This window comes from Cibotium barometz, chromosome 59, assembly GCF_041138505.1.
Source record: "Cibotium barometz isolate CiBa-2024 chromosome 59, ASM4113850v1, whole genome shotgun sequence".
Classification (NCBI taxonomy): domain Eukaryota; kingdom Viridiplantae; phylum Streptophyta; class Polypodiopsida; order Cyatheales; family Cibotiaceae; genus Cibotium; species Cibotium barometz.
The window spans coordinates 23,630,645-23,761,540 of NC_141104.1; the positions used below are offsets into that span (position 1 = coordinate 23,630,645).

At 42.7% G+C, this 130,896-nt stretch overlaps 2 protein-coding genes across 2 annotated transcripts; both read left to right on the plus strand.

Moving 5' to 3' along the window:
* The first annotated feature begins 30,867 nt into the window (after positions 1 to 30,867).
* On the plus strand, positions 30,868 to 34,879 carry LOC147605626 (uncharacterized). The gene is made up of 3 exons (XM_086793632.1): positions 30,868 to 31,088; positions 33,608 to 34,431; positions 34,560 to 34,879. The coding sequence occupies exons 1-3, from the start codon at positions 30,868 to 30,870 to the stop codon at positions 34,877 to 34,879; spliced, it is 1,365 nt and encodes a 454-aa protein (XP_086649758.1).
* A 7,655-nt stretch (positions 34,880 to 42,534) lies between these two features.
* LOC147605627 (uncharacterized) lies at positions 42,535 to 98,820 on the plus strand. The gene is made up of 8 exons (XM_086793561.1): positions 42,535 to 42,692; positions 67,411 to 67,657; positions 67,767 to 67,924; positions 68,025 to 68,057; positions 68,176 to 68,268; positions 83,252 to 83,370; positions 97,894 to 98,002; positions 98,087 to 98,820. Exons 1-8 carry the CDS (start codon positions 42,579 to 42,581, stop codon positions 98,120 to 98,122), a joined length of 909 nt encoding a protein of 302 aa, XP_086649687.1. The 5' UTR covers positions 42,535 to 42,578; the 3' UTR covers positions 98,123 to 98,820.
* The last annotated feature ends 32,076 nt before the right edge of the window (positions 98,821 to 130,896 follow it).

Sequence of the window (130,896 nt, forward strand, 5' to 3'; positions counted from 1 at the left end):
ATACAACTCTCAATTGTCCACAGTACCCTTGAATGTGCTTACACGCTTGCAAGCCAAGGCACGAGAAATGGTCAAAAAGAATGCAAAAGACAATACCTCAACATGGATAGAAGAACATGCTTTAAAGCAGAACCCAAAAGAGAAAACAAAACCTTCTATACCAAAAAAAAAAACACGAGACAACAAACTATCAAAACCAAGGTTAAATTAAAGGACAAGAAAAAGGAGCCTTTGGAGGACTAAAACCCAAAAGGAGACATAAACCCAAAAGAGCCAAAAGCTACACATGATGTAGAAGCGTCCACCTCAAAGGCCACCACTCAAACCACAAAACCCATATGTGCGACACAAGATACAAAAGCCCAAAAGAAAATTTGATCTCATTGCATGGGCAAACATAATGAAAAACTGACGATCCAAAGAAAGTCATAAAATGAAACAAGTTTTAGTATGTCACTGAGGATGAAACAAGTTCTGATTCGTCACTCAGTGCACGTAATAGACCAATCAAGAAACTAGAACCCACCCAACCACCCCAAATTGAAAATCATGATCACATGACATATGCGGAATACAAAAAGCAAGCTCACAAGAGCATGCTTAGCTTGGGTGAATGTCTTACAAGATCATCGGTTGTGATTAAGTCTCATAATGCCAATCCTAAAAAAGCAATCAAAATACAAAACCCAGAGGAGTATCGCTTTTCCTTTCAAGAGGAAGACATAATCTCTACAGAAGAGTCATTCAAGATAGATTGCATGAATTATGCGCTTGAGAAAGCACATAATTCGACAATTCCCTTACCAAATTAAAGCAGCCTCTCAAAACCTCTACAGAAGAGTCATTCAAGATAGATTGCATGAATTATGCGCTTGAGAAAGCACGTGAGGAATTCGACAATTCCCTTACCAAATTAAAGCAGCATCTCAAAACCTCATTTAGAGGAATGCTCTTTCTCTCATGATGATAAAGCTAGCATAACATCAGCACTTGCATCTTTAAGGGCTCAACATGAATTATTCCAACACATAAAGAGCTCCATAGAACATGACTGTGAGGATTCGCAATTTTCCAAATAGAACTCAGTTAGAATTGTCAGGGGACCAAGTGTACACATTGGCTACTCTTGAAAAAGCTGAGAGCCAAAAAGAGAATGAAAGTGAATGGGAATATAAAACAGAAACGGGATCTGAAGCTGACACAAAAATTGAAACATCCATGGTTCCTCTTAAAGATTCTAACATGATATGGTTGGATTTCCCTATAGGCAATGATGTTAACTGCCGCAAACGCCCTCAAACTAGTAATAACATCATGATAATAGACACTTGGGTGTGTCATTGTTGGGACAACCTAAACTCATCCCTACTAGAGACAATGGTCTTGCAAGAGGAGCCAATGGACAAACCCTTGAAGTTCTCGGTTATTTTACTATGCTACTCAAACAATCGGTGGAGATGTGGAATTTACATTCCATGTTACCCTAGATTCCCTTGAGTATGATGTCGTCCTTGGTGAAATGTGGATACATGGCTCATTGTATTCAATTGATGAATCCATGCAAACAATCACCTTGAACACTCCTGCACGAATTATACAATTGCTATCACGGGAGGAAGAGACCTTGGAGGAGTTAGAACTTCCAACATATCTTACTGAAAAGATCCCTAGGATTCTGTTTGGATTGGAACTTTCTGATAAAATAACCATAGCTCAAGCACAGCTTTATCCAACATGAGAACACAATCTCATGACCCTCGAGTTATGGGATTTGTTAGGTCAACCAGCACTCACCACTCATATTGAATGAATTCCCTTTATACAAGACTTGAACATGCCATGTTTGGGGTACTTTGAACATACAATGTATATTGAAACTAACCCCCTTACTTGCAAGTGTTTTGTGGTTAAGTATGTGTTGGAAGCATATTTGATCTTGGGACATAAATGGACTATTGCTGCCCAAGCACCACTATTCTTTGCTAGCGATAGGGTCATCTCATGATGGTCAATGACACAAAGATAACAATACCATATTGCAAGGAAGAGGATCCAGCTTTAATGGATTTCTATGATGTTGAACATAAAAGGTTACAAGCCTCTTCCATAAAATGCTCTCTACACAATGACCTACCATTTGCGTCAGCGAGACCGACTCCAATAAAGCATCTACTCCTTCAACCCCATCCTCACCAAAACAAAGTTAGATGCCAATACCTCGCAATCAACAGCTATTCCTGAAGAAGTTCCCACAACGCAACCATCTATCTCTAACAAGGAACTAAAAAGAAAAGCCCTGGAGCTTATGCCTCTTCATCGACAAACCCCAGCAAAGGAGACAACCGCATGCTCGAAGGCCTCATCACATCGACAACCACTCCACAAGAGACTCTAGCCTCATCATCATCAACAATACCCATGAGTCTCAAACCTGCACCCTCAGCGCCAACCAATGTGAAGGAGGTCCCCAAACCTTCCGCATCAACCAAAAAGAAAACTCCACCAAGACAACCAAAATCAAGGTATCTTAATGGTATCAAGGTGTGGGTGGAGAAGCAGCTATTTGTAGAAGCTCAAGGCTACTACGAAGGTGCCATTCAAATTTGGGTGCCTTGATAGTCAAAGCCTCTTCCTCATCAACGTAGCACTCATAAGCCAAGGAAAAATAAAAGTACTCCACAACACCATCCACAAAAGCATATGCGAGTTCCTCAAAGAACTCCACCAAGTCAGTAAGTGTGGGTACCAAAAAGATTACTGCAAGCACAATGGTACTACCAAAGTAATACCAAAACTTAGATTCCCAAGTGCATCACAAAGCCCCCTAAGCTTGCATAAAGAAGGAAACCTTAGCACCAAGCGCATTAGTCCCATCAATTCATAATGTTCATCAAAGATGGGTGCCTATGCATGTACTTCAACAACAAGGATACTATGATGGTAATCCCATCATATGGTTGCCAAAATCAAACAACATGAAGAAAGCCTCACCACCACCGACTTCATCCCCAACAACTTCACCTAAAGTTTGACAAGAATGGAGGCCCAAGTAACACCAAGCAAGTCACTCAACCACTTTGATGCATTTAGCACCTACACAAGAGCTTGTGTGTTTAAACAACCCCAATGATAACCAACCAACAGTCTTACCTATCGCCTCGACAACATTTGAGCCAAAAATTCAAGAATCAATTCTCATGTCTGCAACAACGGAGACTTATGGGTGCATCAAAGACAAACTCACAATGCTCTTTTCACCCCTCTGGATGTGAAGCGTAAGTGCATAAGCTATGCAGCAAACATAAGAACCTATTCCCTCAAAAAGGAGAGTAGCCACCACCACAAGAACCTGTTGCTCGTAAGGTGGTAACAAAAAAAAAACACACATAAAAACAAGGGAGTAACACATATGGCAACTCCCAAGGATCTTCAATAGCCATTATATTTTGTTAAGCTTATCGCTTTACTATTCTTTTGGCTATATTAACATAGAAACTACTCCATGAGTACATATCCATACTCATGCACTGGAGGAAATTTGCACCAAAACCTCAGTATCGATAATTTCCAAGTACATCTCTGGATGGGGGGCCATGGTGGGTAAAAGCCTGGTCAATGGTACAACCCGTCACCTAGAATTTTCTTTCAAATTACAAACCTCTCTAAATGATGCTACCATATTTACAAATCAATGATCTTAGATTCTTAGTGAAGATATCTATATTAGCCTCGCAAGTCGATGTAATTCTTTCAAACCTCACCAACAAGTGGCTACTTTGACACATAGCAGTTCAATAAGAGTCTATTTGACTCAATTCTTGTAGTTCATGTATATCTGCTTCATAAGAGGACTCACATATACATAAAAACATAAAAGCACATGGGAAGAAGCATGCAGGAATAAGTCCTACTCAACAACATTTGACAAGAATCCTACCACACAAAGGCCAATTTCTTCCAAATGATGAATGTCGTGTCAATGAATCAAATGAGGAACTGAGAATCATCCAATTTTCTGCGTTGTTGCACAGGCACTAAAGCATAGGCCAAGCAACCAAAGACACGCAAGTGACCAATAGAAGGCTTCCTGCCATGCCAAGCTTCGTATGGAGTAATAGACTGCAAGGCCTTAGTGGGACACCTGTTGAGTACATATGCAGCACACATGACAGCCTCAAGCCAAAATGCATGTGGCAAAGCTTGGCTCTTGACCATACATCGTGCCATCTCCATAAGTGACCTGTTCTTCCTCTCAGCAACACCATTTTGCTGAGGGGTATATGGCACTGTACATTGGTGTTTTATCCCACGACTAGCCAGAAATGCATCAAACTCTTTAGACATGTACTCCCCCCCTCGATCAGTACGGAGGGTGCCCACAGTACAATTGGATACATTTTCAACCATAAGAAAAAACTGTTTGAAGCACAATAACACTTCGGACTTTGCCTTCAGTGGATATACCCATGCATGCCTTGAGTAATCATCAATGAAAGTCACGAAGTACAAGTGTTTACCAAATGATGGAGTTTGCATAGGCCCACATACATCACTATGTACAAGCTGCAATTTGCGAGTGGCCCGCACAGAACCATCCTTTGGAAACGCAGAACGCTGCATTTTGTCCAAAATACAGCCTTCACAAACATGTTTCAATGGTGCCTCAAGAGGGGGCAATGAAGCAACCATATCAAATTTCTGCAAACGCAGCAAACTAGCAAAGTTCAGATGACCAAAACGAGCATGCCATAGTTTTGCATCTGAAACTGCCTTTTCATCAGAAACTGCATTTGCTGAATCTTCCACACACTTGTCATAAGAATTGAGCCTATACAGCCCACGAAACAAGGTACCAGATACAATAATCGTATCACCAGAAGTCAAATCATGAACAGTACATCTGTCATCCACAAATTTGATTACAAATCCAAGTCTAGCAAGCGCAGAGACAGACAATAGATTCTTCTTTATCCCTGGCACATACAAGGCATCTGAAAGTGTGAAAGCGCTGCCATTTGCAGCCGTAAGCATAATTTTACCAACGCCCTTCACTGGGTAAGAAGCATTATTGGCACATGTGACAGTATTCCCATTAGGGACAGCCTCAAGAGAAGTGAACATATCACGATGCGAGGTAATGTGCTTTGTAGCACCACTGTCAAAATACCAAACATGAGAGTCAACAGAAGCTGCCAAACATGCATCATGTACAGATGGGTCATACTGGCAATACACGCTAAACGCCCATTCTGTATCCTGCACAACATTTGCAGAATCTGCATTTGTAGAAGCATCCGCTATTGTGGCTGCATTTGACTCTTTCTTCTTTGCCTCTTTAGCCTTTAGCTTAGGGCAATTCTCAATAACATGATCATTTGCCTTACAATAGTTGCACCTGGTCTTTTTCTTGCCTTTATCAAGAGCCTTCTCAGACTTATTGTTGCTACCTGTGGAAGTAGAAGAAGTTGCAGACCTACTAATAGGAGAAGAAACAGTGGAAGGGGCTGCCTTACCACTTCGTCTCTGCTGCTGGGCAGCCATAAATGCTTGATCAACTGCACGCTGCCTGGCCCTGTTTTGCCTGGACTGCGCTTCTTGCAAGAGCTTGTTGACTAAAGTATCATACTTGACAGCATCAGGTCTGTCCTCATTAAGAAGTCTCCACGTGGAAGCAAAAGTCTGATATGTCTCAGGTAAAGCATCAAGAACAGTCTGCACAAGAGAATGATCAGGAATAATCTCACCTGCAGAAATCAACTGTTCTTTGAGATCTTTAATCTCAGCAAGAAAAACATTCATGTCATCATCTTCCTGCATAATCTTCAATTCTAGCTCTTTACGCAGATAAGCGATTTTTGCCTCGTTACGACCTGCATACAAACCAGCTAGAATATCCCAAGCCTGTTTTGCTGTTTTAGCTGAACGAATATGTGGGGTGATGTTCCGTTTGACAGAAAGTGCAATCAAGGCATGAGCCTGCGCATCTTTACCATCCCAACGAGCTTGTTCAGCAGTGGGTAAAACAGCAGCAACAGTAGAGCTGCTAGAACCTGTAACATCCTCAACAGATCCTACATCCACAGAACCTGGACGTACATCCATACCCTGCACAATGTTCCACACTCCTTTTGCAACCAAAACATGCTGCATCATGTATGCCCAAAGTGGGTAGTTGCTGTCTCCATCCAGTTTGTCTTCAGCAGACAACATGCGAAATACATCATTGCTATTATCAGCCATGGCCACTGACCGAAACTGATGCAAAAGCTACCTGTAAATGAAGCAAAGACTGAACAGAAAACAACTCGTGCTATGTATCACGGTCCACAATGGAGTACGTATGCCTGTTTTGCAGAAAACTGCACTGTCGAAATTTTTGCAGAAAATGACGAAAACACCTGTGCAGAACTTGAAATGCAAAAACGGAGCCCGAAACGACCTCAGATGCAAATTCTGAGAACGCAAAGCCCTACGGGCCTATTTGCAGAGTATAGGGACCTGCAAGCGCTCGTGAAAACTCACCTCAATCGGAGAACGTGAGTCGGAGGGTGCTGGTGGCGTAGCCCTGGGAGCCGATGCCTGCTCTGATACCAATTGTTGGAATTAGGGTTGCAGGAAAGCACACAAAGCTTGGAGAAGAAGAAGCAAGAATGCACACAACACAAAGTGTATTAGATTGTGTCAATGTACAAAAGATAAGATAGCCCTAGAAGGATGGGCGTATATACAAGCCGGGGGAAAAAACCTCCTAAAGAGGGAAAAAGTGCCCCGGCGGTCCTAAGTGTGTTCACACACATCACTGCCTATGTATATGGCAACATCTCTCTCTCTCTCTCTCTCTCTCTCTCTCTCTCTCTCTCTCTCTCTCTTTATCCATCTCTTCGTTCACTCTCTTTATCCTCCCTCTCTCTCTCTCTCTCTCTATCCATCTCTTTGCAAAACTATCAATGATATCTTATTGCAAAACTTCAACATGCATTGCTCTTGCCCTCTTTCTCTCTTTTTTCCTATGAAAAATAAGATCATGACATAATCATTAAACAATTGTTAAACCCAATCACTGAATATTCACAAAAAAATATGTTCATTGCACTACAATGAAATCTTCATAAAGACACCCTCCACAATGTCCTCTTCGGGATCAATACAAATAATATTCATTCTACACAAGAGTATGATATGAGTTATTGTAACAAAAAGTGATGTTCAATGGCAACCTCTATGATTAGTGTTGCTTACCTCTTGTCCAAACACTTTTCCAATCTGTATTGTACACCGCACATTCACCATGGTGTCTAAGGAAAAGCCAGATTGCTCGGCCTATGCTATAATGGTTGCCACTTAATACATAGTACCAATGACAATAATAGAGCCATTGTCGTCTAGGATCATCTCAGCATAGACATAAAATGTGAGAATTTGTACCCAACACATACACAACAACACTTAAGGTCTTAATGATGGAAAAATCATCTCATCACTCACAGGTATAGAGATTCCATGGTGGGACAATGTCATCAAAGTAGTCCATAACGGAACCTTCTACTGTGGGCAACCTCACTACAATACAATCACACATTGTGCTTGTATTGAAACCTTTAATATTAATGGTTCGGTTTCCCTCTTTCACCATCTGTAATAAATCAAAAAGACGTACTAGCTCCTCTGGACACTCGTGGTTCCGAATTGCATGGCTTATCTTCAAAAGATCCCCAACAAATGCCCTCATCTTTGGAGAATCATGTCCTACTACACCATGTTGAGAAGAGTTACACATTAATTGTCATTAAAGATATAAAAGACACACATTTACAATCCTTACACGTGTTTACAATTAACTATTACACTTGCCCTCATCTTTGGAGAATCATGTCCTACTACACCATGTTGAGAAGAGTTACACATTAATTGTCATTAAAGATATAAAAGACACACATTTACAATCCTTACACATGTGTTTACAATTAATTATTATACCTATCCGTGTTAAGGCTTCTATAACAGTAGAGGAACTAGCACATTGATGCTCACTCCTCAGAACATCGAGAACTACTATCGAGGGCGTACGACGAGACACTCCTACAAAGCGTACATTTTATAAGTGCATGCACTACACATATACATTACATTATCATTACTAAAATCATACCTAGAAAATTCATTTGGATTGGGGTCAGAACACCTCCCTCCTACATAAGAGGAAAGCCAACATTCCAAGGGCGGACCTCAGCATTGGAGAAGGGAACATTCAAATTTCAGTCAGCATATCAACATTCAGCAGCTCTCTTCCCAAGATAGATATTCATCTAGGACAGGCATAGATCTATTCATAGATCTTCATTGTAACCATTGCATTTAAAAAATCTGCATTGACACCATTGTCTATCTCTTAAGTATAATTAAGTGCAATTTAGTTAAGCCTAAGGTTGTTTTACTACGATCAATCCCTTGCATGTCACAGCTGTCCAAGCTGCTTGTATGCTGGCCCTCTTATTATGTCACAATGGTGCATTTGGCGCTTCACCTCTCGCCAAGCTTATCTGGATCCATAACTTATTCATCTACATTAGTATTCCAACCCTATAATAATCAAACCCCTCATCTCTTTCCAAGCATCTCTAGACCTATAACTAAATCATGTACATTAGTATTTAAACTATATAATAATAAAACTAATGAATCACGAGTAAAAGAGTGCCCTACCTGTGTTGCTGCATGACCCACTTCGTCAACTTTTGGGGATGCCTTGATCTTCAGAGTGCTATCCTCAGAATTGCTTTTGTCATACTCTGATGTAGAGACATCAGAGTCATCATCTTCCTCTTGTGCCTTTGCTTTTTTCTTTTCCTTTGTTGCATCCTTCTTTGGCACTTTTGCCCTTCATCATCATCATCCTCTTCATCTTGAAACAAACAAAATACAATACTTTGTATATATCAAGAAAAAAGGAAAAGTAATTATTACTTACTTTTAGGGATTTGTAAGTCCTTTAGCCTCTACAAATCGCCATCAATCAAAATATCTAAAATCTGTGCTTTCTGGTTATCTGGCAATGAGCTAGATGTTAAGCTATACAGCCTATCCTCTATCAAACAATCTGGTTTCTCATCCTAATTAACTTGCACTAGTTTGAAACACAACACCAAAATTAAACCACAACATTAAGACCATAAAATGTTGTTGCCTACCAAATAGACAAAGGGGGAAGAGTGTAGGCTTTTTGTACTCAAAGAAACCTTCTTCTTGTGCAGGGTTTACAAATGCCCACTCCGTGCCTTTGATCACATTCTCGAACTCCTCGTTTTTTATTCGCCATATGTCATCACATGCACTGATATCATCTTGTGTTACTTCTCTAATAGGATTAAGGGATGAGGAGATAAAGCAAATCAACTTGCATTAATCGACAACATAGCCATTTTGTATAGAATTCCCTTGCCAGCTTCTTGTACCTAAACTACACTCTTTGTATAGAGGGGTTAGGTATAAGTATGCACAAGGGAATAGGTGGCAAAGGAGTGGATTTCTTCACTTGCAATGTACACACTTAGGTTATGCTTGGCAACCATAAAAATACCTTATGCAAGCAAGATCTGGTAAAAAGTGGATTGTTAAGCTAATCTTTTTATATAGAATGTGGATAGAGCTTACAACTTTGATTCTCATCAGTTAATCTTTTGTTATAGGAGGTGGACGATGTCACTTTGTTGCATATGCCAACCACCAATCTAACAGAAACAAAACATGCAAGTTGGTTAGCAAGAGAGGGTTTCAAGGGAACCATCTCTTTATATGATGCTCCTATTTCAAATCTTGCTAATGCCCTCTTGAAATCCACAAAGAAGCATGCATTCATGCAAGGTATATCATGGAGCCGGCCCTATAATAACAAAGTTGATGGAGAAGGCCATAACATCAAAAGCTACAAGTCCGTCAACCACCAGCGGATTGGTGGTGGGGAATGCAGTGTGTGAGTAGCACTCCAATGCATGTACAACCAAACTATATTGGTGATAATATTACAGTTAACTGGTGTCAAAAACCCACAATTATAAATCTTGAGGAAGATAACTCATCACATCGTCTAAAATATGTCATAGAAAACCAACCACGTAAGCAACAAGGTAAGAGATTAAACTTTCCACCCATTATTCCTTCTTGCAGTAGCATAAGGTGGCCACAATGCAGAGAGATTAGCAACTGAATTAGAGGTGCAGGAATTTTTAGAGAATTACATACACGACTCAATGTGGGCTATACGTTGAACACCTCTACACAAGGTCACTTTCCAAGGATGGTTAGGTGGCCAATATGGCAAGTATAAGAAGAGTATTAAGAACTGCGGGCAAGGTGTTATAGCTCCATCTTTCTATGGTATGAGAGAGTGGTCTCAAGGGACAAAGACTGACCAGTTCATGTGGTTTTGCAATAGCAACATCATGGATCATACTTGGAGAGTATGTAATAACATCTGTCAGACCCCCAGTTATATGGCCAGTTGGACGAGGTACAAACCTTACTGTGGATGAGGTTTGAGCATTGGAGATTGTTGGATTTATGTTGTAAAAGGGACTACGCCAGGAAGAAAATGATGTAGCCCATTGGTCAACAAAGTACAGAAGTGGCATACCGGACATGGTAGCCAAGAGAATAGATTCAACAATTTCAAACAGAGCTACCATCTTTGAGCATTTGGTCATTAAGGCCAGACAGATGGAAGTGTTTGCAATTGAGACTGAGGAATCCCTACTACGCAATGAAAAATACCAGGTGATTATGGGAAAGAATCCATCATGCACATGTCCTGGTTTTCAAATCAAGGCAAAGGCTGGTAGCCCATATTGTGCACGCAAGCACCTTTATTTTGTATATTTGTGTATTTTGGGTTAGATGCAAACCATAATATGTTTATACATCAACCCACTCTAAAAAAGGAGGAGCTAATGAGAATGTTTAGCATAGCAAGAGAACAATCTAAAAAGGACCTTGTATTGTAGTTTTGAAAAGATCCTTCTTTTTGTGATAATAAAATGTCCTTTGTATCATGGTTCTATCAACTCTCTAGGAATGTCTATTTACTTTTAGTTTTTAAATACTTTAGCAGAACAATCAATATGGTAGTATGTCAATGACTGGAATATGTTCATTCATTATTTTAAGGTCTTCTCATATTGATGTCCATATATTTTCTTGAATATATTACTTATTCATGCAATTCCTTTTTTTACACAAAGCACTTATCCATGCATTTACTTTTCTAAATTTAGCAAAATTCCTTTTTGCTTTTAACATGATGTATTTATAAATATGACCCCTAGCTCTTGCTCTAATCCTCACTTCCAAATCTTATTGCCTCCCTTACCCTCTTATTGTATTTCTCTCCCTCACCATCATTCTCTACCTTAACAACCTTCATCATCATCCACTAGTCTTTGTTGATCTCATTTTATGTCTTCTTCTAATGGCCCCACCTATATTCTCAAGGATACCCTTGACAGGGTTTGGAAAGATTTGTGCACGAAGTCAGGTGGAGATGTAAAAGAACATCTAAGAATCATGACAAATGGCCCCACCTATATTCTCAAGGATACCCTTGACAGGGTTTGGAAAGATTTGTGCACGAAGTCAGGTGGAGATGTAAAAGAACATCTAAGAATCATGACAAAGGCCCATAGTCTTTGGAGCAAGATGCCAGTGAATGAGCCTATCGATTCCATAGATTTTTATGTCTGAAATATGAAGATTGGAAGTGCTATCGACACTTGGCGGAGTTACGAGTACATTGCTAAAGAGAAGGGGGATTCCCTTCGAGAGGAGTTGAAGAATAGAGTAGCCCATAAAAGTGCATAGGTGTAGGAACCCTTATGTAGTTATGATATATTATCTTTTATAAACATTATTTAAGGCTGTAGCCCTTACAAGTACATAGTTATCTTTAGTCTTCGCCTACAAGGATGATGTAACAAGCATTTTGGAATAAATTGGTCTTTCAACTATAATTTGCCTTATCATTTTTATTAATCACCTTGTTAAATTTTAGGTTGCTTGTTGTTTTAAGGAAACAGTATGTGATCCCGATGTAATTTCTTTTGGGGAGTAAAATTATCTCCTACCCAATTGGTAGCTATATTATCCTATTCGATTTTGTATTGTTCATTGTTTTTCATGACATACTTGCTCTTACCCAAAAAAGTAAGAAAAAATGCATTCATTATTGGGGTGTAGGATTTTGAGAGAAGATGCCTTTATTATTGACAATAAAAAATAAGAAAGGTATTTTTTGGTTTGGTGCAAAAGAATACACCTCTCCCACTACTATAAATATATAGATAACCCTCATACAACTTTGTTAACCACCATTCAGCTTAGCCTTCTTAGTAGAGCACACCACCCACAACCCTCCTTTGGATTGTTTGTGAGATGGCCTCATCAAATATTAGCATTGAAGTTATTACTACATGTATCGCTAGGGAAGCCACCTATGGAGAGGTCAAGTAAAAGACCGTAGATGGTGCACAAGCATGGAAAGCTCTCACGCCCTTACCACTTTGCTCTGGTAGTGATGATAATATATATCTAGTGCAAACCAAAGTGGTGGGATTAATTGCTATATGGTGAGCCCATGGTTTTATTGATGATATGTCTGAGCGTCTCTTGCTAGAGGAAGTGCGGAAGGGAACGAACGCCAATTGCTTACTTTGTACCTTCACCATGGAGGATATGCGACGCTCATAAAAGTAAAGATGGTAGTGAATAACAGTTATGATAGAGGATTTGTATTTAGAAGTTGTATGTGAATGAACTTGGTTTTATTTCCAATTAGAAGTAGTAACCTCAATCCTGAGGATGTAATCTTATGTTGTTCTCTCTCTCTCTCTCTCTCTCTCTCTCTCTCTCTCTCTCTCTTAAATAATTATGTCATTACTCTCTTTCCCTCTCTCTCCCAATCTCTTTGCTCCTATCTCTCTTGATGGTGAGGGGGGAGAGGGAAGGAGAGTTTATGCATAGGAAGAGTGAGGGAGAGGGAAGAGGGTGGGAGAAGGGGAGAGAGAGGGAGAAAGAAAGGACGAGGTTAGAAGAAGGAGAGAGGGAAGAGGGTGGGAGAGGGAGAAGTAGAGTGAGAGGGAGAAAGGGACGAAGTTGGGAGGAGAGAGAGATTCAGAGGGAGGGTGGGAGAGAGATAGAGGGAAGGAGAGAGATTGAGAGGGAGGGTGGGAGAGTGATAGAGGGAGAAAGAGTGAGAGGGAGAGGGAGAGGGAGAAAGGGAAGGAGAGATTATGTATAGGGAGAGAATAAGATAGAGGGAAGAGGAGAGGAGCAATTATGCAGAGAGAGAGAGAGAGAGAGAGAGAGAGAGAGAGAGAGAGAGAGAGAGAGAGAGAGAGAGAGAGAGAGAGAGAGAGAGAGAGATTATGCACAGGAGAGGGAGAGATAGAGACAAGATGCATGGGGAGGGAGAGGGAGTGAGCAAGAGAGGGTAGGAGAAGGAGAGAGAGAGGAAGAGAGAGAAGGAGAGAGAGAGAGGAGAGAGAGAGGAAGAGAGAAAGAAAGGCAAGAGGTTGGGAGAGAGATAGAGGGAAGGAGAGACAGAAGAATAGAGAGTGAGAGGAAGGGTGGAAAAGGGAGAAAGAGTGAGAGGGGGAAGAGGGTGGGAGAGGGACAGAGAGGGGGAAGAGGGTGGGAGAGGGACAGAGAGGGAAGATGGTGGGAGAGAGAGAGAGAGAGAGAGAGAGAGAGAGAGGAGCTAAGTTGGGCTAGAGGAGAGAAAGTGGACTAGGCTAAGAGGTGGTGGTGGAGGTTGGAGGTTGGAGGTAGTGGAGGAGGGACTGGAGAGAAAATGCCCACATTTTTAAGAGAGAAGAGTTGCTAGTAAAAGATCCATCAACCAAGCTCCCTCAAAAAACACACTTAGCCTCATTATCTCTTGCTCACATCCTCTAGTTTTAGGTTCCTCACATGTAGTCCTCATCCTCACATCCTCTAGTTTTAGGTTTCTCACATATAGTCCTCTAGTTTTAGGTTCCTCACATATAGTCCTCATATCTCATGCTCACTTCCTCCCCTCTAGTTTTAGGTTCCTCACATATAGTCCTCACATACAGTCCTCATATCTCATGCTCACATATAGTCCTCATATCTCATGCTCACATATAGTCCTCACATATAGTCCTCATATAGTCCTCATATCTCATGCTCACTTCCTCCCCTCTAGTTTTAGGTTTCTCATTGTTAATAATTTCAAGCATCCAAACATTATCATGCATGCCATCACCCTCACTTACATGTTGTTTGGAACCACTCTTTGGAACTGCTACATTATCATATATGCCATCACCCTCTTACATATTGTTTGGAACCACTCTTTTACCTTTTGAAAATTTAGCTTTTTAGTTTTGCAAAGCATGAGATGCTATAAGCATTGGGAGTTTAACATTGGGAGTCTAGCATTGAGAGTCTAACATTGAGTAGAAAACTCTTCCATTGTGCAAAGAAGCATGACAACCTTTCTAATTATCATGTATGATGATTATTAGGTCTCTCATTCATAGAGTTTCTCTCATCTAGAGTATGGTCCTATTGCTCTTGTCTCTTTCATTACTATACTTTTGTTACCTTTCCTTCACATCATCTTCACATAGTAGTATGACCATATATCCTCTCTCTCTCTCTCTCTCTCTCTCTCTCTCTCTCTCTCTCTCTCTCTCTCTCTCTCTCTCTCTCTCTCTCTCTCTCTCTCTCTCTCTCTCTCAGAGTTCTTCCAACCCACGAGAGGACGCCCCACCAGTCATGGATGACATAACCATAGCCTCAATGAGCCACACATTCTTGACTGCCCGAACCCCTACCAAACCCCACTTTGGTAGGGCTCTAGAGTGGGCCATGACACTGCAGTGAGCCCAACGTCCGAGACTCCCTGGACCTCGCCAATAACACAGACATTAGCCCCAGCTTAAGGAGATCTTGGAGAGGCACATAGCCACCTTCCCATGCCTAGCCGACCTGTAAAGCCTTCTACAAGCTAACCCCATGCTCAATATCCTTTATGGTCCCCTCCCCCTACCGGGGGGTTAGCTCCAAAGGTTGTATAATGATGATGGTCCCATTTTTTATCATATGGCTTGGATTTAACATTCCTAGCTCATAGCTCTAGTCTTTGTTTTCTTTTATACCATGATGAGATTACATGGACACTATTGTATCATGTTTGGTCTCATAGACCCACTGGGTCTTTTGAAGGCATTTAATATAACTCTCTCTCTCTCTCTCTCTCTCTCTCTCTCTCTCTCTCTCTCTCTCTCTCTCTCTCTCTCTCTCTCAAATATTAATTAAAGCTTTTAAGGATGTAAAGAGTCAAAGAATCAACAAGGAAGACTTATTGGAGATCTTTTATGAAAAACTTGTTGAATTTCTTTGGGATTTCATACTTTACGTATCAAAATCATATCAAAGCAATATAAACCTCCATTGATTCTTTAGAATCTAATCTTCAATGCAATCTTTGATCAAATGTTTTATGAAAGCCATGGGAGGGACTTTGATTTAAAGGTTATTGTTTCAAAATTCTATTAAAATGATTCAACGTTTCAATATATCTTGTTGGTATTATAAGATAGCTTTTCTTGCCTAAATACCATGATTAAAATATTGCTTAAAAGAGTACCAAAATGATGCTTGAGAAAGATAAAATAGATTACATTTCCATGGGTGAAAAAAAGTGTTGGATAATTTGTGAAAGTTTGTGTATATTTATTGAGAAGTAAAGGTGATGGTTGTGGGAAATTTGATACAGCAAGTTCAGCTTTACACTTGCTAATTGGGAAACTGGTACACATATTAGCTATGAGAAGAATACCAATTGTTCAGATTATGAAAGAGAAAAACAACATTTATTGATGTGAAAACATTAACATCTATTACATTAGAGAGTCGTCACATAGCACTATACCAATATCATATAGTAGTGAGAGTCTCCACTTAAAATTGGTTGGCATGATCTTCATAGGTTAATATGCACTATTGTTAATCTTTTCTCACTTAATAAGTACCTCAGTTGATGTGTTTCTTAATTTCTTACCATAAAAGATGACCCATAATTCCAAACCGTTTTTGCCATAATGTTGGTAAGTTTAGAGGGACTACAATCAAAAGTTAGCATGATGGGAATTCTATACCTTGACATTCAACAATTTTCCAACTCTATTAAATTCAATATGGAGCTCAATTATTAGCGTGTTGCCATTGTCTTCAAACACTTCCACAAAATGAAGATCTTTCATTAACTAGATGACTGGATTCAATTATGGTCTTCTGTCAACAACTAGGTGACCGAATTCAACAATCTCTATCTTTACATCATCATGCTTCCATTAACCTAGGTTTCCATAGTAACATCACTTTCCTTTCATTGGTATTTCCACAAAGAATATAACAAAGCCTTGCTTGATTTGAAATAAGGTCCTTGGTAGATTGTGAGCTCTCAAAATTTTGTGAATAGTGAACCCCTCACACTTAAGGACAATGGAGAAAATAAGGCTAAGCAAGAACCTAAATTATACCTTTCAACAATCTTTAATACTTAATGAAATAGGTACAGATTTGATACCATGTTGCAAATCCGATATAGGAAATAAAGTTTAATTCAAGACTTTCAATTGAAAAAATAATGCTTTGAATAGTTCACACAACAAAGTTAATGTTCACAATATGCTAATCTAGAAAATAACGTACTCAATAGTTTACACAACAAAGCAACAAAGTTAATGATTCACAATATGTAGGAAAAATTATTCTTTTACTATTATAAAATTTGATTAATATAAAAATGCTAATGGGCTAATATATAGCCACTTTTTATTTTCTACTTTGTGAGAAGTCATGCCTATGCTATGATATGAGGTGTTATTGTTGACATATAACATATTTGCTAGTTAGTAAAGGGTCTTGGAGACTTGACTTATTCAAACCCTCTAGAAACTCACTAGCTTATAGCCATAATGCATGACCCTCTTGCTAAACTCACTTGTGAGATGACATATAGCCTTTTTCTATGCTAGCATAAAGTAAACTTTAAAAGATATTTATACACAATAGATAGATGTTATAGTTGTGATGTGCCACCAACTTGAAAACAGATGTTATTTAGACTTTTTGGTCCATTAATTTGTGATATGATCTCCAACTCTAAAGTTCAACATATCTCAAGTTTTCTTATAAATAAAAATATACGAAGTTGGTTCTATTAATCAGGTAGCTAATGAATGTTGGGCATTGGTAGAGAAGATGTCGAATTTCCTTTGGTTGTGTATGTGGTTTTTTCCTCTTGAAAATTGTTATGGCTCACCCTAACCCCCTTTGAAACACATCTAACAAGAGATTACCCGCCGGTGAACCACAACTGTCGTGAAGGATCTTTCCAATGGCCGAGCTCGTAACCCTTGAGGTCTCCAAGCTCTACAACTTCTTGAGAAGCAACTCCACCTTGCCTCCCGCAAGTGTTGTCACATCGCCGTGTTGCTCTACTGGTACTCGTCCCTCCTCTCACCTCACTTCACTCACACACACTCAGTATCATGCATTAGGGAGAGAGATTAGCAAGAGTAAGACTCAATTGCACAATGGAAGAGTCTATTGTATTATGAGAGTTATTCACTTATATACATGGCCATAAGTGTTCACACTCACTTAAACTGTGGTCAGTCGGCCACTTTAGGCTCATAAGAGGCCTAATGCTATTACAATGACTGCTCTCATAGTATATCCATGAAGTACATCACTTAGGACTTCATCCTAACTTTCTACCACACGCTCTTGAAGTGGAAATTGCCATAAATACTCTGTTGTACAATTACAGGCATCCGTCCAAGTTGTAGCTTTGGACACCATTGCTTCATATCTTGAATATATGACCCATTGGTATATCTACCATGACTCTTTAATGTAAGATAATGGCGGCAACTCTTGTTAACCCTAGGAATAGGTTAACATCCCCCCTTCTTGATGGCAATCGCGTCCTCGTGATCGCGTTGAAGACCTTTGTGTGGGGAGAATGGACAATCTTTGTTGTTGGCTTTGATGTTAAGTGATGTTCAATGGTCTTTGTCCCTCTGGAAAGAATAAGAAAGGTTAATTAGTGAATGCAAAGGTTAGTGGTTTATTGGGAATTCCTAACGAGGTGGGGTGGGGTTTTTTTGCGACCGAATGATCGCATTTTTATATTTGTGTGAGCATTTTTTTAAAATTTAAGGGTTTTTTGCTCACATTGTTTTTGGGAATCATAAGCAAGGTTACATGTGATTTGTGTTAGTGGGGATGCTAAGAGATGTTAATAATGAAAGAGAAGAATTCAATTGTTTTTTACTTAATCCTCTCCAAAATAATTAGTGGCCACTCTTGATCCAAACAAGAGTAGAACCCTCAATCCCTCAAGCCAAAGGAAAGCTTACAAACTCCATGTAAGCTAAATTCTTCTTACTTTTAATTTTAAATCTATGGTTTTCTTGATTTTCTTGTTTGTTTTAGTTGATTAAAGTAAATTCTGATGCTCTGCCTTGATGAAAAGGCCATCCAGGATCCGGAGGAGCCTAGACATAATCATCAGAACGAGATGGTGATTCTCAGTTCCTCATTTGATTCATTGACACGACATTTATCATTTGAAGAAATTAATGTTGTCCTTTGTGTGGCAGGATTCTTGTCAAATGTTGTTGAGTAGAACCTGTTCCTGCATGCTTCTTCCTATGTTCTTTTTATGTTTTAATGTATATGTAAGTGCTCTTATAAAGTAGATATACATGAAGTACAAGAATTGAGTTATGTAAGTGCTCTTATGAAGTAGATATACATGAAGTACAAGAATTGAGTCAAACACACTCCCCGACATAGCGGTACCAAAAATGTTATGGTTCACCCTAACCCCCCTTGAAACACATCTAACAAGAGATTACCTGGTGAACCGCAATTGTTGTAAGGATCTTTCTAATGGTCGAGCTCATAACCCTTGAGGTATCCAAGCTCTATAACTCCTTGAGAAGCAATTCCACCGCACCTCCCGCGATGAGCGTTATCACACCACCGCGTTGCACTACTGGTACTCGTCCCTCCTCTCACCTCACTTCACTCACACACACTCACTAGCATGCATTAGAGAGAGATTAGCAAGAGTAAGACTCAATTGTACAATGGGAGAGTCTATTGTATTATGAGAGATATTCACTTATATACATGGCCATAAGTGTTCACACTCACTTAAACAGTGGTCGACCGGCACTTTAGGCTCATAAGAGGCCTAATGCTATTATAATGACTACTCTCATAATATATCCATGAAGAACATCACTTTAGGACTTCATCCTATTTTGCTACCACACGCTCTTGATGTGGGAATTGCCATAAATACTCTATTACACCATTACGGGCACCCGTCCAAGTTATAGCTTTGGACACCATTGCTTTATATCTTGAGTGTATGACCCGTTGGTGTATCTACCGTAACTTCTTGATGCAAGATAATGGCAGTAGATCTTGTTAACACTAGGAATGGGTTAACATCCCCCCTTCCTGATGGCGATCGCGTCTTGGTGATCGTATTGAAGACCTTTGTGTGGGGAGAATGGACAAACTTTGTCGTCTCGCTGGCTTTAATGTTGAGTGACATTCAATGGTCTTTGTCCCTCTGGAAGGAATGAGAAAGGTTAGTTAATGAATGAAAAGGTTAGTGGTTTATTGGGAATTCCTAAACGAGGTGGGAGGTGGGGTTTTTTTACGAATAATTGCATTTTTATATTTGTGTGAGTATTTTTTTAATTTAAGGGTTTTTTGCTCACATTGTTTTTGGCAATCATAAGCAAGGTTACATGTGATTTGTGTTAGTGGGGATGCTAAGAGATGTTAATAATGGGAGAGAAGAGAGGGAAGGAACGTAGACATAAGAATGAGATAGTGGGGATGCTAAGAGATGTTAATAATGGGAGAGAAGAGAGGGAAGGATCAGATTGTATCATCCGCAATCAAAGCGTATCTTGATTAGTCGAGATGTTGTTTTTGTGGAAGATGCTGTGCAGCCCTTGTTATCATGTACCAAAGAGACAGGTGTGAGCTCACGGGATGTATTTGATACGTTGTTGCCTCTCTTTACAGGTGGGAATTCAAATGTAAGTCCTAATGAGGCAAATATTCAGCCTACGCAGATTTCAAATGACATCATAGATCAGCCTATTTCTGATGCAGATTTACAGGATGTAATTCATGAGGATAGGGCTGAAAATGAGCAAGCTAGAGGTATGCCTAAATGGCTGGTGCAAACCTTGCGTGATAGCAAGATTGATGCACCTATGACTAGTCGTACTCGTTCAGGTTTTCAGCATGCCTCTTATACATCAGATTGTTATGCTTTGGCTGTGTCTAGTATGTGTGAAGAGGAAGAACCTCTTTCATTTGATGAGGCACAAAATTCAGAAAATTGGTTGGCTGCAATGCAAAGTGAATATGATGCTATAATGAAGAATGGTACATGGTCTTTGTGTGATTTGCCTATTGGTAAAAAGGCCATTGGATGTAAGTGGGTTTTTAAGTTGAAACGAAAGCCAGATGGTAGTGTTGATCGCTATAAGGCTAGACTTGTTGCAAAGGGTTATGCTCAAGAAAAGGGCATTGATTTTGATGAGACCTTTGCTCCCACTTGTCGTATGACTACCATTCGTAGCATTTGTGCATTGGCAGCTCATAATGGTTGGAACGTACATCAGTTGGACATAAAGACTGCGTTCTTGAATGGAGATTTGCATGAGGAAGTGTATGTATCGCAGCCTCATGGTTTTGTTCAAAGAGGGCAGGAAAACAAAGTGTGCAGGTTGAAAAAGGCTTTATATGGTTTAAAGCAAGCTCCACGAGCATGGTATGAAAAGATACATGCATATTTGACTGCACATGGTTTTCAGAATAGTCCAACAGAAAGCACTTTGTATGTTAAACGTGTGGATGGTGTACATCTAATCATTGCTCTCTATGTCGATGACATGCTGCTCACAGGACCAAATGAGAGTCATATTGCTGATTTTAAGGCTGACTTGAATGCCTCTTTTGAGATGTCAGATTTGGGGCATTTGCATCATTATTTGGGGATACAATTTAAGCAGTGTGATGGAGGTATTGCTTTGTGTCAGACAAAGTATATTGAGACATTGTTGCGGAGATTTGGCCTTGAAGACTGCAAACCTATTGCTACTCCAATGGAGACAGGTTTGAAGTTGAGTCTTCATGATGCTGGAGATCACTTTGATGTCACACTCTATCAGACAGCTGTTGGTTGCCTCATTTATGTATGCATTACGAGGCCGGATATTCAGTTTGCAGTCTCACAGGTGAGCAGGTTTATGCATAGCCCAGGGTCTCAGCATTGGAAGGCAGTTAAACGTATCTTTCGCTACTTGAGTGGCACCATACATCTTGGGTTGTTTTATCCCAAGGGGGGATCGTTGCCGCCAGATTTACATGCTTTTTCGGACTCAGATTGGGCTGGTTGCTATGACACAAGAGTGTCCACAAGTGGTTTTTGTTTCATGCTCGGTAGCTCATGCATATCTTGGTTGAGCAAGAAGCAACCTACTGTGGCCACTTCTAGTTGTGAAGCTGAGTACAGGGCAGCTTTCACAGCTACGGTTGAGTGTGTGTGGCTCAGACGGCTTATGGCTGACTTGGGTGTTGGACGGGAGTCTGCCACCTCTATCTTCACTGACAGTCAGAGTGCATTGGCAGTTGCGAGAAACCCAGTTTTTCATGCTCGCACAAAGCACATTGAGGTGCATTATCACTATGTCAGGGAGAGACTCTCAGCAGGAGAGATCAGCTTGGCCTATGTGCCAACACAGGACAACCTCGCCGATCTTTTCACAAAGGCGCTTCCTCGTGAGAAGTTCGAAGCTTTCCGCAAAGCTTTGGGCTTGCTCCCCTTTGTGGATTGATCTACTTCGGGCATGGCACTCCCCTATACATGAGTGCCAGCTCTCGTTCACACCATCACTCCCAGGGGGGATTTGTTGCCATATACATAGGCAGTGATGTGTGTGAACACACTTAGGACCGCCGGGGCACTTTTTCCCTCTTTAGGAGGTTTTTTTCCCCGGCTTGTATATACGCCCATCCTTCTAGGGCTATCTTATCTTTTGTACATTGACACAATCTAATACACTTTGTGTTGTGTGCATTCTTGCTTCTTCTTCTCCAAGCTTTGTGTGCTTTCCTGCAACCCTAATTCCAACAAGAGAGAGGAAAGGTAGATAGAGAGAGTGAGCAAAGAGACAGATATAGAGAGAGAGAGAGAGAGAGAGGGGAGAGTGAGAAGAGCAAGAGAAAGATGTGTGATGGTTGGAGAGAGGAGAGGAGAGGAAGGGAAGATGGTAATATATAGAGAGAGAAAGGGAGGAGCAAGTTTGGTGGTAGTAGCGGGGTTGGGCTAGGAGGTGGTGGGCAGAGATGGTGGTGGGAATAAATAGAGAGAGAGCGTTCAAGTAAAGAGAGAGGACAGCCAGAAAGGCTCCCTCTATCGAGTTCCCTCGGTGACCATCCCCAATGAGGATGTGAGCATGCCAACTTTAACTCTGCAACTCCAACATTTATAAATGATATCAAACTTCCACAATCATGACCATACAATATTCAAAAGAACTCCCTAAGAAAGGTAAAATTTTGAGGAGGATGTGAAGTGAACAAAGAAATACAATGTGGTGCCACTTTAAAGCCACCCTTGTACCACACACAATATCTATTTGGCAAAGATCCATAAGGTATAGAAGCAGGATACAATCATGTGGTGCCACTTAAAAGCCACCCTTGTACCACACATAATATCTATTTGGCAAAGTTTATGATAAAGCTCATGAGGAAGAGAAATCCGGTATTAAACACATGATTGTATCTCGCTTCTATACCTTATAGATCGTTGTGCATCAGTATTTATTCCATGGATTCTTGCCTTCTTATGCAATACAAATCCACCTGCTTCAAGTGCATGTATTTCTTCTCATGTTAGTCTTGTCCCCCTTCCCATTAGCCACACCATCATCGGGGATGTGATGGGGAGACTGGGAAATAGTGGAACAAACTCTCCAATTGTAATCAATGCTATCATTGTAGAACCACATGAATTGATATTGTTGCCCTCCGAACCACTCTCTCATACCAAGTACACCATGGCCAGAATTTTTAATACTCTTCCTGCACTTGCCCTATTGGCTACCTAACCATCCTTTGCAAGTGACATTACTACTTAATGCTCTTCTTGCACTTGCCATATTAGCTGCCTAACCATCCTTGGCAAGTGAGCTTACTACTTACTAGAGTGCATCCTATAGCCCACATTAATTCATGGATATCACTCCCAACAAGTTGTTGAAGCTCTTCTTCTGATGCATTGGGTTGAGGAGGAGTGGGAGTAGGTGATGGGAACTTTAACTTCTTCCCTTTTCTTACAAGGTTGGTTTTCTGTGATGGGGCAAGAGTTGCTATCCTGGAGGATGGCCTTCTTCTCCTAGTGATTGTAATTTTGGCACCTAGAAAATTTGGCTACACATGCATTGGTGTTCCTGCAAACTGCCACTCCCACTAATCTAGAAGTTGTGGTTGGACTTAGGGCTTTAGATGATTTAGCCTTGACATTCTAGTACCTACTCTATGATAGTTCCCTTTCATGAAGACATGCTTCTTAGTGCTTTGCAACAATGCATTTCCGAGGTTAATAACTATAGCATCATACAAAGATATGTTATCCTTAAATCCTTCGCCTGCCAACCAACTTTCATGTTTTGTTTCAACAAGATTGGTGGTTGGTATGTGCGACAATGTGTTATCATCTAAAACAAAAAAATTGAATTAATGCTTATACATAGAACAACAAACATTAAGAACTAAGTGACATAATATATACTAGGGAGAGCAAAATCAATACTAGCTACTATAACAAGGTGCTTTCTCGAGTGTGGATATCTTATGTGCCACCAACTAAACAATCTATGGCTAGGATATTTGCATATGTAACTTTTCCATGCATCCACCATGATCTAATGTATTGGTATTGTAATAATGATTGCTCTTCAAACATAGCACATCACCACTGGTAGCATATTTTCTTGTGCTCATCTTGAAAGTTCTTCACAACATGTTGCATGGTGTGGATTTTTAAGTTTTTCTCCTAGTGAAAGAGACATGACCTCTCACGGCCTTTCATTCTTTTCTTTGGACCTCCTTTGTAGACTGTCCTCACACAACAATCCAATTTGCTTCTATCTCATCAGCCATAAAACCTTGGAAATCTACAACATCATTGAGAATTTCCCAAAATAAAACTTGTGAAAAAGTGTCCTCTTCTTTCATTTCTCATGAAGCAATTTGTCATGAGCTCTTTTAGACTGTAGAGAAACCATTTGGTTAATCATTAAGGATATATTCAATTTGTGGCAATATTTGATATCACAATTAATATTTACTTTGGATCATACACATGAGCTGCTATGCCTGACATGGTCAAAGAACACCCAAGATCTTTTTATATCTCCATCTCTAGTGCATCCCATATGGACAAGGTCCAAACCTGAAGCTAGCCCTGTTGTGGACGTTTTGAAAACATAACAATGCTCTGTATCATCTAGAGGTTATCCTAGAAAGCGGCTGCCATGGAAGAACTCAAATGTACATTGTCTTTTCAACTCTATAATACTTTATTCAAGGTACTCTTCCTTTATTCTTGGTACCCCTCACCATCCTTCTAAATCTATGTAAATAAAGTATTAGTGCGTGTGTAAGAGGAGTGTGTTGGGACATGATACATTGATATGTTTGAACATTAAATTGATAAGAAATATATGCCAACTTTGGCATTGAATGAGAGGATGCATTAGTTTTAATAAATTTCCTAGCTCCATATGGCTTATTTTTGCTCCTAAAAAAACATGCTTTATAATAACAACATCCATGACTAATTGCTTTGTGACATCCATTTGTATCTTCCTTGGGACTAGTAGTAACTTAAAATTTTCTTTTTTACACAAGTTTTTCAGAATTTTTTGAAGCACACTTCTAGAGATGCCTCTTTGCACATCATGGAGATGAACACCTTGATAAATAATTATCCTTGTAATTTACTTATCATCAAACATACAATAATAAATGGAAGCATCACAAAGACCTTTGCATATAGGCTTAGTCTTACAGTAGAAGCAAGCTAGCATGCCGTATCCTTATACCAATGGAATAAACCTTTTATGTCTATGGCAAATAAATGGAGTAAATAATCAAAATATTGGAACTAAACATAATGCATAAACATTGTTTAAACAATGCATTAAGCCACTTACTAACATGTCCATAAGGTGTGGTTTGGTGTACCATTATGGTCATACTTCCACATAAGGCAAAGGTGAACTCAAAAACACCTCCACAGGTACTCTTTTATATAGTCCATAGAAACTTCACATGATTCAAGATTGGCTTAATCCAATAATGTCGATTATGTGTTTGTTTCATTCCTTGCAGTGCCCATCATCATGTGTTTGTTCCATTCCTTGCATTGGTGATGAGATAGAGTATCTAGTAACTCGAATGTAACTCGAATGTGAAATTACCATCATAAATATCTAGAATTTCTTCAACTTCTTCAATGCATGTGCAAGCTAGAAACATTTTACGAAGAACACCAGCATGTGATTCTATTGACAATATGTATTACACCACACTTTTGCAAAGACTAGTATCACTTGACTTGATTGATTTTTCATTACAAGGAGGAGTGTCCTCTTCTATGAGGTCAATAAATGTCCTTTTGGTGTGCATGGTATGTTGCTCCTTGTTTCACCTCTCCTACTTAAAAGATAAGACATTTTATTGAGATGTCTTTTTTGAGAATTAAATTGGGATCCTCACCATAGGTCTTGCAGAGTGGATAGGTATAAAATCAACATCATCATCATTCGTTGTCTTTTGCTTTATTGCAAAAACTTTCAAATTGCTAATGGAGTTAAAATTGAAATCGAGAGGTTTGGCAATATATAATGGACCTTGAACGACTTTAACAATAGGATCACCTTATAATCTACCTACATAGATGCAAAATATAGAGGTCTCCATTTGAAGGGTGAAAAGTGCATGAATAGAGGATAAAAGAAGTGAAACAAGAATAGATGAGCAGGTATTGTGAAATAACTTATCAATTAGAGGAATGAATACCATTACAATAACAATATATATAGATTTTGAATCTTGAAATGGCCAGACATTAACTGTAAAAGAATTAAATGTCTTATTAATCATTAATATTAATGTCATCATCATAAATATACCGAATCTGAATTTATAGTAATCATATGGATTTGAAATTTGGATGAATGAAGAATGCAAAGTTTGAAGAAAAGATAAAGAATACTGAATGGGTCCTTCCTCAGCAAACAAGATGTTGTACATGTGGGATGGTAATCATTGTGTAGTAGCTTAGATGGAGGAGATAAATCAAGGTAAGTGATAGCATATAAGTGCTTTTGAAAATAATGGAAAGATGAATTAAAATAGTTAATATTGGTATTTTAACATGAATTTATAGCATTTAAAAAATGACCAATATTTCATCTGGAGATTGATACAATCATTATAGAGGTTAAGGATGATAACGAACGAGATATCCTCTCTCCAAGATTAAATAGGTATGATTTTTTCTAAAAACTTTGGACTTGATATTTCATTTTTCATATTCTTAAGAAGGTTTCTATTTTTCTTAGGATGAATGAGGTGGGCTATATGCCAACCACCATCATGATATTTCATATTTTTCTTAAGATGAATGAGGTGGGCTATATACCAACCACCATTATAATGTTGCATATTTCATATTCTTAATATGGTTTCTATTTTTCTCAAGATGAATGAGGTTGAGGATAATAATGAAAGGGAGGTCTTCTCCCTTATAGCAAGATTAACTAAGTATGATTTCTTCTTAGCATTTGACTTGATATTGCATATTTTATATTCTTAAGATGGTTTCTATTTTTCTCAGGATGAATGAGATAGGCTATATACCAACCACCATCGATGATAAACAAGTTGTGTCTGATTAGGGCCATTGGAACAGCTAACAAAGAAACCATTCTTCATCATGCTCAAAACCTTAACAAACAATGGTGGAAGGAGAAGTTTTTATCAAAGTAAAAGAGAAGGGGTTGTCCTTCGTGGTGTAATTTCCTACATCAAATCCTTGCTCAAATTGTTTTCCAAGTATTTTACGTCAAGATCTATGACCTTTATGCATAGTACCCTTGTATGTATACATATACACACATATAAGGTTTCATAAATAAACATATACACACATATAAGGTTTCATAAATAAACATATACACACATATAAGGTTTCATAAATAAACATTAAGGTCACAGGCTTTTTGGGTACTATGCACATGTGTATGTGTAAGAGTAATAATAATATATTGAGAAAAGTATACATTATGTATATATTGAGAAAAGTTTCCATTACTAATATGGTTTTGTAGGACGAGTATCTCTCAACCTACAAAGGCAGTGAAAATATTAAAAGATAAAATAACTCCCAAGGAATTTGATGAAAAATGGAGGAACGCATACTATAAAAATGACAAGCCATATAGAGAACGCGCAAGAAAATTGGATATTATTGTTAATCCAACTCTAAGAGAAGAGTGATTTAGGTAAACTTGTGTGATATGATATAAGTTTGAAATTAAGCAACTTGCTCACTTTAACAAAATAAAATGTTAAGTAAAAGCATAATCTTGTTTGAGCCTAGTAGCCCAAATTAATTGGGATAAGGGGCCAACATGCTTGAATGAGGAGCATCTCTATACTTTAGCAAATTGTGTTTTGCCATCAGATGAGAAAGTGATTATTCTCGAATTGATCCTTTTGAGAGAGAAGAAGATATTGGATAGGGCCAAACTACTCGAAAGTAAGTTTTTTATAACAATGATAATGTATATTAGAAACCAATATATTATTTTAAACTAATAATGTTTTCTCTCTAGGTGAGGTAAAGAAGTGGAATATATGGTTGAACATGGAGGTTATATAGCATCCAATAGTGAAGCATGAAAAACATCTTATCAAGGAGTTACAGGATATGTACAAGGTTAAATATCCCGACACATACACTATGGATATGACAGAGCTAAAAAGAGTTCATTATCATTACTTGTTCCAAGAATGCCTTGAGAAGATTCAACACAAATATACAATTGAACAAAACCAAGGCTTGAAATAAGCGGCCAAGAGAACTTTATATAGGTATGAGCTTAGTTTTAACATTATTAGCTTAATCTAAGTATGTAATAAAGCCATGAGTGTATGGTACATACATTTACGGCTTAATCGAAGTATGTAATAAAGCCACCAAGAGTGTATTGTACATATATAATTTTGACCATTTTTTTGAATGTAGATAGATAAGGATGTGTATCTTCATCAAAAGGCGATTTGCCATATGCCACCGATGATGTATAAATGGATCGATGTAGACAATCCCACAAACTCATAACTTATTATGGTCTCTCAAATAAGAACACATGACCATGTGAACATTTGACTTTCATTTACTTGGAATTTTTAACCTTATTGGTGTAATAATGTGTTGTCTCACATATTGCTTCATGCACAAAGAAGCCTAGGGAGGGACACTCCTAGTCACACCTTGAACTTTTTTAACCTTCATATGTGTAAAACATGTTTATAGGAAACCACTAAAATATCAAACTAAGTACTATAAAGTGGTTCACACTTACATGTTTATAGGAAACCACTAAAATATCAAATTAAGTACTATAAAGTGGTTCACACTTACTGGACTAGTGAATTGTGATGCTTGAGGGGGGGTTGGGTAGCTCATCGCTATCATCTGATTCAAACTTACTTGCCTTATCACCCAAATTACCCAGGTTAATTACATTCTCCAAAACATCTCCATCTTCATCCTCTTCTTCATCACCTTTTTCTTCATCCTCTTAATCCCTCCAACTTCATCCTCTTCATCATTTTCTTCTTCCTCTTCATCTCAGCCTTCGTCCTCCGCATCCTCTTCGCTGTCCATATCATCATCCTTTTGCATCTTGCAACTTCTTAGGCTTCTTAGAAGCCTCACCTAATAATCCAAACACATATGTTAGCACAATTATTCTTATCACAAAATGCACATATGTTGTCAAAATATCTCAATTATACTTCTTCTAACATCTACAAAATAGAATAAGCAAATTTTCATCTAACTACGTACCACCCTTGCTTGTTTCTTTGGCAATACTCTAAGATATATCTCTTTCTCATTCTTTGGAAAGTTTTCCTTTGGATAATCTAAGAAAAGAGGATAACATAGATAGAATTATCCCACGGCTCTTGCTTCTACTCCACTATGTACATGGTGTAGGTCTTTCTGCTGAGAAAGCAAAAGGGAGTTTTATAATTTGGACCAACTTTAAGATTGGAATACATGATAGTTGTAACAAAGTGTGGTCTCATATAAATAATGGACCCAGGGCCAATGGACCATGCCCATGGACAATATTAATGATAGTGTGAAAGGGGTGGTTATGTATATATATACCAATGTAAGCCAATATTGGGGCTAATCACTTGAATATGAGAAAATATCCTCTCTCTAAACCTGGGTTAATCGCTTGAATATGAGAAAATACCCTTTCTTCTCTCTAAACCTAGGTTAATTTTGCTAATCTAGGTTAATCTAAGCTAATCCTAGGATAATTTAGATGTTGCTTTCTTTCATCTATTAGAGCTTAGTTTTGGATCCATTTTCATTTTCATTTGAAGAAAAATTTGAAGAACTCTCGAGATTCTTGATTTTCTTGAATTTTGGGTTTCTTGATTTTCTTGGCAATGTTTGCAAGAAATTCCATAGATTTGGTGGTGATGGTGACTAATTCTTGCATTTTCTTGAGCTTTGGAAGAATTTGAACAAATTTTGGACTACTTTGGTAATTTGGACCAAACTTGAGGCAGTGGATCATAAAAATTTAGAGAGCCGAACAAAAAAATTGGAGAAATTTTGCACAAGCAGCATGCTATGGTGATTGGTTTGGAGTGCATTGAGTGGTTCTCACTTCAATGAGATGGGTCATCATTCCAATGGGATGGAATCTCGTCACATGATAGACCACATCACTTCAATGAGTTTGGGGGAAACCATCTTAGACCATTTGAGCATAGACCAAATGATCGTCATCGAGGTGGTGAATGAAGACAAGTTTAAGGGAGTGAAGGACAAGATAACATTTACTAAGTTCAAACGTGAAGGCTTAACCAATGAGGATCTCAAAGAATGGATTGATAAAATGGAGCTTTACTTTGAGCTTAGCCCTTGTAGTGAGTACAGCCCTCGTAGCTTAGCCCTTGTAGGGCCAAGGTGTTATTTTCTACTTTGCATCTAGAAGGCTATACCCATACGTGGTGGTGGCACTTGAATGCTCATGGCTATTTGATCACTACTTGGATGGACTTCAAGAATGAGATGAGGAGAACCTTTATTTCACCCATTAATAGATCAAGGATGGTGGAGAAATGGGATGATTGCTCTCAAATGGGTAATGTCAAGGATTATGGGACATAAGTTCATGTTGTTTTCATTTCATGTGGAAGGCTCGAGTGAGAAGTAAGAATTGAGGAATTTCATTAAAGGAATATAAAACAACATTAAGGTTGATGTGGATGCTCAAAGACCCAGAACCATCAAGGAGGCCATGCTTCTTGTGGAGATCTATGAGGCAAAGTATACACATGGAAGCAGAGCAAGGCATGGGTTTAGGGCTGATTTTGGCACTTCAACTTTGGGCAAGACTTTAAGTGGCTTATCATATGGGTCCTCCTAGATTCCCAACCGTTTATGGAAGAGGTGGAAGAGGAAATTTCAGATTTGGCAATTATTTTTCTCGACCTCCAAATGTTGATGGGAAGCAAGTTGATACAAAAACATCTAACAAGAGCAAGGTTATTATTGGTGAAGACCGCATTAATGACTTGAAGGAAAGGGCTTATGCTTTAATTGTGGTGACAAATGGAACAAGGAACATTGGAAGGTTTGTAAGGCCAAGAAGATGACCCTAAGCATGATTCTCAGCTAACCTTGGCCACGAAAACATTAAGGAGGACATGGATGATTACAAGGAGTGTTTTGAAGATGCCAACAATAAAGTTGAAGATGTAGAGAATGATAGTGAATTCCCTTTTGATCCCGGTGGATCAAAGAAGAGTGAAGTTTATTATGATGATGGATTACCATTGCCTATGTGTGTTCATCATGATGACAACGATAAAATGGCTACCTTATATAATATCTCAAGTGATGCCTATGCTGGCGGTTGCAAAGGGGCAAATAGATTAAGGTTGAAGGCATGCATAAATGGAAGGGTGGCACATGTTTTGATTGATAGTGGGAGCACACATAGCTTTATCAACACAAAATCCATGTGCAATCTCAAATTACAACCCATAGTTTTACCTTTGTGGAATGAACTTCAAGTGGCTAATGGGGCAAAGATAGATTTCACATTGGTATGCAAAGATGTGAGTTTGATGTGCTCACAAGGGATTATACTTTGAAGGTTGATTTACTTGTCTTGGATATGGGTCCCATTGACATTGTTTTGGGATATGATTGGTTGGTAACTCTTGGGTTGTTTTACATGAATTTACAGCAAGGGTATATGAGCTTTTATGCATGGAAATGATGAGATTACATTGACTAGAACTCATGTGCCAAGTATCAAGATGATCAATGCAACACAACTCAAGAGGGAGCTTAAAAAAATGGGATGCATATATGTTTTACAACTTTGCAAGGAAGAAAGCAATAAGGAAAAGGGTAAAGTTATGCATAAAGGTACGAAGGAATTGCTAAAAGAGTATGAAGATGTGCTCCAAATGCCAAAGTGCTTGCCGCCGCCAAAATGGGAGATGGATTATGGGATAGAGCTAAAGCTGCACACCAAGCCTGTTAACAAACCATCCTGTAGATTGTCAAAAGTGGAGAAGGATGAAGTGGGTGGCAAAGCAACTATAAGAGCTTATGGACAAGGGATGGGTTACTCCTAGCCAACAACCTTTTGCATCACTCGTACTCTTGGTCAAGAAGAAGGACGGAACTTTTCAAATTGTGTGAACTATAGGGATTTAAATAAATCTACAATTAAGAATAGATTCCCTATTCCAAGAATTGATGACTTGAAAGGTGCATGTTTCTTCTCCAAGATTGATTTGAGATCAGGGTATGCCATTTGGGTTGTGCAATGCGTCGAAAATGTTTCAAGCCTAATGAATAAGGTGCTTGGACCCTTTATCTACAAATGGGTACTTGTATTCTTCGATGATATCTTGATATATAGCAAGGGGGAGAAAGAGCACTTAATGTATGTAAGGGCTGTTTTGGATACGTTGTGTGGATTTTTATATGGTGCAGCTAGCCACCCCCAACAGGTCTTTGTTTTTACTAGATGCTGTTTTTGCCACTGTACATATGGGTGTTGTTGTGGCTGGAATAAGCACCAGTTTTGTGGCCTTGTACATATGGTTTATGGTTTGCCTATGTACATACGTTTGTGGTTACCTATGTTCATAAGGGGGCTATATGATGTCCGAGAGCTTATGTATTCAGGAGGTGAACATGTGTCCAAAGTGGTGGTCAGTAGGCTCATATGATGGTGTTTGATGTACTCCTTCTATTGTGCTTTACAACTTATCCTTTGAAGTCCATGGCTGTGAGATATGGCTGTTTGAAGTTTGAGGCTATGTGATTGCAGCCTAAATTCCATTGGTTTTAGCTCATTTGGAGGGTATGCAGGTAGATGGATGCTATGTAAGACCACCTGCTTGATGGAGGTTATATGGTGTACGTGTTGTGCTTTACAGCACTCCATTTGGTTGAGTTTGCAGAGAAATATGACCAGTTGAAGGTGGCAAAGTATGCCATGAGGCTGCAACTTTTATTCTAAGTGCCATTATGGGATGGAGAGTCCGATAAAGTGTGGGACCATTCAGTTGTAAAGTGGGTACTATGAGCTTACCGGTGTACTTTCTTGCTCTGGAGTTGAAGCCTGGACACTCAAGTTACAAGCTTGGCAATATTGATGTACAAGAGGGTTGCGCTAATAAGTACATGGCTCTTTTAGACAAAAAAAAAAAAAAAACTTTCCAGAGAGCGTGTTTTTGGGCATTTTAGTGAACCTACCTACCTTCAATGGGGGCATTTTAGTGAACCTACCTACCTTCAACGGGGGTATCTTCCCCTACCGAACTCCGTTTTATGCATATGAGAGTTCTACGGACATCTACTCGAGATGAGCTTCGCAAGGAAGGTGTCGGCTTGGGATGATTGGGATGTGGTTGTCATCTAGGAGGACTTTTGTTGGATGTTCCAAGGGGGTAATCATAAGTTTTTTCTGTCTGGGTGTGTGTATACATCTCAAGGTGTGTGAGGAGGAATATACTATAGAGGCAGTAGATACTCTCCCGTTTTCTTTCTCTCATCCTTTTTGGTGCCCCCACTAAGGATTGGAAGGCAGCTTCAACTAAGAGGTCTACGGGGTGATATCGCTTGTAGATCAACTCAAGGCCTGGCTGGCGAGGCGTTTGAGGTTTTCAAGGGCGGAAAAGGCGAAGATGTGGACAAATTCATACGACATGTCGAGTTGACCACTCTGAAGAGTAATAGAGATGATGATGGATTCAAATTACGTCTTGTGAGCTTGCTAATGGAGGGTGAGGCTCGAGTATGGTACGAAGATACGCTCACCGAGGGGCAAAAAGGTAATTGGGCTCAACTCTGCAAAGCATTAAGAGGAAGATTTGAAAAAGCTGATGCTCCCGAGGAACTATGGAAGGAATTGAGTAGATTGCAGCAAGGAGAAGACCAAGATATCAATGAACAGGTAAACAGGTTTGAAGCTTGCTGGAGGAGAATCTTAAGAGGCCTGGAAGAGAATCAAGTACCTCCTGGTTTCTTGAAGAAGGACAGGTTTGTGTGTCTTTTACATAAGAGCATTAAAGACAAGGTAGAGCTCAAGGATCCAGGAACATATGAAGAGGCTGTGAGGATAGCCAAGGAGCAGTGGAGAAAGAAGATAAGGAAGCAGGAAATGCTGAGTAAAGAAAGGGATGTTCCTTTCCATTATGGCGGATCCCTTGTGCCCTTTGGAGAATTAGTAAAGCCTCTATCTATGGATGTGCATTGTGAAAGAGAGCTTCATGTGGAAGCTCCAAAAGTAGCTGATCCTACTCAAGGTCAAGAGACCCTTCAACAGGAAATACAGAAGTTAACAGACCAAATTGGAAGCCTTAATATTGTTATGCAAGCAATTCAACAACACCAGGTGAGGCGTCCTCAAGGAGAGCGAGCCCCAAGACCTCGCAATGAAAATGTCCAATGTTACAATTGTGGAGAGAGGGGTCATTATTCTCCCCAATGTCCCTTACCAAGAAGAGAGCCAGGTGGTATATATCCCATAGCCCCGAGGCAAAGAAATAATGTGAGAGAGGGCAATGTCAATGTACAGGTACCTCAAGGGCAAGCGCAGCAGCAGAGCAAGGCCAAAATCAAGCCCAGGCACCACCACAGTTTGCTGTTGGGATATTGGAAGCTGTTGAAGAAGGTGATGAGGAGGATGAGGCCGATGTGTTGGCATACAAAAGGAAAAGAGCACAAAAGTCAGAAACTGAAGAGGCCCGTAGGGAAGAAAAGTCAAGAATGAAGACTAGAAAAGACATGGATAAAGGGAAAGCACCAATGGAAATAGGAGAGTCGAGTAAACAAGGTGAAGCTAAAGTAAAGAGGAGAAGAAGGAAGGTCACCATGGACGACTTCCAGCTAGGATAAGGGCAACCTGCTTATAGCCTTTTAGAAGACCTAAAGAAGAAGAAAGCAGATATTACCTATGGCCAGCTTTTAAACTTAAGCCCAAGTGTGAGAAGACATTGGCACAAACTTGCTAGCCTGAAGCGAGTCAAGGTGAAGAAGCCAGAAGCACATGTAGTGCAGCTTCACAAAGTCACTGATGTGTTACCTGTTATAGATGCTTGGGTGCATGGAAGAAGAGTAGACAAGGCCTATATGGATGGTGGAGCACAAGTGTGTGTGATGACTGAGGAGACTATGCATTTGTTGGGGCTAGAACTCACTAGCAGGTCTCTTTTCAGTGTGAGGATGGCAAATAGTAGTCGGGTTAAATGTCTGGGTGTTATACATGATTTGGAGTTAAATGTGTTGGGGCAGCGAGCCACTATGGATATTCATATTATGCCTGCGAAGCTTGGAGCATATCCTATCATTTTGGGGAGGCATTGGTTGATTGGCATGAGATCTCGACATGATTGGTACAGGGGATGTATCGATCTTTTTGTGGATAGGCCCAAGAATAAACGGATCAGGTATGATATGAGGAAAGGTAAGGTACTCGAGATTGATGAGAAGCCAGACATGGAACTTAAATTGCCATCTACTTCACAGGATACCTATGATGATGATTCCAATAGTTCTTCTTCCTATGATGATGATAACATTTACGATCAAAGTCTTCTTGACCTTGATGTGGATGTGTGTGCTATGCAAATATCTTTGGATGATGAAGAAAAAGCAGGTAAAAGTGAGACAAGTGACCCTTATATGGTTGATGATGTGCCAAATGTGCCTAAAGAAGAGTTGATGGCAATGTTGGCTAGTGATTTAACTGATCAGGAAAGAGATGCTTATGAAGCCTTGTTTAACAGGTATCCAAAATTGTTTGCCAAAGACTACACTCAGATGAGAGGGACAAACAGGGTCATTCATGAAATAAAACTCAAGGAAGGTGCCAAACCAGTGGTTCAAAAGATGAGGAGACTTAGCGTGATTCAAAAACAGGTGTTGGAAACAGAAGTCAATAAGCTCTTAAAAGCAGGTTTTATATATCGGGTCGATGATGCGGAATGGATATCGCCAGTGGTTATTGTGCCCAAAAAGGGTAATAAATGGAGGGTGTGCGTTGATTATAAACCTTTGAATGCTGCCACTAAGAGACACCATTATCCTCTTCCATTCCAGGATGAGATTCTAGATAAGGTTGCAGGTGATGAAAGATTTTCAGTTTGTGACGGTTTTAGTGGCTATTACCAAATTATGATAGCTGAACAGGATCAAAAGAAGACTGCCTTCATTACCCCATGGGGTATATATTGCTTCAGGGTCATGCCCTTTGGCTTAGTGAATGCTTATGCAAGCTTTGAAGGCTGGATGGATACAACCTTGGGACCTTATCTAGGAAGCTTTGTAAAGGTTTTCATGGACGACTTCTGTGTGCATATTGACAGGTTGTTACATGTAGAAAAGCTTGACAAGGTTTTTAAAAAGATTGATGAAGATGGGGGTCAACTAAATCCGACAAAATGTAAGATTGCAAGGGCTAGAGTGGTCCTCTTGGGGCATGAAATCAGTGAAAATGGAATTTCTCCAGATCCAGCTAAAGTTGAATGCCTTCTCATGATGGAGAGTCCCAAGAACACCAAGGAACTTATGAGTTTTGTGCAAAAGCTCAGGTACTTATCAAGGTCTTTTTGTATGCTGGCAGAGTATGTGCACCCTTTACAAAAGGCAATGCAAAGAGACCCTTTGGTGTGGATAGAAAAAGAACAGGAAGCTTTTGAAAATGTAAAGGAAAAACTCTCTATTTTGCCCACAATGATGCCTCCATGCTGGGATGAAACCTTCTATTTGAGTTTGAGTGTTGGAAAGCAGGCTATTGGGGCAGTATTGATGCAAAAGGGCAAGAAGCAATCTTATATGAGACCGGTTTACTATGTAAGACAATGTCAACTGTTGGGCAGACTTGGCATGAAGTAGAACAGTTATAGTATGGACCATGGTCTATGCAACAAAGAGACTGAAGTCCTACCTTATTAGTAAACCTTTTATGGTCTTAACATCATGTTCTTTATTGCCTCATGCTCTAAAATATCCAGGTGATAGCCCCAAGCTTCAGAAGTGGATACTTGAGTTGCAGCAGTTTGACATTAATTTTGTTAAGAGAATGTGCGTGCCAACATGGCTGACATGCTTACTTTTAAAGAAATCAATGTCAAAAATAGCACAAAGAAAGAGTTGGAAAAGAAGATTGTGCCTACTTCTGCTATGCATGAGGAATTACAGGATGTGGAAGGCACTTTGTACTTTGATGGGGCTTTTAAGAGAAGCATCGGTAAAGCAGGAATTGGTTTTGTTTTTGTGAACAAAGAAGGTGTGGAAACTTGGTTTGGCAGCCAAGAAGTGAATGTAAAGTCTAATAATGAGGCGGAATATGCTAGTTTATATTTGGGCTTGGAAGAATGTGTGAGAAGATAGGTTAAGAAGCTATTGATTAAAGGTGATGCAATGTTGATCATAAGGCAGGTGCAGGGTACAGGGAAGGTAAACAAAGAAGGTATGAAAGGTTGGTTCTTCAAGGTGCGGAAGCTATTGAAGTCGTTTATAGCCTTTCAGATTTGGCATGTACCTAGAGACAAAAATGTGAGAGCCCATGAACTAGCAAAGGGTGTTTTTATGAGGGATTTGCATGCTTTGCAAGTGCTAGAGCCGAAGTATCTTGGGAGGGAATCCCTTCATGAGAGGAGGAACATGTATTGCAAACTAGCTTTGCAAGAAGGGAGTTGAATTCCAGGCAAAGGCATGCAATCACTAAGAGGGCTTTGCGGTATGTGTTGATTGGTGAGCATTTGTTTCACAAAGGGGTGGATGGCGTTATTCGGAGAGTTCTTCATTTTGATGAGATTGCTACTTGTTTGAAAGCATGTCATGAAGAAGGATGTGGTGGACATTTTGGGGTCAAAATTACGAGAAGAAAAGTTTTAAATGCGCAGCTTATGTGGCCCAGCATGAATAGAGATATTGTGCATTGGTGTAGAAGCTGCCATGAGTGTCAATTGTTTCAGAAAAAAACATTGATGCCAGAACCAATGAGGCACATAGTGAGTTATGGACCCTTTGAAAAGTGGGGTTTAGATGTGATAGGACCCCTACCAGGTACAAGGAATGGGAAACATTACATACTTAGTGCGGTTGATTATATGACCAGGTGGCCAGAAGCAAAAGCTAGTCGGGGTGCTTCTTCAAAGGATATTGGGGATTTTGTATTTAATCACTTATGTTGCAGGTTTGGAGTGCCTCTAGAGCTTGTAAGTGATCAGGGCAGGGAATTCAGAAATGATCTCATGAAAGATCTGGTCAAAAAATTGGAGATCAAACACAGGTTCTCTACTCCCTACCACCCCCAATGTAATGGCCTAGTGGAAGCTTTTAATGGGGTGTTACAGAAAATGTTATTCAAGCTTGTGGAAGAGCGTCCCAAAGACTGGGATACGTATTTGGATAGGGCATTATGGGCATGCAGGGTGACCCAAAAATCTGCTACAGGTTATACTCCTTTCCATTTGGTATATGGTGAAGAGTGTGTGCTCCCAGTCAATGTAATGCTACCATCTTTGGAATTTGTTTTAAAGCATGGTATGGCTGAGGATGAACATGTCAAGGAAAGATTCATTTCTATGCACACCTTGTTATTGAATAGAGAAAGTGCTATTGGCTTCTATGAGCAGTTGGAAGAGCTGACATGTTTAATGAAAAGATTAAGGAGAAAGGGCTGCAGAAAGGTATGTTGGTTTATGAGGTATAACAGTGCTGTGGATTCAACTTTTCAAACCAAGTTTAAAGTGAGATGGGAGGGTCCGTATGTTATTCAAGAGGTGTTTGACAATGGCAGTTATCAGTTGATGGATCTTGATGGAAAGTTACATAAGGCTCGAGTCAATGGTATTAGACTCAAGCCTTATGTCACGAGGATTATGTGATACTACAGTGCATGCATGGAACACTTGAAAGTGTTCCATGCTAGTTGGGGGGGCAAATATGTGTGGATTTTTATATGGTGTAGCTAGCCACCCCCAACAGGTCTTTGTTTTTACTAGATGCTGTTTTTGCCACTGTACATATGGGTGTTGTTGTGGCTGGAATAAGCGCCAGTTTTGTGGCCTTGTACATATGGTTTATGGTTTGCCTATGTACATACGTTTGTGGTTACCTATGTTCATAAGGGGGCTATATGATGTCCGAGAGCTTATGTATCCAGGAGGTGAACATGTGTCCAAAGTGGTGGTCAGTAGGCTCATATGATGGTGTTTGATGTACTCCTTCTATTGTGCTTTACAACTTATCCTTTGAAGTCCATGGCTGTGAGATATGGCTGTTTGAAATTTGAGGCTATGTGATTGCAGCCTAAATTCCATTGGTTTTAGCTCATTTGGAGGGTATGCAGATAGATGGATGCTATGTAAGACCACCTGCTTGATGGAGGTGTATATGGTGTACATGTTGTGCTTTACAGCACTCCATTTGGTTGAGTTTGCAGAGAAATATGACCAGTTGAAGGTGGCAAAGTATGCCATGAGGCTGCAACTTTTATTCTAAGTGCCACTATGGGATGGAGAGTCCGATAAAGTGTGGGACCATTCAGTTGTAAAGTGGGTACTATGAGCTTACCGGTGTACTTTCTTGCTCTGGAGTTAAAGCCTGGACACTCAAGTTACAAGCTTGGCAATATTGATGTACAAGAGGGTTGCGCTAATAAGTACATGGCTCTTTTAGACAAAAAAAAAAAACTTTCCAGAGAGCGTGTTTTTGGGCATTTTAGTGAACCTACCTACCTACCTTCAACGGGGGTATCTTCCCCTACCGAACTCCGTTTTATGCATATGAGAGTTCTACGGACATCTACTCGAGATGAGCTTTGCAAGGAAGGTGTCGGCTTGGGATGATTGCGATGTGGTTGTCATTTAGGAGGACTTCTGTTGGATGTTCCAAGGGGGTAATCATAAGTTTTTTCTGTCTGGGTGTGTGTATACATCTCAAGGTGTGTGAGGAGGAATATACTATAGAGGCAGTAGATACTCTCCCGTTTTCTTTCTCTCAACGTTAAGGGCCAACAACTTGTATGTAAAGGAGAGAAAGTGTACATTTATGATACAAAAGGTTGAGTATCTTGGACACATAGTGAGCAAGGAAGGCATTATGGTGGATCCCAAGAAGGTGGAATGTGTTAAGAATTGGCCCACATCTACAAATACAATTGAATTGAGAGGATTCTTGGGCTTGTCATCACTCTATAGGAGGTTTATTAAGTGATATACTCATATTACCACTCCTCTTACCGATAAGCTTAAGAAAGAAGCTTTCTTTTGGGATGCCATAGCCGATAGGAGCTTCCAAGAGATCAAGGGAATGCTCATATTAGCCCCCATACTTGTATGCCCGAACTTCACGAAGCCATTTCAAGTTGATGCATGTGGAAGAGCCCTTGTGGCTGTTTTGTTTCAAGATCATGGAGTAATTACATTTAAGAGCCAAAAGCTTGATGAAAAAGAGATGGTTATGCATGTCTATGATCAAGAGATGTTAGAAATACTTCATGTGATAAAGAAGTGGCATTATTACTTGTATGGGAGTCACTTCTTTGTGAAGAGTGATCATAGGGTACTTCAATATTTTTTATCTTAACCTACTGATCATAGCTTTAGTAACCATTAGGCCCAAGGCTAATGGACAATGCCCATGGACGATATTAATGACAGTGTGAAAGGGGTGGTCATGTATATATATACCAATGCAAGAAAATATTGGGGCTAATCACTTTACCCTTTCTTCTCTCTAAACCTACCCTAATCTTCATAATCTAGGCTAATCCAAGGTTAATTAAGCTAATATTAAGATAATGTAGATGCTGCTTTCTTTTAATAGTACTTCTATATACCCATGAAAAATTCATGTACCTTAATCTATATTTTATAATGTATCACAGTTAATCCTTTTACACAATGCAAGAATCGATCTTGCAGGGAGATGGAGGGATCGATATTATACAAAGGGAAAGGGAGGGGGGGAGTTAGATGGAGGGAGATAAGTAGAGACAAGAGAGTACGGAGATAGTAAGTACAGAGGTGATGAGCAAAAGGATTTGGACTGAGAGGAGGGGGCTACATAGACGAGAGAAGATTAGAAAAGATCATGACAAAGTTAGGCAGAGGATGGAGAAGAATGTAATAAGATGTCAATATAATACAGAGAGGGGGATGAAAAGGCTTTAGGGTGAGGAGGTGGTGGTGGGATGGAGGTGGCGATGATGGTGGTGGTAGGCTATGGTAGTGGTGGTTTTGGGGGTTGTGGTGGATGGGGAGAAGGTGGTGGTCGTGGATGGCAAGATACATTGTGACACTAAAAGCTCTCTCCACAAAGCTCCTTCAAAACACACACTCATGTGTGTCTACATATAAATGTGTGTGTATTTGTATTGAATGGTCTCATTGTATAGATTGTTGTGTGTACTATATTAGTGTCTATGTGCATGTCTACGTATGAATCTGTGTGTGTGTTTGTATTGATGTGGATGTGTGGTTGTGGATCTATTTCTTTTGTGCCGGTGTTTACTGATTTATTGTTTCAATTTAGGAAGAATCATGTCTAATATTATATTCACGTTGGATATGCGGGAGTGTAACATTCCAGGTTAATATTTTTGAATTTACCTTTTCTATTTATTCAAAGCTAAAATTGCTTGAAACATGCATTATATAACTTAGTTTTCTACAGAGCCACCACTTTGAAGATACACACATATCTTGTTGGCATCATGATTGACGACCATAAAGACGAGTAAGCAAACTATACATAAATCATGTGATTATATGAATATTTATACATTTTATTATATATGTTCATCGTTTTCTATTTTATTTTAAGATTTTACCATTGGTTGATGCCTTTATGGTGAAAGTCATTGATGAGGCCATTCAGCTGTATGGGGTGAGTATGGTGTCTACTTAAGGAGTTCATTTTTCGGACTATTAGTGACCATGAGACCTGTGTTGCCTCTTTTGAGGGGTACTCAATTCCATATGATTGGATCTGACGTAGCTCATACTACACGAGCTTTAGGTTTTGTTGTGTTTTATATAGCAACCTGTTGCACCTAGGACAAAGCACTCATTTGTTTGTGTGGTAAGCGTAATCATCATGTATATTCCTTAATGTTTATGTTTCGTGTTTTTATTAATACTTATGTCTTTGTGTGTAGGTCCACGAAAGACTTTTTTAAGAAAGTAAAAGACATCTACATCAAGTGGTGGAGATGCCTTACCATCTTATGTTGTTGGAAATGATGCATTGCCCTTAGTTGAGTGCTCTCTAAAGCCAAAACTAGATTATGCTTCTCGCACTAACACTAATAGGTAGTTACAATATTACTATAATTAGAGCTTTAGTAGCCAAACCTGGTCAAATTTGGGCACCAACACTAATAGGTAGTTACAATTATAACTATAATTAGAGCTTTAGTAGCCAAACCTGGTCAAATTCGGGCACTGACACTAATAGGTAGTGACAATTATAACTATAATTAGAGCTTTAGTAGCCAAACCTGGTCAAATGCCCGAGCGTCCTATCAAATTTGGGGAGGTAGTGTGGCAAAGCATCTTTGGAAAAAGGCAGGTGGAATTAAAACATGGAGGAGGACTTGTCGCGCTCGGGCTCAGTAGAGCCTGCTGCTAAACAACCCTTGGATGATCCTAACGCCACCACCTCTGATTGGGCCCTTGCCCTTGTACTCCAGCAGCAGGTTGGCAACGCAACCTTCTCTCTCTCTCTCTCTCTCTCTCTCTTTCCTTTTTCTTTGACGTCGCAAAGACTCACAACTGAGTGCGTTTGTAGCTATCCATAGGCATGCATACATGGGAGGGCTACTTAATAGGCATGCATCCATGGGAGGGCTACTCAATCAGTAGCAACCAACTGAAGGGGGCGGGAGTCAATCACACGCCGAGAGCTTCAATAATCTTGTATCCTGCAAGGGGATTCCAATCTCTCGCTGCTATGTATAAACACATCAACAGTCATCTTGTGGATCCCTAGCTCGGCTAGTGTCTTTTTCCCATGTGGATTGCTTTCTTTTCTGCAGACACGCTAGCCAAACCCAGCTTTCGAAGACGGGCTCGCAGTGTGTGGCTTCACGAGGCAGACTAGAAGGCGCACACAATGATGGTTCTTGCCGAGAGAGCTTCAAGAATGGGGAGTCCATACTCTACTCAAAAGGAGGGAGGCGGTCCATGTGAAGGCCGTGCATGTTAATTTTGCTGGCAACCTGTGAGTACCAGGACTTCTTGTGTAAGCTCTGGAAGACTCAAATGCCATCCTTGGGAGGCGGTCTCTGTCCAATGTGTAAAAATGGGAGATGTATGTGATTGTCTGAAAGAGTGCATCAAGAACCAGCGGTGCCACCCCAAACTCGGCCAACACTATCTCGTGGTATAGAGGACTTACTTCTGGTCATTTGGGAAAACATCATCACCTGCCCTCTCCCAAATCAGCCCCATACATCTTTGCTGGTCTCACCAGTGCATTAAAACAACCAACTCTTTGTGCTCGGTTCCTAGAGGTGGGATACACTGTGTCTCCAAGAGGGCCAAGGAAGCATATCCAAGAGAGAACAATGAAAGAAAGTTCTATTAACGTCTTCAAAAGACCAAAGGGTTTATGAGAACAAAAGTGTTACAATGTATCCATGAAGTGACTGGATCATGGAAAAAACATAAAGAGCACCTTGATCGTTGAGAGAGAGAGAGAGAGAGAGAGAGAGAGAGAGAGAGAGAGAGATTCATGTCCAAGACATCTAATGTAATGATGGAATCAACACTATCATGTCCTACCCATAAAGTATAGGGGTCAAATGAAAAGATGGAGCCATTCTATGGACCTTTTGTCATTTGTATTGGTGCCCCTTTACTAGAGTTGTGCTCTCTCTTTGTTAAGCTGACTGGGTTACATTGGGGTGGCTGATGTTCTCTTTTTTCGAGTATGGAAGCTCCCATGTATCTGCTAAAGAGGTCTGAGCTCCATGTCTGCACTGGTGGGCTCTTTATTCATCCCCTTTGTGTCACCCTTTGGGTGATGGATGTAGAACTGCCTCTCTGCTGCTGCAGGTCTCCAAGGTATCTTGTCCCTAGTTTGAGGGTCTTGGGAGTAAGTGGTCCATATTGTTTGCTTTGCATTTCCCTACGTGTAGGAAGAAAGAGCTAAGTAGTGTTTGTGTGGGGTCCACTCAGTGTGAGAAGCAGTAATGTGTGTGGATGCATGTGCGCATGCATCCACAGGAAGAAAGAGCTAAGTAGTGTTTGTGTGGGGTCCACTCAGTGTGTAGAAGCAGGAATGTGTGTGGATGCATGTGCGCATGCTTGCTAAGGCAAGGTAAGTGCCCTAATGAGTTAACACGAAATAGGATGCAGCAAGTGCAATATCAGCACAATGAGCTCCTCTCTCTCCACCTCCTATGTCATTTGCTTTGCATTTCTGGAGTTCCATGTGCTCCCGTGTCATGGCATGTCTCTACATGCAACTGGTGTGATGAGACTTGAGATTCTCAGCTACCCTAAAGATTTACTCAATGCATGACATGTGTTTGGTATTTGGGCATCTGTATAACCCCTGTCTCTGTTGATGTTAGAAAGTGGTCTGTAGTAAGCTCATCTGTGCTGGGAGTGTGGCTGGTTGGACCCACGCATGAATCGTTTGCTTACGATTGAGAGCCTTGCATTCGTTCCCCAACGAGCATGCACACGCCATGTTGATGTGATGCCATCCACTGTTAACACGTGCATGCCAACAGTCTTCCACTCCTTGAGAAACAAGCTGCATGGAGGAGAATAGGGCCAGCCGTGGTAGCCTTTGTCGGCCTTCTATCGCATCTCCCCCATGGTGTGTACTCTATGCAAATATGTGATCAACTGAAATAAAGCATATGTATGGCAAGGGCGAGTGCAAATTCAGCTAAAGTAACAAGATGCCGGATGGTGGGCTTGGTGCAAATGAGACCAGACAGCAGGGGTCTCTCCCTGTGGCTCCACTTTGGAGATGGGAGATCTATTGCATAGAAAGGTGCCTCATACAAGGCTGCTAGCCTGATGAGTGAGTCAATGATTACGGGCCTGCTGGAAATGTGCTTGGAAGCTTTGTTGCTCGAAGTGTGCTAGTGATGCATCTAGGAGAGAGTGAGAGAGAGATATATTAACGTCTTCAAAGACCCAGAGGGTCTATGAGACCAAAAAGGTGATAGAATGTGCAGCAGAAGAAGGGAAAGTGGAAACACAGGAGAGAGAGTGAGAGAGAGATGGAGAGGAAACACAGGTAGAACCTGCTCTCAATATCATCATCCAAAGGAATACATGTCCTGAGCAAGAGGGGAGAAAACCTTGTATGTGAGGGACTGCAGCAAACAATGCTAAGCAAGCAGTGAAGAATGAGGGAGGCAAGCCAGCTATATATATGCCCATATGAAGGCAATTGACTAGGGAAAAAGGTCCTCCAGCATTAGGGAAAAAACCCCAAGACTCCATAAAATGGGGAATAATATGGGAAAACATATGTGAGGGGTGACTAGTCCCTCTAGCTAACATGTTCAGCCCTAGAGGCTAAAATAAGACACCAAACATGAATCCAGCAACAAGAAGATGATGTCTAACACCCCCCTCTCAGCACCGCATACTGAGTGAACTCCAAGAAGCCAGAGATGCCGTCCTCGATCAAAGATGAAAGACTGTAGAAACAGGTACCAGGAAAGCTCCACAAGCAATCTCCTCCGCAACTCAGCTACAAAAGCAACAGAACAAGCTGTGAGGTACACCGCTCCTCTGGAGGAAAATAACCAAGTAGGCTGTGATGTGCTACTCCAAATAATGGTTCCAAACCCAAGTGTAAGAACACTCCCCGAAGTTAAATGTCGTGTATCCAGCCTGGAGAAGGTATGAAAAACCTCAAAACCAACCAAGATCAGATCTTGTAGATAATCAAGCCTGGGAGAAGCAGGTTGCTCCTTACTAGAACCCTCCAAAGATATAGAGTCAATCTGCTTCAACTCTGTACCAAGAGTAGCCAAATGCTGTAAAAAAGCATCCTCTGAAAAGGTCGGCATCGCAAGATGTAAAGACACTATGGTCCATCTGCTCAAACTCCGTACCATGAGTTGCCCAATGCTGTATATAAGCACACTTCACTGAGGTGGGCATCGCGAGATGAGAGGACTCCACATCCCCCTCTGAAAAAAAGAAGTCGTCAGATTGGTACAAGCCCAACCTGATTTTGATCCAAATCCAAAAAACTCTGGAAGTACCACTATGCCCCCGGCACGGTTAGCAACCACAGATCCAAAGCATCCCACTGGGTCCAAAAAACCATCCTCCAAAACAACAAACCTGCACACCGCAGTAAACCAAATGCAGAACGGGCAGGGGGAGGGGCATCCTTAGAAGCATCACAAAGAGAGGCAAAGGTAGACGACTCACAATGAGGAAGGGAAGCAGAAATATAAACTGCAGGGGTAACAAAGTCCTCAAGAGCATCACTGAGAGCAGAAGACTGTTCCATAAGTAGAATCAGATCCTAAGAATCAGCAACAAATATGTGATCCATGTGAAAGGATAACACCTCACAAGCAAAACACCCTCCTTGTTCTGCAAACACTGCAAAGAACAGAGGCTCGGACAAAATAAACTCTGCTCAGGATCTCTGGAAAGATCACTGCTCTCCTCCAAAATCTGTAAACTCCTGTCAAAGAAGAAAGTCTCTACAGATACAAAACAGCTCCCAAAACTGATCCTCAAGTGAAGTAGCTAGAGATGGGCCCCCTCTGAGTGTAGAATCAAATCAGCAAATTAGGAGAAAAAACGCAGCATTTAGGCTGCTGCTGTCTTGCATAGAATAGGTGGCCAGCACGCGGGGGGGGGGGGGGGGGGGGGGGGGGGGGGGATGGTGCTGAATACTGAAGACTTGCTGCAAAACTGCTGTAGACAACCACCTGAAAAAAACGCAGCACTCTAGGTGTTGCTGCCCTGAAAATAGAGTAGAAAATAGGTGAATCTCAGGGATCAAAACTTGTAAAGGATGACCAATAGCTACAATGGAGAAGACGCTTGGAAGAGGCAGGTGACCAGCAGCAATTTTAAGAAAAAAAATGCAGATCTGTCCATCTGCAGAAAAACGCAGCCAGGAGGGAGAGGAGGGAGCATCCAACATTGTAGATCACCGGCGCTTTGATACCATGATAGAATGTGCAGCGGAAGAAGGGAAAGTGGAAACATAGGAGAGAGAGTGAGAGAGAGATGGAGAGAAAACATAGGTGAGAACTTGCTCTTAATATCATCATCCAAAGGAATACATGCCCCGAGCAAGAGGGGAGAAAACCTCCTATGTGAGGGACTGCAACAAACAATGCTAAGCAAGCAGCGAAGAATGAGGGAGGCAAGCTAGCTATATATATGCCCATATGAAGGCAGACGACTAGGGAAAAAGGTCCTCCACAACTAGGGAAAAAAGCCCAAGATTCCATAAAATGGGGAATAATATGGGAAAACATGTGTGAGGGGTGACCAGCTCCTCTAGCTAACATGGTCATCCCTAGAGGCTAAAATAGGACACCAAACATGAAGCCAACAACAAGAAGATGATGTCTAACAAAAGGTAGTACAACGTATCCATGATGAATCTGAACCATGGAAAAGAAAGAGAGAAAAGAAAAGAAAAGAAAGATATATTAAGCGTCTACTAAAGACCCAATGGACCTATGAGACCAAAGTGATACAATAATGTCCATGGCATATCTCATCGTGGAATGGAAAATAAAACACAAACAAAACATAAACATAGCTCTCTCACAGAGAGAGAGAGAGAGAGAGAGAGAGAGAGAGAGAGAGAGAGAGAGAGAGAGAGAGAGAAATGAAATGAAATGATATATTAACGTCTTCAAAAGGCCAAAATGACCTATGAGACCAAAAAGGTTACAACAATTGGTGGATCTGATACAATGTCTGTGTAAGAAAAGCTAAAAACAACTAACTGAAACTGAAATAACTGTGAGGAAAAGTACGGTACTAGGAGCTCCTAATGGATAACATCTGGGAGGAAAACTCTAGCAACAAAGGTAAGCATCATACACATCACTATCCAAAGATGTCTCTCATCGGTCGATGGTGGCGGATATCCTCAATGTCCTCCATGGTGAGTACTCTGACTGGACGTCTCCCATGCCGTGCTAGTATGGTCCTAATCCTCTGTTGTAGTCTCCGCCGGTGTCGAGATGGGCCTCTCATCTTGGGGCGCCTGGACCGCCCCAGCTCTATAGCCCGATCAATCAGTGTACCTCTAGTGCGGCTATACTCTGGGGCTAGTTGCAATGCCTGCTGGCCTGACTACTCAATCTCTGGTCGAAAGAAGTCTGTAATCTGCCTCTGTAGGTGTGTCTCCCTCTGTGATCCCGTCCCTCTCAAGAGACCCTCTCTATGTCTACGAAGCTCCAGCAAGTATAATCCGAGGCATCTCTGATCCTGGTATCTCATGACTCTAGAAAGTGGTCCGAAACCCTCTCTAAACAGGCAGTGAAAACGGCCTCAGCTGGTACTCCTCTGAATCTGCCAGTCTCAATCTCTAGCTGGTGTGAGGATGTGCGCATCTGACCAATAACACACCGTACCCCATGAGAAAGATGAGTATCCATGTAGCTGGGTCTAATCACAAACCCATCTTGCGTGAGCTGGAGAAGATGATCCCTATAGAAAGCCATCTTCGTACCAAGCTCCTGTGTCGGCTGTATCCATGTCCTCCTAGTGTCCAGCTGAATCAAGTCCTGCCTGATAAGTCTGGTAATCTCTGCCCGTGTGAGAGAGAGGGAGGGTGCATCCAGAGAGTACTGAAATGGAGGTAGCCTTTCCATACTGAAGCCATGCAATTGGAACCAAGCTGTCATCTGTGCATACCAACATGACCCGTCTCCCTGTGATGCCAACTGTCGTGAAGACTCCAGGGCTAAGCGAGCATATCTGTCTCTAGGGAGAGCCCAAGTGCTATGTATAAAGGAGACTGATCGAGTGAGTGCCTCTACCACCAATGGGGGGGCAGCCATCTCTGCACGGATAATATCATGTGGTACGGAGGCCTTGGCCCTAATCATCCGGGAAATCATAGAAACCAAGGGCCTCTCCATATGTCTCCATCCATCAGTGCTACCAGCTCGGCTGTGGTGATCCACTGAGGGTCCCCATATCTCCACTCCATACAGCATGGCTGAAGTGACCAAAGTGTCAAAGAGCCAGAGCTTTGTTCGAGGTTCGTGAAACTGAACCTGCGAACACATCCTCTCTAGTCTCCCCAATGCTGCATAAGCTCTGGTCAATCTGGTCTCCGCTGCTCTCCTCGAGGAAAATAGTGGGCCACTGAAAACCACACCAAGGTAAGTATATGCATCTGTATACTCCACTGTCTCCTGACCATATGTAAAGGTGGGTACTGACCTCCTAACCCACTGTGCTGTGGTGTTAAACACCATCACCTTGGTTTTACCAAGGTTAACAGACAATCCACTGTCCTGTGCAAATGTGTGCAATGCATCCAAATGACGCTGCATCCCCTCTGGAGAATCTGAGATCAGCACAATATCATTAGCATACAATAACAACGGAATCCATGTCCCTGCTAGCTGTGCTCCTCTGTCACCCTCCCGCTCTACATAGTGTGAAACCTCATCCACGTACATCCCAAATAAGGTGGGAGAAAGGGGGCAGCCCTGTTTCACTCCAATAGTGGAGTGAACCATCTCAGATATACCCTGAGTAGTACGTACCTGTCCCACAACTGTCCTGTATAAAGCCATGATTCCCCAAATCAGCTCTGTGGGCACTCCCATCTCCTGTAGTCTGCGCATCAATCTGGCTCTCGGTACTGTGTCAAAGGCTTTGCGGAAATCCACAAAGCAACAATAAATCCTCCTGCCATATAATCTGCCCTCCTCAATAATAGCTCTTGAGTGTCAAGATATGGTCAAGAGTGGAGAAACCTCTCCTGAACCCTGCCTGCCCTGATGCACGTATGCCCTCTCTCTCTGCCCATCTACTCAACTCCAGCTCAAGAACAGATGCATATAATCTAGCCAATGTGTGACCAATCATGATGGTACGATAATTCCCAGGAAGCATGGGATCCCCTGACTTGAAGATAGGCACAATCGTGGACATATTCCAAGTCTCAGGAAAACCCTCACACATGGCTCGGTTAAACATCATAGCAATAAGCTTTGCAAGCATATCTCTGGCATGAATAAAGTGCTCTGCTACCAAACCATCATGATCATATGCTCTCCCAGTCCTCATCCTGTCAATAGCTTTCTTTACCATCTCAGCAGTAAAGAAAGCACATGTCTCTGGGCATGGCTCCGATGGGTCTGGCAGGGGCGGCTGTCCTGCTGCTGTGTACAGGGATGCTTCATACTCACCCCAAATCTCTGTGGAGGTAATGGCTGGTGATGGTGAATGCTCATGAAATAGTCTCCATGCGTCGCCTGAGTCCCGACTCATAAATAACTGATACAAATCCCTCTCTAACTGAGCAAGATAAGCCCTCTTCTTCCGTCGCACTAGGTGCCGGAAGGTAATCCGTGACTGTCTGTGAAACACCCATGAGCACCTCTCTCTGTAATCTGATCCTCATCTCTCTGCACTCCTCATCATACCAACTGTTCTGGGGCATGTTCCCAGATCGTCTCCGTGTAGGCTGACTATGGGGATATGCCTCTAATGCTGCAGCATGAAGCGTATCTATCAATATCTGAGTGAGCTCATCTAATGGCCGTCCCGGCTCCTCGGCACATAAGCGTCTGTATATCTCATCCGTGTACACGGTGTCAGTCTCCCTCGTAAAGGTATAACGAGTGTGTGTGGAGACCTGTCCCAATGGAGCGGTGCTGAACTGAAATGTGAGAGTGAAGGACAAGATAGCATGATCCACTGCTATTCCAACCGGCCTAGTGCCTACCATAAAATCCTGAAAAGAGGGAATGAGACTGGGCTGAGCCATAACATAGTCCACTGTACTAGCACCATGCCTATGTGGAAAGCAAGTGAAACCGCCCGATGTCGGGAATCTCTGTAGGCCATTCAGGATGGCCAATCCATGTGCAGTCCCCATGTCTATCAAATACCGCCCATACACTGTATGTTCCTCATCCTGTGATAGTCTAGATAGGCCCATATCCCTAACATCAAGCTCCCTCAACATCTCCTCTGAGGTATCATAAAATACTGTCTGGTTATGGGCGGTCCTGGCATTGAAGTCCCCTAGGAGAATGATGTCACCATCCCTGGAGAACTCCCAAATATCATCATCCAAAATAGAAAAGGGAGACTGCCTGCTAGGTGATGCATACACTGATGTACTAGGAGCAAAATAGCATATAGCAATGTAGAGATATCTGCCCGTCTCTGGCCTCAGTCTAACCCACATGTACCTAGCCTGCTCATCTCTGTGGACTATATGTATCAGTGGCTGTAGCTCCTCTCTAAGCAATACTGCCACTCCTCCTGAGCCCCGTCCTCTATGCTCTGAACGAGTCTCCTGTCTACAAGCTGTCTCCCATCAGTATCCACTAACATGTGGCATGGACTGTCCAGGAGCCTGATGCGTCTCACAGTAGAAGATGATGTCCCTCCCAGTGAAACTATCCTCAAAAGCCCCTACATCAAGACGTAGAGATCCATTACAATTCCAAGTAGCAACTTTGAGTGTAGTCCCATAGGTCTCGTGCCGTCATGAAGAGCGCCTCTCCATAATCACCACTCTACCATCTCTATAGAAGGCCACTTTCCCTTTCTCTCGGGCTGCCCTTATCTCTGGCATAACTTCTTTCATGTGAGCAAGTTGCGAGAGTGTGAGGTCATCTCCAAGAAATATTCCCGTCTTCTTGAGTGTAGGACGTCTCTTCAAGAAGTCCTTCTTCGCTTCTGAAACCGGCCTCTGATAGAAAACCAGAGTGCGGTAAGAGCTAAAACCCGTCCACTTGTAGTCTAGATGAAAAACCAAACACAGATTGGAGCTAGAGTGCCCAAATCTGAATACACAACGACACCTGTTGGCCCCAAAGCTTGGCGCCCCTTGCGGTATTTCTTTATTCCATTAGAATAATATGTATGGCTGAGTACAATACAAAAACCAGCCAAGAGTTTACACCTGTAGTCCAATCTGACTGCCCACAAATCCTTCTCAGCACAGAGGATCTATGCACACAGATCTGTGTCCTCAAGCAACACACTGTGTCTCCCTCTGATCAGCCAAGATCACAAAGCAGGCCAGCCATGGGCATACATCTGGCATAACTCATAAGCATGATACATCTTCTCAGCTCAACATACATGTGCTGTTCAATCCCTGTCTTAATCCCTTGTCAATCTGCTATACTCCTCCTCTCACAAGGAGCCAGATAACACATACCTGTAGCAGACATCAAGCAATAGAAAGAGAGATGGATGAACAGAGTCAAGGCTTACCAAGTTCAGCTCGTGAAACAACTCTGGAGGAAGCAACAGCACCAATCTGTGCCTGCAGGCACTTGAACCCACAATCCTGCGTCACACATGTGCTTGCACTTGCCTGTATCTTCCTCCTGATGCTCACTCCTATGCTGTCCTTGTAAAGTACAGATCTGAAAATCAGCACTGTACTTGATTGTACCGCCTCGGGATGCGTGCCAGGCGTTGTACTTGCAAAAACAGCCTGCTGTCCACTTCTGTACCAGCCTGAATCAGCATGCACAGGTCTGTCCAGCACCTGTAAACACTTCTGCAGCAGCTGTACCTTCTGTACCTGACTGCCCGTACACTGTACGGCAGTCGTACAGGGGTGTACTTGCTGAAAAACCAACTGTGCAGCCTGCACAGGCCTTCTGCGCAGCCCAACAGTAGCTGTCCTGTGCGCCGCCAGCAGCAGAGGAGAAAGAGAGAGAGAGAGAGAGAGTCCAGCACTGGCCGTACAGTGCTGTACGGCTGGTTTGCCTCAGAAAAACAGCAACAGCACACAGCAAAACAGCCGCCTCCTTCTTCCTGTGCTTTTCCACGCTAGGATAACATGCGCATGAAAGAAGCTCCTCTTTTGCTACACGATTCCCCAAAAAGGGAAGAGAGAGAGAGAAGAGAGAGAAAACTCCTCCCCAATTTAATCCCTAGGGCCCCAACTTTAATAAGTTCCTAGGGCCACTAAGGCCTAGGGGCAAACTCCAATAAACATTAAAACTTAATGTTTCTAGTTCCCCCCTTCACACCTAGGGATGTCCACACATCTTAAACATTGTCCGGGCACCCCCCATGTGAATCATAAAATATTCTGACTCTGCAACCACCATGCCCACACTTGTCCTGCTCCATTTTCACAGGGCCATGACATACCCCCCTCTTGAAAGATGGCAAGCGTCCTCGATTGCATTCTGGTGATGCATCAAAATATCCAAAGTGAAATATACAATATGGCAAGATCAGCGTCCCAATCTCTCTAAGCCATACACATGTATCAACATTCACTGCAAACCAATGGCATAGTAATAGTCCAAGTTGTATACCACTGTGAACCATACATATCCAGAAAAATCTCCATGTGACTAGTACACATATATCATAGAAGTCCCATCCTTCTCACACCAAAAAAGTCTTACCACGTGCAGTCCAGACCTGTCGCCAAAGAGAGAGAGAAGATCGTTTCTGTCCTGTGTGCCCAGCCGACCAGCTTTTTCAAAGAAAACCACCCACGTATGCTGCAGCCCGACTGTGTGTCCAAGGAGAGGATCAGCCAGTCGCCTGCGTGCCTCTCTCTCTCCTGCCGCACCCTTCACAAGAGCGTGAGAGAGAATTCAATGTGGAGAGAGAGAGAGTTCTGCCCGACTGCACCTCCTGCGCCTAGAGAGAGAGAGAAATGGAGGGGGGTGATGTTGCGGAGGTGCTGCAGAGGATCGTCTTTGTTACACTCTCCGCCAATGTTATGGGGAGAGAGAGAGAGAGAGGAGATGATGATGATGATGATATCAATGTCCATAATATGTCCTATTGGACCAATACCAGCACAATACATCAGATATGGACTGAGAGTCCGTCAAGGAGCTGTATGGCTTACAAAAGAAAAAGAAATCCTACAATGGTGTCCATGCACGAGGATGGGGGACTATCAATTTAGGAGTATGAAACTCTTGAATGATGGCCTTGCCTTCGCGGAGGATTGCCCATTTCCCTGCTTTGCATGCCACCCACATCCTCTCTAACTCTGCTCCCTTTTGCTTGAGCTATGCTCTTCTGTTATCAGTAGCCTTGTACCTTTGAGGGTTCGGGATTGCCTAAGGATCACTATCCTATCTTCTTTGTTGTTGAGGGTGATCACTGCATAGTTGTTGCTTTCACAGTAAATAGAGGAGATGGATTTTACCTCCTATTTAATCATTGGTTTTGGTGAATGTCTTCATGAAGCTATCTTGCTTGAGGTACCACGCATCTGGAAGGCCTCCAAATCGAACATTCAAAGCTAGCTTTTCTCTTTGTTGCTTTTCGTTGAGCTTGAGGTCGACTTGCTTTGATGACCTTGAGTATGGCTGTCAATTCAACTTGTTCCTGGAGTGTGGATTCTATTGCTTGGACCCGTGTGGAGAGAAGTCCTTCAGTTCATGGAGGGCGGCCATCTAATCCTCAGAGGGTGGGGGTTTCTGTCTCCTATTTGCATCTCCAAGTGGTTGAGCCGAGTTCTCAGTTCCACATTCTCTGCTTGCAGTTGGTTGACCGGTTCTTGTAGGACCAAGACTGGATCAGTTTGTTGAGTGAGAGGTAACCTTGATGGGCGAAGCCAAGGCCCTTGCAAAAGACAAGTTCCAAGTGGGCTCCATGGGGGTTCCTGCCTGCATAAAAACCGCCTCTTGTGGGGTGTCGGGGGGGGGGGGGGGGGTGAAAACCCTAAGTAGCGGGCGTTGCTGTAGCACCAATTGACAGCTCCATGAGCTTGGAAAACCCTAGGGGTTTGAAAACCCTAAGTGGTTGGTGGCTCTTGATGGAGCTGCCGTTGGAGCTCGAAGCTGAATGTGGCCGATGTCAAGTGAGCAGGGCCTTGGGGCTTCTGTTGACTGAGCAGGGTCTTGATGGGAAGTCAGAGCGTAATTGAAGGGTGTTGCTGTCGATTGAGCAGGGTGTTGACTAACCGGGGGGAGGGGGTGGGTGTTGACTATGGCTAGAGCTCTGACCCCCTCACCTGGGCAGTGGGCTGTGCCCAATGAGGAGACGTGAAGAGGCCCTCAGAGGAAGAAAGAAACCCTAACAGGGCAGTGCTGAGAGAGAGAGAGAGAGTTATATTAATTGTCTACGAAAGACCCAAAAGGTCTGAGACCAAAAAGTGTACAATGATGTCCATGGAAAAAAAGAAAAACACTACAACAATAAAATGTATACATGATGTCTGGAGACGGAGTGATGTAAAACCAATCCTGATCTAAAGCATGACATGAGCCTCTCTCAACATCAGCTGAATAAGTCACTCCTATGGTATTGGGAACTGCCCGTCTAGGATATCCAGCATTGGAGAGATAAGTAGAGTCAACAAGCTCGCTAGATCCACCGGGCATGGGAAAGTGACCCTATGTTGCTCAAAAGTTTCCTGAATATAGAGCTGGTGTGTGGGGCAGGGTGGGGGTCCTTTTTCTGGGCTTGCTGGAGTGAAGTGGCTCGATCCAGGATGATTCCAGGGTGTGGCTGGGCAGAGGATGGTGCAGCCAAGGCTCTCGACACAACTATGGGAGGTGGGTCCGCTGTCTGTGGTCTGTCCTCCTGTGGTCGGAAGAAACAGGTGATGGTCAGCTGGAGGGGGTGTGGGCGGTGTCGGGGTCAGGACTCTCTGAGGAGTGACCGTGTGTTACAGTGCTCCTCTGACTCAACCTCTTTCTAGCACAATCTGCGGATCCTATCCTCATGGGGTATCCTCTCAGCTCTCCCTATCTCTATCCGAAGGGGGTGTGAAGATACCCGTAGCTGGCCAACCCTTAGCGTGTGACGGGGCGGGGAGCCTCAAGAAATGATCGCTGTTGTACTGCATCTTTATGTGCAATGGCTCTAGTGGTGTAATCCATGTGGCCTGAATGTGAAGTCCAAGTAGATCATATTGGATCACCCAATCTGTAGCTTGCAATAGGTTGAACGTTGTGACATGCAGTAAAGCCTTCTTTAAACTTGTAAGTTTATGCAATCCACTTTAAACCTGGCTGCTGACTGACTGCTGTTACATCACCCAACTGGCTACCCAGCACCAGTCATGTTGCCGTTAGGGCCTTTTTTTCCTCGGGTAGAAAGATCCTTCAATTAGTTACTGAAAAAACCAGCCATGAAGGGCTAAATACAACCACGAAGGGCTAGATACAAACTCGTCTCTGTTGGAAATAAGTGCACACTAGGTGTACTATTTCTCTAGTCTAGTTTCAGTTGAGTCTTTGTGTCTTGAGTCTAGTGCCATGTGGCACCTCTACATTTATCCCATAAGTGAGTCTACTCAATCTTGTACTTCTCACCTATAAATTGTAGGTGTCACATCAATGAAAGTATCTATCTTGTGTCTTGTCTACACTCATTTCAAGGTATGTCTAAACTTTGTGTTTCCTTTTAGTCTTGCTCTCATTTCAGTTTCAGTTTTAGCTTTGTCTCTCCCCCATTTTTCTTACATGGTATCAGAGCAGGTTTATCCTGGCTCCCTTCAACCCATCATAGCCTCAGCTCATCGACTATCTACTTGCTGCTCTTGCTCTCCACAGTCCACGGCAGCTCAAGTTCTACCCATTCCTAGTTCGCCTCTGTTTCCTGTAAGCGACAGCCTGCAGTTGCTTGGTTCAGAACAGGCCGCCCCCCCCTCTGCTGTTGGCCGCCGCCTTTGCTGTTGGCCGCCTCTTAGCTGGCCCTGCTTTTGGTAGTCTACCTGCTGCTGTAGCAGCTCAACAACTAACTGCGTTTATCTAGTATTGCACATGCAGCAGCTCAGCAATTTTTTGGAGCCGCCTCAGCTTTGGATGTTTATCATACTACCCTGATGCGTTCCTTTGGCTGCCTTCTTCATCAACTCAAGGGGCTGTCTCTGCCTGGGATTTATTGCGCTTGAAAAGTCTACAAGGTACTGTCCATTGTCTCCTTCAGTTTGCCGGTCAGTCCCTTTGTTATCCTCATATCTGCAAACTACTATTTCCTCATACTTCGATGGGCTGTCACATGCTATGGCCTTGACAAGTGGTGAGAGAGCCGGTTTGTAAAAACAATTTGGATCTTTTCTTTCATTTATTTCTGCAATCTTGTAAGGGAATAGACACTGCCCTTGCATTTTAGCAAGAGGTAAGACCTTCCCACATGGCCTCTTCTACTCATTCTCTCATGTCTATTGACAAATTCAATGGGTCCAACTTTCATACTTGGCAAATCAAAATCAAGTGCCATCTTATGAAAGAAAGTCTTTGGGACGTTGTTCACCCTGCTGCTCCCGAAGATTCCGACATTGAGCAAGTTATCACTTATGCTCCCACTGCCAAGAATGACAAAGCCTATGCTATCATCTTGCTTGGTCTTGGAGATGATTACATTCATCACATCTCCGACATACAGTCTGCTTCTCGAGCATGGATTACTTTGGATACCCTCTTTGGACCCCGCTCTAAAAACTCTAAGATTGCACTCATGATCTCATTCTTTGATCTATATATGCAGGAAGGAGTTACTATAGCCTCTCATGTCAATTATTTTCGTAGTCTTATGGTTCAGCTTGCATCAGTGAAGTCCCCCATCTCCGAAGATATTGCTATTGCTGTGCTTCTCAAAAGCTTACCTGACACCTATGCTACACTTGTCACTACCTTCAAGTATCACAATAATCCTACTCTTGAAGGTATCATCAATGCTCTCCAAGAAGAGGAAAGAACAAAACAACAAAAGGTAACTGACACTGCATTTCTAGCAAAGAAAGGAAGTTCTAAGGTAAGAAAGCCTTGCACCCATTGTGGAAAAACTAATCATCTGGAGAAGGACTGCTTCAAGGCTCATCCATGCACCATTTGTGGCCGTGATAATCACCGGGAGAAGGACTGCTACTCTAAAACCTCTACATCAGCCCCCGCATCTACCTCAGCCCATGTTGCTGCAGCATCTTCATCGGCAGATCTTGCTGTTCATTCCTCACATGATGAGGAGTGGGCTTTCTGATTACTTCACCTTTCTTTTCTACCACTTTGACCACCGATGATGTAGGTCAAGGGGTTCTAGTGTCTTACTCATTATGCTTTTTGACCTCTCTCTTGTCCCTACCCAAGAGGCAAAGATTGCCCTTGAGGAGGGGATGTCTTCAAGGTCCATCTTTCTGTCTACAGTCAGGTCTACAGTCAGTCTTCTGTCTATCTAGTCTTGTCTGTCTGTCTATTTGTCTATCAATCTGACTATGTCTTGTTTTAGATCCATCTTGTCCCTATCCTTGTGGACCCATATGAGGATATCACTTGAGGAGGGGTGTCTCAGGATCTGTCTGTCATGTCTTCTGTCTTGTCTCTCAGTCTATCAGTCTTTATGTCTGTCTTCGAGTCTTGTCCATCTTGTCTTCTAGCTTGTCTCTCAATCCTTGTCTAGTCTCTCTGTCTTGGTCTTATCTTTTGTCATGTCATAGTCTTGTCCTTTTGTCTTCCTCCTAGTGTCCACTTAAGGAGGGTGTTGGAAATAAGTGCACACTAGGTGTACTATTTCTCTAGTCTAGTTTCAGTTGAGTCTTTGTGTCTTGAGTCTAGTGCCATGTGGCACCTCTACATTTATCCCATAAGTGAGTCTACTCAATCTTGTACTTCTCACCTATAAATTGTAGGTGTCACATCAATGAAAGTATCTATCTTGTGTCTTGTCTACACTCATTTCAAGGTATGTCTAAACTTTGTGTTTCCTTTTAGTCTTGCTCTCATTTCAGTTTCAGTTTTACCTTTGTCTCTCCCCCATTTTTCTTACAGTCTCATGTAAAGGGCGGGGATCAAGAAATCGAAATAGGGGAAAGAGACTTCTCCTCCGGCTGGCCGCTCTATGAGGAGAAGGCTATCTCATGCAAGGAGAGGGGGGGGGACAACCACATAGGTGGTCTGTAATGCCAAGTGGGCTCACCATCTCTAACTGTGAGAAACGGGCCAGCAGGCTGCCAAAGCCTCCAGAAGGCTTCCCGCCGCTTCTGCATGCGGTCAGAGCCACCATGTAACTTCCCCCATTGACCGCGGAGGGTATGTATGATTGACCACTGAGGGTATGTATGATATCGAGCCAAATGCTCCTGATAGACTGTGCAGGTGGAGTGTGGGCACCCTCAATGGCCTTGCTACATCTAGCTTGCCATATGTGCCAGGCTGCAATGCTACTGCAAATCTCCCATCTTTGGCATGAGCTTGGTTGCCAATGGGCTGTAGGTGGGGCTTTGACTAGAACTGACGAAATGCGGAGGTGAGAGACTTGAAGGGCGCCATCCACCTCGTAAGCCCTGACCACCTGAGCCTCTGTGGCCCAAGCGACAGTGCCCCATGTAATGATCCGGGTCGAGGCCTTGTCCATCATGAATATGCGGAGAATCCGCCGTCAAACCGGCTAAGCCTTCGAGCAATCCCAAAGACAATGTTGCTCTGAGACTCCCGAGGGTGGCTGCACCTTGGGCAAGCTGTTGGCCTACCTCCAATTGTCAGCCAAGTGCCAACCACCAAGCTCCTGTGTGCCATTAGTCAAAGAAAGAGGGTGATCTTTCTAGGCCGAAAACTGTTCCAAAGCCTCTTCCAAAAATTTGAGAGGAAATGCTCTGAGAGGCCCTGTGACTGCCAATGCGCTGTTGCTAGCTTTACATGCTTTTTTATGCTTCGTGTATGCATCGAAAGAACTGACTTAACATACCATAATCTTTAGATGACCTAAATGCTTGTTCTTCAAGTGGGTTAAGGGACTAACCCTGACATCTAAGGACCTACGTAGCTCGTGCCTGACATGTCCTGGACTGGGGCTCACAATGGGGCCACGGCATACGACAGATGTTCCTAAAAGGGTACTTATGATGTACAATGTTAAACTAAATGATGAGCTAGTGTGTCACATAGCACCTCAGTGTAGGGTGCATGTGATATTCCCTCTTGCTTAGCTTGGTGGCAGGTTAATGGCTTCTAAGTGGTCCGATAATATGTGCGGGTACTCTCGGAAGAACTCTTTATCAGCGTAGGGTGCATGTGCACATCCAATAACCTCGAACAAATGAACATGGAACATATCCTGTCCATAGTCTCTGCTGACCAATAGTTCTAGAACTCATCCGAACCATGAAGGAAACTTGGTTGATCCTGGAACTCATCCGGACCATCAAGTGAACTTGCCTGTCTTTATACTTGGAACTCTGACACACGGGTCCCATGCTCCAGATTTAATATAAGAGAGCTTTTGAAAGCCCCCTCTCTCGCCCACAAGCCATTTCTGGGAAGACGGCACACGGGGGGATGCCCTTAGGATCAGAGCAGTACACCAGTCATGTTCTCACTAGACTGTAAGGCCTTGGGAGAGTTGGGGTTATCACTAGACGAGTCTGTGTCAGTGTCATGTGATTTGTCTTTGCCCTTCTTTGAAGACTTGCCCTTGTCCCTGGCTTTGCCTTTGTCCTTGGACCGACAATCCTTTGACAGGTGGCCTTTCTTCCCACACTTGTAACACCGACTCCGAACTTTCTTCTGCATCGTCGAGAGTGCCTGATCAGGTCCAATAGACGATGAAACTTTCAATTTTCCCTGTGAAACTAGGATGGATTCCTCTTCCAAGAGAAGAGTACACAGATCATCAAACTCAAGGGAACGTGTTGTGATCTGAACCCGCAAAACTCGGGAAACCATGTCATAATCTGCAGGAAGCCTGATGAGGAGGAGAGCAGCGAACTGAGAAGAGGTCAGGGCAGTACCCATTGCCACTAATTGGTCATGAATTACCTTAACCTTCATCACAAATGACTGCATGGAAGTCCCTGCTGTAAACTCCAGGGAAAAGAGTTGACCCAATAGGTTGACAGACCGCATTGTAGAGTCCCGTGCATATAGATCTGTCAGCTTTCTCCAAACAGAGGCAACACAATCCAATGTTTGCACGGCGGGGGAGACCTCTGGTGAGATGGCTCGTACAAGTGCAGAGTGAGATTTTGAGTCTTGATTCTCCCAAGTTGAAAGTTCTACGAGAAAGGCATACTCCTGGTCCTGAGTCCACTTCCTAGAGCTGGTAGGGCGTTCGGGCTTTCGTTCGTGGCCCTGAACAATCTCCCAGAGTCCCTTGTGTGTGAACTAGACCTTCATCTGTAGCTTCCAGTGATCATAGTTTGAACCACTGAGCTTGTCCTCCTCGTTCGTGCAGGGGGGGGGGGACCCATGTCTGCCTCAAAGAAGCTATGTCTCAAACAACCTCTGTAGCTAAGCAATCCACGTGCTCTCTCAAGCACCTTTCGAGAGGATCCAACTAGGGACTAATAGCCCCCTCTGTAGATGCAGGCTGGAGAGCAACAGAAGAAACCCAAAAAAACACACCACTGGGAACCTCCCACCGGAAGAGGGAGGGGATCTTGGAGGGAGAAGAGCTGATGTGCCACTTGTCTGATGCACTTACTGAATTTGCAGCTAGACCTCCTCCACTTGCTTTGTAGAAGAAAACGCAGCCTGGGGGCTGCGTGGCCGACAGCAGTTGGAGAGCTTGTAGAGCAAAAAACGCAGCTAAGAAAGAAAAACGCAGCCACTGTTTGAAGGATCTACAGCCTGGAGAATCTAGGGAAACAGAAAACGGAGAGAAGCAGATTGTGCAACAGCCGGAGCCTAAGCGTATGATACCATGAAAGAGTGTGCACAAGCGGAAGCAAATAAACATGAGAGAGAAAGATTGCAAGCAAGAACTAGAGCTTTATTAGCTTGAGGTTACAGAGTACAAGAGCTAGCAAATAGGGCAATGAATGATGATTGAAAGGGAGCAACTCTTATATACTTGTGCATGAAGCAGTCGGCTGTAGGAAACAGGCCGAAAGGACTTCACGACAGCATAAATAGAGATGCAATATTTTAACATTCAGGGCCAGTGACGAGCATGTCATCCACATAAAGAATAAGGATGAGAAGATTGTTCCCAATGTGGCATACATAAAGTGTACTCTCAGCTGAACTATTTTGAAACCCTTTGGCAGTCAAGTATGCATGAATTTTGTGGTACCAAGCACGAGGAGCCTGTTTAAGACCATACAATGCTTTATGTAAACGGCATACTTTACTTTCTGCACCTTTTCGAACAAAGCCAAGAGGCTGAGACACAGGAACTTCCTCTTGCAAATCGCCATTCAAAAAGGTAGTTTTGACATCCAACTGATGTACATGCCATTGTTTGTGGGCAGCCAATGCAATAACAGTACGTATGGTAGTCATACGTGAAGTGGGAGCAAAGGTCTCCTCATAGTCAATGCCCTCATGTTGGGCATACCCTTTGGCAACCAAGCGAGCCTTATGGCGATCAACTGAACCATCAGGCTTACGCTTAAGCTTGAAAACCCATTTTGTGCCAATAGCACGCTTGCCTGGAGGCAAGTCACACAACTCCCAAGTACCATTTTTGTCAATGGAGTCCAACTCCGAACACATGGCTACCACCCAATTGTCATCCTCCAATGCATCAACATGAGACATGGGTTCCTCATTACAAGCGGTGGCAACAAGAGCTGTATCCACATAATGTGAAGATGCATGGCAAGAAGCAGCACGTGTACGACTTGGCATAAATGTAGATTGTTTGCTATCACGCAAAGTGTCAACCAACCATCTAGGAACAGTTTTTGACTTCCTAGTATCTGCATCTTCCTCTGCCAATGCATCACCCAAGGTATCCTAATCAATCTGAGGCATTTCAGGATCAATTTGGGGCAAGTTCAGCTGCTGATTTTGCTGGTTTTCAGCAGGCATAGGTGGCTGTAAATGAGCTGAAACTGGCTCTACATTGTCCACATTTGAATTGAATAAAGGCAACAAAGTATCAAACACATCTTCCGGCCCAATAGATGGTTGTCTGGTACATGAGACAAGTGGTTGAGATGCATATTCATCAAAGATAACATCTCTTGACACAATGATCTTGCATGTATTAGGCACATAGAGTCTGTATCCCTTACACTCAGTACTATAACCAATGAAAATGCATTTGATTGCCTTTGCATCAAGCTTATGTCTTTGTTGTGTGGGCGCCCACATGCATATATGCCAAACACCCAAAGACTCTCATATGAGTCACCACTGGAATCCTGCCATTCCATACCTTATAGGCAATTTCAAGGCTTTAATGGGGCAACGGTTAAGCACATAATTGGCACACATAACCGCCTCAAGCCAAAATTTACTGGGCAGATCCTTGCTCTTAAGCATGCAACGTGCCATCTCCATAAGTGTACGATTACGTCTCTCTGCAACTCCATTTCGCTGAGGAGTATAGGGGGCAGTACACTGATAAGAAATACCATGTAACTGCATGTAAGCTGTGAATTCCTTTGACAAATATCCCCCCCCCCCCCCTCGATCTGTACGCAATGTGACAAGCTTGTGTCCACAAGCATTTTCAGCCATGGGATGAAAGTCTCTGAAAGCTGCAAAGGCACCTGACTTCATTTTTAAACCATACACCCTACAAAACCGAGTGTAGTCATCAATGAACGTGATGAAGTACAAGTGTCCTCCAAAAGATGGAGCCCTCATGGGGCCACAAAGATCACTATGAATGAGCTGGAATGGACGAACAACCCTCGTAGCACCATCCTTAGGAAAGGAATTCCTGTGCATCTTTCCAATGATGCATCCCTCACATACATGCTTGAAGGGAACCTACATAGGAGGAAGCTCATGCACCATACCTTGTTTCTGCAAATGTACAAGAGATGGGAAACCGAGCATGCCATAACTCAGTGTCACTCAACACACGAGAGGTGGATGCAAGCATAGCATCATGAGAATAAGTACTCCTCTCATGCATATCAAGCTTATACAAGCCATTGCATAATGTCCTAGAAAGCATAAGAGAAGCTGAATCTCTGCTGTCATACATTGAGCAACAATGGTCAAAAAATTAAACCTTAAACCCAGATAATGCAAGGGCTGAAACAGAAATGAGATTCTTCTTAATGCCTGGTACATATAAAGTGTCACACAGAGTAAAACTATCCCCATTACATGCTGTTAGCTCCACATTGCCAATGCCTTTGATGGAGTAAGATAGGCATCATTGGCACACATAACTATGTCACCTTGAGGTGAATCCTGCAAATTGGCAAATAGATCTCTGCAAGAAGTGATGTGCTTAGAAGCACCACTGTCAAAGTACCAATCTCCAGCTGAGATGGACATACAAGAAACAAGTAAATTGCATGTAACCACTAATGCATATCCCTCACGAGCAAAGTTAGCCTCTTCTTTAGTGTCCACAGTAGCAGCCAAACCTTGCTGATTCTTTTTCTTTTCACTCTCAATGCGCTTCCTACATTCCTCAATAAGATGGGTAGGTTTTCTGCAATAGTTGCATCTCTTCTTTTTCTTGTTGTCACCCTCTTTAGACGAGGTAGAATCTGAATGGGCATGTGGTTTGCCCTTAGGTGTACCACTAGATGCAACCCCAGATTTACCTTTGTTTCGATCAAAGGCACCAAATGCCTGATCAGCAGAAAGCATAGTGGTCCTATTAGAACGAGACTGCTCCTCTTGCAACAAGAGAGTCACCAACTCATCAAAGGTATACAAGTCTGGATTACCCTTCATGAGTAGATGAAGAGTAGTAGCAAAACCTTGATACGATTTTGGCAAACCCTGAAGCAGTGTAGATACAAGTGAACCATCTGGAATGACCTGATCAATGTTGATGAGCTGCTCTCGCAAATCCTTGATGCGGGTAAGGAACTTGTCCATTGAATCACCCTCAGCCATATGCTCAGACTCAATCTTCTTGCGAAGATACGCAACACGAGCCTCATTGCGAACCTGATACAAAGAAGCAAGTACATTCCATGCACCCTTAGAAGAAGTGCATGAACAAATGTGTGGTATAACCTGCCTTTTGCATGAAAGGGCAATCAAAGCATGTGCCTGAGTATCCTTGACATCCCATTTGAGCTGTTGTGGAGTGGGTGGCAAAGGTGCAGAAGATGTAGCACCACCTGAAGATACATCATCACCTGCATCAATGGTTCTTGAAGTACTCACTGCTCGTTCAGGAGCAATAGGCTTGACATCAGCCCCTTATACATAAACACACAAATTCTTTGCAGCAAGTACATGTTTCATCATGTATGCCCTCATAGGATAGTTGGTGCCATCCAACTTATCCTCAACAGAGAGCATTCCAAATAAATCACTAGTGTTCCCAGACATGGCTGTCACAAGTGTGTACAAACAAGTGGTAATTTTGCAGTAATGCTGTAACACCCAAAAATTTGGGGGAAATGCCCCAATGTCAATTGAATCTGCGTGTAACACCCAAAATGCCTACAAATGTCTATAAAAGACCTGCAAATGGTGTCAATTTTTGCAAAATCCCAAAATTTCTAGTGCAATTACGCACCGAATCAAGCAAAATTAGTGCCAATGTATGCCAATGTTGCAATTTTGAGCTCAATGGTGAAAAGCCCCAAAATTAATGCAATGTATTTAGCAGTTTTTGAGTATTTGAAAAAATTATAGAAATACCAATGTTGTGGAGCAGCTTCAATCGGGCAGGTACAGTAGTACAGTCGGCGGGTACAGCAGTACATGTGTAAGGCGGCGCAGTAGTAGAAATACCAATGTTGTGGAGCAGCTTCAATCGGGTACGTACAGTAGTACAGTCGGCGGGTACAATAGTACACGTGTAAGGCGGTACAGTATGGGTAGGTACACAAGGTGGCGTAGAACGGGCGATGTAGATCTGGGCGGCATCGCTGTGCTGCAGTGGATCTGGTGCAATTACAGGCGGCGCAAGACAAACATGGCAACACAGGTGTCATGTGCACAGTGTGTATCTACCGTGTGCTACACGCACACAAGACTAGCTTCGAGGTTTGGGGAAGCTTGGAGCTAGGCAAGTAGATTAACGAGCTGAGTTAAAACGGGCGGGCACCCAAGTGTGGACGCCCGATGACCGGCCAAGAGCCTATAAAAGGGTGGCCAAGGTTAGTCATTAGTCATATAGAGAGTCTTGCGGATTTGTGAGAGCTCTATGGTCTTGGAGCCTGGATCTAGTGCAGACGTGCACCTGCTTCACGCAGCCGAGGCCGGCAGCAATCTCGAGGCCCGCGAGGGTAGCTTCATGGCGGTATGGGACGTTGCGAATTCATGCACAGCCCAGGCACAAAGCATTGGCAAGCAGTCAAACGCATTTTTCGTTATCTTCAGGGTACCTGGATCTTGATTTGTTCTATCCCAGGGGGGCAGCTTGCAGCTTTATGCATACAGTGATTCAGATTGGGCTGGTGATTATGATACCAGGCAATCCACCAGTGGGATTTGTTTTTTTTCTTGGCAGTTCATGCATATCTTGGTTAAGTAAAAAGCAACCCACTGTTGCCACATCTACTTGTGAGGCTGAGTACACGGCAGTCTTCACAGCTACAGTAGATTGTGTATGGTTGAGGAGATTATTGGCTGATCTTCGTGAGTGTCAGTAGTAGACACCCACCACCATTCTCACTGATAGCCAGAGTGCTATGGCCGTGGCACGAAATCCAGTATTTCATGCAAGTACCAAGCACATTGAGATTCATTATCACTATGTCAGAGAGAGGTTACATGCACGGGAGATCAGTTTATCTTACTGCCCAACACAAGATAATGTTGCAGATCTATTCACAAAGGCTTTACCTTGAGAAAAGTTTGAAGCTTTCCGCAAAGCTTTGGGCTTACTCTCATACAGAGAGTGATTTGCTACCTCTTGTACAGCTTCACACTTCCACTACAAGGGGGGATTTGTAGGCATATGCTCACTTATGGCAGTGCTATGTGTGAATAGGGCTTAACCAAGGGCACTTTTCCCATGTGGTTTTTCCCCTTGGATATCAAGTGTGAAAGGACACTCTACATATAATATTTTGTACTTCTATATTATATGGATGTGGCACACATGCAAGGGTTGACTTGCATTTTGTGGCTAGCACACTTTTGGCTCTCTCTCTCTCTCTCATTTCTGTATGAGCTTCTCCATCCTGCACCTAACCCTAATGTGCAGGTTTGTGTGTGTGTGTGAGTGTGTGAGTCCAACACCAACAACTACCTCCCTGGACATGTATAGTCTGCATATCCTCACCTTTCTAATTTTGTGTGTGTGTGTGTGAGATAGATAGAGAGAGAGAGAGAGAGAGAGAGAGAGAGAGAGAGAGATTTTGGGAGGGAGGGAGGCATGTACGTGGCTATTCTGCTGCAAGATTTTGTGCTCTCTAATCAGTTGGGCTGAGTTCTGTATCAGGAATGGGCTTACAGGCTATTTCATGAAGGAAGTGACACATCTAAGAGTGACAGTGAGAACTGTGTAGATGATTCTTTGCAGTCTGATTGTGAAGCTGAAGACAAAATAGCTGGATTTCCTTCAGAACACTCACCACCTGGGTTGGGGATTTCTCTCAACGATCGAGAGATGGAGATCACTGCATCACTTTTTGAGCACGATGAGGCCCTTGCAAGAGCTTTACAGGAGGCCGAGGTTCAGGCAGCAGGTACTTAGGCTGATACTTTATGTGCAATTTTTAGGTCCCCGTCTGAAGTTCGTCTCCCAGCATGTAAGTTGGTTAGGTCGAAAGTATTGTCTTTTATTGCTGTCAACAGCTGAAGGAGATGATGAAGATGAGACAAGGGAATTAGATGAAGATGAGAGAAATGGTGGCTCAGAGGGTGGTGATGAGCAAGGGCTTCTTAATGCCCCTGAAGATGAGAGAAATGCATCACAGCATATTGCCTTAGAAGATGAGAGAAATTCTTCAGAGGTTGGTTATAGTCTAGTTGCTTTCCAGGTGAGGGTATTATTGTTTTGAATATGAAACTTATGTATTGACGCTCTATTATTTTTCTGATGTTGTCATGCAGGATGCAATGGAAGTCGGGAGCAATGCCTTACAGGTTAGTTAAGAGCATTTTTGCTTTCAAGGCAAGGATACGATGACAGGGTCCCATTTAATTGTATCAACTTAAAGTTTTTAATCCAAACGCAGTCATTTTTGGTGGTGTTGGCATGCAGAATGAGGACAATGAAGATAACGAGGATGATGAGGATGACGAAGAGGATGAGGATGACGAGGACGATCTGGATATAGACAACATGTCATATGAAGTAATTTCAAGGACCCTATTTCTTTTTTATATTATCAAATTACTACAATTTTCATCTTTTTCCTTGAAGTTAATTCAGGGATACTCATCTGTAAAGCTGGCCTGCCTTATGCAGTGGCATTTATTTGATAAAATCTGAACGTATAGAAGCACCTTGTGTCAAGAATCTACTTTCTCCTATCATCTGTTAGTTCCCCCACCACCACCACCACCACCACCACCACCTCCCCTCCCCCCCCACCTCCGCCGCCCCACGGCCCCCTTAAGAAAAGAAACTCTATTAAGTAAGATAAAATCATACAAAGGGAAATCTCAAGCCAAATGGTAGGGAGATCTCAACCAATCGGGGACACTATGCTGCCATAAAAGCCCCTGTAGGGGTAGAGGAGAAACTACCATGGTTCCACTCTCTCATAAATCTGCTGTTTTGTCTGTGCAGCTCTAGAAGATCCTTGTATGCGGGCCCAGATGGCCAAAAGCGTGTGAACAATGTCACACCATATACTGCAAATACATTGGGTGTCATAGACCTGATTATCCTCAAAGGCCTTTGAGCATCTGGTCTTCCAGATATGCCATGTTGTGATACTACTAAAAATACTCACCGAAGGAGGTCTCAATACTTAGTGAAGGTGGTGTGTATCATAACTGGGGGATATCCTGAAGCAAACATCTCTGAGCTAGCCTACGGACAAGTATAACAGGATCAGCTCCCCTACCCTCAAAAAGAAGCTATCCTCTGTGAATGTCATATGCCTCCTAGTGAGGTTTAAGAGTGGGAACTCTTTGGGTCTGTCAAAGCATGAGCAACTTGGTGTTATGCACAATGTAGCTGAAGAAAAGTATGCTTCCCTCATGGGGTTAGTCACATTAGTCCACTCCCACTCACCAAGATCCCAATCTGATAGGGCATCCACCCTATAGCCATATGCACAAAGCATGAGTAACCATCACTGGAGAAGGATCAGTATACCAATGCTTTCTAGAGCGACCACTACTCTCACTGTATGGATGATAGAGCCAGGCATGATCACCTGTACATCCATCCACCATCCAGACTGAATGGAATAGAGGCAATTTTATTATGTGCCTAAGCTCTTCTCGAATGGGTAGGCCCCTTTATTAGGTGCCTTTTATGGTTGTACGTGTAAGCACCTCTCTCTCTCTCACATGTTTCATGTTCTGTGTATTCCATGATGGTCGACTTACATTATGTTATCAAGGAAGGTTATCTTATGATGGTTTAATTGGCTTTGTGTTACACGAGATTTGAGGCTCAAGGCTATGGAGGAGTCCCATGCACCTCCATATGTAGGACACCGTGGAACCTTGGCTACTACTCAAGCTTTGGAGAGGTTCTTCTATTGGCCTAATTTGCGGGAAGGACATAGAAAGATATGTTAGGGAACGTTTAGTGTGTCAGAAGGTCAAGTTTTATTGACATAAGACACTTGGATTGATTCAACCTCTTCCAGCACCACATCAGCCTCTTCCACAGGAAAAGCTCCATTTGAGATTGTGTAATGGCAAGGTGATTTTACCACCTATTTTGTGCACTAAGGATGAGATATTCATTGTGGATGAGTACGTCAGAGATTTGGACACGGCCTTTGCATAGGTGTCGAAGGCTATTGAACAGTCCTAGGAAAAGCATTGGAAAGCAGCAAACAAGCATTGCAGGGATGTGGAATATAAGAAAGGAGATAGGGTTTTTCTAAAGTTTGAAAAGGCACGATTGAGAAAGAGACCCAGCAAAGAAGGGACGTATCCCTAGTTTCTAACAGGTATTATATGGGCCTTTTCAGGCATTGTTTAAGATCAATGATGTTTTCTTTCGACCAGAACTTCCCAATCATTGGAAGATTCACAATGCTTTTCATGTGAGTGTACCACGACCGTATAAAGTTCTAACACCTATGGAGCCAACCATGGATGATGTACCCGAAGTGGATGAGCTTGAGGAAATGTTGCAACCGGAACAGATTGTCTTTCATAAAGAAAGAAAGGGACCAATAGGCAAGATTATTTGCATATATCTTGTCAAGTTTAAGAAGTATCTAGCTATGAGGTGCGAAGTGGATGGATGAAACATTCTTTGAGGACAATCTTGATCTTCTACAGCCCTATGTTAAAGATTTTCAGTTGAGGACAATTGATTAGAAGCGGAGGGGAATGTCACTAGCTTTTGTAACTTCTCCACTATACCGACTTCTTGGACTTGCGCATGTGTATTGATGGATCCTTTTGGAACCAAATGACATGGAAAGATTCTCTCAGGGATACATATGACGAGATATTTGTCTCGGAGGATACAGATGACGAGAATATTTGTCTCTGAGGATACAGATGATGGGAAAACTTGTCTCTGAGGATACAGAGGACAGAATGCTTTCCTTAAATGCAAATATTTTTGATATCATTAAGGGTTCGCATACCTAACTCACCTTCATACCAGACGGACCCCGCACTGATCACTTTCTGAGTCATAGAGGACAGTTTCATTTAGTAACCAGGCTATCTACATCGACACATGTCCCATGCCATGAGGATTGCCATTGGTTGGCTGAGGGCATCTTCACATCATCTTCAGATGGAGACCGGGAGAGAAGATGGCACGTCACGGGAGTAGTGACTATGCCGACTATGTACGACAGGAGAGGTAGAGACTGAGCACTACCTATTCAGATGCTCAGTGTACTATGAGATATGGGGGAGGTTTCACTGTTTAGCCACCACACAGATGCCTTACTGAGGACTTAGCCAGGAAGTCATGATCAGCAGTGCACCACCCAGTCATCCATCACTTGTTTCTTTGGACCACACCAGGCACATACTTCTCAGCCCAGTCAACAGATAGAGGGGCCCGAGAGATCATGTACAAAGCACACATGCCTGCCAACAGATTGCCTCTTAGACCTGAGTTCCGTTAGCACCCCACACCCATGGAGCTACCCGAGATCAGGCACAGCCTCCAGAGGCGCGCTCGCCCTTACCTGCCAATGCCCAAGCCCTCTTCCCATCAGCTCCAGATTTGGGACATACGCCAGCGACACAGATTGGCCCTGCCACAGAAAGTGTTACAAGCGTTCCATGTTCAAACTGAAGATCAAACAAAGGAAACAAAAGTGCTAAAAGGAAAAAGACCTGCATACTACACGGGCCCTAATTCTACACGGGCCCTAATTGTACATGTAGTGATGATCCCAATGTAACCAGGGAAACTCATCTGGTGTCATTTATCCTCTACCACAATATACATAGAGGCAATGTCCACCAGTTGGTCTCATAGACCCATTGGGTCTTTAGTGGACTTCAATAAAATCTCCCATCATGGAGGCCTAACCCTCTTGCTTCCCTGAGATTGGTACTGGCTGAGGGGGGATCTGGTGTTTTTTCCGATTTTTTTCATTTCCTTCCATAGCTTAGTATATCCATGTTGTATTACTTATGGCCTCATAAACCCTTGGGGCCTTCTGTGGTTAATATAACTCTCTCTCTCTCTCTCTCTCTCTCTCTCTCTCAGCCATACTCATTAGCCCCATGCTTGATTTTTTGGAGAGTGGTATACCATCTATTGGTGGCTGAAGCTCCTCTCATGTTTCATGTTCCTTGTATTCCATGATGCAATTTCCATGGACAGTTTTGTATCACTCCAATCAGATATTTATGCTTTGTTTTATTTTATTTTCCGTTCCACAATGAGATATGCTATGGACATTATTGTATTACTTTGGTCACATAGACAAAGGATTATGACCATGCAAACCTGTACACTAATAAGAAAGCCTCCTAGCCAAATAAGCATCCCAAATAAAAGTATCAAAGATGAGCCAGCCGAGCCGCCGTAGACCATAACGAAATAACATCTGCATCCAGTAGCTGAGCTGAGAGAAGAGAAGAAAACTGCCAAAGCAGCAAACCGCGGATACGTAGAATGTGCCCATGTATTCCAGACAAGGAATCAAAGATGAACCCATTCCGTGTAGTCCAAATATGCCGAATATCACAAGGTGACTATCCGAAGTAATGACTTGAGGACAAATCCCAAATATCCACTGATGAGCCGAAATAGTAGACCTCTCTACTGCCTCCCAAACGCGAGAGACAAAAGACCAAATCTGATGGGCCACTGGACAACTCATGAACAGATGCATAACTGTTTCAGTGCATGTCGTGCAGAAGAAGCAAGAGGCCAATGTAATTTTACGACGGCTGAGCTGATCCCGTGTAGGTAACCCTCCCACCAACATCCTCCAAATGAAAACCTTACCTTGGTAAGGGAGTTTAGACTGCCAACCACGCATAAGAGTTTTCTGCCACCATGATTTAGACTTGTGCAATCCCCACACCTTATTGGCCTTGGCTGAAACCCAATCTTTCTCTGATACGAGCTTATGATAGACCTGGTTAGCTGAAAGTGATATCAAGTCACCAGATTTACATAGTGTCCAATCAAGCCAAGGCGGATCTGCAGATGGCCGAGGCAATGGAGTAAAAGGCTCAACTGCATGCATGATGTCAACCCATAGTGGCTGAAATGTCCGAGGAACCCTAAAGTGCTGCCGAATACGAGGAAACGAATATGGCCTGTCACGACCAGGTATCACAGCATCTCGGATTCTAACCAAGCCTAACCTGACCATGCGGTTGAGTCGTATGCGTGAAGCATCTCTGTCTAGCCAAACAATGACACGCGACTCCACAAATGTTTCGAACTGCAAAGAGTTCAACAGTAGTCTTTCATGACCAGGATCCCACCGAGCCAATAGTAGAACTTCATGCCAAGAAAGGAGAATATGCGATAAAATGTGAGATGAGCGAATATGGACAGGACGAGCCGCATTCACAATGTCCCACCATGAAGCCTGCACACGTGTCCGTCCATGTGACAATCCCTCCAACTCAATCAAGTCACGAGCCATGAATACCCAAGGCTGCTCCTGCAAACACATATCCTGAAAAAGCGCCCACCTACGCGCCACCATATGTAAGCGGACATCCAGTAAAGCAGTCCCACCCATTCTTTTGGGCGTCGTAATGTGATTCCAAGCTATCCATGTTTGACCCATAATATTTCCTTGCCTCTTTCATAGCATAAACCGAATGGGAGCAACCAAACGGAGAAGAGATTTGTGCGTCCAAGGTAGCAAAGGCAAAAAATAGGAAATCATGCTAAGCATAATAACCTGAGCTACCTTAACCCTCACGTGCATAGGCCACCCTTGAGCTTTCCAATACATAAATTTATCCGAGATCCGAGCAGAAATCCAAGCAAGAAGCACTTGGGGATCCACATCCACACCCACTGGATACCCAAGATGACGAACAATGTCTCCTGTATGCACCACACGGCCTTGCCACCCTAATGCCTCAAGATCAAATTCCGTGCATACAATGAGGGCTGATTTTGTTGAATTTATTTTCAGCCTAGAAGCCAATGCAAAATTATTCCAAGCTTCCATTGCTCGATCTATATTGGCTTTTTCGGCCCTGAGAAACATAAAAGTGTCATCCGCAAGGGCTTGAGCAACCAATTGCTTGCCATGAGGGAGATGCAAACCAACCACTTCACCATGCGATGCCATAGCATCTAGGCGAGGCAATGGCAAAGAAAAGAGGGCTAAGAGGATAGCCCTGCTGGAGAGAACGGGTGAGAGAAATACCATCCGAAAGTCCTCCATTGAGCATAATCCGCATGATAGAGCCAAAGCCAAGTAAATGCACCAAATTAGCCATTTTGGGACCAAAGCCCATGGCTGTCATTAACTGAGAAAGGAAAGACCAGTTGACATGATCAAAAGCTTTTTCAAGATCCAACTACACCATCACAATCTCTTGCTTCTTTGCCTTGGCATAATTCACTCCAATTTGAACATTGAGAATATTATGCAAAATATTCATGCCATGCACAAATCCATATTGATATGGATGAATAAGAGTAGGAAGCACCTTCTGCAAGCGATTGGCAAAAATCTTTGTAAAGATTTTATACATAATACCCATAAGTCAGATTGGGCGCCATTGAGCCAAAGATGTAGGCGAAGGGACTTTGGGCAACAAACGAAGTATGCCCAACTTCCAATCGGTAGGCATATATCCCTCATCCCAAACCCTTTGACAAATAAGTGTCAAAGGCTCTGCAAGCTGATCAGCATATTTTCGGAAAAACTCATTTGTCAAACCATCCCAACCAGGGCTCTTTCCCATGGGAAGTTTGGAGAGAACAGCTTCCACTTCCCCTTGAGTAATAGGAGCATCAAGCTGAACCACCACATCAGGGTCAACTTGATATCGAACTTCAGCAAACAATGACTCCCTTGCAGCCAGGACAGCCGGCGAGACATCCTCTCAAGGGGCAAGCAAATCTTCATAAAACCTGATGCAATGCTGAATAACCTCAGAAGGTTGAGTAACAAGGTTGCCTTGGGCATCCATCAGCCTAACAATATTCTCACGCATATGTTTTTGATGCAACTTATCATAGAAGCGATGAGATTGACAGTTAGCATCCTGCAAAGCATCAAGACGTGCAAGTAGTTTAAAGCGAACATATTGTGCTTCCTGCACCCTAGATAGCTCCTTTTTCAGCCATTCTATGGCATCCACAACTTCAGCATCCATAGAGTCAGTAAACATGGACACCTGCAAGCCCTTTAAAAGCGACTCAAGAAGAGCCACATGCTGTTTTTGTATAGAGATGCCGCGCCAATTTCCGAGTGTTGGTAAGGAACACTGGCCAAGCATGATAATCAGCCATGGACACTCTTGTGGAGAAATGTCGTATCAACTGACGCATATACACATCAAAAACTTCATGCTCCAAAAAAGTGTGATTTAAGCGCAAAGGCAAGCGTCCCAACAAGCCTTTATATGCATCCGCAGGATGATAGACCATTTCAAACACAAGCGGCCAATGATCCGACAAAACCTGTTGTTTGCTGATCAACCATCATAGTAAGAACCTCTAGCAAAAAGAGATCTTGATGTAAAATATACATCCTATCCAATCTAGCATAAGTGTCCCGAAACTGTTGTGAGGCATAAGTGTAACCCCTTTCATCTGGATGCAACCAAGACCACATGTCTTGTTTTAGCGACCTTGCTGCAAAAGCTTCCCACGCCATTCTCTCGGGGCCATCCATTACAGAATGAGGCGACGTGGCTTGCTCCCCGGAGACACACATATTAAAGTCTCCCATCACAAAGCCAGGATGAGAGATTGAAAGAGCACATAAGTCATTCCACAGCAAACGGCATTATTTGGAGCATACACCCCTAATAACCATAAAGGCGTATCACTAGAAATCTTCCATGAACATCTTGAATCACAAGAGAAGGCTGAAACTGCGAACAAACAGCAAACATAACACCTGACTGCGAAGCAGGATGTCCGCTGTAGAAAACATGAAACCCCTTATATACATAGGCTTTGCCAACCAACTTATGCTGCTTATGTTCAACTGTACACAAAACATCCCAACCATGATAAAAAGTTGTACACCAAAGCCTGAATTGCTTTTGGCGCGAAGAAATACCCTTTACATTCCATTGTACAATTTTCATAAGCCTTCCCAGAAAAGGAATCAACAAGACCGTGTACTAGGCCCAGGACAATCTGCCAAATCACGAATCTTTTGAAGCATTGCATTTTTAGACATGGTATTTGTGATCTCAGACTGCCCTTGGAGTTCCCGAGCACGTGCCAAAGGGTAATGACCATCCCATGGCGAGATGACCTCACCCTTCGAACCAAACATGAGAGGCAATTGTTGTTGTGCTTCTTTTGTTAGGCGACTTCTAATAGGATAGCGTTCTACTCTATCCACCCCAAGAGCCCTTGAACCCTGAGAAAGTTGGCCTCCCGGCCTCTCAATCCTGGTCTGTTGTTGGGCACCTGAACCCAAAGGGCGACGAGCATATGTATGTAAGGGCCCCTGATGAGTACGCAAAGGCCCCCGCCAAACAGCAGCTGAGAAATCCCCCCGCGGGGCAACAAATCGTGTCTTTTTACCACGTACTTCCACCCATGGCTTCATTCTGAACATCCACATGTACATCCATGTGCTGGGCATCATGTAAAGGAGCATCATGCTCATCTTCCACGGGCAACTGCCCATCAACGATATCCTTGGTAGCAACAACTTGTTCTTTCTTAGGACATTCGGAGACAAAGTGGCCCATCTTACCACATTTGAAACAGTGGCGAGCAAATGTATCCCACCTCAATTCATACATTAAAGGTTGCAGCCCAGCCATATTGACACGCAAATGTGTCGGCCTAGGTCTCCCAGTATCCCATAACATGCATAGACGATTTTGGTTTCTAGATGTCATTCGAGGTACCACCAAGACATCACTGATACCTCGCATGAGATCTGGTAAAACACGCCAAAACATTGGTGGGAATTGTTTCACTTCAACCCAAACTGGGCAAGCTTGGCGCAACATATCTTGGTACTCTGCCATAGGCTTCCACGGAACCACATGAACCAACTACCCATCCAAAAAGAGTGGCACCTGCTCCAAGACTGCCCTACGGGCTTCCGAAGTGCGAAAAAGTATTTCATAAAAGCCTCTCGGACCATCATAAATCTCCTCAAGTGCCTCAGGCGACACCAAGCGGCCCAACCATGCTCTAAGACGAGGCAACAACGGAATACGCCCAGTAAAGAAGAAGATAGCAGCACGATCATGAAAATCTGCTAGCTGTTGTAGCAACAAAGGAGTCTCCATGCATACATCAGCCACACCATCATTATCTACTGCAGCCATTTGCACACTATTTGCCTTCACATATTCTTGCAGAAGCTCACCAGTGATCTGTAGCAAACGTGCAAACTCCGGAGAAGGTACCTGAGAATTTTCCTCTGCATTCTCTCCAACATTCACCAGAGTGTAACTTGCATCAACATCAAGCCTTTGACGTTTTTGTTGCTCCGAGGCATCTGAAGCATAACCCACATCCTTCTCGATCATCTCCTCAATAAGATCCATGTTAAGGCTATTGGCAGCCATGCCACCAACAGCAGCAGCCGGGTCATCCAAATCCATGTACAAAAGCAAAGAAAACCCTTTCTCTCAAACCCTAATTCAGCACCTGAAAACCCTTATTCAGCACCTGCAAACCCTTAAATAGTTGCTTGAACCATTGCTGAACCTTTGAGAAAACTTGCAAACCTGAATTTTTTTTTATTTTTTATTTTTTTAATCTTCTTCCACTGCTGCCTGAAACCCTAGAGCCGGAACCTTGTCAAGACAGAGAAGATTCCTGCTGACCGACTTGTTGTCCTTCTGCGTGAGTGGCCTCTCTTCAGCTGCCTATTGCGGTTTCTTGTTGTGCTGGGTATCGACTGAGTTCAGACGTCAACATACAAGAACGAACTGTTGATAGCCAATTTGAAGATAACTTGCTTCTTCTTGCTCCGCTTGTTGGCTCTGCTCGTTCACCTTCACCCTCTGCTCCTGCGCTCCCCTAGCTTCTTTTTGCTGCGCTTGTTGGCTCCTGCTCGTTCACCCTCTTAGTTGCCGTCTGTTGTGCTATAGCTTCTTGAATCTCAGCTCTAGCACTACCCTATCCGCTTCATGTATGGCTAGACTCACGGTGGACCTAAGGTTCTCCCCACACAGGCAAAGGCAATAGCTGCGCGATGGTTTAATAAAATCTCTCTCTCTCTCTCTCTCTCTCTCTCTCTCTCAATATTTCATTTCATTTCATTTCATTTCATTTCTCTCTCTCTCTCTCTCTCTCTCCTCCCTACCTGTGGGAAGGACTGCAGAGTGATTTGGAGGAATGGCCCCGAGTCTCCAAGAGAAACTCGAGGCCCTCGAGATGGCAATGAAGGCATTAATCAAGGAGAACAAGAAGACATCCGATTCCAACCTCAATGAGGTGGAAAACAAACTACACAAGCACATCATAGCTCTCGAAGCACGGGTCACGAACCTCGAACAAGAGAACACGGCACTCAAGGAGGAGGTGAGTGCATTGAAAGTGGAAATGGTAGCCATCAAGAATGCTGAGAAGGAAGAAGGGGAGATCAATGACAACACTCTCACGGCCATCAAAGAAGAGATCTCCAAGGAGATCACAAAGGACATGGAGGGAAAGCTCGAAGCCAAGCAGTCAGGATGGGTCGAGGTGGTGAAGAAGAACATCCGTAAAGAAGTGAGGGAGGAAACTCAAAGGGAAGAAAACCAAATCATTCACACCACCATTGAGGAGGAGAAGATGAGGCATGCCCGCCGCCTCAACATTCGAGTCACAGGTATAGCCGAGACACCCGACTCCACTCCCGAGAAAGATGGACAGCTTCTATGCATGAAGCTCGGCTACAAGGAAGAGCACCCTCTCCCCTTCACCAAAGCATGGAGAGCCGGGAAAGACTCAACACGCAAGCGAGCCCTCATCCTACAGTTTGCAGGAGAGACGGAGAGGGTCACCTTCATGAGGAAGAGGGTCATACTACGGGGTTTAGAGGGTGCTCCTATTTTCTTGGATGATGATCTCACGAGGATGCAGCTTGAGCATAGGAGAACTTGCATGCCACGAGTCTTACACGCGAGGAGAGAAGGCAAGAAGGCCTTCTATCGAGATGGTCGGGTCATCATTGATGGCCGGCCCATGGATTAGCGGTTTGGGGCCTATGGGACACAGACCAGGCCATTGACAGAGATACACATAGCAGTATGGAACTGTAATGGTTCATTATGGGTGCAGCCTGGACGACTGGAGCATGTTATGGTGGGGAGAGACATCATACTTCTGACAGAGACACATCAGAGCCCAGAGAGAGGGCTACCTCGAGTAGAGGGATTCCAGTGGGAGTCAGCATACAGGAGGACCACACGCCAGGGTACCTCGAGAGGGTCGGGGGGAGTAGCAGTCCTATTCAGACGGGAGCTACAGGGGAGACTGAGAGTGGTAGCACAGGATCCAGAAGCCAGATACATGTGGATCAGCTTACAGCTCTCACAGGACAGGGTTATATACATAGCTCTATGTTACTTTTCTCCATCAGGATCCTCCTATGTCATTACAGAGGACATGCCACAGGAGGAGGAGATAGGAGCCTCGCCATACACTTGTCTGTCAGAGGAGATTATGCATTATTCTACACTAGGGGAAGTATTTCTTACGGGCGACTTCAATGCCCACACACAGAGTAGACAGTGTGAGGTGTATGACTATGATGACATGGAGATCCTCCACCCTGTGGATCCAGAGGAGATAGGGGCTAGTCGGGCATCAGAGGACACTGGACCAGACAGAGGACATTATGGGGACCACTTACTAGAGTTGGGAGCCAGGCATCGTCTCGTTATTTATAACGGGATGCTACAGTGGCCGGGATCAGGAGGGCTGACATGCTTCCCACATGGGGGTCATACACGGACCGGAGGCACGGTGGTAGACTACATTATGGGGTCTTTGGAGGCATCACAGCTTGTCACCTCATTCTCCATTCCACCTCGTCCTATTGGGGCAGATCATACATACTTGGCATTTTCACTAGCCGGATCACCAGTATCACCAGTCCCCCACATACCGACGCCACACACTACCATCTACTTCACACATGACATGGCAGACATATACACTGGCAGAGTAGAGGATGGGCTCCTACTCATGGATCCCCTGGCATCTATGGATACCATTACAGCCCAGCTCGCATCACTCCTACACACGGCTGCATTACAGAGCTTCCCACATCGTGTACACTCAGGAGAGCCTGTGAGACCTGGGACTATGCCCCAGAACAGATGGTATGATGACGAGTGCAGAGCCCTATACTCACGACTCCGCATACAGAGAGCTTTGGGAGCCATCACAGAGCAGGAGTCGAGGAGAGAGATGAGGAGACTTACTCGCCGCAAAAGGCGGGCCTTCGCAGAGATGCAGGAGCTAGAGATCTTTCATTTCTTCATGAGTAGAGATAGCCCTGTCTCATGGCGGCACTTTAGAGAGCCCCGGACCCCGACACCTATTGCAGACCCACAGACATGGCACACATATGCAGAGGGTCTATACCATGCCCCACAGCAGCCACCTATACCTCAGCCACAGGAGCCTCGACCTACCACAGCTAGCTTCTTTACCCACTCGATGGTACAGGAAGCTATCCGCCGCCTACAGCATGGACGGGCCGCCGACCATATGGGCCTGCAGGGTGAGCATCTCATATATGCAGTAGATTCTTTAGCTCCTTTTCTTGCACACCTGTTTAACAGGGCACTAGCAGAGGGTTTGCCTGCGGAGTGGACGATGCACACCATTGTGCCGATTCACAAAACAGGGGATATGCTCGATCCGAGCAACTACAGGACGGTTATGGTTGGCCACGTGCTGGCCAAACTCTATGGTGCAGTGCTGGAGCAGGAGCTTAGCTTATATGCTGAGCGAGCAGGTTTACGCTCATCAGGGCAGGCAGGCTTCAGGAGAGCTTTCTCTACCACTGACCATGTATTCACTTTGAGATGTATGATTGATCAGGCCAGAGTGAGGAAGAGAAAGCTCTATTGCTGCTTTGTGGATTTCCGCAAGGCATTTGACACAGTACCACGAGAGAGGCTCTTTCAGCGCCTGCAGTCTCTTGGCATACCAGCAGATATGACATGGGGCATCTATGCATTATATGAGCAGGTTTTTGGGCGAGTCAGATGTCCAGGAGGTATGTCCGAGACTATTGCTAGCACCATTGGTGTGAAGCAAGGATGCCCACTTTCCCCCACGCTATTTGGGTTATACATTGATGAGGTGGCTGACTTCATTACACGGGGAGGCGGAGATGGAGTTGATTTAGCAGGTACCTCAGTACATATTATGCTCTATGCTGATGATATTGTATTAGTGTCTGAGTCCCCAGGTGGTCTACAGCAGCATCTACATGCACTCCATGATTTCTGCACATAGAGGGGTCTTACTGTGAACCTTGGGAAAACCAAGGTTATGGTCTTTCATACATCGAGACAGGGTAGGAGTCAGCTGACATTCACTCTCGCCGGATGCCAGGTGGAGGTGGTGACATCATACGTGTACCTAGGGGTTACCTTCTCTGCAGCAGCCACACGCTTTACCATGGGTTCAGCAGCCAGAGCTAGATTGACACGGGGATATGCAGCATTGGCTATGCTAGAGAGACAGTGCCACCAGGCGCATTTTCAGGAGCCCCGGACGAAGGGGTGGCTATTTGACACATTAGTCACACCGGCATTGATGTATGGAGCAGCGGTATGGGCGCCAGGCCTTGCTACCCATTGGTGGACACAGATAGAGAGACCACAGGCTCTCATGATGGCACGCATGATACGCAGCAAACCGTCAGTACCTCATGACATTATCCGAGCAGAGTTTGCTACGCCTCCTATGATGGTAGAGGCCATATTTCAGACTATATGCCTGCTAGACAGATTCAGAGAGATGCCACAGGACAGATTATCATACAGAGCTTTTCAGGCATCTAGACAGTTGGCTGAGGCAGGAGACAGAGGATCATGGTATGCACAGGTCACACATTGGTTCTCACAGCATGGCCTAGACATGGATCATCTACCACCATTCCAGTATGACAGGGATGCACCACATATCCGTCTCTCTCATAGTGAGAGGAACAGAGTATTGAGACAGGATCTATGGCAGCTCTATACACGAGAGACATGGATATCGCCTACACAGCCTCTTCCACCGAAGATGCTATACTACAGAGATCACTTCATGAGTATCACTGATGATGGATTTATAGAGAGGCCTAGATACATGGAGGGCTTTTTACCACACGGCTCCCGAGTGGCTATTGGTCAGCTCAGAGTTTCATCACACCGATTGGAGATTGAGACTGGCAGAGCAGCACGGATCCCCCGAGAGGAGAGGGTATGCAGATTGTGCAGAGAGGAGGTGGAGAGTGAGGAGCATTATGTATGCAGATGCAGAGCATATACAGCCATCAGAGAGAGATATCCCATTTTATTCAGAGAGCCACATTCCCTACGCCAGATCTTTGAGACAGCAGACCAGCGCATACTGGGGAGATACATTCTAGACATACAGCGCCACAGAGAGACATTATTACAGGCTCAGACAGCTCCAGAGGGGGGGCGACAGACACAGATTACTACATTTTTTCAGAGATCCATACCCCTCCCAGCCCCTACACGGCAGGGAATTACTCTCCAGAGAGCAGAGACACTTAGAGCCCGCAGGAGACAGAGGACACCTGGCTTTCGGACACCACGCCTATACCAGAGAGAGATGACAGAGATCAGAGCTCAGTTTCACAGAGAGGGTGCGGAGCGACTGGCTCGCTTCAGAGCACACCCAGGCATGTTCTTCAGGGAGCTGTGGACACCCCCTTCACTGATGTATACCATTTTATACCCCCAGTATGGTACAGGATGGAGCTAGCTAGGTTGCATATCATGATTGTATACTCCATGCATATAGCTTTGCATTCTCCTAGTAATAGAGCTCCATCCCCTGCACACCCAGATTCAGCTTTTTTATTCAGTACTTTTTCATTTTGTTGGGATGACAGAGGATAACCCCATACAAGTACTCCGATTTGTCTCATAGGCCGAGTTCGGTCTTTTGGAAGACGTTAATAAAATCTTTCTTTCTTTCTTTCTTTCTCTCTCTCTCTCTCTCTCTCTCTCTCTCTCTCTTAATATAATCTTTCTTTCTCTCTCCCCTTCACCCCCCTTACTGAATGGTGTGGTGGCCCCACTAATCAATATTCTTATTTACATTTTATCATTGATTTAAGTAACGTAAGCCTTAAATATCAATGCTAATGAGAACCCTTATCTACTTTCTCAAAGGTCATTTGATTGAGATTGATGCTGTGGAGCTTTGTGAAGAGACTCTTACAAGATTGGAAAGACAAAATAGATGTGTGTTTTATTATTTTAGTTATTATTGAGTGACACTTCCTTTATTTCAGTTTTTGTGTATGTGTTTTGGATGATTAAGCAAAATGTTGAACTATTTATAGGAACTGCTGGCATTGGGAGAAAGAATTGGAACACATAGTAGGGGTCTCAACCCAGATATAATTGCTGCCCTACCTTGCTCCCAGTTTGTTCAGACAAGTGAAGAAAGCGCAGGCAATGAGTAAGATTTGTTTCTTTTTTGTACACCTCTAAATGTAAACAAGTGTAAAAGTTGTATGGCCAATCAAGTCATTATAAGTACCAGGATTTAGTAACAATCAATCAAGACACATTAGCTTAAGTTGGGTGCATTCCCCACATCAAAGCATAGGTTTGTAGGAACTTTTTTGTATTGTTGTATGAGGAAATATTATTTTTGGTGACATGAGAATACCAATCCCCTTTTTTCCGAGACTCTTTCTCTCTAAAATTTGCTTTCAAGTATATTCAGATCTAGGGTAAAAAAAAACCGCCGCCACCTATTTTATACATTTCTGTTCTCATTACAATTACAATTAGCACATTATAGCTGAACTTTAGGGAAGATTTTTGCTTCGGTTTGCTTAAATCCCAATTTATCAGGACAGTAGGGACAGGTGGATTTGTGTAGTTAACTGTTAACCCAACTGCAGTGGGGATGGCCAGTATGGTGGCAAGCAAGCAACTGAAGCTAGTACACGTTGAATATAAGGCACTATAAAAACCGCACACACAGGAATGACCAGGTGAGGGAGAGTGGGGACTGATCTCCAGTGCCAGCACTACCGCAAATCACTAGTAGGCATATGAAGAAACTGTAGTCCACTGGCTGTCCCATGACTCGGGCCGGGGGTAGGGGGGGCAGGGGGGCACACGGAGACTCTAGGGGAAGGTCTCTCAATGGGGAAGCAGCGACCGTGATGAATCAATCCGCAGATGGAACCTGCCTTGCAGCTCCTCCCAGGGCCAGGGTCAGGGACTGCTGGTGGTCGCTGGAGTGCTTAGGAGAGGCCACGGGGGGCTAGGGGACGAGCGGAGGAGTCTCCGGAGGGGAGGATAGGGGCGATGGTGAGGCGAGGGCGGAGGGGGTCATCAAAGGATGAAAGCACCAGGGGAGGGGATCGAAGGAGGAGAGGGGGGAGGCCTGTGGAGAGGGGGAAGACAGCATCTGGACGTGCTCCTGAGAGGGCACTTGTTGCTGGGGGATTAGATCCTCTTGAGAGGAGGGGGTGGTGGTGTGTGGCAGAGTGGTTTCAAAAAATCGAGAAGATGACAACCAACCACTTCGATGAGGACTAGTCTCCAGGCTGGACCTGACGCTGGACCCTCAGGGGGCGGGTGGGGCCTCCACTCCAAACAGATGAACCTGAGATAAATGCTCAAAATGGTTCTCTGACAGGACCGGTTCCACTTGGGTCCCTTCGGGCTGTCTCGCCTGGCTGGCGGCGTGCTGCTCTGGTTGGGCGTTGGCACCGCCTCTGCCCAGTCATCTCCCACCTACCCCCTTCCTCTGTCCTCGGTTGAGGCTCTGTCTCACTGGAGGGGGGAGGTGGCACTCAGGCGCTTGGTCCGCTCTCTCCACTCTGCGGGGGGGAAGGGGCTGGACCGGTGTGCGGAGTCGCCTTGACTGGCAACAAGGGCAAGCTCGGGTGAGGTATTGTATGGCAAATGAAACACTGGCTAGGAAGGCATGGGTACTCCACCCACAGAAGGATTGGATCCCTCCGGAGGCATTGAAGAGAGATGACATGCGGTACTGTCTCTAGAGAGGAAACACTGATGTAGAGTGAAGGAATCCAAGCCACCTGCGCCAACCTCGAGGCGGCTGTCATCGGGGATTCCAACACTTCCATATCATTCCCCCAATGACAAGGAGTAGCGGAAGGTACTCCTTGAGGCCGGGAAAATCCAAATACTCCAGCAAGAGAGTCGGAGCCGGGATCAAAACAGTTTTGCCAATGTACAGATAACACCTAGGCCATGCGCAACGCAACGGGGCTCAGCTAAAGCACGCAGTCTGAAGCTGCTGGGGTGTCAAACTCCACTTGGTAGTAGCTGCGCCTGAGGGTATAGATATCTATGATCTTACCTAACGCCATGGAGGCTGGCCTGGAGCAAGTCATGAAGCTGGCTGCACGCTACCCACAATCTTGCAAACCAAAGTTAAGGCTTCAAGGGAGGCTACTGTTGATGCTAGGAGTTGGAGGTCCGCTTCGGAGAAGAGGCAGGGGGCGGTGGCCTCGGTCGGGGATGACAGAGCGGCTGCGATGGCGCCCTCTTGAAGGGGTGAAGTCCAAAGGAAGCCGACGCATGCTGAAAGAAAAATGTCCTAAGTTCAAAATCCTCCGGAGAAGAAGCAATAAAGCAAAGGAAACGAGGTGGGGGCACGAGGAGAGAGGCACAGCAAGGGGGGAGCTCGCAGGAGGGAAAAAGGAAACGACATAAAGGCAGGAGAGGGCTGAGAGGAAGGGCGGCGAGAGGGAGTCAAAGGAGGAGGCAAGGGCACACAAAAGCAGGGGCAAATGGGTGGAGAACAAGGGCGCACAAGTTGGAGGGCTGAAGTGGGGGCGCATAGGATGCAGGGCCGGCGGGCGGCGAAAGACAGCTTGTTGGGGGGGGGGGGGGGGGGGTCCCTTCTTCTCTTGATTATTGCCGCCTGCCTTCACCCTCTCTCTCCCTCCCCTTCTCTGGGGGAGAGGGGATGCAAGTGTGCTAACAGGGGGGCTGCTCAAGCTCGTGTTGTATCAAACTATAAGTCATGTTTTGAATTGAATGTTTCTTTTATAATGAAAAAAAAAGTTTTGAATCCGGTGTCATCAAGGTTCGAGTTTGGATTACCCTCTTGGGCTCGGAAATGGAACTCTGGGACCCAAGGAGGAGGCCGCCCAGGCATGCCAAGTGGTCACTGGAACCGAGGGTAGGTGGGTAGGGCCCTCACACCTTCAGGAAGAGGTCTATGTGCATTAGCCTCCTGGTTTTGTTGTTGCAAGTCAAGAGAACAAAGTATGTTCTTTGAAGAAAACCCTTTATGGGCTTAAACAAGCTCCCAGAGCTTGGTAAGATAAGATTGCATACTTGGCCAGCCAAGGGTTTTGGAATAGTCTGATTGAGAGTACTCTATACATTCAAAAGGAAGGTTCAAACATTTTGGTCATTCTCTATATGGATGACATGATCTTAATAGGGAACAATGAGCTGAAAATTTCAGCATTCAAAGCCTGCGGGATAGCCTTTGAGATGTCAGACCTTGGACATTTACATTGCTGTTTGGGCATATAGTTTATGCAACAAGAAGATGATGCCATTATTATGATCTAAGTATGTTAGAGGGCTTTTAAAGAGGTTTTGCATGGAGGATTGCAGGCCTATTTCTACTCCAGTTGAGACAGGTTTGAGGTGTAGTAGATTTGATGCTTGTTATGTCCCGATAGGCCTAGGATTAGGGCTAGAGGCGTGTGCTAACCAAGGAGTAGGGTTAAGGGTTACACATGGGCTAAGGGCGCTAGCAAGAAGAGGCCTAGATTGGTTAAGAGCTTATAACTAATAGCCTACGGCTAATAATGGCTAAAAGCTTATAAATAAAGCAAGGGCTAATAATAGCGGGGTTATTACTATATAAGTGACCGTGGGGTCACTTACTAGACACGAGCTCAAGCAATCACACAGTGGCTTGGGGCTACCAAGGAAGCGTGCACGATCTCGTGGCGTGGAGCTACAAAGTGGGTGGTTAGGCCTAGTGGTATGGGACACCGGGTTGGGGCCATCGGTACCAAGCAGGCTCGTGGTAATTAGACCTCAGGCTCGGGGGTGGTTCGAGGTACCGAACCTATGGTTAGGTGGTGAGTCGCTAGCAAAATCCATTGCGGTCATGCGATGCATTTCAACGATGTCGGGTCTATGAAACCTCGTTAGGGTTTCGGTTCTAGGTCTGATAATCCTTTCGTGTGCTGTGTTGGAGACCTTACATTGGTATCAGAGCTTGGATTTGACTAGTGTTAGAACCCGGGGCATGAAGGATGTACAAGATGTACCCTCATGCACTGCACATGTTAGTTAGCCAGTTGCACAGTTAGCAGCACTGCAGGTGGGCCAGCATTGCGGCTTTGGCGCGTGTGGCTGGTCACGATTGGACAGCAGCACCGTCATCAAGATCTATGCAGTGGGCCAGTCACAGCAGCAACTAAACGACCATAGGGCAGCAAGTCTAGCCACAGTATGTACAAGGCAGACGGTATAGATGGCGCTGCCTGGGCATAGGTCAGCTGGCTAGGGCAGTTTTGGCGCACAAAAAATCTGTCCGTACAAGGCAGAGCTTTAGGGAGACGGCGCATGATGGAAAAAGCTTAGGCCAAACTTGGAGTTGATCAAGTTTAGAGAGGGATATGTTATTTTTGGTGTCTAAAAAGAAGGGGTGGAATTTAAATAAAAGCAAGGGTGCTTTTTCTTGTGCTAAAAGTAGGGGGGGGGGGTTGGTGGGGCGGTTGCTTTCATTTTAAGCCCTAACTTTTTAGAAAGCACAAAATTAAAGTTGGCTTTTTATAAACTCACTCGCTCCCATAATTGTCGGGTACGATTCCGTACGATTCGAACGATACGATACCGTACGGGAAAATACGGTACAATATAAATTTTTTTCTTATCGTATGATAAAATATGGTAAACTTAGGTATTTCCAATTTCTAGATATGGAGTATTTTAAAAAGGAGTATTTTTTTCTTATCGTATGATAAAATATGGTAAACTTAGGTATTTCCAATTTCGAGATATGGAGTATTTTAAAAAGGAGGGAAGCATCATAGTACAGAGGAAGCTCAAACAACCATAGACAAGCAAAAACAAGACCATTGTGGCTGTTTTTTCATTAACTAATAGAAGGATCTTCTTCCCGGGGAAAAAAATGTTTTTTTGGGAAAAAAATTTCAATTTTTTTTTTCTTGAAAAAATCCGTATGAGTTTGTATGGTATCGTACCATACGATATTCCGTATGATATGGCATCGTATGCCGTATGGAAACAACTATGCTCATTCCTATAAATTCAACCTTGCCCTCTTTGTTAGATGATACTTGTAGGGTTTGTGCATGCTTGGATAAACACCTTCTCCCACTGCTGAAAACCTGCGTACCTCCTCTCAACCCTCTCATCCACCCTAAAAGCTTTTCTCTAACCTTTCACTTTACGCATCACCTTTTTTGCCATTTTTTTTCTCTCCAAGTTGGGGTCTGAACATGGTGATATCTTTCATCCTTGACTTTGCATGGATTGGATTGACCCTCTAGTTGACCTAAGGTTTGACCTTGGTGTTCAGAGGGGAACTCGGTTGCTTCAAGATTGGGATGCCAAAGTGTATTTTGATGTAGGATCTCCCGACGCTTCACGGGTTTCTTTGTCTTGGGATACTCTATGCTTTGGCATAGTTAACCTATGGTAATTATGAGTAGTGTTGGTTTGTGAGGGACAATAAGATAAGGAACTTTCTTGGTTGTCCATGTTACCTTTAGTTCCTCACACATTCACTCGTGATGGCCCAATAAAATTGATGCATCGAAATTGTACATGAGAGAGATGAGAAGTTTGGAACTTCTCGGTGTGAGACTGAGTGTCTAGACCAATTGACAGTTGGACCGTTTGATACTCCAAGGTAGATGCAATTCCACGGGGTTATTTTGATTCTAAGACTTTGGATTCGTGTGGATTTTTCACTTGGTCAATGGGGTGTAACCCATGGACATGTTAAAGGTGGAATATATTATAACCATTGTCCTTCAAGATCTCTATTAATGGGATTGCGTGGACCTTTGGTTCATCCCAATTTGATGGGGTGAAAGTTGTTGTTAACCGTATGCTGTCTTTAGGCTATTCGAGGACATGGGATATACGCAAAAAGAGGTCTAGATTGGCTAAGAGCTTATAATTAATAGCCTAGGGCTAATAATGGCTAAAAGCTTATAAATAAAGCAAGGACATGTAATAGCCGGGTTATCACTATATTAGTGACCTTGGGATCACTTACTAGATAGAAGATGTTGAGTAGTCACACGGTGGCCTAGGAAATACCAAGGAAGTGTGTAGGATCTGAGTTGGCAAGGTGGGTGGTTCGGCTTAGTGGTATGGGACGCTAGGTTGCGGCCATCGGTACCAAGTAGGTTCGTGGTAACCTCAGGCTCGAGGGTGGTTCGAGGTACCGAATCTACAATTAGGTAGTGATTGCCAGCCACAATCCATTGTGGTCATGCAATGCGTACGACGATGTCGGGTCTATGAAACCTCGTTAGGGTTTTGGTCTAGGTTAGATAATCCGTTGGCGTGGTCTGTGGAGACCTTACAATGTTGGTGAGCCATTTGATGCCACTCTTTACAACGAGGTTGTTGGATCCCTTATCTCTTTGTGCACCACAAGGCTAGACATACCTCATGGTGTTTTTATATTGAGTAAGTTCATGCATAGTCTAGGTACAAAAAGTATTGGCAAGCTGTGAAGCACACATTCAGATATCTCCAAGGCACACAGTCAATTGGATTCACTAGCCACAATTCATTCCTGTTATACGATGCGTACGACGATGTATCGTCTATGAAACCTTGTTAGGGTTTCGGTTCTAGGTGAGATAATCCTTTGGCGTGGTTTGTGGAGACCTTACAATGTTGGTGAGCCATTTGATGCCACTCTTTATAGTGAGGTTGTTGGATGCCTTATCTATTCATGGAGCACAAGGTTAGACATACCTCATGGTGTTTTTGTGTTGAGTAAATTCATGCACAATCGAGGTACAAAAAGCATCAGCAAGCTGTGAAGCGCATATTCAGATATCTCCAAGGCACACAGTCAAGTGGATTGTTCTACGCCAAGGGGGTGATTTTCAATGATGTGCTTCTAGTGATTCAGATTGGGTTGGAGACTTTGACACTAGACAGTCCATCGGTGGGAATTGCTTTTTGTTAGGAACTTCTTCCATTTCATGGCTTAGCAAAAAGCAATCTACTATGGCGACATCTTGTGAAATTGAGTACAAAGCAATCTTCATAGCCACGGTTGAGTGTGTATGGCTTAAAAGGTTGTTGGCAGACTCGTATGTTGGTCAGTAGGGTGCTACATCTATACTCACAGATAGTCAAAGTGCTATGGCTGTTGCCAAGAATCTTGTGTTCTATGCACGGACAAAGCACATTGAGGTCCACACTCATTATGTGAGAGAGTGGCTACATGCAGATGACATCAGCCTTATCTTTTGTCCATCTTGGGACAACCTAGTAGATGTGTTCACGAGAAAAGTTTGACGCTTTCTGCGAATCTTTGGGCTTACTACCTTTTGAGGATTGATATACTCTTTGTACATCCACATACCATTACAGGGGGGATTTATGAGAGAGCTGCACATTTAGTAGTGGTACATGTGTTAGGGGGTTAGAAATTAGTGCTAGGGGCACACATTTATAGGGTTAGCAATAAAAAGGGTTAATAGCCTTAGTACACATATAGTATTGTTTGATACTTGGTAGAAGTTAGGTGGCTTATACATGCACCTACTTCCTTGGCATTATCCTTAGTACACACTCACTTATAGTATTGTTGACACTTGGCCCAAGTTACATGCACCTGCCTCTTTGGTATCATGTAAAAATAAAAAGGGTTAATAGCCTTAGTACACACTCACTTATAGTATTGTTGACACTTGGCATAAGCTAGGTGGCTTATACATGCATCTACTGTAAACCGGCCTTTAGAAATCTGACGGGCAGTGAAACAAACACTCATAAGCTATGTGGCTTATACATGCATCTACTGTAAACCGGCCTTCAGAAATCTGACGGGCAGTGAAACAAACACTCGCCCATTAAACACTTCAACGCCATTGAGGACCTAGAAAAGGAAAACAAACAGGGGGAGCTAGAGTGCTCCTGCAAACATTACACGGACGCCGATTGGCCCCAAAACGCAGTGGCGCCCCTTGCGGTATTTCTTTAATTGATTATAAGAGCTTTGATTACAATAAGGCTGGGAACTCAGCCGTCATAGTAGAACTCCTGAAGCCTGCAAAATACCCTGCATCATGGCTTCATATCCACTCGGCATCCACAAACAAGTCCAGCCATTGTTCACCTCAAAAGACTCTCACACATTGAGTCCTGCATACAGAAGTCTTCTTCCATGATCAGGACTGCCACAACCATCCATAGCCTCTCACCCTATGAACAGCATCACACCCTGACACATCCAGTGCTTCTGCATCACAACACAGACTCCCAAACTGTCTCTCAAAAGAGAACTCGTATCACAGCACAACATACCATATAGTCGACACACCTGCACCAACCCTCTCTACCTTCCAAGGGTACTATCCATCTCTGTCATGGATTCCCTGTCCCCTGCCCAATCAGTAGCAAGGCTGTACCAAACATGTGTCCATTCCTGTACCTTTTGCCTGCATGTGACCTATCTCCTGGAGAAACCCAAAAACATGTTTCCTTGAGAAACCTACGACCTGTTTCCACATGAAACCCTTAGGCCTGTTTCCCTTTGAAACTTCTGTCCTGTTTCCATACAGAACCATTCATGGCACCATTCAACAACAGTGCCAACATCGGCATACATCTAGTTACCTGTTTCCTCATGAAACATCTGGAAACATAGAGATGCCCATAACTGTAGGTCCCTCTGTTCCTTTCTAGCAGGAAGAAAACAATTTGCTCCATGAGCACGCAGCCATGCGAGCTTGCTTCACTCCCATGCCAAGAAACACTTTCAATTGACCTGTACTTGCAGCCAGAAACCCAAGCACATAGCTGAATTTGCAGCCAACCAAAAACAGCCCATAAACTGTCCTCGAACTAATCTCAAAACAGTCCTGGAATTGCTCATGTTCGTAGCCACATGCACTGCCACAAAACAGTCCATAAACCCTTTCCAAAACAGTCCCGAACCAAAGCAAAGGGAAGCTGAAAGTTCCATTAGTTGAACGCCATCAACATGATGTCTGTGTTCATGTGTTCGGAACCACCAAACACCAAGCTGATGCCCCACGAGTATGTAGGGGAGAGAGAGAAACCCACACGGCTGTACACTTCTTGCAGCCGCCTACAGCCCTGTGCCTCCTTCCAAGAAAGGGGGAGAGAGAGAGAGAGAGAGAGAGAGAGAGAAGGCCCGTGTCTCTGTTTCGTAGCACAGCACAGCAGCCAGCCCTTTACTCTCCCAAACGCATGCCTGTGGAGCAATTCAGCTGTGCCTCCAACTTTTGTAGCACAGCCCGCCTGCTGCCCTTTTCAAAAAGCCAAAGCTATTCAGCTGCTCAGACCCGCCTGTAGCTGTTTTTCCCAGCGAAAAGCAAAACTCAGCACTGTCCGCCTCTGTAACCAGCTGAGCAGCCCTCCTAAGCGGAAAGCACACCTTCATCAAAAGATAGGCGCCTCCTTTCTACCCACCAGCCCCTCTTTTTCCAAAAAGCACACACGTGGCTCCAATAATAGCATATGGGCCACGTTTTCTTTCATAAAGGGCATTATAAAGATTTTAATGGTTTTTAAAACCTTTTAAGTTAAAATCTCCTTGCCCCCTTCACACTTGGGGTTGTCCACACATGGGTTTCCTTTTTAACTCCAATCTGATGCCATTCACACTGTCCACCATGTCCCCGTGCACACCTGCAACTGTCCAGAGAAAAACATAGGGTCGTGACATCTACCTCCTTGGTATTATCATGTGAAAATGCTTGTATCTAATGTAACAAACGTGAGGTTTTCTGTGCTCCCTATCTTGCATGTTCAAGGCTTCTGTGTGTGCTATCTTTTGTGTCGAGGTGATCTTGTTTGTACTCTCTCTCTCTCTCTCTCTCTCTCTCTCTCTCTCTCTCTATCAGATCCACCATGATGTAACTTTTGGTCTCATAGGTCATTATGGCCTTTTGAAGACATTAATATAACATTTCATTTCATTTCTCTCTCTCTCTCTCTCTCTCTCTCTCTCTTTTGGTTTCATTTCTCTCTTTGTGCAGGTCATCTTATTCGTACACTCTCTCTCTCTCTCTCTCTTTCTCTCTCTCACTTGGGCAACCAACAAGATTAGGTTTAGAAGGTCTTGGAATGGCCACAGATGATTTAGGTAGGTGAAATATTTTCTAGGTTTCATTGGCTTTTTTCAGAAGTCCATCAAGGCTTATGCCAAGATTGTTGCCCCGTGAAACAGCTTTTAAATGGGGTGAGAAGCAAGAAAGGCAGGATAACTCCTCCGGTGGTTTGGAATGACAAGCTGGATCGGTGCTTACAAGCACTGAAGGAGCTAGTCACCTCAACACACCCATGTTGCTGATCGTGGATCCCGATAAAGGTCCAAACGGATGCCAACGATTTGTAGTAGGTGCAGCCTTGTTTTATGATGTGAGACCCATAGGAAAAAGCTTTCTAATGCATAGATGGGGTGCCATACCCAAGAAAAGGAGCTTCTGGCAGTTGTTCATGCACTTAAGATCTCGAGACACTATTTATATGGTGCCAAGTTTGTGGTGTGGAGAGGTCACCATTCGTTGAAGTATGTTTGTGACCAGCCTGACCTGAGGGGTCGGAAGGCTTGATGGGTCCAACTCATGTAGGAGTTTGGTTTTGAGATCCGCTACCGAAAGGGAGCAACCAACAGGTTGCAAATGCTTGGTAGGATTCTCGAGGTCAATGCCATCTCCTTCACAGAGATATCGACTGACCTCTATCTATCTCTCAACGAGCATTGACAAGATGATTCGTAGTTTGGTAGAATGTGGCAAATGGTCAAGGCCGGTAGCAGTCTGCGAGATCCAAGTGTCTGAATGCTCAAATGAGTGTTGCAAAGACATTGTATTTATGCCATGGCACACCTAGTGCAGGCCACACAAGCACATAGAGAACCTTGGCCTTAGTCGGCTAGCATTCCTATTGGCCGCATACGAAATCTTATGTCGAGGATTATGTGTGATGATCTTGTGCATTGCTTGATTCGTTCAATAACTAAGCTCACACCATGTCTTTTAACATGGTATCAGAGCTCCTTTCCATGGGAGTGTAATCCTTCATGTGTTGGTAGGATACATCTTTGTGATTGTGGATCTATGTACTCAAGGTCACCACAAATGCATCACATAGACATATACCAATGGAAAATGCAAAGAGGATAGTATTTCCACAAAGGACCACTTAATATATTGATCACTAAGCAAGTACACAAAGCATGGGCACTATACTCTCCAATTAGCTCTCTTCTAGCTCTTTAGTGTGAGTAGTAGACCCTGATTATATAGGCTCAAGAGAGGGAGGCACCTAGGGTCCTTGAATCTCTCCACCTCCTATAAATTTCTCACCAAACTCACCTAAAAGGTGATGCCCCAATCAAAGGAAGATATCTCCTAGACCTACACCTAGTTACTCTAGTAATTGAGCCTTCTAACCTTAGAACAATACACTCTAAGGTATCACCAAGGAAATCTCACTAAGAATGGATGCTAGATCACATATTTTCTAACAACAATGACCCAAATTGAACCATGGTCCCTACTAGTCCAAGGTAAGCACATTACAAAATCCATCGAGATACTTTGCCACTTGTTGCGGCAGATATAACATTCCTCTGTAGCTCCAAGCCTCTCAACTTTGTTGAGTTGGCACTAGGCACACTTTGGTACATAATCAATCTCACACCACTAACACATGCCACCACTTAGATAATAATGAGATGTAACCAATGAGCAATAGAGTAAGTGATTCTCATCGAGTTGATAGGAACATTCTCTATTATCATTGAGTGGTATTCCTTGTGAGAATCTCATTGTTGCATTTGTTGCATTTGGGATTGATTCATCACTCCATTGGGTGGCACATTGGAAGGTGTAAAATCAGTCCACACGTGTGTGCAAGCCTCTATGTGAGCACAACATTCTTTGTGAGTCTTACCTTGAGATCATTATTTTATCTCTCTCTCATTCTCTTAGTGAGTGGCACATTGGGAGATTAAGGGAGGGATCATCACTTAGTGGGCCACACCATTGTGGGTGTGAATGAGCATTAGAAGAAGGGAACCTCTATGTGAGAGAAACCTTGTGTGAAGAGCAAAGTATTGGTGGTGAGTGCATTGTGAAGGGAGTTGATTGCATCAACATTGAAGCATTGAAGCTGAGCTTAGAGACCTTCTTCAAGTCATCATCAACAATCTAAAGGTCTTGATCAACACTAAACTCAAGGGGGTACAACATTAATGAAGGTACTCCTTGCTGTTTTTTTTGAGTGAAAGAAACAGTGTGAAAAAAAGGTACAAATTGGAGGCTCCAATCACACTTGAGTGATTGTACATTGCCTTCATTGCTTTGGGGCTTCTGTAGCCCACCTCAGGGCGTCGAGTTTAGAGCCTTGGGCCTGCAGCAAACGCACAACAACAGCCGCCTACAATCAGTCTAACAGGTGGGGGTCTCAGTGTCTCAGTGAAGCTGAGAAGAGTAGCTGGTTGGAGGTCACCATTCCACGAATTAGGCCAAGCATCAGCAGCATCTTTGTGGGGATCTTGTAGCCCACTCTGCGCCGAATCGGCTGAGCCCAAGAAGCAGTAAAACCAGCGCATACAGAGCGTGTACTACATCGTCTTCTTCAAACAGATTTTGCAGAACCTTGCAAAGCAACTAAGTGCCTCCTTTGAGCCTATATAATCAAGAGTCTACTACTCACACCAAAGAGCTAGAAGAGAGCTAAGTGGAGAGTATAGTGCCCATGCTTTGTGTACTTGCTTAGTGATCAATATAGTAAGTGGTCCTTTGTGGAAATACTCTCCTCTTTGCATTTTCCATTGGTATATGTCTATGTGATGCATTTGTGGTGACCTTGACTATACTCTATTGCTCATTGGTTACATCTCATTATTATCTAAGTGGTGGCATGTGTTACTTTAGCGGTGTGAGATTGATTATGTGATGATCTTGTGCATTGCTTGATTCATTCAATAACTAAGCTCACACCATGTCTTTTAACAATTGTGGACCAATTGATAAAGATGGCAAGGTTTATCCCTACAAAGTCAATGGTAAAGAGCAATGAATTGGCTCAGCTCTTTGTGGAGCAGTCATATAAACTCTATGGGTTGCGTGAGGAGATTGTTAGTGCCCGAGATCCCAAATTCATTACACAATTCTGGCAATGGGGGCTTTCCAAATTGGAAATACGCGTGAGTATTTTATTTGAGTATTTCATCCTTAGCATCACAACTTGGATGGTAAGATGGAGAGGACTAGTCACTAACTAGACTATGAAGGATATGGTGAGGGCATGTGTCCAAGAGACGCATCTTATGAGGAGGTTAGTAGTATTTATGAGGAATGAGCTTTTTATAGCTTGTGGTTTATAGGAGGCTCATATAAGTGACTTTTGGAGTCAGTTTGAGAGAGAGCTTCTCAAACCTAGATCCAAGGTCCCCATGCGTACACCAGAGGGGTGTGTCTTTGCACGTGGAGCAATGTCTCGGATGGTGCTAACCTCCAGGGAGCCTGAATGGCTCTATGGTTGGGCGGTGAGCTAGATGCCAGTGCCTATATGTTTTCATTTTTGCTTAATCGCAGGTGTTTGCTAGACAGGGTCTTACAGAAATCCTCACATTCTGTACAGGAATGTTGAATTCTGACTCTGGAATTCTCTTGTACTAGCCTTGGTATAAGCCTCTCTCTTGCATTTGTTTAGGATGAATTCTGACTCTGGAATTCTCTTGTACTAGCCTTGGTATAAGCCTCTCTCTTGCATTTGTTTACGAATAGGCCTTGGGGAGCTGTCACTGCCTCTCCATGAGCCATGCTGTGTAAAATATGGAGGGCAACCATCATTGCCTTGTGACATTTCTCGGGAGTTATGTCACTGCCTTGTGATAGCCTTTCTTGCTTCTAATCAGATCAATGTAACGGAAAGCTTTTGAATATGTTATTTGAATGCTTTGCAGGCCTTTTGTGACGAGAAGGATCTCATGGTGAATTTTGGTAAAACCAAGATCATGCTACTTCCAATCAGGTCACACAGCGAGACAGTTCTTCACATTCTGAGGGATGAGGTTGAGCTTGTCAGATCATATTTATAACTCAGGTTTACCTTCACTGGCCCGATTTCACCATTTGCCCAGCCACCCAAGCCTGTTTGGCGAGAGGATATGCAGCCCTAGCCCGCTTGGAGAGACAATGCTTCAATGCTCACTTTCAAGAGTCCAATACTAAGCGTTGGCTTGCTCTTTGACACTCTGGTTCAGCTTGTTGTGATGTACAGGGCCCCTCTTTGATCTGTCACACCAGGAGATTAACTCCATCATCCTCCCAGACTTGAATCCTATTTCACAGAGATTGGACATGGTTGTCCCCACCAATAGTCAACAGCTATGTTGTTGTAACTCCTTGTTCCTTGGCTCCTAAGGCTTCTTTAGCTTTGTTGGCTTCAGATTATGCACAGTGGGGGAGATAGAGATAGAGGAGCACTACTTGTTCAGATTATGAGACATTGGTGAGATTTCACTTTAGTGAGAGTTTAAGCCATTGGTCGTGAGTGACGCATTTCAGAGACCAGAGATGCTGAAGTCATTTCACCTGCCATGGCTAACAATTCAAATTGGTCGTGAGTGACGCATTTCAGAGACCAGAGATGCTGAAGTCATTTCACCTGCCATGGCTAACAATTCAAATTCTAAGTCCGTATAATGCAAATGAGTAGGGACAAGATCAATGATACATTATGTTTGTTGATGGGGCAGGTGTGTCATCTGCCGTTTGGACTACGAGGATGGCGTCTCTCTCTCAACCTTACCATGCAAACATTCGTATCACGCTGATTGTATTAAGAACTGGCTTCAGATTAAAAAGGTAGATTTGTACCCATGGTATTGCTTTGAGGTTCACTCAAATATAACGTGTGCCCTTATAATGCATTTACGGTTTCACTTGCAGATTTGTCCAATATGCATCGCTGAAGTCATGGCGTGAGAGTATCCTCAGCGTTTGGTATTTTTTTGTCAGCTCAAAAGCTTTTCATATTGTAAATAAAATTGTGGGCCCACATTTGTTTATTTGTAAATGCAAACTGCACATTTTTTTCTTCGTGACACTTTGTTGTTGCAAGTTCTGAATGGACTTTCTTTCCTTACATCTATGTGATCTATAACTTCCAACTTGATAGATAATTTGAAATTATCAACATTTATATGCACATATATAATCTAGTTTTGCTTACACGCTATAGCTTGGTTGCAAGCATGGAAGCAGAGAAAAGCATGCCTTGTGTTATTAGAACAATTGAGACGATGAGCTGTTTCTTCATGAAGCTCACCATAAGGGAATGCAATACATTATATATGTATTGCATATCAAGATTAAAAATATCCACAAATGACACGCTTAAATAGTAGCTTGAGAAGATAATGGATCATTATCACACTGATCTATAGCTTGGGAGTGATATCCAAGTGGAAGTGGAAGCCAACAAGTGGAGGAAGCATGCCTCCCATAATTAGAACAGTTGAGATGATAAGCTGCTTCTTCAATGCGGCTCAACTTTGGTATTCTTACAGTAAGTCACATCAGGTAATGTGTTAGGCACACACGGGTGATACATGGAACTGTTGAAATTTAATCATCATCATGTGCTAATTGAAGGGAATACAGAATCGAGTTTTTATCATATGCATACATGTGTGTCCCAAGGGAGTGTCAATGTCAAGCTTTTGATGAAACCTGTTGCTAGATAATCTACACCCACCTTCTCATAGATCGTCCTTCTGACCCTCCTGATGTCTTTTGCTTTGCCATAGCTTGCTATTGCTAGTCTTTACCTTTCTCTTGGAGATTTAAAATTAGGCGTCTTCTGCTTTACGATCTTTTTATTCCGATTTGTGCTGATGAAATTCTAATGCATAGAACAACCTGATTGGATCATAAATTTAGACTCAAAAGTTTCACCCGTAGTCATTTCTCTTTATTTCTTCCGATCAGTTCAATCGTTTCGGATCCCATTCATTGTCATCTCTCCAATACCGTTGTGACTACACGAGTGACCAAAGAGTTCAGATGGATGTGATTATTGTAGACATACGTGGCATCTCCAGTACCTTTGTACCAACAGATGCATGACCAAGGAGTCGGGATGGATGTGCTTGTGGTAGGCATGCATGGCATCTCAGTACCTTTGTGACAACAGATGAGTGACAAAAGATTGAGATGGATGTGTTTGTGGTGGCACAGTATTTGGCATCTCCAGTACCTTTGTGACAATAGATGAGTGACCAAAGAGTTGAGATGGATGTGTTTATGTGGTAGACATGCACGGCATCTCCAATACCTTTGTGACAACAGGTGAGTGACCAAATAGTTGAGAGGGATGTGTTTATGGTAGACGTGTGCCATCTCTAGGATGTAACTCATTGATGGTGGCAGAAGGTGAAGTCATACCAGACGCTCTGGAGGAGTCCAGCACCATCTTTGTCGAGAGTTTCATACCTCAAACAAGCAAAGCTGAGCTCTTTTCACGTGGTTTTTTATATCCCAGAAGAAACTTATCATCCAGAGACATGCAGATCACACCAGAGGTTCTTATGAAAATCCTAAGTGCCAGTCCAGTATTTTTGTAAGTCTCTAAATTTTCTTTGGCACTTCAATAAAATTTGAGACCAGACAAGCATCAAACCTTGTACAGAGAGATGGAAATGGCTCTTGTATTCAAGGATGAGAATGGCTAGTTAACCACCTATGTCTCAATTTATGAGGCCATCATATGTGTTGTTGAGATACACTAGAGATTGAAGTAAGCAGATTCAAGTTAGTGTAGCCTCAACAAAGAACTTTGCAAGAGGCAAAAGAAAGATGCCACATAGTTTGAGGTTTGGTATATCTTTACAAACTTTTTTCCATTTGAAATTGAATTATAGATACAATCTATTTTCTTCAAGTTCAATAGGATCGGAAAATGCTGAGTATGTTCAAAATTCTGTTCCATATGCAATCAAAATTGGATAGTGCCAGTGATCATGTTCTTAGAGTAAGCTAAAAGTATTGATCATTCTTGTATAGAAGGATATAAATATTTCTACTTCTCTCTCCAATATCAAAGATGCTTTGTTATCAAAATTATGATAAGTTGTCACTTAGGTATTGTAGACCTTAGACGATTTTGAAACAAGTGAAAGATGTGGCATAGACTATGGTGTCCACACCTAGTATATTTCATTTTAGTCACTCGAAGTTGTATCTTCAGGACGATGATACGTAGTTTGGTTTGCTGTTTTTGCAAAAGCATGATCTAATTGATCATAGACTAGAGAAGGTCTTAGAATGAAGAAAGAAACTATATACATTTTTAGAGTTTCTTGTGGATTCAACTTGAAAAATGGAGTATAAGTTTATCTTGAGCTTGCTATTCAGGACAATGATTCTTAAATAGGATTGAGAGTGCTATGAACTTGATAAGCAGGCATTGGAAAGCAAATACATGCCAGCATTGAATTTCACATCACTGTTTAGCATATTAAGTGTGAGCGCTTATTCATGATAGTGAAGTTGAGCGACAGTCATAATGCTAATGGACTTATTGATTTGTAGCATCAGAAACCAAATGGACACAAGGAGTGGTTGAGTATGATGGGGCTAGACATGGCTCAAGATAGGAGCTCAAGGATCACCAATATATGCATGGTTGGGTGGTTAACCTTCTCTATACAATGCTAGGGTTTCTTTATTTTGGATACTTGAGCGTTTTTTTTAAATCACAAGGAGCTAGGTTTTAGGCAGGAACGTCTCTCTATTTCTCTTTCGTGACATGACAGATTCCCTCCCTCTGTCTCTCATCTCAAGCACCTCTCTCTCTCTCTCTCTCTCTCTCTCTCTCTCTCTCGCAATACCTTCTATTTCTTTGCTATTACAGTTCTTGGAGAGACTCTACATATCTCTTATTGCAAATCATATCTTCTTGGCCTCATAGGCCATTTTGACATCTTGCAAACCTCTCTCTCTCTCTCTCTCTCTCTCTCTTGTTGTATGTATATTTTGCCTTCCTCCCTCTCCAACCTTCCTCCTCTCTCTAACATCACCATAGTCCCCCCCCCTCTCTCTCTACACTAGTGTGTATGAATGTGCATGTGCATCTAAGATCTACTATATGGTTTTGAAGAAATCCCTCCATCCCACACTCTAACAGAGGTACACACACTTGCATGGTCTATCAACAAAGTTCCACGGGATTTTTTTAAATTGAAGGTTTTCAACCATTCCTCACTTGCATCTAGCGGGACTCTAGTTATGGCCTCTAGTTAGTTGCTTAGATTTCATCAATGTCCTATGAACAAAAAGAGGCTTGCGAGCTAGAGGCATCCTAATTAGTCTCTTAGGCTGCATTGATGTGTTATGAAAGAAAAGTATCCTCTAATGCATAATCTATTAGGTAACAATGTGCTACTTCCTTTTGGTCATGCTAGGGAAGATAATGTATTTTTGTATTAGAAAGCCAAAGAGCATAATCTTGTAGGTGAAAATGGATAAATGAGTACCCTTGTCATGCTTCTAAAGGAAGATTTTCATGGTTTGACATCCAAGTTTGTGTTAATAATATCATATAATTTAAGGATTCCTTGTGAAACTTCTTCATAGAGTACCAAAATCCTTAAAATAGAAGAGAGTTTTCTTCAATATGTAACTAAACTTCTCCACATTAATTTAGTAGATGCAATGTTATGAAGGGTGAGTATGGACCATATTCTTAAATCTACCATGTGCATGCTCTTTACTTTATGTACATTTATATGAAGATACTAATAAAAATGAGTGATAACTTTATGTAATAATGTGAAACTTAATTACTAGCAAATTTTGATATGATTCATGGTTATAGATTCTCAACAATTAAATCATGTGCACACATAGAGAATTGCACCTTGGCTTCTCTCATTGTAATTTGTAGTGTCAAGCATGACCAATTTGATATATTGCAATAGAACTTATGTAATTTCTCAACATTTTTACTTGTATTCTATGTGTTTTTTTAGATGTGACCATGCACAAAGTGCATCAATACCCATAATTTTGGATTTCTTCTTTTCTTTTTATTGAAAAAAAAAGTGCCAAACTTGATAAGACAAAGATAGAACGAGAAACTTTCAAAAAGGTGTCCTCTACATTGTGCGGTTGCACCTTCATTATAACTCTCATTTGGGGAGGAGACAACCCCCCCTCCCCAACCCTCCCTAACGTCAAGTGCAAGGATGCTCAAAAAAATGCACCATGATCTCAAAGTACCATGATCTCAAAGTACCATTGACTAGAGGAACCAATGCATAAATTATACACAATCATAGAACCTAGTCACACACGAAGTGAGAATGAGTGTCTGTCGTCATACTAACAACCTTAGACTTTCTTCTCAATAATTGGATCCCTACTAGGTATCCCTAGCTTATGGAAAGACTATAGAGGAACCAACCCTTGTTGAGTCCTCAAAAGAATTCAATAGTCGCTCGTGTGAATAACTAACCCGAATAGCAGGAAGAATGGAAGAGAATAGCCAAAGTCCCTTTTAATAAACTATAAGAAAAGACAATAGCAAAAGCAGAATCTTCACAATGCAAAGCACTCAATTGCAAAAAGAACTAAAGAGTATTATCTAAGACCGTCTGATATCTCAAAGGGACCCCACAACAATCCGAGAACAATGTGTCCTCAGTTTGTTGTCCACGAACACACACAAACGCGATCACCTACTAGCCCGCACAACCATGCATCTTACTTGGAAGGAGTACCAAGTCTTCATAAGCTATCTCCTAACCATCTAGCCACATTTGGCCCCACCATGTAGTGTGTCTAAACTGGGAACTACCTGGTTCCCCGGTTCTCATCACAATGGCTACTCCTCATATAGGGTGCCTTACAAAATAGAGCACATCCCTATCACCCGCAATGACAACATGAGGATGGATGGAGCATTGAGAAAATGCTTTTTTAACATGAACTTGGTCAGTACTTTGAGAGTGATGACATGAACACACCACTCCTTGTTATTTATAAAAAGGGCAAAAAGTCATTACAATCTTGGAAGGTGGTGCTGAGGTTAGTGTTGTCATAAAGAAGTGCTAGGAGACTTCAAAACAACCATGTTTGAAGACACTAACCTATTGGTCAAATTAGTAAATATTACCAATGGAAGACCAATGACCCCCTTGTGCAACTTGAAGATGAAAACATTTTGCATGAGTTTTCATCACCCCTTTGTGATGATAAACTTGACTCAACAACCAAGTTCCTATGACATCATCTTAGAATGCCCATACATGTTCATGACTTGGATTTATCATAGAAAGTGTGACCAAGTAAACCTCCAAACGTGGAAAGTTCATCCTACCACTCTATCTTACATGGAAGGAAAGGAAGTTTTGTTTTAAGCATACCAGAAAGGAAGTTTTTCATAAGATGAGGTACTCCTTAAAAGGGTATGGATGAGGTACTCCTTAAAAGGGTATGGATGGGCCATGACTACTACCAAATCTAGTAGGAATCAAGAAATGGTATCATTGCAATAGTCTTCTTAAGAATCTTAGTTGAACCTATTTCTTCTTCACAACATTGGCTTGATTTTGCCTTTTAAGGTTTAAGCTTGTTGTGCAGCTCTATCACGATCCTCCTTTTTACGGCAGTTTGCAAATTTTGAATCTCCTTCTGTATATCAATGATTCTCCTGTGAGCTACCTCTCTTCCACATGCTTTAAGAGCCTCCCTTCTGTAGGTGTATCACATCCCTGCTCTACAGGCGTTTGCAAATGCCATGATTCTCCTTCCTCTCGTGCTTGAGCTACCTCTCTTTCACACGCTTTAAGAATGATTCTCCTTACTCGTGTGCTTGAGCTACCTCTCTCGCCCTCGTATCTGACATAGTTGCATTCCAAAAATATTTAGGGAAAAAGCAGCTCAAATTTTGGATTTGCCCAAATTTACCAAATTCTTCTATGAACCAAGAGTATATGAACAAGGAAACACTACATTTGAAATAGGCATTCTTGGGTAGGCTTATATTTTCTGATGGAAGTAAAATAGGGTGGATCACTAGTGGTCAGGAGGAAGCAAGTAATGAGGTAGTGGTGAGAGAGGAAGGGTACCTTGGGTAGATTCATATCTTCTAATGTCAGCAAAATAGGGTAGTGGTTACACCTTGGTGGATAGCTCTCATCACAGTATGAAGAGGTTTGACAAGTCTTGCTTGCCTTGTAGTGGGTCTAGTTAGAGAGAGATATGCCAATACAAGACCTTTTCTTAGCATGGGTCACATGATCCATCCACCCTTTCCATTAGCATGTTCCATGATTGAAGTTCCGTACCACTAATTTTTTCCCCTTTCTCCCATAGCCTATTTTCATAACATTCTCCATACCACTAATTTTTTCCCCTTTCCCCCATAGCCTTTCATAGCATTCTCAATATTATCAAAGTCTCCCATTATTATGATCACATCCTAACAATTTGAGCTATTACTATCTCGCATTATCGTCATAACATTCTCAACATTTACTATCTCGCATTATCATCATAACATTCTCAACATTATTGATGTCTCCTATTATGATCACATCCGGACATGTTGAGCTAATGATGTCTTACATATGAACTCTCCTGAACATAGTATAAGAAGCATAAAAATGGAGAAGATGTCTACTATATGTCCTTTAACATTAACATGCGCTTAACCCATCCATTTGTTGGTTATCAATACTCCATCCCCATATTGTATTGTTGAGGCACCAGGTAGTTCATGTTTATATGGCCCCCCAATACAAAGAGTAGCCATGCCATGGTTGAGCAACACTGGCACCCACAATCACTACGTTCACACAAGGTGGCCTAGGAGACCAAATGGTTGAAAGATGCCATCAAAACTCCCTTCGCACGAGCACACGATTGTTGGGCTTTGCTATCTTTTGTATTACTTCAGTAATACAATATTCTTCTCTATCTCTATTATTACATAATTTGAGTTTTAAAGTTTTGTGTTGCAAAAGATCCTTCTTCTTGTGAGTGTTCTCTTTTTGATATTGCACATTATATGAATAGAGCTCCAACTTGGTATGAAACTTCTTTGCTAATTATTATCTACTAGCACTCTTAGGAGAAATGGCATCTTCTGTAAGTCCTCACCCACCATCACTTGGTGTTGATAGAAAGCTTATTAATGACACCGATTCTCCTCATTGCAAGGAAGTTCAAGCTTAAGGATATTCTTTCCTCGTATGAATTATGGGAATCATTGGTGTTGATGTAGACCCCTTACTATAACAAGGTAGATGGCAACCCTATGCTACCTTGTCCAAGCTTGGAGATGAAGGGATGTAGATGCCCTAGAGGTGTGTGCCATTGTCACTAGCATAGAAAATAGTGTGTTGACGATGGTTCAGCATGTCTCCACATATGCAGAAGCATGGGATTTGTTGCAAAGCTAGTACGAGACCACGAATCCTTGAAAATATAAAAATCTCAAAAATCAACATCAATAAGAGAATGAAGGTGATGCGATGGAGGTTTCTCACCAAAATCAAAGATATGTCTAACTTAGATGGATGCAATCCTCGACATGACATGTGCTCTCTGTGAATCTCGCTCATCATCGTTGTCTAAGGGTCCCTAATATTGCCTAAATATGAGTGTGCTCTCTTCGAATCTCACTCTCATCATCACTATCTAAGGGTATTACTGCCTAAATATGATAGTTTTGTTACATCTTTGAATGCTGCTGTCAAGCCTACTCCTCTCACATTTGAGGAGTTTAGCTCATTACCTCAGGTTAAGGAGATGTGGATACAGAGTCGCAACAATGTTGATGGCTTCACTAACATAAAGAAGGATCTAAGTCATTGAAAAAGGTTAAATGCTTTTACTGTAAAACAAGAAAGAGAACATAGTCAAATAATACAGGGAAAAGCAGGCAGATGCTAAGAATGGCACAAATCCAGTCACGCTACTGAAATAGAGTTGTTTATTGTTAATAATGAAGAAGTGTGCAATGAACATAGTCAAATAATAGAGGGAAAAGCAGACAGATGCTAAGAATGGCACAAATCCAGTCACGCTACTGAAATAGAGTTGTTTATTGTTAATAATGAAGAAGTGTGCAATGAGATAGCTAATGTTGCAGCACATGGTGATTCTTAGATCATCCAATAATGGGGCTTCTAGGTACATAACTAGTCACAAGGATTGGTATTCCTCCTACTAAGGCTAGTGGTAGATGAAGGGATGTAGATGCTATGTGGAGAAGCATGGGCTTTGTTGCAAAGCTAGTACGAGATCACAAATCCTTGAAATTTTTAAAATCTCAAAAATCATCATCAAGAAGAGAATGAAGGTGAAGCGGTGGAGGTGTTTCTTACCAAAATCAAAGATATGTCGGACTTAGATGGATGCAATCCTCGGTATGACATGTGCTCTCTCTGAATCTCGTTCATCGTTGTTGTCTAAGGGTCCCTAAATATGAGTCTGCTCTCTCTAGATCTCTCTCATAATCACACTATCTAAGGTTATTACTACCTAAATATGATAGTTTTGTTACATTTTTTAATGTTGTCAAGCCTACTCCTCACATTTGAGGAGTTTAGCTCATTACCTCAGGATGAGGAGATGTGGATGTAGAGTCCCAATGGTGGTGGCTTCACTCTAATATAAAGAAGAAGAGTAAGGATACTAAATCATGAAAAAAGGTTAAATGCTTTTGTTGTAAAACAAGAAAGAGCACATAGCAAATTAATACAGGGAAAAGCAGGTAGATGCCAAGAATGGCACTCTCAAAACCAATGAAAAATCTAGTCATGCTACCAAGATAGAGTTGTTCATTGTCAATGAAGAAGTGTGCAATGAGATATGTTGTAGCACATGATGATTCTTGCATCTCATCAGTAATGAGGCTTCTAGTAGGCACACGACTAGAAACAAGGATTGGTAGTCCTCCCTACTAAGGCTTGTGGGAGATTACATCATGGTGGTAGTGGGAATAACAATGCAAGGTGTCCAATCAAAAGTTTAGTTACTATTTCACTTATATCTATAGAAAGTTGTACAAAAATTCTTTCAAATGTTCTTTGGGATCCAGATATGAAGAGGAACCTCTTTTTGGCCATCGTAGATTATGACTTATGAGGTCACTTTGACAAAAATGGTGCAGTCATTCTTGATGGACATGCTAAGGACATTGTAAACAATATTCGAAGGAACTATTCAAAGGAACAACTTATACGAGGTATAATCTTTCGTTCGCAGCCCATGCCAATTCAAGTAGCAACAAATTTTGGCATAAGAGTTATGGACATCTCACTATGCATACTCTTTTAGAGATATAAAAAGGTAAGCTAGTTGAGCATTTGCCCACCAATTTCTGACAGTTCCGAGATGTATATGAATCTTACATGATTGGTAAGCAACATCAGAAACCCTTTCCACACAAAAGGCCATGCTCCCCTCTAGCTTATACAATGCTAATCTCTGTGTGGAAAGATGAGTACTATTTCACTTAGAGGTTCTTTCCAAAATTTTTGCATTGATAGATGATTACAATAGTGCATTTTCTTAAGAAAAAGTCTCAGGCTTTTGGAAAGTTTAAAGAATGACTTGCATTGGTTAAAACTGAGACATTAGAAAATTTAAAGCAGTCTAGAATAGACCGAGAAGGAGAATTCATGTCTAAAGGGTTTCAGCAAGGAAAGAGGCATAAAGAAAGAACTCAATACTACATATCAAAATGGTATTGTAAAGCACAAGAATTTCACTATTGCGTGGAGATGGCAAGGAGTATGCTTAATGGCAAGAAATTACCTAAATCCTTTTGAGCTAAGGTAGTTTACATGGATGTGTAAATTCTTAACATGAGTGCACAACAAAGGTCATCAAAGGGATAACTCCATTAGAGGCCCACTTGGATAAGAAACCTTCCACTGCACACTTGAAATTTCTTTGATGTGAATGCTATGTACATGTCCAAGATGTGTAAATTCTTAACATGAGTTCACAATAAAGGTCATCAAAGGGATGACACCATTAGAGGCCCACCTTTATAAGAAACCTTCCACTGTACACTTAAAATTTCTTTGATGTGAATGTTATGTACATGTTCAAGATGCTCAAAGAACCAAAATTGGATGCCAAAAGCTAGAAATGCATCTTATCAGATTACATCATGGAGCCGAAGGGATATCATCTCTATAGTGAGTTATGATGTGGTATTCTAGGAATAACTACGTCAAATGGAGGAGGAAATTTCTAAGAGACACTACATGGTGTAGGGGTATTTATCATGGTTGTGAAAACTAGCAAATCACTAACATTCGGTAGCCTCTTACAAATTTGACCGCATCTCCAAACAAAGTGGGCCACCACAAACTTGTAGTAGAACTTTTTTCGTAGTGGTGTCTACTGAGAAATGTCTACAAACTACACTAGAGTGGGCGTGTTCAAGGATGTCAATGTATTCAAATTCGTGAAGGCAACACCTAATGATTCTGTCTTGGCCCACTAACTTGTATAGTTGTCCTACCCAATCAGTTGGTAAAGGGTTGCCTTTTTGATAAGCCATCAGTTATTGGTAAGGGGTTGCCTTTTTGATAAACCATCATGCTGTATTGTGATTGAGGGGTCTCTTCTAGGGAAAGCCATAATGAGATATCTCTTTAGCCCATTTTGAAACTACGCAGAGTTTGAAGAGTGGGGCATTAGCTAGCTCTTCCCTAACTCCGATCGGTGGTTTTCCATCGAAAATGCACAATAAGTGATCGTTCGACATGCACATGCTATGAGCCTTTTTACAACTTTTCTACACGATTGTCCATTGGGGATGCATGTTAAGTGATCGACATGCACATACTATGAGCCTTTCTGCATGGTCACTGCATGAAATCAAATTCTAGAAGGATTTAGAGCCATCGGGTTATCCTACCCATGGCACAAGGCTTATTGACCAAGTAGAGAAGTGCCTGATGGTCTATGAAGAATACAAATTTGTTAGTATTACTTCTTCACAACATAAACCACTGAGAGTCCTTCTCTGTCCATGGTAGTGTAGTTATGTTCAGCGTTGGGCTATCAAAGCTAATAAGAAAATCCATGTTATGCTCTCTTGGTTGTGCCAAAACTTAGCCAACTACAAAAGCCAAGGCATCTATGTGTACATGGAAAATGATATCCTAGTTGGGAGATCATAGAAATGGCATGCTTGCTAGGGATTTCTTGAGAGTGTCATAGAACTTTTGACACTCATCCATCCACTCAAAAATGATAAGTGGCCTCTTGTACAAGGGTCTTGCAATGTCAACATATAGGATTATAAATCTTCTATAGTATCCAACATGTCTCATGAAACACTGGATGTCCTTGAAGTTAGTGAGCGGTGAAAGCTCAAAAATTAGCTTCACCTTGCTGTTTTATCAGTGGAGATCCCATGTTCAAAAAAAATGTGGCCCATTATTACTCTACACCTCACCCAAAATTGGCATTTGAGCGGGTTGGGGGATATTCGATATAACCTACATTTTTCCAATACCTTTCTAAGGCACCAAAGATGTACTTTCCATTTGGAATTAACACAAAGGTTGTCCACAAAACTCCCGAAAGGTATTCCTTAAATGCTATGTACATAAATATTTGGAAGGTGCCTGGGGCATTGGATAGGCTGAATGGCATAACTCTATATTTGTAAATGCTCCATTCTATGGCAAATGAAATCTTATATTGATCATTCCAGTGGTCTATTTCCACTTAGTTATAGCCTGAGAACCCATCAAGGAAGCTGTAAGCCTCCTTACTTACCACTTGTTCTAGCTCATGCTCGGTAAATATGGTAATGGGCACTCGGATCTTCTTATCTGCCACTCATTCTAGCACATGCTCGATAAAACGGGTACTTGCATCTTCCCATTTTTCTTAGGTACTATGACTATTGGGATATAGCTATTCCGTATCTCATAACTAAATCTAGCTTTGATGATGAGATTGTTAATCTTGTCCTTGACCATTCTGGAATACTTGGGATTCATTTAGTAGGTTCTATGCCTTGATGGCCATACTTCTTTCACAATGGGAATTGTGTGCATGACCACCTCTAGGGGTATGCCCTTCATGTCAGTATATTTCCAAGCAAAGCAGTCTTAGTATTTTATGAGTAGGTCAATGAGGTCTTTTTTCTTCTTTAGGAGATAGGTTCTATCTAATATATACAGGTTTGGGATCCTTGTGAGGTCCTACTAGATTGACGCCCTTAACTTCAATTGGTCCATCGTAAGATGTTCTAAGACTCCCATCATGGGTTCTTTTTGCCTTCTCAAATTATACAAAGCAGACACCCACATTATACGTTTTGAAATACTCAAACACTTATCTCAAGTCTTCACTTTATGGGCTCATTTAATCTTGTGGGTTCATCTCTGTGGCCATTAACATGACTGGAATTTCAGAAAGATTGAGATCTTTTTAGCCCCTGAATAATAATATTTCCATATTCTTCAAGGATCCCTTAGTACATAGTAGACTACATAAATACTATGCTCAGTGTTTCATAATTTGTACACAATACTTTAAGACTTGATTTATGAAAATGCACTATTTCTACATAGTATTTTCATTCTTGAATTATTGAGATATAGCACAAAATGTATAGAATCTTCAGTGGTGGTGTACAAACACTTGGCATAAGTCTACATGGGAGTCTATATGGCTTTGATGTAGTGAAGCTAACGGTCTTCACTCCCTCCCTGGAAAGATATAAGTCATCCCTTTTTGGGTCCCAAGTCGCCACCTCTTGTCACGGATATCGCCTTCAAATTTTGGCACACCTTACATTGCTGCCGCGGCTCAACATATATATACATATATATGGAAGTGATTTCCTTGCCATCTACCATAACGTACCTTGTGCATGTTCTCGTTTGGAAGGATGTCCATAGTTGTAAGAATGTGCATCCAAATTTTTTAATCTTTTGGCCTTGGAAGTGAGGCAAACTCCGAGCTTTCATATTCGTCATTCCTCATCTAACATTAGATGAGTAATATGAAAGCTCTCCTCTCCAATGGTTGAAACCACTAGAGGTTCAACGAAAGCTCACTAATGTTATTAGTGGTTATAGAGTCTTCAGTAAAAGGTCCAAGATGAGTTTTCCATGTTCATAGATTCACTTTGAGGGTTTCATTCCTTTTTCAAACGTAGATGTGGTCAATGTCTCAATCACGGACCATTCAGGTCTCTCTCATGAAGTATCAACCTAGGATGCAATCATAGGAATTAGGCTGTTGAGAAAAGTCCTCATCACAAAAGAGTGGTGGAAAATTAGGCTAAAAGTTTTAATTCTCAAATTTCATAATAGCCCATGGGTTTTGTTATGGCTCCATTAGCGAGCTTGACTATCAGGTTGGTAGTGTCCCCACATTTTTTACCACTGCTTGGTAATGATGCTGAGGGGGGGTGACTTGGTTGTCCTTGTATTTCACAGGGAGGATGACATTTATATATCACTATCAAAGTGACCCAGCTTATTCACCGGTACCTTTGGAAAGACTTGGTATATGGCCCCTCCCTTAGTGGGTGCATCATCCTCTAACTCATCCAAGGAGTTTTGAATCCGTTGTTGTTGTTCCATTCCTTCTTTGAACTTTCCATCCATCCAATCCTTTAAGTCCTTCCATAGGCTTAGACTTCCTTGGAGTAAGTCCTATCCATCCAATCCTTTAAGTCCTTCCATAAGCTTGGACTTCCTTGGAGTAAGGAGCTCACAAAAAATTGCACTTGGGATGAAAGGAAGGCGGAGAATCCAACTATGTCTCTAGGTGTCTATCCATTATCGCTTACATAAATTTCGGGGCCAGTAATGAGATGTATGAAATGTGTATAGGCCCTGTTGAGTGTGGTACTCTTTGATCATTATCCAAGAGTTTGGATAATGAGCAAAGAGCACCACACTCAGAGTCATCCTCTTACTCATCTAAGGAGTCTTGAATCGGTTGTTATTCCATTTCCATTTTCAACTTTCCATCCAAACAATCCTTTAAGCCCTTCCATAGGCTTGAAATTTCTTAGAGTTAAGGAGCTCACAAAAATTTGCACATGGCAGAAAAGAAAAGCAAAGAGTCCAACTATGTCTCTAGGTGTCTTTCCATTATCACTTACGTAACTTTTGGGGCCAATAATGGTGTGTGGAATGTGTATAGGCCCCATTAAATGTGGTACTCTTTGGCCATTATCCAAGAGTTTGAAGGCCATGGCCTCATAGCTTTTGTCCTTATCCCCTAGTTCCTATTCCCAAGTTTCCATGGGTGATGGGACGGATTGGTTCTTTCCTTAGTCTTCTTTTGAGTGAGGTGAAATTAGTTTCTACATTGGCATCCTCTCCAATGGTTGGGACCACTAGAGGTTAAACCTCCATTTGAGCTTGGCATGCTCTTACCAATTCTTGGGCTTCTTTGAGTTTGCTTTTTTCCTCAATAGGATTGGGATACTCTGTTGAATTCTTAGGTAGGCTGCTAGGGTCTATGACTAGTTCTTCCAAGTCTCTAGCAAGTTGGGGATTCACTTCTTCCTCCGAAGAGGATGACGTGATGTTGGAAATTGTATCCTCATGTGATCCCTCTTGAACTGCCACTTGATCCCTCTTGAACTATCACACGATCTTTCCCTTGTCCTATTTTCTTAGTCCTTTGTCTTTTGGTTTTAGGGATAACTCTAGCTTGCTTTGAAACTTTATCGGCTCTAGTAGGACTCATGCTAGCTTACGCACACTTTAATTACTAGGATTTGAAGCCTGTCCACCACGCAGCGGCTCTCCTCCTATTCTACATTCTAGTCACAACATTGAGAGGAACCATTTTTTGAAGCCCATCCCTGATGCTTAGCAAATTAACGCCCATCCTTGGTTTGTGCTCATGGGATGGACCTGGATTGGATGCTTTTAATGGAAAATCCTTATACATGTAGTCAATGCCACATCCTATGCAAAGTGGTACTAAAGGCTGTGGGTTGGCTAGCGGGGCTGCCATAGCCTTCTTGATGGGACACTTCACCCGGTGAGGTCCCTTGCAGTGATAGAATTGTAATGGCATGTAGGATCCTAGGGCATTGATGTCCCTCCCCCTACTCAATTGCACTACGTTAATATATACAAGGTAAACACTATCACCATCTTGAATGTAGTGGCTTAGGATTAACTTGGGGGACTCTGCACCTCCCAGTGCTTCTAAGTACCCTATTATTCCTTCTTCCTCCCCCTCAAGGATTTCTTGGGAGAAACAAGTGAATGTTGGTAGGGGTAGTTTTGGGGCTCTTAAGACTCCTCTTTGGACTCTGCACCTCCAGTGCTTCTAAGTACCCTATTATTCCTTCTTCCTCCCCCTCAAGGATTTCTTGGGAGAAACAAGTGAATGTTGGTAGGGGTAGTTTTGGGGCTCTTAAGACTCCTCTTTGGGGCACATACTACCCTAGGTGAGATGCGTTAGCAAGCATGGGTCTTGGCGGTGGAGCTAGTAAGGACAAGTGTTAGCCAAGTGAAGCTAGTGCAACTAGCAGTTTTGCTGCCTCTAGAGGCTGACTCTTGTAGCAATAAATATTATCATGGTTTGATGTCCTCATGCTATTATCATGGTTTGATGTTCTCATGCAATATGCATACTAGAGACCTCCTTGCTTTGATCTTTCCATGGTTTATTGTGGGGGCATTCTATGCTTATGTGGTTGGCATGGTAGCAATGGATATTTCCATGGTTTATTGTCCTCATGTAGTATGTGTACCAGATACCTCCTTACCTCGGTCTTATGTGGGGGCATTCCGTGCTTATATGGTTAGCATGGTATATTGAACACCAGACCAACTCATTTTTGGGGTACAAATGTGGTTGGTGGTTGGCCTACAGTCTTAGGTGTGGGGGCATTTTGTGCTTATTGGGTGGCATAGTATTTTGAACACCAGACCAACTCATGTACGAGGTACAAATGCGCTTGGCCTACATTATCTTTCCTTACCGTCGACCTTCCATTGCTCCATCATTTGCTACATAAGCATGACTGTTAAATCTTCTAGGGTGGATGCGGCATGTGGCTCTTTCCCTTTCACGCCGACCTTTGAAGGTACTATGCCAAAGGATGCTTCAGAATGGTTTCCTTCAAGGAGATTCCTTGAAGAAGCTCCCATGAAGTCTATGGCACTTCTACATCATGGCTCAAAGTTCTTACGCAGTACAAGGCATTATGCAAGTTCAAGTCGAGGATTCCTTCCAACAATCTCCTAGTTAACTGTTAGTCTCACAATACTTATCCTTGTTTTTAAGGTATCTCACTCTGTATATAGTCTCTGATGGATTCTTTCTCTTACTGCTTGACATAGAAAGCTCATTGACTAGGTTTCATTGAGTTAAATAGTAGGAGTACCCACTCTCTCTCTCTAACTCTCTTTAAGTCTCTCTCTCTCTCTTTAACTCTCTCAATCTCTCTTACTCTAACTCCCTATATTTCTCTCTCTAACTTGCTAACTCTCTCTCTAAATCTATCTCTAACTATGTCACTCTCTCTCTAATCATATCTTTAACCCTCTCTCTAGATATCTCTCTCTAACTCTCTCTTTCTCTCTCCAACTATCTGTAACTCTCACTTTCTCTCTCTCTCTCTCTCTCTCTCTCTCTCTAACTCTCTTTTTCTGTAACTCTCTCTCTCTCTCTCTCTCTAACACTTAGTCTCTGTCTCTCTAACACTTAGGCTCTCTCTCTCTCTCTCTCTCTCTCTCTCTCTCTCTAGCTCTCTCTCCCTCTCTCCCTCACACACTCTCTGTCTCTCTATATCTCTCTCTTTAACTCTCCCTTTCTCTCGAACTGGCCAATTGTCTCTCTCTCTCTCTCTCTCTCTCTCACACTCGCCTCTCTCTAACTTGCCTCATTTACCTTTTCCTAACTCACTCTCTAACTCCGTAACTCTCTCTCTACCTTACTCTCTCTCTCTCTCTCTCTCTCTCTCTCTCTCTATGTCACAGTCACTCTCTCTTTAACTCCCTCTCTCTCTATATATATATCACACTCACTCCCTCTCTTTAACTCTCTTTCTCTCTCTAATCTCTCTTTCTAACCCACTCTTAACTCTCTCTCTCTCTCTCTAACACTTACACTCTCTATAATTCTCTCTCTTTAACTCTCTCTATTTCTCTCAAACTAGCCAACTCTCTCTAACACTCACTTTCTCTCTCTCTACCTTTCTCTCACTCACTCACACTCTCACTCTCACTCTCTCTCTTTCTCTCTCTCTACTCACTCTCACTCTCTCTCTCTCTAACTCTCTTTCTAACTCTGTAACTCTCTCTACCTCACTCTCACACTTACTCTCTCTCTCTCTACCTCTCTATCTATGTCACTCTCACTCACTTTCTTTTTGTTGGATAAAATCTTTCTTTCTTCTTCTCTCTCTCTCTCTCTCTCTCTCTCTCTCTCTCTCTCTCTCTCTCTCTCTCTCTATCAAATTGGCTAACTCTCTCTCTATCTCTACCACACACTCTCTCTTTCTGTCTCTAACACTCGCTCTCTCTCTAACTTTAACTCACTCATTTTAACTCTTTCTTTTTGTCTTTCTAACCCTCTCTCTCTAACTCTCTAGCCCTCTAATTTATCCCTCTTACTCTCAAATAAGACACACACACACACACACATATACATAAATAGTAGAAGACACTCACTCTCTCTCGTACTCACTCACTTTACCTTACTCTCTCTCTCTCTCTCTCTCTCTCTCTCTCTCTCTCTCTCTCTCTCTCTCTCTAATAGCTCTCTCTTTCTCTTTCTACCCCTATCGTTCTCTCTAGCTCTTTAGCGCTATGTCTCTCTCACCGTCTCACTACATTTCTCTAGTTCTCTCTCTCTCTCTCTCTCTCTCTCTCTCTCTCTCTCTCTCTCTCTCTCTCTCTCTCTCTCTGTGTGTCTCTCTCTCTCTCTCTAACTCTCTCAATCTCTCTTACTACTCCCTCTATTTCTCTCTCTCTAACTCTCTAACTCTCTCTCTTTCTAAATCTCTATGTCTCTAACTCTCTCTCTCTCTCTCTCTCTCTAACTGTCTCTAACTCTCTCTCTCTCACTCTCTCTCTCTCTCTCCCTCTCTTTAACTCTCTCTTTCTAACTCACACTCTCTCTCTCTAACTCACTTTCTCTCTCTTTAACACTTTCAATCTCTCTTACCCTCTCTAACTCTCTCTATTTCTTTCAAAGTGGCCCACTCTCTCTCTCTCTCTCTCTCTCTCTCTCTCTCTCTCTCTCTCTCTCTCTAGCTCTCTTTTTCTCTTTCTAACCCTCTCTCTCTCTCTCTCTCTCTAACTCTCTCTCTTTATGTCTCTAATTGTCTAACCTTCTCACTCTCTAATCCTCTAACTCCCAAATAAGAGAGAGATATAGTAGTAGTAGTAGTAGTAGTAGTAGTAGTAGTAGTAGTAGTAGTAGTAGTAGTAGTAGTAGTAGTAGTAGTAGTAGTAGTAGTAGTAGTAGTAGTAGTAGTAGTAGTAGTAGTAGCAGCAGACATTCACTCTCTCTGTAACTCACTCTCACTAACTTTCTAACCCTCTCTCTCTCTCTCTAACTTTCTAATCCTCTCTCTCTCTCTCTCTCTCTCTCTCTCTCTCTCTCTCTCTCTCTAACTTTCTAACCCTCTCTCTCTCACCCTCTAACTTTCTAACCCTCTCTCTCTCACCCTCTAACTCTTGAATAAGATATAAATATAGTAGTAGTAATAGTATATAGTATAGAAGAGGAGTAATAATAGTAGTAGTATAGTATATAGTATATAGTATAGAAGAGGAGTAATAATAATAGTAGTATAGTATAGAAGAGGAGTAATAATAGTATATAGTATAGAAGAGGAGTAATAATAGTAGTAGTATATAGTATAGAAGAGGAGTATCTCTCAACTCACTTTCACTAACCCTCTCTCTCTCTCTCTCTCTCTCTCTCATAACTATAGTAGTAGTAGTAGTAGTATAGTATATAGCATAAAAGAGTAGTATCTCTATCTATTCTTTATTATCACTATTAGGCTTTACAAATATTCAAAAATCCATACTATAAGCCTTTTGACATCTTTAAAAAGAAGGAAATTCAAGAGCACATTTTGGTCTGTAAACAACAAATAAAATCAGAGAATTTGGGTCCACCTAACTTTGGTTTTTCGAAGACTTCAAAGGAAGAGTTTATCAAGCTCCTCATGCTGAGTATGTAATATACCTCGATAGACTCTTTTTTCGCTTACAACTTATTCTTTCTGCCCCACACTTGAACATGCCAACTCTTTTGTTGCTTACGAATTATTCTTGTTGCCCCACACTTAAACAAGCTGATAACTTTTTACAGATTACGGGTGAAAGCCATAAGTGCTACCATCATTTGAGAAATTATTTTTAATTCTGTCTATTTGCATATAAAGTTTACATTTAAAAAAAAAATCTAGTCTAGTTACATATCTTCCATCATGGCCACAAATCCTCACCCCCCTTCTATTAAAGAACAACTCTTAGTACTTGAAACCTAAATACCCGTAGGGAGATAAGAAGAAAGTTAGAGAACTGTTCAAACCACAGAAAGAAGAGTAGAAGTGAAGATTCCATAGATTCTAAGGATGATCAAATTCAGAGAACCATAGCGGGCTACCCTTAAAGCTCAAACTCCTAGAAAGGAAACTTGTATTAGCCGAAAAGCTTTTCAATTTCAGAATTTTGATGGGAAAAATAATGCACGCACTATTTTGTCTTGGTTAACCTAGGTCACCAACATACCACTACATGCACTGGCAACACTTATACCAAGTACCTTTTGACCTTTAAGAACCATCCAAGAGAAGATTCCAAATGGATACCTTGCCCTGATCTCACCCGTTCATATAACCAAATACGCAACTAAGGACTATTGCCAATCCGAACAAGAGGAACATTAGCTACATACCTCTATGGTCGATCGGGAATTCTTGTGACACCATTGTACTGCCTACAATACATGGGGTGACTCTACACATGGGTGATTTCCACGTATTCCACATGGATAGTATATGTATGATTGGTACTAACCTGTTATACTTTTGGGCCTAACTATTTGCGTTTGTTTTCACGCAAGGGAATTTACGTGTGTCGCAACTAACATTATTGTTTATTGTGAGTAGGTGTATGAGCAACAAGTATTCACATGGTTGTAGTGTATCTCCCATCGATGCTAGTGCATGGTTTAAGTGTGTCTCCCTTGGATAATGATCTATGCATGGTCAAGTTAGTCTCCTGGCATTTATGGTACATGCATGTGTCGCATGGCTCTATTTATTGAGCAATGATTCATACCATAATTTTGATTATTTTAGACTATGGTCGTGTGCCCAATATTTTGTATACATGTGCTAGCATTATACATATGAGCTAGCCATTATTTACACTTTAGTTTATTAGTTGTACTAAGGTTTATGGTCAGTTCATCTATTTTTGTGTGAACAAGCCCACTTTTGGAAAAGGTGTTGCCATATATATATAGGCAGTGATGTGTGCGAACACACTTAGGACCGCCGGGGCACTTTTTCCCTCTTTAGGAGGTTTTTTCCCCCGGCTTGTATATACGCCCATCCTTCTAGGGCTAACTTATTTTTTGTACATTGACACAATCTAATACACTTTGTGTTGTGTGCATTCTTGCTTCTTCTTCTCCAAGCTTTGTGTGCTTTCCTGCAACCCTAATTCCAACAATTGGTATCAGAGCAGGCATCGGCTCCCAGGGCTACGCCGCCAGCACCCTCCGACTCACGTTCTCCGATTGAGGTGAGTTTTCACGAGCGCTTGCAGGTCCCTATACTCTGCAAATAAGCCCATAGGGCTTAGCGTTCTCAGAATTAGCATCAAAGGTCGTTTCGGGCTCTGTTTTTGCATTTCAAGTTCTGCACAGGTGTTTTCGTCATTTTCTGCAGAAATTTTGACAGTGCAGTTTTCTGCAAAACAGGCATACGTGTTCTATTGTGGACCGTGCTACATAGCACAAGTTGTCTTCTGTTCAGTCTTTGCTTCATTATAGGTAGCTTTTGCATCAGTTTCAGTCAGTGGGGCCATGGCTGATAACAGCAATGATGTATTTCGCATGTTGTGTGCTGAAGACAAACTGGATGGAGACAGCAACTACCCACTTTGGGCATACATGATGCAGCATGTTTTGGTTGCAAAAGGAGTGTGCAACATTGTGCAGGGTACAGATGTACCTCCAGGTTCTGTGGATGTGGGATCTGTTTTGCAGGTTCTAGCAGCTCTACTGTTGCTGCTGTTTTACCCCCTGCTGAACAAGCTCGTTGGGATGGTAAAGATGCGCAGGCTCATGCCTTGATTACACTTTCTGTCAAACGTAACATCACCCCACATATTCATTCAGCTAAAACAGCAAAACAGGCTTGGGATATTCTAGCTGGTTTGTATGCAGGTCGTAACGAGGCAAAAATCGCTTACCTGCGTAAAGAGCTAGAATTGAAGATTATGCAAGAAGATGATGACATGAATGTTTTTCTTGCTGAGATTAAAGATCTCAAAGAACAGTTGATTTCTGCAGGTGAGATTATTCCTGATCATTCTCTTGTGCAGACTGTTCTTGATGCTTTACCTGAGACATATCAGACTTTTGCTTCCACATGGAGACTTCTTAATGAGGACCTCATGCTGTCAAGTATGATACTTTAGTCAACAAGCTCTTGCAAGAAGCGCAGTCCAGGCAAAACAGGGCCAGGCAACGTGCAGTTGATCAAGCATTAATGGCTGCCTAGCAGCAGAGAAGAAGTGGTAAGGCAGCCCCTTCCACTGTTTCTTCTCCTATTGGTAGGTCTGCAACTTCTTCTCCTTCCACAGGTAGCAACAATAAGTCTGAGAAGGCTCTTGATAAAGGTAAGAAAAAGACCAGGTGCAACTATTGTAAGGCAAGAAAAAGACCAGGTGCAACTATTGTAAGGCAAGAAAAAGACCAGGTGCAACTATTGTAAGGCAAATGATCATGTCATTAAGAATTGCCCTAAGCTAAAGGCTAAAGAGGCAAAGAAGAAAGAGTCAAATGCAGCCACAATAGCGGATGCTTCTACAAATGGAGATTCTGCAAATGTTGTGCAAGATACAGAATAGGCGTTTAGCGTGTATTGCCAGTATGACCCATCTGTACATGATGCATGTTTGGCAGTTTCTGTTGACTCTCATGTTTGGTATTTTGGCAGTGGTGCTACAAAGCACATTACCTCGCATCGTGATATGTTCACTTCTCTTGAGGCTGTCCCTAATGGGAATACTATCACATGTGCCAATAATGCTTCTTACCCAGTGAAGGGCGTTGGTAAAATTATGCTTACGGCTACAAATGGCAGCGCTTTCACACTTTCAGATGCTTTGTATGTGCCAGGGATAAAGAAGAATCTATTGTCTGTCTCTGCGCTTGCTAGACTTGGACTTGTCAAATTTGTGGATGACAGATGTACTGTTCATCTATTGTCTGTCTCTGCGCTTGCTAGACTTGGACTTGTCAAATTTGTGGATGATTTGACTTCTGGTGATACGATTATTGTATCTAGCACCTTGTTTCGTGGGCTGTATAGGCTCAATTCTTATGACAAGTGTGTGGAAGATTTAGCAAATGCAGTTTCTGATGAAAAGGCAGTTTCAGATGCAAAACTATGGCATGCTCATTTTGGTCATCTGAACTTTGCTAGTTTGTTGCGTTTGCAGAAATTTGATATGGTTGCTTCATTGCCCCCTCTTGAGGCACCATTAAAACATGTTTGTGAAGGCTGTATTTTGGGCAAAATGCAGCGTTCTGCGTTTCCAAAGGATGGTTCTGTGCGGGCCACTCGCAAATTGCAGCTTGTACATAGTGGTGTATATGGGCCTATGCAAACTCCGTCATTTGGTAAACACTTGTACTTCGTGACTTTCATTGATGATTACTCAAGGCATGCATGGGTATATCCACTGAAGGCAAAGTCCGAAGTGTTTTTGTGCTTCAAACAGTTTTTTCTTATGGTTGAAAATGTATCCAATTGTACTGTGGGCACCCTCCGTTCTGATCGAGGGGGGGAGTACTTGTCTAAAGAGTTTGATGCATTTTTGGCTAGTCGTGGGATAAAACACCAATGTACAGTGCCGTATACCCCTCAGCAAAATGGTGTTGCTAAGAGAAAAAACAGGTCACTTATGGAGATGGCACGATGTACGGTCAAGAGCCGAGCTTTGCCACATGCGTTTTGGCTTGAGGCTGTCATGTGTGCTGCATATGTACTCAACAGGTGTCCCACTAAGGCCTTGCAATCTATTACTCCATACGAAGCTTGGCATGGCAGGAAGCCTTCTATTGGTCACTTGCGTGTCTTTGGTTGCTTGGCCTATGCTTTAGTGCCTGTGCAACAACGCAGAAAATTGGATGATAAGGCTGTCAAATGCATTTTTGTTGGTTATAGTGCTGAGAACAAGGATTACAGATTGTATCATCCGCAGTCAAAGCGTATCTTGATTAGTCGAGATGTTGTTTTTGTGGAAGATGCTGTGCAACCTTTGTTATCATGTACCAAAGAGACGGGTGTGAGCTCACGGGATGTATTTGATACATTGTTGCCTCTATTTACAGGTGGGAATTCAAATGTAAGTCCTAATGAGGCAAATATTTAGCCTATGCAGATTTCAAACGACATCATAGATCAGCCTATTTCTGATGCAGATTTACAGGATGTAATTCATGAGGATAGGGCTGAAAATGAGCAGGCTAGAGGTATGCCTAAATGGCTGGTGCAAACCTTGCGTGATAGTAAGATTGATGTACCTATGACTAGTTGTACTCGTTCAGGTTTTTAGCATGCCTCTTATACATCAGATTGTTATGCTTTGGCTGTGTCTAGTATGTGTGAAGAGGAAGAACCTCTTTCATTTGATGAGGCACAAAATTCAGAAAATTGGTTGGCTGCAATGCAAAGTGAATATGATGCTATAATGAAGAATGATACATGGTCTTTGTGTGATTTGCCTATTGGTAAAAAGGCCATTGGATGTAAGTGGGTTTTTAAGTTGAAACGAAAGGGTTATGCTCAAGAAAAGGGCATTGATTTTGATGAGACCTTTGCTCCCACTTGTCGTATGACTACCATTCGTAGCATTTGTGCATTGGCAGCTCATAATGGTTGGAATGTACATCAGCTGGACATAAAGACTGCGTTCTTGAATGGAGATTTGCATGAGGAGGTGTATGTATCGCAGCCTCGTGGTTTTGTTCAAAGAGGGCAGGAAAACAAAGTGTGCAGGTTGAAAAAGGCTTTATATGGTTTAAAGCAAGCTCCACGAGCTTGGTATGAAAAGATACATGCATATTTGACTACACATGGGTTTCATAATAGTCCAACAGAAAGCACTTTGTACGTTAAACGTGTGGATGGTGTACATCTAATCATTGCTCTCTATGTCGATGACATGCTGCTCACAGGACCAAATGAGAGTCATATTGCTGATTTTAAGGCTGATTTGAATGCCTCTTTTGAGATGTCAGATTTGGGCATTTGCATCATTATTTGGGGATACAATTTAAGCAGTGTGATGGAGGTATTGCTTTGTGTCAGACAAAGTATATTGAGACATTGTTGCGGAGATTTGGCCTTGAAGACTGCAAGCCTATTGCTACTCCAATGGAGACAGGTTTGAAGTTGAGTCTTCATGATGCTGGAGATCACTTTGATGTCACACTCTATCAAACAGCTGTTGGTTGCCTCATTTATGTATGCATTACGAGGCGGGACATTCAGTTTGCAGTCTCACAGGTGAGCAGGTTTATGCATAGCCCAGGGTCTCAGTATTGGAAGGCAGTTAAACGCATCTTTTGCTACTTGAGTGGCACCATACATCTTGGATTGTTTTATCCCAAGGGGGGATCGTTGCCGCCAAATTTACATGCTTTTTCGGACTCAGATTGGGCTGGTTGCTATGACATAAGAGTGTCCACAAGTGGTTTTTGTTTCATGCTCGGTAGCTCATGCATATCTTGGTTGAGCAAGAAGCAACCTACTGTGGCCACTTCTAGTTGTGAAGATGAGTACAGGGCAGCTTTCACAGCTACAGTTGAGTGTGTGTGGCTCAGACGGCTTATGGCTGACTTGGGTGTTGGACAGAAGTCTGCCACCTCTATCTTCACTGACAGTCAGAGTGCATTGGCAGTTGCGAGAAACCCAGTTTTTCATACTCGCACAAAGCACATTGAGGTGCATTATCACTATGTCAGGGAGAGACTCTCAGCAGGAGAGATCAACTTGGCCTATGTGCCAACACAGGACAACCTCGCCGATCTTTTCACAAAGGCGCTTCCTTGTGAGAAGTTCGAAGCTTTCCGCAAAGCTTTGGGCTTGCTCCCCTTTGTGGACTGATCTACTTCGGGCATGGCACTCCCCTATACATGAGTGCCAGCTCTCGTTCACACTATCACTCCCAGGGGGGGATTTGTTGCCATATATATATAGGCAGTGATGTGTGTGAACACACTTAGGATCGCCGGGGCACTTTTTCCCTCTTTAGGAGGTTTTTTCCCCCGGCTTGTATATACGCCCATCCTTCTAGGGCTAACTTATTTTTTGTACATTGACACAATCTAATACACTTTGTGTTGTGTGCATTCTTGCTTCTTCTTCTCCAAGCTTTGTGTGCTTTCCTGCAACCCTAATTCCAACAAAAGGTACGCTATTAATGGCTCCTTGGGCTATATTTGCCAATACATAATTAAAATACTCTTGTAGGAGCCACTTACGTAGAGGGGGAGATTCAACCTAATATTTTTCAATGGTGATGTCTCCTTTGATTTCTATCTAAGTTATGCTATGCTTGATCTTGTCAATTTGTTTTAAGTTAAAGGTTTAGTCCTATTGATACGTTGTTGTTGTTATGAGTAGTGATTCATACCATAATTTTGATTATTTTAGACTATGGTTGTGTGCCCAATATTTTGTATACATGTGCTAGCATTGTACACCATTATTTACACATTAGTTTATTACTTGTACTAAGGTTTATGGTCAGTTCACCTATTTTTGTGTGAACAAGCTCACTTTTAGAAAAGGTACGCTATTAATGGCTCCTTGGACTATATTTGCCAATACATGTTTAAAATACTCTCTTAGGAGCCACTTACATAGAGGGGGAGATTCAACCTAATACTTTTCTATGGTGATGTCTCCTTTGATTTCTATCTTTATGCTATGCTTGATCTTGTCAATTTGTTTTAAGTTAAAAGGTTTAGTTCTGTTGATACGTTGTTGTTGTTATGAGGGATTAATTCTTCAAGTTGTATAAAGATCTTGACACTAACTCTCTCTATTTCTCTCTAGCTAGCCCAACATTCTCTAAACACACATACTCTCTCTCTCTCTCTAACACACACACACACACACTCTCTCTCTATTTTTCTCAACCAAGCCGAATGCTCTTTCATACACATACTCTCTCTCTCTCTCTCTCTCTCTCTCTCTCTCTCTAACACATATTTTCTCTCTCTCACTCACTCTCTTTACCTTTTCTCTCACTCTCTCTACAACTTACTCTCTATACCTTTCCCTAACTCACTCACTCTCTCTCTAACACTCACTTTGTCTCTCTCATTCTCTCTTTCTAACTCTCTCTCTCTTTTTAACTCTCTCAATCTCTCTTACTCTCTCTATTTCTCTCGAACTAGCCAACTCTCTCTCTCTCTCTCTCTCTCTCTCTCTCTCTCACTCATTTTACCTTTCTTTAACCCTCTCTAACACACACTCTCTCGCTTTAACTCTTTCTATCTCTCTTACTCTCTCTAACTTACTCTCTCTCTAACACACACTATCTCTAACTCTCTTTGACTCACTCTCTCTCTCTCTAACTTTCTCTTACACACATACTCTCTCTCTCTCTCTCTCCGGCTCACTCTCTTTGCCTTTCTTGAACTCACACCCTCTCTAATTATCTTTCTAAATTTCTCTCTCTTTAACTCTCTAATCTCTCTTACTCTCTCTAACTTTATCTTTCTTTAACTCTTCTAATCTCTTACTCTCTCTAACTCTCTCTATTTCTCTCGAACCGGCCAACTCTCTCTCTCTCTCTCTCTCTCTCTCTCTCTCTCTCTCTACCTTTCTCTAACTCTCTCTTTATCTCAGTCTCACTCCTTCTCTCTTTAACTCTCCCTCTCTCTACCTTACTCTCTCTCTTTACCTTTCTCTAACTCTCTCTTTATCTCAATCTCACTCACTCTCTCTTTAACTCTCTCTCTCTCTACCTTACTCTCTCTCTAGCAGTCTCTCTCTCTCTCTCTCTCTCTCTCTCTCTCTCTCTCTCTCTCTCTCTCTCTCTCTTTAACTTTATTAATCTCTCTTGCTCTCTCTAACTCTGTCTTTCTTTCGAACTTGCTAACTCTCTCTCTCTCTCTCTCTCTCTCTCTCTCTCTCTAAGTCCTCCCTTTACCTTTCTCTAACTCTCTCAAACTCTCGCTTACTCTCTCTCTCTCTCTCTCTCTCTCTCTCTCTCTCTCTCTCTCTCTCTCTCTCTCTCTCTCTCTAACACTCACTCTCACTTTAACTCTCTCTTTCTAACTCTATCTCTCTTTAACTCTCTCAATCTCTCTTTCTCTATTTCTCTCAAACTCGCCAACTCTCTCTCTCTCTCTCTCTCTCTCTCTCTCTCTCTCTCTAACCCTCAAATAAGATATATATATATATATATATATATATATATATATATATATATATATATATATATATATATATATATATATATATATATATTATAAGAGTAGTAGTATAGTATTGGAACCCTCTAATTTAATCCTCTCTCTCTCTCTCTTTTAACTCTCTCAATCTTTTTAACTCTCTTTATTTCTCTCAAATTGGCCAACTCTCTCTCTAACACACACACACACACTCTAACACTCACTCACTCTCACTCTCTCAATAACTTTCTCTCTCTCTCTCTCTCTCTCTCTCTCTCTCTCTCTCTCTCTCTCTCTCTTCGTAATAGAAGATATATTACCAAAATTTGCTTTACAATTAGCCACATGGCCACCATGTGATGTATTAGCTTTTCCTCACTGATTACTCCGAACGATAGGTGTAGCTCAGAGTACCCTCATCCAACATGTAGATGTGTCATTCTCCACCAAATGAGCTAACCACCCCCACAAGGAAAAGACTTGCCATAATAGTAGCCCTTTCATACGACCGATGTGAGTTCTAATACCAACTTTTGTATCAAATATGAAGGCATTCCTAGTTAACTAGATATGCTACAAACTTGTCCACCACCTGAAAAATGTCACGTAGGCTGTAACGCATGTGACCGCGGCAGACCGGATGGCCAGATGGGGCTTTAGCGTCAACGCCTCGGCCGTAGCGCCGAGGATGTGGCCATCCGGGGTTCAGTGGGAGAGGACGCCCATGCGGAGTCATGGGCGGCCAGGCTAGTGTGGACGGCAGGCCACACACTATATAGCATGGGGGATGAGGGGCAATCCTCATTCTTCCTCTATGGCTGGGTGGTGAGCCAGAGGCCGTCCCCTCCTGTGGTAATGCCCGTAGTGGTGTGATCTAACATTGGTATCAGAGTGTCAGTTTCATTTGGTCAAGGTCTGTGCGTGATCGGGGACCAGAGCCAACTCAATGGTTTTCAACCATTCAATAAAAATCTTATCCTTATCTCCACAATCGACTGTGTGGAGGGAGGCGGCCATAGCTGGAAGGAAGGGCTCTCTCTCTCTCTCTCTCTCTCTCTCTCTCTCTCTCTCTTATCTCCACAATCGACTGTGTGGAGGGAGGCGGCCATAGCTGGAAGGAAGGGCTCTCTCTCTCTCTCTCTCTCTCTCTCTCTCTCTCTCTCTCTCTCTCTCCGTTACACACACCCAAGCGCTCCATTGCATGTAAGCAATTTCGTTTTTTCATTGTTGCGAGGCTTTAAAAGAGGCCTCAAAGATGATTACCTTGAGTACGTAGAGCCCTTACAGCCTAAAGACTTAGCATAGGCAATTAAGTATACGTAGATATTCGATGACATTAAGCGTCGTAGTGCGCGTGGTGGTTCGAGCAGGGCCGAGGGTAGTGAGAAAAGGAGGTCAGGCCTTAAAAGAAAAGGGTTTCGCAGTGTAAGCAGGGGGATAGGATGGACCAGGGAGGACATGGTGGTCATTGGCCTAAAAAACCATGACCATCCAGGAAGAAAAGAGACAGCGAAGTCCAAAAAAAGAGGAGTATATTAAAGCGCGAAAGGAAAATCGCTGCTTTAATGGCAACGATGTAGGGCACACGAAGGCTGAGTGTCCAAAGCTTAAAGCCAGCACAAGCGGCAAAACGAGCCCAAAAGAGATGGTAAATTCTCTAAGCAGTTGCATACAGTGCAGAGACTCCCTCTCAGTTCCGCAGAGTTCAGAGAGGTGACAGTGTGTCATTGTGATGAGCATCACGCTTGTTTGGTGACACGAGGCTCCGCTTGACTTTCAGGTCATGCACTTAGCCAGAGCAGATGTATATCTAGGCAAGGAGTGGCTGTATGGCTTGGGCCCTAATCTAGCTCGGAGTTACCTACATAATACGCAACATTTTGAGCATGGAGGTAGAATCATTACCCTGCAGGAGGGCGACCGTACTGTCCCCGCCACACCACTTATTTCCTCCATGGAGCTGTGCACAGCGGTCCGTAGAGGCCAGATAGCAGAGGTATATGCTTGTTACCCTCTTTTAAATTCTATTTCCATGGATGAAACTGTGAATGATGTTTGCATAGACAAATAAGGAAAACAAAATAGCCTTGGACGAGACCCACTGTTTGAAAACCTTGTTTGGCATGCATGCGATTCAAACAAGAAAAAATCCAAGGTAAAAGAGACATTAAAGAAAAAGTACATAGATACTTTAATGAATTTACTAGAGGAATTTTAGGATGTTTTTCTTGGTGATTTGCTAGATGGCTTGCCACCATCTAGAGAAGTAGACCATGGCATCGAAGTTATGCCAAGATCAAAACCTATAAGCAAACCTGCTTATAGATTAAGCCACTCCGAGGCATAAGAGGTGGAAAAACAATTGATGGAATATTTGAACAAAGGCTTTATTCGGCCTAGTTCAAGTTTGTGGGCATCGCCTATTCTTTTGGTGAAGAAGAGAGACGGATCTATGCGGATATGCATAGACTATAGGACTCTTAATCAGCTAAACGCCTGTGAACCGACGGCAGACCAGATGGCCAAACAGGGCTTTAGCGTCAATGCCTCGACCGGAGTGCCGAGCACGTGGCCATCCGGGGTTCAGTGGGAGAGGACGCCCATGCAGAGTCATGGGCAGCCAGGCTAGTGTGGACGGCAGGCCACACACTATATAGCCTGGGGGATAAGGGGCAATCCTCATCTTCCTCTATGGCTGGGTGGTGAGCTAGAGGCCGTCCCCTCCTGTGGTAACACCCGTAGTGGTGTAATCTAACAAAAAATAAAAGAAAACTAAATGTTTTGGGTTATTTGGCCATTCGGAATCTTGCTAAAAATCTAGTCTTTAACCGGTTTCCAAGCATGTAATACAAAACACACAATTACGAGAAGCAATCCGCCGCTTTTGACTGGTCCCCCAATGGTAGGCCTCCAACTAGCATGCGCCATAGGAACACTTTCCCTTGATATGGAATCTTAGACCACCAGCCCTATAAGATTACTTCCTTCCACCAGGCCCTACTTTTCCTAATGTTCCATACCCTATTAGCCTTCTCAGTGATCCAGCACTTATCTTCCACCAGCATATGGTACACTTAATTTGTTGTACGCTGGACAATGTCCTGAGGCTTTCTAAATGCCCAATCTAACCAAGGTTGCTGATCCTCCAGCTGAGGAATATCACCAAATGGTGTAAGTCCTACCCTCACCTTCTCCCATAACTATACATATCCATGTGGAGTGCAAAAATATTGATGGATTTTTTGAAAAGATAATAAGCGGCCTCTATGTGGCAACAAAGCACCCATAATTCTCACTAGTCCCAATCGAGCCATTCTATTGAATTTTGGTTGCTCAACAAGTTTGTCAGGCCACTCCAAAAGTCGTGAAGTAGCCAACACCTCACCTGCTGCCATAGAATTCAACTACAACCGTTGATCTAAAGGCGTCCATTTAGTGTGTGCCAACACCTCCTTCCATAAGATCATCAAATGAGAAAGGAGAGGTGAAGCCACCACTCAAACCTGTTAGGAACCATTCACTACATCCCACCATGTAGTGTACCATCAATCCTGGTATTACCATGCACAAGGGCAACCTCCTCTATGAGGGCATAGCCATTACCACCCATGGCTCTTGAGATACACACATATCTTGCAATAAAGGCCATCTCCTAGCGACCATATGTAATCTAACATCTAATAGGGCCACCCCTCCACTCCTCTTCAGAGTAGTAACATGTTACCAAGAAATCCACGTCTACCCTGGCTTATTTCTTGCTCTTTTCCATAGCATAAATCTAATTGGATTTTGTATCTGATGCAAAGCTTTGCCTGCCCATGGAAATAAAGGCAAGAAAAAAGATATCATGCTAATCATAATGGATTGTGCCAGTTTGAGCTGAACATGCATAGGCCAACCCTGAGATTTCCATTACACAAACTTATCATTTATCCTTGCAGAAATCCATGCCAATAAAGCCTATGAATCAACATCAACTCTAATTAGATAATCCAAGTGGCGTGTGATGCATCCCCTTTGTATGACCTGCCAATTCCATCCCAAACAAATCACTCTCATTACAGCTTATTAGAGCAGACTTTTGCATATTAATATATAACCTTGAAGTAATACAAAAGTATCCCAAACAGCCATAGCCTTCTGAACATTATCTCCTTGAGCCTTAAGGAACATGAAAGAATCATCTGCCAATGCCTGGCCGACCATCTACTCTCCGCTTGGAAGAGTAAGCCCTATAATTTCATCGTCCTCCACTACCTTATTTAGTTGAGATAAGACTGGATGTGTAACAATTGCAAACAAGAGAGGGCTAAGTGGGCATCCCTACCTGATCGATCTCGTCAAATGAATGGGCTCAATCACCCCACCATTAATCATAAGCCTAGCCAGTGCATGTTGGCTAATAGTATAAATCAAAGAAGACATGCAAGGGCCAAATCCCATAGCATGCATAAGCGGTGATGAAAGAAAAGACCAACTAACATGATCATAAGCCTTTTCAATATCCAGTTGAATCATAGCCACCTCTTGCTTCGAAGCCCTTGCATAATCAGTTCTAATTTGTACATTCAGTATATTATGCAGTTGAATATCCTTTTCAATATCAAGTTGAATCATAACCACATCTTGCCTCAAAGACCTTGTATAATCCATTCCAATTTGTACATTCAGTATACTATGCAAAATATTCTGACCTTTAATAAGTCCATATTACCTTGGATGAATCAAAGTAGGAAGAAATCGTTGCAACATGTTGGCCAAGACCTTCGCAAATATCTTATACATGGCCCTCATCAATGTGATTGGTCTCCATTGACGTAGATTAACCTTGAGATTAACTAGGGATGAAACTTTAGGCAATAAACATACAAGCCCAATCTTCCAACTCGCAAGCATGATACTTGTATTCCACACCTCCTGAAAAATAGAAGCAAGAGAGACCTTCAACTCATCAACATACTTCGTGAAAAGCTCATTGGGGAGCCCATCCCATCCTAGACTTTTCGCTTTAGGCAAATGCTTCAACACATCTTCCACCTCATCCGCCGCAGAAAAATCTC

Excerpts from the sequence above, each read along its gene's own strand:
- LOC147605626 (XM_086793632.1), top strand. The coding sequence starts at position 30,868 with ATGGGTCCTCCTAGATTCCCAACCGTTTATGGAAGAGGTGGAAGAGGA. Across the intron at positions 31,089-33,607 it reads GGAACAAGGAACATTGGAAG|ATCAACTCAAGGCCTGGCTG; the intron begins GTTTGTAAGGCC and ends TATCGCTTGTAG. Across the intron at positions 34,432-34,559 it reads TCGCAATGAAAATGTCCAAT|GTACCTCAAGGGCAAGCGCA; the intron begins GTTACAATTGTG and ends GTCAATGTACAG.
- LOC147605627 (XM_086793561.1), top strand. The coding sequence starts at position 42,579 with ATGGAGGAGGACTTGTCGCGCTCGGGCTCAGTAGAGCCTGCTGCTAAA. Across the intron at positions 68,058-68,175 it reads TCGGGAGCAATGCCTTACAG|AATGAGGACAATGAAGATAA; the intron begins GTTAGTTAAGAG and ends GTTGGCATGCAG. Across the intron at positions 83,371-97,893 it reads GAAGAAAGCGCAGGCAATGA|GTGTGTCATCTGCCGTTTGG; the intron begins GTAAGATTTGTT and ends TTGATGGGGCAG.